The 144,179-nt window shown below is 38.3% G+C and overlaps 2 protein-coding genes across 6 annotated transcripts; both read left to right on the top strand.

Moving 5' to 3' along the window:
- Positions 1–54,171: 54,171 nt before the first annotated feature.
- Positions 54,172–117,113, top strand: LOC133818959 (fanconi-associated nuclease 1 homolog). Of its 5 annotated transcripts, XM_062252095.1 has the most exons (16): positions 54,172–54,343; positions 54,438–54,648; positions 55,011–55,534; positions 55,635–55,739; positions 66,377–66,641; positions 66,743–66,805; positions 66,962–67,036; positions 67,133–67,251; positions 81,686–81,756; positions 81,858–81,945; positions 82,040–82,180; positions 82,279–82,505; positions 82,807–83,080; positions 83,215–83,445; positions 106,764–106,809; positions 116,170–116,360. In XM_062252095.1, the coding sequence occupies exons 1-16, from the start codon at positions 54,251–54,253 to the stop codon at positions 116,193–116,195; spliced, it is 2,559 nt and encodes an 852-aa protein (XP_062108079.1). In that variant the 5' UTR covers positions 54,172–54,250; the 3' UTR covers positions 116,196–116,360. The 5 variants fall into 5 exon arrangements, with proteins under 5 accessions (XP_062108079.1, XP_062108078.1, XP_062108075.1 ...); XM_062252094.1 differs by lacking the exons at positions 106,764–106,809; positions 116,170–116,360 and adding an exon at positions 110,075–110,274; XM_062252091.1 differs by lacking the exon at positions 106,764–106,809 and having other exon boundaries at positions 54,174–54,343; positions 116,170–117,113.
- A 7,868-nt stretch (positions 117,114–124,981) lies between these two features.
- LOC133815163 (uncharacterized) lies at positions 124,982–125,561 on the top strand. The gene is made up of 2 exons (XM_062248033.1): positions 124,982–125,177; positions 125,347–125,561. Exons 1-2 carry the CDS (start codon positions 124,982–124,984, stop codon positions 125,559–125,561), a joined length of 411 nt encoding a protein of 136 aa, XP_062104017.1.
- Positions 125,562–144,179: the final 18,618 nt, after the last annotated feature.

Here is a 144,179-nt window from a genome sequence, read left to right as displayed (position 1 = left end):
TAATTATATTTATTATTTCATCTTTATTACCTTGATACACGGATATTAAGGAAAGTTAAGGCCCAATGGCCCATGTAACCCCCCTTGAGCCTATAAATATGCATGAAATAGCTCAAGGAGGGGACTTTTGATCTTTGAATCTTTTTCCTGAATATTGAGAGAGAGAGCTTATAGTGCGATTATCCATCGTCTTATTGTAATTCTCCCAAAGTTTGTGAAACTCAAGAACCCTAGTTCTTTGATCACGGAATTGGGATTCAATATTAATAATAGCACTAAGTGGACGTAGGTCATTACCATTCTTTGGGGCCGAACCACTATAAATCATTGGTGTTTTCTTCTTTTCCATTAGATTAAACTCTTAATTGTTGTCTCATTTCCTGTCGTATATTTGACTCCATGTCGTTGGCCAAATCGAGGGTCAACACTCTAAATATAGACACAGACAACTTTAAGCCTGTACAATAGAAAAGGAGGTTGCTCGATAAAGAAAGGTCAATGGCCTTAAAAGAAGAAGTCTAAAGGCTAAAATAAAATGGATTTATAAGAGAGGCCTTCTACCCTGAGTGGGTTTCTAATCCCTTCTCAGTACCAAAACCCAATGGCAAATTGAGGACTTGTGTAGATTTCACTGATCTAAACAAAGCATGTCCAAAGGATTGCTTTCCTCTACCAAGAAGTGACCAACTAGTCGATGCCATTGCAGGACATGAATTCCTCACATTTATGGACGCTTACTCGGGGTATAATCGGATCAGTATGCACCCTCCCGATGAGGAGCATACCAGTTTTAGAACTGATGTTGGCTTGTATTGTTACAAAGTAATGCCCTTTGGTCTAAAAATTATTGGTGCGATGTACCAGTGACTAGTAAATATGATGCTCAGTGACCAAATAGGCAAAAACATGGAGGTCTACGTTGATGACATACTGATAAAGTTAAAAGAGGTTGGAGGGCACATGAAGGATATAAAATAATGCTTTGCCATCCTTAAGCATTATGATATGAAGCTTAACCACTTAAAATGCTCGTTTGGGGTAAGCTAGGTCAAGTTTCTTAGTTTCATTGTCAATACAAAAGGTATAGAAGCTAACCCAGGAAAAATCAAAGCTTTGACCAACATGAAATCCCCGACCAAGATAAAGGAAGTACAGAGTCTGACAGAATGGATCGCAGCACTCAGCAGATTTGTCTCAAAATCCATCGACAAGTGCATACCATTTTTTAACCTGCTAAGGGGAAATAACAAGTTTGAATGGACAGAAGAATGTGAAATGGCTTTCTTGGCACTTAAGGAACACTAGGCTCAACCTCCAGTCTTATCGAAGCCAGTTGATGGGCAAACTCTATACTTGTATCTAGCAGTTACACAACACGTTTTTAGTGCAGCCCTTATTCAAGAAACATATAGGATCCAACAACTAGTGTATTACATAAGCAAAAGGCTAGTCAGGGCAGAATCACGATACCCATTAATTGAAAAACCAGCTTATTGTTTGTTGCTTGTAGCAAGGAAATTCAGGCGTTACTTCTAGGCTCATCCTATCACATTTTTAACTGATCAACCTCTCAAGAAAGTTCTACAAAAACTAGAGGCATCTGGTTGATTACATCGGTTGTCGAGCTCATGCAGTATGAAATTGCCTACTAGCCAAGGATTGCTATTAAAGGGCAAGCTTTAGCAAACTTTATTGCTGAATGCACTGGAAGAACATAAGAGAATGAGCAAGCAAAGGAGCTTGAAGACAACAAAGAAAACTGACCCGTGTGGAGGCTCTTTATAGGTGAGTCTTCCAATGAGCATAATTATGGAGCTGGACTTATACTTATCACACCTGAAGGACATCGAATTCACTGCGCGTTAAGGTTCAGCTTCAGTGCCTCAAACAATGAGGCAAAGTACGAAGCCCTACTAACAGGGTTACAACTTGGTAGAGTTGTTAAAGCTGTGGCAGTAGCCATATATAGCAATTCACAATTGGTCGTGAATCAGGTGTTGGGAGAATACCAAGCTCGAGGACTAAAAATGGCGTCCTACCTCAGCAAAGCAAAAGACCTCCTAGCACAATTTAAAAAATTAACCATCCAACAAGTGCCCCATGACCAGAATTCCAATGCAAATGCCTTAGCAAAACTCGCAACGGCCAAAGATGAACACACCCTAAATGTAGCACTAGTTGAGCACCTGGCCCAACCAAGTATTAACGAAATGGAGCAAACATTATTGCTCGATGATACTCCCTCCTGGATGACTCCTATAGCCACGTACTTGGAGCACGGAACATTTCCTTAAGACATAAATGAAGCTCGATGAATTTCAAGGCAAGTTGCGAGGTACAATTACTTCCAAGAAAGTGCTTGATTTTGTCGTCAAAAATATCATATGTAGATACGGGCTACCAAAAAAGATTATCTCAGATAATGGCACTCAATTTGACAGTGATACATTCACAGACTTTTGTGTAAGGCATGGTATCACTAAAAGCTTTTTCGCAGTTGCTCATCCCCAAGCAAACAGGCAAGTAGAAGTTGTCAACAAAAATTTTAGGGACACAATGGAAAAGCATCTCGAACAAGCCAAAGGCAATTGGTCGGATATTTTTCCAGAAGTATTATGATTATATTGAACTACTGCTCGAACCTCAACAGAACATACTCCATTTTCCCAAGCTTATGGATATGAAGCAATGATACTAGTTGAGTTAACCCCCCCTCCCCATCGCATCAGAGGAGTACGTATGACCAAGATCAAAACCACAAATTATTGGCTAAAAGCTTCAACATGATCGAGGAACAAAGAGGAAAATCACAATTGTGAGTGGCTGCTTACCAGCAAAAAGTAGCCAGATACTTCAACTCTCAAGTTAAGAATAGAAAGTTTGCCCCAAGAGATCTAGTATTGCGACAAGTGTTCCAAAACACTAAGGATCCTGCAGCAGGAGTTTTGGGACCCAATTGGGAATAACCATATCAGATCGTAGAAGTATTGTAACTAGGAACATACAAACTTGCTCGACTAAATGGTGAATTGATTGCAAGATAGTAGAATGGTGAACACTTGATGAAATATTATCAATGAATACTGGTCGAAAGACACGGTTTGCCCACTTACTCCGACCAGCATTATTCTGGATCCATTTTACTTGTAAAGGCACAATTATTGCCCAATTGTTTATTTTTAGTGGTAAGGCACGTATTGCCCTTTTTTTTTACCACCAATTATTACTCATAATTTTTTTTTAATTATGTGGTTGTCAGGCACATTTTGCCCTTAATAAATGACCAATAACCTAGTTCAATCTACTTATTTATGTTTTTTCTTCAAAAACATGCATTGCTCGTATAATTTCTAAATTCAATAGACACATTTTGTCCATTTTATTACAAGGTATAAACAAGGGAGTGTGCTCGACACACTCATTAGTGCAAAAAAATTTATTAAACAAGTATTACTTAACATGTGTGATTCTTAAACAAAATTCCAAGTATACTGCTATATGATACAATATTCGAGCAGTTGTGTTTGCTCGAGTGAGTCTAGTTATTTTGCAAGTGACCAAGGACTGATGTAACGACCCAAATTCGCTATTAAGGCTTAAGGGCCTTGATTAGCGTGCCAGGAGGGCATGATGGGATTTATGTGTGACTTTGATGAGTTAAATGCATGATTATGATTTAAAGCATGTTATATGACTATTTGACTAATTGAGATGCATGACTATGTGTATTAGTATGCATGTAGGCCCTGATTGTGTTAGAAGGGCATAATTGTAATTTCGGCCATGTTGGGCATAACTGTATTGATATGTGATGATTGTTGAGACCACATTGTGATGTGGATGTATCTGTGAATTGTGACTCGAGACGATCCCAGTGAGCAGACTAGCGAAAAGTCGAGGCGGAGATTTATACCCGGCTCGGGGCGGGCCTGGGGGTATAAATAGGAAGTTAATGAATATATTGGGGTTTATTTTGATATCAAGGAATATTATTTGGTGACTTTTTAGGTATTGGGAAGCAAGCGGGAAAATATTAAAGACACTTGAGGATTAGCGGGAATTGGGTAAAATGACTAAAATGGCCCTACTTGGACAAAAAGGGATTAGAACTAATAGGAAGGGCATTTTGGTCAATTGGCTTTTTAAAGATAGATTATTTGAGGCTTTATATAGTGAGTGGGATTGTTAGAGAGTGCGAGAAATCTGAAGGAAAAGAAAGAAAAAGGAAGAAAAGAAAAGAGAGAAAAACAGAGGGTTTTCCAAAGGGGCGGTTTGAGGATTCTAGCACCGTCTCTCTTCAAATTTCTTGGGGCAAAGCTCAGTGGAGAGCTAGGATAGGCTGAGCATCAAGGATCTTAAGGTTATACTTGAAGATTTGGCAAGGATTAGCAAGAACACATCAACTTTTGAGGTAAGTTTTTAGAAATTTCAGTTTTAAGGGTTTGGTTGGTTTGAGCTGTGTTTTGAGCTGAGTTGATGGGAACTTTAGGGAATTTCTGGGCAAGATTTGAGGAAGAGCAAGCTAAGGAGGTCTAGTAAATGAATCAAGGTCGAAATTGCATCAATGGTATGAATTCTAAGCCTTTAACTTTGTTGTTTGAATGAATTTCTGGGTTTAGGGTTCATCTATGGTGAATCTTGAGATTTGGGATGCATGAGCTTGGGTTTTGAGATTTGGGGATGCTTGGGATGAATGGAGAGTGTTTATAAGCTTGATTTTGAGTTTGGTAAAGATTTGGGGAAAGTTTGGGTTGAGAATGGTTGAAAGAAATCGCAGAAAACGATTTTTGGTGTTGCCAGCCTGCAACTAGCGCTACAGCACTAGTCTTTGGGCGCTGTAGCGCTAGGCCCTGTTTCTGGGGATGTGTGGTTCTGCTTGTACCGCTACAGTGCCCTCTTTAGAGCGCTGTAGCACTGCACTGTTCACAAAAGGGGTTTTTGGGCTTTTGTTGAGGGATTTTGACCTAGGGTTCGGGGCTCGATTCCACCACTTTGTTTTGGGGATCTAGGACTTCCCGGGGGGCTCGGGATTGGTCCCGAGGCTAGGTTTTCGGACTTGGGGTTCGGTTTTGACTTTGACCTATGGTTGTGTTTAGGTGTGCGCTAAGGCTCGAGTGGGATCGTGCTCAAGGAATCAAGTGTTGAAAGTTATCGAATTGACAGGTAAGAAAACTATAGCACCCATAGAACAGGGCATGGGCCCATAGTGTGATTGCAGGGCACGGCCCCATATTGCATTACATGTTAGGGTGCAGACTTGATTGAATTGATATATGTTCAAATGTTATTTGAGTTAGACTATCTGTGATTATAGTTGAATGATACGGCGAGGAGCCGAGAACGGCAATGGAGCCGAGAACGGCGAAAGGCCGAGAACAGCAATGGAGCCGAGAACGGCAGTGGGGCCAGAAGTACCACATAGCACGTGAAGTGCTTGTAGTCAGGGTGGAACCCCATGGATACAGGTGATATCCTTACGGTGAGGACCGAGACCCCAGGCTTTGGTAAGGCTTCTGGGGCGGCATGGCCGGGTTGCTTAAGTCAAATGGTTGACCTGTTTATCTGTGGACTATCTGATATGATTAACTGTAAAATTTGCATATGTTATGAACTGCATGAGTTTTCTTGCTGGGCTTCGGCTGACGGGTGCTCTGTGTTGCAGGTAAGGGCATAGATTGAGTTAACCAGCCATGAGTACGGAGAGCGTGAAGCGACGCGTACATGTTTGGTCTGCCCGACTGCTTTGGTTGGGGGTTTATTCGAGAAATGGCTGTAATAATCTATGATTTTTTTATAACTAATCAACTGTAAACTTATTTTAAGATGTAAATAGTTTTCAAACCTTATTTTGGGATCCCAAATGTCTAATACTAGAAGTTTTTAATGAAACAACGCATTTTCAAAGATTACAGCCTTAACTTTTGATTAGTCACACTTTCGTTTTAAAAACCTCGGTTAGCGAGTTCATTGCACACTGTTTTGTCTTAAAACTCACTTGGTAACGGCTCTCAGGATGTAGGGCATTACAACTGACCTCCTTGATCACTTGGGTGGTGTTGACTGCGTTTTTAGCCAACGACGTGAGAACGTCAAATACGACGAACCTTCAAGAGAATGTAAACGACAACAGACGGTATAAACAAGAAAAGTAAATAACACAGAATTTTTATAGTGGTTCAGCCCCGATTGTCGGTAATAGCCTAATCCACTTAGAGTTGTGATTTATAAATCTATACTCAAGATCAGATGGACTATGCCAACTGAGTTTCTTCAGTATAAATTGTGAAAATACAAGAATTCTCTCTAATTTCAGCACTTTCTCTCTCTAGAATAGACAGACCCAATTTTATCTCTCTAGAAAGAATAAGCAGAAGGGACCCTCTTCTCATCCCATCAGCTCTCTATTTATAGAGATGGGATCCTCAACTGATATCCCCTTATAATAGGGATATTTTACTATATTTATTATATTTATATTACAAATAAACATTCAACATTCAAAATGTAACAAACTCCCTATTTGTGGGAAGAATGAGAGATTCCCGCGCATGTTGTTGAAGTTGTATCTGACTTAGTCTCCTCTAGCTAGTTGGTCCACCTCCTACTCACTACCCATGCAAGTGCTGGTTAAACATGCATGGTGGTAGGATATGCATGGTGGTAGGACATGCTTTGGGTGGGCTGAACGTGCATGGTTCTCCTCGAACATGTACTCTCCTCCAGCATGCCATGTCCCTCCTTGAACCAATCTCCTTAGCTTCTCCTCGGACCAAGGTGGTCCGAGGCAACTTCCTTGGCACCTCACCTTGAACAACATTGAGGGAACCTCACCTTGGACAATATTGAGGGAACCTCACCTTGGACAATATTGAGGGAACCTCACCTTGGACAATATTGAGGGAACCTCACCTTGGACAACATTGAGGCAACCTTCTTTAGCATCTCCCAAACATGTCCGATCGAACATTGTATAGACTTTCCTTATGAAAGTCTAAGTCTCCATTCTCTTGCATGAGACTCCTCCTCCTTAGCTATTTACCTTGGACACGTTCGAGCCAACACTTAGAAAACCTTGGGAGGCTTGCCTCCTACACACCCTTGGGGTCTCCTAGGACCACACCCTCCTTGGGGTCTCCTAGGACCACATCCTCCTTGGAGTCTCCTAGGACCACTCCCCTTAGCTCTCCTAGGAGGCACTCTCCTAGATGCATTCTCCTTAGCCTCCTAGGATGCATTCTCCAATTTTTGGGTATAACAGGTGGCATTTAGGGTATACATGATCGCACATAAGTAAATAAGTTAAAATAGCACAACTAAGTAATACATAGAAATTTTTAAAAAATTTATAAAGTATTGTGCTTCGTCCAACAAGGACATAAAAAACCAAGATGCTCTAAATATTTAAAATGAGCAATAGAGTTAAAATCATACATATATATATATATATCAATGCAAATTGTTATATCAAAATAAAATCATACGAACAGTATACAATATGTATAACACAAGAGTAAAAATATTTGCACATATTATCTGAGATTAAAAGATGCTCGGCCAGCCATTGTCTTTGCACCACGGACCTTAAGACTCGAGGTGAAAAAAAAAAGGATGCCCTCCTCAAGGCTCCACCACCTCGGCATCTTTCCCCTCGGGCTCCTCCTACTCGACTTCAAGGGTTGCAGGGATTTCTTCAGCAGCCACCTCAAGCTCTTCCTCTTCACAAGCAACACATTTGGCAATCTCTTTGTTGCAAACATGAGCATGGATGTAGTCAAAGTTGACCTCCTTATTGTTCTTCCAAAATAGGAAGAAGCAATTGAAGGCTGAACTCTTAAACTTGGTTAAGTTCGAGGAGTGTGAATCCTTTTTGGCTGGAGCTCTTCCTCGAGAAGTTTCTTCTCCTCTGAACTCTTCTCTCTGAGTTGCCTCATCTCCTCCGCCAATTTGAGTTGCTACTCCTCGAGCTTTTTTACACGAGCGTCGAGGCTGCCCATCTTCTCCTCAAGCTCCTCCAACTGGCGCTTGAGTTTTTCCCTCGAGCACCTTGATCACTCTGCTCTTATTATCAACCTCGGTGTTCTTGCTGTCGAGATCCTTCTGAAAATCATGAGTAGCTTGGAATTGGAGAGTATGGTTGTCCTCAAAATGTTTCACGGTGTCCTGCGATTTCCTCAAGGCCTCCTCAAGTTTAACTACTTTAGTGCGGGTGTTGGTGAGAGTAATAACACCCTACGAAAAGAAAGCAAGAAGAGACTAAGCACATCAAAGGAGTAAACAAGCATAAGACTTGGAAGAAAAATTGAGAAATATATAAAGAGCAACATACCGAAAGGATCTCAGACAATGCTCACCCAAAAGTGGAGTCGACCGACGATTCTCGATGCTTGAAGACAGCATCCACACTTGTCGGGTGTTGAAGGGTTTGGACCTGGGAGGAGATGGAGTGAGCAGTTTCCTTAAAATTTTCCTTAACTCGCTCTTTCTCGTCTACAAGTGGGTCCATTCTATGAGCAATGGAAGGATTGGCCTACTCGGGAGCAGCAACAGGAGGAGTGGTTGTCAGTTGGCTGGATGGCGCCGCCGGAGAAGCAGTAGGAGATCTGCGAGCAGGAGGATCACTCCTCTACTGCTTTGTCACTGGCTTTTTGCTCGAATCGGCTCCCGGGGCCACCTTTCTCTTAGTACTCTTTTTGGTCAGAGTTGAAGGGGAAGCATAGGGCCTATTTGGCATTGTTTTCTGTTTTTTGTTTTCAAAATTATGTTTTTCAGAAATGAGAATATAAAATATTTTTTGTAGTTTTCAAAAAACAAGAGGTGTTTGGTTAATATTTTCTAAAAACAATTTTTTAGTTTTTTTTTTTTAAATCTTAAATAAATATATTTACAAAAAGAAAAATCTTTTAAAAGTTTATAATAAATAATGAGATAAAGTAACGTGAAAGAAAAAGTGATGAAAAATAAGGAAAGAGAAAGTAAGGAGATAAATTTTGAGGAAGAAAAATTGAGAAGAGAGAAATTGATACAAGAAAAAAATTAGAGAAAATGGCGAGATAATAAGTGATGACAGAGAAAATAAGGAGAACAAAAGTGATGTTAGAGAAAGTAAGGAGAGAAAAAGTGAGGAGAGATAAATTAATAAGAGAGAAAGTGATGTGAGATAATAATAATTAAAAATGTTATGTGAGAAAAAAAATTTACAAAATTTTTTTTTGAGAACAACTAAAAACAACTTTTTGTTATTCTCAAAATTTTCTGTTTTTTGTAACTTTGTTTTAAAAAAATTGTTTTCTGAAAACAATGTCAAACACCCCTACTTGTTTTCAGAAAACAGTTTTTTAGGTTTTAAAAACAAAAAGTTGTTTTTTAGTTAAGGAGTTAAACACCCTCATAGAGATTGAACATCTCTGAATCAGACATGGCTGTAGTAAAAAAATGCAAGTGTACCAGATTATGGAAATATATAAACAAGTAATACACTTATGCAAAATGTTATATGACACATAAGATTTTTCAAAATAGCCTACGACTATAGTACACACACACAACGAAAAGGAATAACTATATTATGTGGAATCCCTTCCTCGTCATCAGAGGACATGGGCTCGTCCTCCCCCACTTCCAGCACCTTCTTGCTATTTCCCTTGTCAATGAGAGGTGCTGGGGCTCGAGGGCGAGGAACATCACCTTGCTCCCTTATGTTGATCCTTGTTGGTCTCCTTCTCTGCGGAACAGGGACTACCTAGGGCTGGTCGAAATGCCCCAGAACCTCGCCAACTGCTTTCTCAGCAGTTTCTCCACCAATAACGCCTTCTTCATTAGCATGGTGGGTATCGAGCAGGCCGACTCTTCTCACGGTCTCGTCGATTACGAGTAGTCTACAATTCTTTGCTTCAAAGGGAAGCCTGTTTAAGACCACTGGTCGCCTGGCCATGTCCAAAGTAGGAATGGGTCTATCCCATGGCCCTAAATTGCAACAAAAAGAATGAGGTAAAGGAAAGAAAAACGAAGGAATTGACCTAGTAGACTAAATAATTACTTGCTTGCTGAAAAGCTCAATTGTTTGCAACCAGGGAAGTTGTTAGAAAATACTCCTTATTATAACTGCCCACGTTGCTCCTAAATGTAGGCTCATTCAGGAACTCACTGGTCTTGTCCTGGTGACAGAAGTAGAAGAACCCAATACCCTTGTGGCCTAGATTTGACTTTAAGTCGAATAAGTAATGGACCTCATGAGGAGTAGTAGTGGCCCATCCTTGATCACGATAAAGAATAAGTAATGTTGAAAGCATTAAGTATATGTTTAGTGTTATTTGGAAAGGAGCGTCGTTGAAGTAATCTGCGATGCTCCTAAAATAAGGATGGAGGGGGAGAGTGGCGCATGCCTGAATATTGTACCTCGACCAGGCACTATACGCACCACCACATTGTGCGCCCACTGTTCGGGTCAAGGAAGAACTAAATCTACCCCCTTAAGTCCATATCTTTGGGGGTGCTCCCCAAGTACCCAGCTCAAGAGGGTGCTGATCGGAGCCACATACCACTTAACCTACCTCCTCGAACGGGCTTTTCTCTTTGCAATGAGTCTTACGACATCAATTATTTGCTTGTCATCAAACTCAATCTCATCAAAAGGCACATCTTGAGGTTGTACTTGTGGTTGCCCGTGTGATTGTTATTGTTGCTCAGGTTGTTCTCTTTCTAGTTGTTGTTGTTGTATGGGCTGCTCAGCATTTTTCCCATTGGTCACGTACCTTGCAACTTGGGGATCCACAACCGATCTTTGTCTAGTAGTTTTCTTGATCCTAGCCGTATCTAGAAAACAGAAATAAACAATTATGGCATCTTCAACAAACAAAAACCTACTCATTGCCCTCCCGCTGGTCAGAATTCCGACCGAGAATGGATCAACAGAGTCAGGATGTACAATAGAAGTCCAATTATTTGGAAGGAATTTCCTTATTCCTTGTTCTAATTCCTTAATCATCCAACAATATTCTTGATCAGGAATAAAATGAAAATCATAATGAGAGTGCTTACCAAATTCATCAGATGGTTCTGGAATATCACGATTGAGGTCAATATCTGGTCGACTCTGTTCCACTTCATCGACCAATGCTTGTAGCAAGTTCGGGTCAATAGAATAATCACTCCCCCAATGATCGCGTGCATACATCTGGTGAAAAGTAAAGGGGAGGTGAGTTATTCAACCAGCCTATGTGTGTGCCTAACTAAGTGTGAGCTATTCGAGAAACACGATTCTACGCTCGAGCGCAAACTAGTGTGGATCTAAAAGGCAGTTCAAAAGTTTTTTGCGAAAAATTATCTCACCAAACTTTGTCAGGTTAGCAAATAACACTTCTTTAAGTTTGTAAAAAAATCCCCTCGAAGCCAACAACACGATCAAGGGTAACCCAAGACCTAAAATCATTTTCCTACTCCCCAAACAAACATTTTCCTAGAAAATCAACGATCTTTACAAACAACAGACAAGTTTTTACGTAAAAATCAAGAATATCAAGAACACACAGATACGAAATCTTCAAAAAATGCATGGAAACTATGCGACAAGTAACAAAGAGTTATGCAAACACAAAAAATAAAGTTAGAAACTTATTGTGATGAAGACTTGATCGGAAGACTGTGAGAAAAAAGGGATTTTTTGGAAAAGCAGATGAAGAGCAAAGTCACTAGAATTGAGAGGATTTCAGAGAAAGATAAGGCTTAGGAAAGTTTGAAAGTGTAAAGAGTGAAAGGTAATGGGAAGACATATTTATAGGTAACGAATCGAGTGCGAGTAGATGACATCATCTTGGAAAATCCATCATGAGTTTCTAGGGTGATGTGATGTCATGCACGTGTGTTGGTGAAAATGTGCCTTGTTTTTCGCTGAAAAGGTGCAATGATGGTAGAGTAAGAAAACGTGGCAGACGCCTAGGAAACCCAAAAGCTATCAATTGTGTATTTGAGGAGTCGTGATCATTGCTTATAAAAGCAAAGTTATGAGTTGTAAAGTAATATTCAGAAGATGAATAGATACTTACCTGGTCGAAGATTGAAAGTTTATCCAATGATGGTCGCCCTAGGATAAACTTGGGGGGCAAATGTTTAACCCAATTTTGACTTGATGACATGCCATTTAAGAAAGAAACATGTGGCATTACACCACATTAAATTCAGAGTGCTGGTTGGAAGGAGTAGCTACTCAAGAAGGCTACATCATAATATAAAAGCTTATTTAACAAAGCTTAATAAACCTGCTCAATGATGGACCATTCTAGTACCATCCCATGAAGTTGCTCGAAGTGTAAGACTTGCTTGATGAGCAGGACATTTTTACCCAAAGATTCGGATTTCACGAGACACCATTAAATATCCCAAGATATTTATGTAACTGATATTTAAATTGTATTATTCCTGTGTTATTTGAATCTGTAACTGAATGTACTAATCCCACACCTACACATGTAGGACCTAGATTTGCTCATAGCCCACTATGACTCTTTATAAATAGGGAGTTCATTCGATTATTAACCCTAAGCAGAAGTTACAGGAGAAAAGGCTAGAGATTTCTTTTGTACGCACTTTACATACAAAACCCTTCGAATTATATTCTTTTCTCAGCTTAAGAAACTCAATTGAACCTTGTTTCTTCTTGATCTTAAGTTTGAGACTTCTTTGAATAATAAAAGTGCAAGTGGACGTAGGTCATTGCCAACTCTTGGGGCCAAACCACTATAAAATTATGTGTCATTTACGTGATTTCGATTAATTTAATTCTTATCCTATCGTATACAATTGACTCAGTGTCATTGACCAAAATGCTGGTCAGCACTAGGTACAATATAATGACGAGCAATTACACGAAAAGTTTCAACAACAAGATGCGGGACACAAGGAGATTTCTGATAACTACATTTTTCGAATTTATTGGCTTCACACTTCAATCCTGATTTTGTGATAGGAGAGAAAGTAGCGAAAAGAGTACTACAACTCTTGCACCGACTTACAAGAATGATTTGGTGGACATGGTTGAAAAAGCTCAATTCTTTATCCCTTATGCAATAGGGAAGCATGAGTTCCATGTGTTAAATGGTGACTTGAATGATGAAGTCGACCTCCTGAATAAGACATGCACATGTGGTGTGTTTCAGATTATTGGTATTCCATGTGTTCATGCACTATTTGGATCTTTTAAGAGAGGGGTCAACTTTTATTCTCTATGTTCGGATTACTATAAGATTGAGACATGGAGGTCATCTTATACAGAAACTATATACCCTTGTGGTAACGAGGAAGAAAAGATTGTTCCACATGACATCAAGACAATGAAGTGAGAACACCCACGCAACAAAATTTGGTTGTTCATCCAAAGAAGAAGCAAGGTAGGCCGAAGAAGAAACGTCATCCTTCCAATAGAGAAAAATTGATTGTAGAATGCAAATGCAACATATGTGGAGGTCGGGGCCATAATAAGGCAACTTGTAGAGTTCGAGTTTGAAATTTATGAGGACTTTGTTAGACTTTTAATTTGTATAATAAAGGATTTAGCATCGACTCTGCATCGCATAACATCGACTCAACATTGATATAACTAAACGTGAATATCTAACCCAAACAATCTTTGGGCATTGATTGAATCGATAAAGCCTCGAATCAGCAACGAATTATCAAGAACTTGGGGTTTGTCTGTTTGCATCGATATAATTAAACTTGAATATCTAACCCAAAAAATCTTTGGTCGTCGATTTACCATCGATAAAGCATCAAATTGGTATCAAAATGGAGTTTATTATTTTACAAGTCAGCTAACATCAATTTTTAATCGAAGTATCATTGAAACAGCATCGTACGTTTGGTTTATATACATGTCTATTAGCATCGACATTGCATCGAATTGCCATCAATAGCTTTGAGTTTATTATACATGTAGGTTTGGGCATCAAATTACCATCGAAATGGCATTGCATTAGTTTTGAGTTTATTATACTCGTCTCTTATCATCGATTAAGCATCTATTCAACATTGCATATTTATGTGCAGTTATAAAATGTAAACTGTTTTATATCAAAAAGCATCGCAATGATGTCGATTCTCCATCGCATCTGCATCGTGTATTATATAATAGAGTTTGGTTAACATAGTTAGCATTGCGTATACATTGCAAAAGCATTGATTTAGCATTGTTTATAGTCCATGCAATCTAGAAATCAAATTTAGTGTTCTAACAGTATCGAAAAGTCAAGGTTGCACATTCTCATAAAAAATATCTAAGCACAATTTATCCCTAAAGTATTGGATGTGGTTGTCAATCGCATGTGATAGGGAAATGTCTCCAAGAACAAACTTCAAGTACTTAATGGCGAATACACCACAACCTCCGCTGAAATCAATAGAACACATTTGTGTTTTTTAAAAATTAAAGAAAAACAAAGTTATGCAACACTAAAGTAAGTACATCTAAATACCCAGATCTCGACTATAGGACCATATCCTTCGATAGGCGCTGTCAGTCAAAGTCTTGAACGGTAATCTTCGGTCTAGATATTTTCAATCGCGGGTGCCCTTTAAAAATTCCAGAAGCATTGAGTAGAAAAGGAAACATCTTAACCCAAGGCTACCTCAAAGTGTTCAACTCATCATGGCTATCATTGGAGTGGTCCGAGTAAAAAATAGTGATCATCCATTCTGTCAAATTTATCTCACAAAGGACCCAATGAGTCCCTTTCAAGCACCCGTGGAACTTGATCCCGGTGCATTCACCCCAAGACTTCTTATATTTTTTCTTGTCTCCTCTCATGAACTTAAGGACGTCCTCTTCCCGTGCGTATGATTTGGGGCTCTTCTTGAAGTCTTCATATCTAGCGGGAATAACCTGTGCAAAGACATAATCAACGACAACGGCCTTCATAGGGTACCTCTTCAACAACTCAATAAGATGTCTCTATATCAGATAATTTGCAGCGTCGAGGTCCTGCAAATAATAGAATTTGTTAAAAAAGAGTTTGGTTAAAATGAGGTGTTACCAATGAATAAAAAAAAAACTTATAGTTTCTACCAACTATTCTTTTGCCACTTTCAACTTCAGAAATCATACATATGTGCCATCACAACCTTCCAATCTCCTCGGTCTACTGTTGTCAATCTCCCCGAGTAGCCATCAGTAGAAGGTTGTCAACAAATCTTGTTCTAACTCCTTTAAAGGATTAATCTCCACTGGGTCTTTAAATTTTGGACGCTTGGCTGCTGGAGAATAGTCCTCGTACCTTACTGGTCTCCTGCTAGTCCGTTTACCTGCAACAAAGCAATTAATATACAATATACCTCATTTAAAAAAATGTAACTCACGCAACTCATAAATTAGTAGTACCTAGGACCGTTTGCACTGGCAGAGGAGGTGTGGCTTTTCCAACTCATAACATGTGGGGAGGATGTCATACTCTACATCATCTGATTGAGTAGGTGCACGACTAAAATCACCAAGCATGTTCAACTTGTCCAATATAACTTCATGATTCTTAAGCACGGTAACTATAGTGGCCATAATCTCGTCCATTGCACCTGCTATTTTTGCCATCTCACCCAACACAGCCTCATAAGTGTCAGGGGCAGGGACCGCACTAGGTTGTGCACTAATATCAGGAGCAACCTCTATCGCAACATCCTCCACAAATATGTTAGCCTCCATGGCAATTCAGCTACCGCAGTAGCCTCTGACTCAGCATTAAAGGGTCTTCCTTCCTCAGGCGTAGCTAGATCATATCCCCCCAGTATCGCATACCTAGAGAATCCTTTTCTGTCCTGACATATATAGTTTGGAAGAATTTTCGCTCGTCTAGTCAAGACCTGAGGAAGGAAATGCATGGCACTTGTAATGGAAATAAAACAAGAAAGTTAAGAACTCCTGAAGTTGATTGATATAAAGCAAAAGGCTTTTTTGGATATTTTTAATTTAAAATAGCTTACACGTTTCTTGTATATCCTTCACGTTAGTGTGCTTCGGTTGGCCTATGCTCTCCCATTGTAGCATCTTAGGGAACTTCCATCTGCGGGGCTTGGCGTATTCCCTCTACAAATCGACAATGGCCTCGTAAGCCCAGTATTGCAAGGATGGTAGATATCCCTTGCATGTTTACTTTGACTCCCCCTGCACACGCTTAGAAGATTCCCCCTCGATGGTCTTCTTAACCTTCTTAGCTAGTATTGTAGCACCATTTTCTTTTCATATCTCTGCTCAATTGTTTCACAGTTGTATCGAATAAGAGGGATCCCCATGGATACTTGTAAAAATACTCTAAATCCTCCACCATCAACAATGGATCTCGCCAAATAGAATTCTCCGTCTCAACGGCCAATAGTATCCCCTCCATAAAATAAACCAACTCGAGCTTCCACAAATCCTCTGGTACATCGCACATGGTAAATGCTCGTTCCAATGTAAAGAACTTAATGTCTTTCTTGGGTTCCACATCGAAATATGTCTCGATAATACGTGATGACGTTAAGTGGGGTTGTAACTCAGCAGCAAGTGGTAGACAAGAGTAATTAAGCCCGGTTATAAGGGCAAACTTGTGCACCCCAAACTTACAAAGTGAGTTTTGGCACATCAAGTGTAGCTCAACGTCACGCGGAGATTTGACCTTCCACAAAAGAATGGGTGTGCACAATTGCCCCAGAGAACCTAAATTTAGGCTTGTAAAAAAATGTCAAAAAACAAACTCCCACTACAACATAAAGTACTTTTTATGACAAAACATTTATGACATATTCATTTTAATGTTGTAAAAATTTACATAAATGTCGTTAGAAAGTGTGATTAAAAAAATTCATGATATTCAAGTAATAAATGTTATATAAACTAATATTAATGACATAATAAAAATGTTGTTGAATATGTATTAAGTATGACATTTTTAAGCTGTTATTATAATATTTATGAGAATATTTTGAGAAATGTTATAATTAATTGAAATGAATTATAGGCTCTAAGTTTTGCAATTAATATTTTAAATATAATTATTTGATTATATTTTAATTTATTTGATTATATAGTAATTTGATGTTATACAAAAGGATAAATTATTTTCCTAAAATTTACTTAACTTAACCAAGTAAATGAAATCTTTTATGTCGTCATATTTTTTTATTGGATTTTAAAAAATAAAATAAAAAAATTCACACGTGTCATCATTATTAAAATATAAATATGTTTAACTATCTTCCTAAAACTTAATCATTAATAATAATTTATTCAAATAGAATAGCCGATTCAATTATAAATAAAACCAATTCCCACTTTATTTATTGAAATTAAATTATTATTTTTAAATAAAGATAGATTTTGGTAACTCGATATCCAGTCAAATAAGATAGTGATGAGTAATTGTAACTTTCATTAGGCTACACGTTTATATTTGTTATAACTTCCACTGTTTTAGGTATTATATTTTTTAAATAAAAAATAAATAAATATTAGAATCAACATCACGTCTCCAAAATTTCAAAATAAATTAAAATTGGAATTATCCACATTGGTGATAAATTTACTCTAAAAATGGAGCGGGAATAAAAATTTTAGCCTAATTTTAGACACTTTTTAAAACAAACTCTCTCATTATTCAACATATATATCACTTTCATCTCTTAAAAGTTTCAAAAAAATTATTTCTTTCTTCTAGTAAAATTGAGGTGAGTATTTCTCTCCAAGTTTTTTTTTTTTGTCTACTCTTTCTATAGTCCATGAAGGAAGTTTCTACTGCAATAAGGATTTGCTTATTTGAGAAAACCCAAAACCAAATTTTGAAGATGATCCTTTAGATCCTACAGTCTGCATGTATATAAATATATATAAACTTATAATATGTATATTTATATATAAATATGTTTGTGAAGTTTTCAAAAAACAGAAGTAGAAAATTATGTACATATGACCGGTTGCTTTGGATTTCTGTATAGGTCCTTTAGTTTTGAGTTTCTCTTCAAACTCCTCATGGTCCTTTAGTATACTTTGATACCAAAACTTAGGTCCCAATCTTTACTTCCACATTTTCAAAAGCCTTCAGCAACTTTTTTGGGCAGGTTGGTTGTCACGTACAATGGATCCAGCAAGTAATAAATGAAGCTGCAAGAAGTGTTGAGCAAAGGCCACTTTGGAAGATAAGAACTCTAGTGTGTCACCGTGAACCAAAAAAAATGTAATTGTTTACTGTGTAGAAACATGGTAAAATGGTTGTATGATACAAATATATTTAATAAAACAATTTAATTTAGATGGGACATGTTTATCTTAATTATTTTATCATATATATTTATGATACAAAATTTAATAGCTGCAAAATCTGTGATTTATATATGACGAAAAATAATTATTAATTAAATAAATTGATTAGTATTATAAATTAAAAATAAAACATTATTTCTTTAAAAGTATAATTATTATTTTTAAAAATTATTTATAATAAATAACTAATGACATTTTATAAATGTTATTTATATAATTATTAAAAACACAGTTTTTCAATAATTAAAGTGGTGGAGTATGACATTTTTAACATGTCAACAAAAATCATATGCTAAGGCATAATATTAGTGTTGTAAAATAGTTTTATAATAACATTGAGCATGACACTTAAAATATGTTTTAAAAAGTATTAGACTTTCCACGGATGTCCCATTCAATGACATTTCAAAAAGTGTCATTGAATGATTTTCACGACACATTTTAAATGTGTAAGTGTCTTACTTTGTGTATTCTGTATTTTGGCAATTTCATGATTCATATGCTAGTTTCTCAGTTCTATCTGTATTGTGTATTTTGACAGTATTTTGTTTCATCTCTTATTTTGCCAGTTGCATCTGGCAGTTGGATATTGTTTTAATTGATTGTTTGCTTACGTGGCTTTGTTTAGTATGACTGTATTGTTAGGTTTCGGGTTTTTCAGTGTTTGCTGAGTTAATTAGTTTTTCTAACGATTTTCTGTTTTGAGCATGGCTGGGTTTTTGAGTTGGTTAGACCTCAGATCTATAAATGGGTTATTTGATTTTCTCAGCCATGAGTTTGTTGTGTGGGTTTTTCGTATGGTTTGTTTTTGTTGTCTTTCTTTTTCAGGTTGAAGAACTCGATCTTGAGAGAGTGTTCATCCATGACTAGCTGTGATTGTTCGTCAGGCTGAGTATTGGAGAAAAGTTAGATCTGCAAGAGTTCAAGTGTGAAGATTCAACTAGTTCAAGCTAAGGAATTTTGCAAGAGAGACAAGTATAGATGATTTACTGTTTTGATTGTAAATTGAGAGATACTGTGTAAAACTTGCAATTCATATCTTAGTGGAATTCTTTTTCTGGACAAGGTCCCAAGGATTAGCCATTACTTTGTGTAGTGGTGAACCTTGTAAAAATTGCTTGGTGTGAATCTTTTACTTATTCTTTGTTATTTCTTTAAATCTTGTTTTTCTTCTTCAAGTTTATAGATTCTTAGGTAGTATATCACCTTCAATTTGGTATCAGAGCCTTCGTAATTCTTGATTACTGTTTCCTGGGTGTTTAAGTTTGGGTGATTTGTTTGCCTTTGATTCTTTTTGTTCCGCTGATCCATCTTACCCTCTCTTAGTGTCATCTTCGAGAGCTGTGTTTTTTTTTTTTTGTGTTGACAGTCATGGATATGTTTAGAGAAGGAGGATCTACCACCAGACCTCCCATGCTTGAAGGGGCTAACTATCCTTATTGGAAAACAAAGATGAGAGCTTATCTTAAATCTGTAGACGAACGGGTTTGGATGGCTGTTTCTAAGGGTTGGACACCCCCAACTGAGATTGTTGGAGATGTTGATATTGCTAAGGCTGCGAGCAAGTGGACGACTGATGAAATTGAGAAGGCCAATTTTAACTCTAAAGCTCTCAATGCCATTTTCAATGTTGTTTCCACTAATCAGATGAAAGTGGTTGCAAATTGTGAGATTGCTAAGGAAGCATGAGATTGCAAATTGTGAAGATCAAGAATGAGGGTACTTCGGCTGTCAAGAAGTCAAGACTGAGATCTTTAGCCAGAGAATTCGAAAATCTTACCATGGATGAAGAAGATTCGATTGTTGATTTTCATGTGAAGTTGTGTGATATTTCGAATGAGTCCTATGCTCTTGGAGAGACCTACTCAAACGATAAGCTTGTAAGGAAGGTTCTTGGGTCTCTTCCAAGAAGATTCAAAGCCAAACTCACATCTATTGAGGAAGTGCATGATGTTGAAGATATGGATCTGGATGAACTGATTGGTTCTCTGCAGAATTATAAATTAACCCTAAAAAGATGGAGTAAGGGAAAGAAAGTGAAAGACAAGGAAACTGAGAAGACTGGAGGTAGCTTGGCTTTTGTTTTAAAGGAAACTCGTGACCAAGAAGGAGAAATGTTTGATACTTTAACAGAAGAGAAAGTTGCTCTCCTTACTAGGAATTATGCAAAGTTTTTAAGAAAGAATATGAGGAAGAATACTTTTAACAACAAAGAGAACATCTTCAAGAAGAATTTTCCTACTAATCAGAAAACGAGTTAGATTCAAGACAATAAGAATAGGGGGATTCAGTGTAGAGAATGTGATGGGTATGGACACATAAAGGCTGAATGTGCTAACACTCAGAAAAGGAAGAAGAAGGCCCTTGTTACAACGTGGAGTGACAGTGAAGAAGAGAAAGATGGGAGTTGCAGTGAGTTTTCAGATCATGAGAAAAATGTCATTGCTTTTCTGGCCAAAGAAGAGGAAGTTGAAAATGAAGCTGGGGATAATGAGAGCAGCTGCTTTGAAGCTGACAGTCTTGATCAGCAAACTGCTTATGAGCAAATGTATCAACAGTGGCTGACTATGGTTCAAAAAGTTAAACTCCTTGAAGAACGAAATTCCTCTCTTAACATGACCAACTCCAAGCTTAAAGCTGAGATAAAACACTTGACTGAAGAATTAGAAAAGAAGGAAGAGAAGTTGTATGCTGTTCAAGCTGATCTCGTTCGAGCCAAACAGTCTTTGGAATCAATACCTCCAGGAACAGCTGCCTTAAATCATCAACTTCATCTTCAGAAACCCTATGGAGACAGAACATCTATTGGTTACAAGCTGTTATACAAAAAGGGAGACAACCTTACCATTGGTGAATCTCTTGGTTCATCTGTTGCAGATAAAACACACACTGTTATTGATGATTCTGGCAGTCAGAGGAATAGATCTAATATCATAAAATCTCCTAATGAACAGAAGCAGAAGTTCATTCCAATTTGCCATTTCTGTAATCATCGTGGCCATATTAGACCGAGATGTTATCTGCTTCAATCTTATCTTAGAAACTTGGTAGGAAGTCAAGTTAGTTCGTCTCGATCAACCCTTGCTGAAAGAAAAGAGTACAAGGAGGTTTGGAGACCAAAGCTAACGAGCTGCTCTCAAGAAGATAAAGGTGTTTCTATTCTTGTAGCTCATACATCTCTTTCTGCTTTTAAGGATGATCAGTGGTACTTTGATAGCGGATGCTCCAAGCACATGACTGGCAACAAACAGTTGCTGAATAACTACAAAGAAGGGACAGAAGGACTGGTCACTTTTGAAGATGGCAACAAGGGAGCAATTTTGGGGAGAGGCGATCTTGTGCTTAAAATCTTCCTGTGGTCAAAGATGTGCTTTATGTGAAGGGACTGAAAGAAAATCTCTTAAGCATAAGTCAGCTGTGTGATGATCACTATACTGTGAATTTTTCCAAGTCCACATGTCTTGTAAAGTCTACTGATGGGTGTTCTGTCTTGTCTGGAACAAGGTCTAATGATAACTGCTACATGCTGAACAACTCTGAAGTGTGCTCTAGAGTTTCATTAGATAAGTCTGACTTATGGCATTATAGACTTGGTCATCTGAATTACAGAGATTTAAGGAAGTTGGTTAAACTTAAGGCTGTGAGAGGGGTTCCTGATTTCAAAGTTAGCAGAGAACATGTGTGTGGTCCTTGTCAGCAAGGCAAACAAGTGAGATCTTCTCATCCTCCTTTTAAGATGCTTCTCACGAATAGAGCTCTTGAGTTGTTGCACATTGATTTGATGGGTCCTATGCAGACAGAGAGTCTCAATGGAAAAAGATATGTGATGGTGTGTGTTGATGACTACACTCGATATACCTGGGTTCAGTTTATTCGAGAGAAGTCAGATACCTTCAGAGTGTTTTCTGCCTTGTGTTTAAGACTTCAGAATGAAAAAGTCTTAAAGATAGCTAAAGTGTTCAGACTTAGGAGCGACCATGGCAAAGAGTTTGAAAATGCTTTATTCGCTGAATTTTGTGATCACATGGGCATTGCACATGAATTTTCTGCTCCAAAAACTCCTCAGCAAAATGGAGTTGTAGAACGCAAGAACAAAACTCTTCAAGAAATGGCCAGAGTTATGCTGAATGCCAAAGGGATTTCTCAAAGATTTTGGGCAGAAGCTGTTAACACTGCATGCTACATTAATAATCGTGTGCATCTCAGAACTGGAACTACTCAAACAGCCTATGAATTATGCAAAGGTAAAACTCCTAATCTGAATTACTTGAAGATTTTTGGTTGTACCTGCTATATTTTGAATGATAGAGACTATCTTGGAAAATTTGACTCCAAGAGTGACAAAGGTATGTTTCTCGGATATTCTCCTAATAGTCGTGCATATCGTGTGTTTAATAAATGAACTAACACTGTCATGGAGTCTGTCAATGTTCGTTTTGATGACACAGAGGATTTGTCAGATGATCTTGATAATGATGAGGATGGTTCAATCTCTGCCTTGGTACCTCATGCACAAGTTCTCATGCCTAATATTTCCAGTTCACCCTCAACGTCTTCCTCTACTGATCATACAGAGCCATCTGGAGAATCTGAAGATGTGGTTGTTGATAGTCCAGAGTCTGAATAGTCAGTTGAATCTTCTCATCAACTTTCACCAGCCAGGCTGTACAAAAAGGGGCCTCCATCATGGATTCAAAAAGCACACCCTCCTACTGTTGTCATTGGTGATCCTTCAGCTTCTATGGTTACCAGAAGAAAGGTTGCGAATGAAATCTCTCATTTGTGTTATCTGTCTAACATTGAGCCAAAGAATGTCAAACAAGCTCTTTCAGATGAGCATTGGGTTGCAGCAATGCAAGAAGAACTTTTACAGTTTCAAAGAAATGAAGTATGGGATTTGATGGACAGACCAGAAGGGAAGAATATTGTAGGCACAAAATGGATTTTCAAGAACAAATCGGATGAGTTTGGAACTGTTACTAGAAACAAAGCTCGTCTTGTTGCTCAAGGATACAAACAGGTTGAAGGCATTGATTTTGAAGAAACTTTTGCCCCTGTTGCTTGCCTTGAATCAATTCGATTACTTCTTGCTATAGCCTGTCAGTTACAGATCAAACTTCATCAAATGGACGTGAAGAGTGCCTTTCTGAATGGATTACTTCAAGAAGAAGTCTATGTTGAGCAACCTCAGGGATTCATTGATCCTCATCTTCCTCAACATGTTTACAAACTTAAGAAGGCCTTGTATGGTCTAAAACAAGCTCCACGGGCCTGGTATGAAAAACTTACCTCTTATCTTCTCACACATGGTTTCATCAGGGGCAATGCTGATCAAACTCTTTTTATCAAACATCTTTCCAAAGGTATATTCATTGCTCAGATTTATGTGGATGATATCATTTTTGGTTCTACCTGTCCTAATGAAATCCCTAAATTTGTTGACATTATGAAAAACGAGTTTGAGATGAGTATGATTGGAGATTTAAGTTTCTTTCTAGGATTACAGATTCGCCAGTTAGATAATGGCATTTTCCTTTCCCAGAGCAAGTATGCTCTAAACATGTTGAAAAAATTTGGGCTGGAAAATTCTAAACATGCTAAGACACCCATAGGTACCTCAACAAAGCTCTCACGTGATGAATCTGGGAAACCTGTTGATCCAACTCTGTTCCGTAGTATGATAGGTAGTCTTCTCTATCTTACTGCTAGTCACCCAGATATTTGTTTCAGTGTTGGTCTGTGTGCTAGATATCAGTCTAATCCCACTGAGTCTCATTTTACTGCTGTTAAACGAATCATGAAGTATGTTGCTGGTACCTTAGAGTTTGGTCTTTGGTATACGTGTGACACTAATATGTCTCTTGTTGGTTATAGTGATTCTGATTGGGCAGGGAGTCTAGATGATAGAAAAAGCACATCTGGTGGGTGTTTTTATCTTGGGAACAATCTTGTGTCTTGGTTGAGTAAAAAACAAAACTCTATTTCATTATCTACTGCTGAGGCAGAATATATAGCTGCTGGTAGTTGCTGTACTCAATTAATTTTGATGAACAAAATGCTTAGTGACTATGGTTTTCCCCAAGAAACTCTGACTATCTATTGTGATAGCACAAGTGCAATCAATATTTCTAAGAATCCTATGCAACATTCCAGAACAAAACATATTGATATTCGTTATCATTTTATTCGAGACTTGGTTGAATCCAAAGTTCTTGTTTTCTCCCATGTTTCCACAGAGGCCCAATTAGCTGATTTATTTACTAAGCCACTGAGTTCACAGACTTTTGCTCATCTTAGAAAATGCATTGGAGTTTGTATGATTTGATCTAGTACTGTCCAGAGAATCTCATTTTTTTTAAGTTTTGTTTGTGTGTGTGGTGGTTACAGTGCCTTCTGAAGCAAGTTTGTTTTTCTCTTGTTTGATTTCCAGTCTGTTTAGTTGAGCTCTTCATTCTTCTCAGCATAAAAGGCTACCTTTGTTGGATGCAATGGGAAGAGCTATCTTGTGGTCCATTAGTCATTTAGTAGTCTACTCCTTCTCATTTGGCTTTTCTGACTTAAGATGACGGCTACATCTCTGACAAATAGTGAAAGCCGCTGTTGGTTCTCTTCAGAAAAACCCAGAGTGTTTAAAAAAAAAAGGGGGATTTTAAAAAAATATTGCTATAAAAATTTCAAAAAAAATGAATCAAATTCTTTTGAGGGAGTGAGCTTTTTAGCTCACATGAGAACACTTGCACACACTAAGGAAGAATTCTAGCTCAACATTCTATTGAAATCTTTTTCTTTTGAAATCATCTTGCTTCGTTTGGAGATTTTTTTTGTATTGCCACTCACTTGTATTTTTTTGTTTTCTTTTATCTGTTCTCTTTGGTCTTTACTATTTTTGTTCATTTTTCTCCTGCATTTTCTATTTTTTTTCTGTGTGTGGCTTTATCATTTTTTTTGGCTCTGTGGAAATTTGTGTTTTTTTTATCTATTTGGATTTTTGTCAAGTTTTTTTTTACGTTTTCAATATTGGTTTTGTGATATCTTGTTACACAGGCTTCTTTTTTTTTTTTTTGCCAAACATGGTCTTGGGGATTTTCCTTTAAATACATAATGTTCATCCGTCTCTTACTATTCTGCCCTATTTTTGTTTCTCGTATTGTGTCTAATATCTTCTTCGTGTGTCAAAGTTCATTCTCAGGTTTCTACAGGTATCATGGCCGAGGCTCTTCCCGTTTCTTCGTCTGTTTCTCCAATTCAGTCGTCCGTGTCTCAGCCTCCGTTAGCCTCTTCCTCACCAGGCATTCCCTCTGCTCCTATCTCTGGTTATCCTCCTGATGTGTTATCCCCTGTTGCATCTTCTCCTTCCATTTTTCCATCTGGTTCGTTTCGTGGGACTCGGGTAAAGTCTGTTTCCCACAAGAAAAAAACCTCTCGTCCGTCTGCTCAGGTTCCTCGACGAGTTACTCGAGCCTCCATTAATCTTGCTGGGTCTTCCTCTTCACCCCATCAGCCTTCTTCTGACCATATACCTTCTCCTCCTCCTCGTAAGAAGTCTAAGGTTTCTAGTGGTCTTCCATCGCAACTTCAGCAATCCAAATCATCCTCGGTTGGTGGTGAGTCTGATCCTAACTCTGTCTATTTTTTTGTCAATCGTTTTGCTGAAAAAAGGTTTAAAGATTTTGTGTCGTTTCATCGATTGCATGTTGAAAATTCTGTAGTGTTAGAAGATTTCCCTAGGCTTCTTGAGCTTCTCGAGTCTCGTCATTGGGTTAACACTGTCTCTGGTTTATTCATGCCTTCACAAAATCTGGTTCGAGAATTTTATTCTAACATTGAAAAATCTCTGCTTGATGCTCAGCATCCAAATCGTTTTACTGTATTTGGTAGGGGTAAGCGTATTTCTTTTGCTCCATCCACTATTAGGGCTTTAATGAATATACCTTTGGTTACTAATGTTGTTTATAATGCTGAGTATGCCCCTGATTTAAACCTAGTGGGTCGTGAGCTGACAGGTCAATCTGATTTTTGCTGGAATGAGGTTTCAAATGATTTCCTTACTCCTTCTTTAACTAGTTTTTATCGTGTTCTGCATAAGGTTGCTCTAACTAATTGGATTCCAAATTCACATACTTCAACTGTAACTGCTGATATTGGGCGTTTTCTATATGCTGTGGGCACTGGTGTATCCATAGATTTGTCTGTGCTTATGTTTGACAGGTTGTATCAAGCTTTTCTTACCAAGAGTCGTCGGTTGTTTCTTCCTTATCCCTGTTTGGTTCACAAGGTTACTTTGGCTGCTCATCCTAAGTTTACCTCTCAAGATGTGTTATTACCACTTCCGGTTCTCGATAAATCATTTCAGCCTCAGTCTTCTAAACCAGTTCCGCCTCCTCAGCCGCTTAAATATCCTCTGTTGAAAGGTTTAGCTCATGCCTCTTGGAAATACAAGTTGTTTGAAATGCTTTACTCATAGCAATCTCAGTTGGATAGCCTTCAGAGTTCTTTGCTGCAATCTCAACAGCGTTCCAAGGCATTTGAACGCAGGGTTTTGGCTCAATTAGCTGGTCTTCGGCAGGTTGTTCAGTCTCTTTCTCCATCTGTTGTTCAGGGGGCTGGTTCAGTGCCTTAGACTGTTCATTCTCCGGCTCTTTCCCAGGGGGAGTTGTCTCCTAATGCTTCTGCTAAGGCTCCAGATACTGTCCAGGGGGAGTTGTCTCCTAATGCTTCAGATAAGGTTCAGCATCCTGTCCAGGGGGAGTTCGCTCCTGCTACTGATGGCACTTCTGTCTTTATTCCTGCTCAATCCTCGTCTCCTCCGCGAAAACTTATGCATGGAGACTTCGTCGGTCGGCTCGTTTATGATCATTGAGGGGGAGATTTGGGTGGTTCTTGTTTGTTTGTTGTTTCGTTTATTTTGTTGTTCTTTTTTTTTTTTTGCACTGATCATAAAATTGCCAAGGGGGAGATTGTAAGTGTCTTACTTTGTGTATTCTGTATTTTGGCAATTTCATGATTCATCTGTTAGTTTCTCAGTTCCATCTGTATTGTGTATTTTGACAGTATTTTGTTTCATCTCTTATTTTGTCAGTTGCATCTGGCAGTTGGATATTGTTTTAATTGACTGTTTGCTTACGTGGCTTTGTTTAGTATGACTGTATTGTTAGGTTTCGGGTTTTTCAGTGTTTGCTGAGTTAATTAGTTTTTCTAACGATTTTTTGTTTTGAGCATGGTTGGGTTTTTGAGTTGGTTAGACCTCAGATCTATAAATGGGTTATTTGATTTTCTCAGCCATGAGTTTGTTGTGTGGGTTTTTCGTATGGTTTGTTTTTGTTGTCTTTCTTTTTCAGGTTGAAGAACTCGATCTTGAGAGAGTGTTCATCCATGGCTAGCTATGATTGTTCGTCAGGCTGAGTATTGGAGAAAAGTTAGATCTGCAAGAGTTCAAGTGTGAAGATTCAACTAGTTCAAGCTAAGGAATTTTGCAAGAGAGACAAGTATAGATGATTTACTGTTTTGATTGTAAATTGAGAGATACTGTGTAAAACTTGCAATTCATATCTTAGTGGAATTCTTTTTCTGGACAAGGTCCCAAGGATTAGCCATTACTTTGTGTAGTGGTGAACCTTGTAAAAATTGCTTGGTGTGAATCTTTTACTTGTTCTTTGTTATTTCTTTAAATCTTGTTTTTCTTCTTCAAGTTTATAGATTCTTAGGTAGTATATCACCTTCAAAATGTCATTAAAGCATATTCTTGTTGTAGTGTCATTCACCCTCTCCAATAATCCATGCTCCTCAAACTTTTTCTTCAACTTAGTTAGCCTCCTAGAACCCCTATAGGTGAGACGACCGACGTAATGATCCTCATTGGGGATGTCAAGCTGCGAGATACGTTTAGATGACATTTGCAAAATATCCACAAAAAAAACAAGAGAATTAATTCAAATTACATAGAAAAACAATAGTGCATCGCATACCATCGTTATGCATCAATATAGCATCACATAAATTAACAAAACTCAAACTTTAATTAGCATCGCATATGTATCGAAACAACATCGCAATAGCATCATCGGTACATCATTAACAAATAAACAAGAATATATAACCATTGCACTAGCATCGAATGAACATCGATACAACATCGTTACTGATATTTTTAAAAAAAAAATAAAGCATCACAAAATAATCGAAATAACAAACTGATACCATCGCATCAATATCGTAAGACCATCGATACGACATCGTTATGACATCAATAAAATATAGTGCATCAAAAAAGCATCGAAATAGCATCAACTATTATATTAAACAAATGAAAATCTGAAACCATCGCATCAACATCACAACTGTATCGATTTAGCATCGTTTAAAATTTATAAAAGTATCGATTTAGCTTCGCAACCCTATCGATTTAGCATCGCTTACATTTATAAAAGCATCAAATCAACATCGAAAAAGCATCAAAGAGAAAAATTCATAGAAATGAAACCTAGTTTTTCAAATCAATCTAGATAGAACCAAAGCCAACTTCAAGCAATGTTTTTGCCAAATAGAGATTAAAGTTGACATATTTCATAACTATATTACATCAATTTCAACTCTATACAAGTTACGGTTCAATTTTTAAAAAAAAAATACAAACTTACCTTGTCGTGGACGAAGACGACAGTGGCTGATGACAGAGTGGAGTTGGTTCCTCAGTTTGTATGAGGAAATGCGTGAACGAGAGAGAGGAGGGTCTACGAGAGAGAGATGTTCGAGTGAGGGAGAATGAGAGGGTGAGAGAAAGTTAGGGTCACGTCAGAGAGAGAGGGAGAATGGTTTGAATGCCAAGGGTATTTTTGGACAAAAATATGGGAATCTCATATTTTTGAGATAGTAAGTTATGGAGGCATTTTTAAATTAACCCATATTAGAAGGCATATACCCTAAAGTTTCCCTTTGGAAACAAGACTTGTATATCTAATAATAATATGGAAATTTCAGGGTATATGCTTAATAGTATACCCTATTTCATCTATATAACAAATTTTATAGGCATCCCAAATATATGTCATTTTGTATAATTTTGACAATAATGCCCATTTCATTAAACTCCCCCCCCCCCTTTCTCTCTCTCTCAACCATGGCAGCCCCTCCCCACAGCCACCACCTCACCACCACCACCACCTCCACCTCCCCACAACCAGAAATCGTCTCTATTTCTCTCTTTTCTCATCCTCTCTACTAATGGCCATCCGAAAACAAAGAGAAAAAAGAAACTCACAACAATTGAAGCACCCATGATTAAATTTTGTGTCCTACATAAAAAACTTAAGGCATTAAATATTCTAAATGTATAGATCTCGAAAAAAAATACTAAGATTAAAAAAAACTAAAACGGAAATCTAAGCAAAAATTATCCCTCACCAAAATTTTCATCAAATTTCACCTTAAAGCATCGATTTTGCATAAAAAAAAAAGCACCGTTTTGGCCCAAAATCAAGTTTTCATGATTGCATCGCAAAAGCATCGAAAAAGCATCGTTTTGGCAAAAAAAAAAATCAAGTTTTCATGATTGCATAAAAAAAACATCGAATTTGCACAATTTTGGCCAAAAAATCAAGTTTTTGTGGATGCATCGAAAAAGCATAGAATTTGCATCAATTTTGTATCATTTTTGGGCCAAAGAAATTGTATCATAAAAGCATCGAATTTGTTTCGTTTTCATTACTTTTTAGTACAAAAATAATACAAATTCAATGTTTTTTTGATACATCCACAAAAACATGTTTTTTTTAGCCAAAATTGTGCAAATTCGATGCTTTTTCGATGCAATTATGAAAACTTGATTTTTGGCCAAAACGATGCTTTTTCGATGCAATATTGATGCTCTCTGCTTAAATTTGACGAAAATTTGGGTGAGGCATAACATTTTGCTTAGATGTCCATTTTAGTTGATTTTTTTTAATCTTAGTATTTTTTGAGACTTACACATTTAGAAGATTTAAAGCCTTAAAAAAATTATGTAGAACGCAAAAATTAATCATGGTGCTTTAATGGTTGTGAGTTTCTTTTTTCTCTTTGTTTTCGGATGACCATGAGTAGAGAGAAGGAAAGGAGAGAAATAAGGACAATTTCTGGTGGTGGGGAGATGGTGGTCGTGGAGAGGGGCTTCCATGGTTGAGAGAGAAAGGGAAGTTTAATGAAATAGACATTAATGTCAAAATTATACAAAATGACTTTGAAATGGCTATTAAATTTATCGTAGAGATGAAATATGGTATCCTATTAAACATATACACTGAAATTTCCTTTTCCAAAAGGGAAATTTCACTATTCATTCTTAATAGTGTCTAATATTACAAAAAAATCCTAGCACTATTATTCTTTTCAATTTGATGCTAAACATTCCTCTCATACCCAAAATACCCCTCCCATTATATCAATAATCTTAAAACCTTCTCTTCCTCTCTCTTCTCTCTCTTTTTCCCTCACTCTCTCATTCTCACGAAATCCTCCCTAAAACCCACGGATTTGTATGATTTTCTTGCTGAAATCGTTGTTAGCCATCTCCATTGTTTTGTGAAGTCGCCAATATCAAAAACAACATCCATTTTGAGGGGTTTTGGAGGAGAAAAACCATGGGTAAGAAGATTGTTCATTTTATGTGTTGAGTATTGTTTGTTTACATTTTTTTGGCTATTTCGAACAGATCTGAGCCTATATTGGTGTGTTTTTTGGGTTTTTTAGAGAGATTTTGCGATTTGTGTTTTTCTAGGTTTTCTACAACTTTTTTGCTCGATGGGAGCTCGATAACGGTTCGATAGGGGCTCAATGGCATGTAGAAGAATGTTATTTTATGAGCTCGATATAGTTCGATAATAGCTTGCTAGTTTTAGGCTTTGTTGCTCGATTGCGCTCGATGGAAACTCGATAAGGGTTCGATTGGTCCATAGAATATTTGGTCTAGTTGTTTTCTCGATATGTGCTCAATAGGAGCTTGATAGGGTTCGATGAAGGTTTTGGTTAGGTTTTATGTTCAGTTTAAGAACTTTTAGCTCGATACGAAATCGATAAAAGCTCGACAAGGGCTCGATGATAACTTGATAGAGTTCGATTGAACCTTGATAAAGCTCAATAATATTCTTTTTTCATGAATTTCTAAAAAAATTGACAGTTTTTTTTACAATTTCAATGTTTTTTTTCCAACACAGGTTCCATTGTCTACGTTTTTGTATCATACAATGGTGTTTGGGAATTACAAGGGAATAAATGGAATTTTAAGGACCCTCAATGCATGGTGATATCGATGGAGGATACTGTAACGTACTTGCAACTTCTTGACATATTGCACAAGGAACTTAAAGTTGATAAACAGATGTATGGATTGAAATTGGAGGTTCCTTACACATGCGGCGACCAACTGTTTACACCCGTTCATGTTGAAAGTGATCTTGGTGTCCGTCCATTCTTAGGAGTAACATCTAAAGAAAGGTTAGCCTTGTGTGTCACTCCTGTTAAAAAGATTGTCATTACAGAACCATATTCCACTCTCAGACCTGAGGGAGCAGCCAGTACTTTAGGATGTCCTATTGGTGACATGAGGGACAACCAGTGTGAGTACAATCCCTATGTGAATGACAATCAAGTAGCTGAACATAATGAGGACTAAGAATATGATTCAGAGGCATATTATAGTGCAGAAGTGCCGATTGACATGTCTAATGATTTGCAAGTCGAACAAGTACAAGAACAGCCAATACGTCCTATTGCACCGACGAACCCACCAAGTCAAGGATGTCGAACACCTGGCACCAGCTCTAGTCGTCCTGGTGGAACATAATATAACATTCAAGAAACGTTCCAATATGTTCAACAGAAGATCACAGAAAATGGAGTGCTCCCATGTTTACAAAAGAAGATATCATGGCTTCTAGTCGATCTGAAACACCCTCATCTAGTGTACCGTTGGGAGAAATACACCTTAGGAAGACTTTTGAGAACAAGATGGAATTGAAAACCAAAGCAGCACTCTTCACAATGAAGAATAATTTTGAGTTTATGGTTAAGAAGTCTGGTACTGATGTGTTGTATATCACCCGCAAGGATCCTGATTGTGGTTGGAGAATAAGCGCGATCAGAGATGTTTGAGATCACTGTTTATAATAGTGTACATACTTGCTCACTAGAATTGCGATAGAAAGACCACCGTCAAACAGCACCTTGGGTCATTGGGCACCTTATCAAGAACAAATATGCTATTGATGGCACTAGCTACCCAGCAAACAACATAAAGGAGGATATGAAGAATAATTTTGGGATCGATATGAGTTATATGAAAGCTTGAAGATGCAGAGAGAAGGCACTCAGTTATGTCAGGGGGACACCTGAAGAATCATACTCTAAGTTACCTTCTTACTTGTACATGTTGCAGCAAAAGAATCCAGGTACAATAACTGATTTTGTTTCAGATGATGGTCCCTTTCTTTACTGTTTCTTCTCACTTGGAGTTTGTAGAAGGGGATTTATATCATGTCGTCCTATTATATGTGTGGACGACACTTTCTTAAAGTCAAGGTATGGTGGCCACATGCTGTGTGTTGTTGTATTGAATGCGAATAACCACATTTATCCAATTGCGTTCGCAATTGTTGATAGTGAGAATCATAATTCTTGGAAGTATTTCATGATGAAATTGAAGGAAGTCATTGGAGTTATTGATAATCTGACTTTTGTATCAGACAGGCATGCTAGCATTATTCATGCTCTTGAGTTGGTCTTCCCTGATGCCTACCATGGTGCATGCTACCATCACATAAGTATGAATGTTGTTGACCCAAGATTTGGCCAACTGACACGGAGTCAAAACGTGATTGATATGAATGAATATATAGAGAAGAACGTAATGACAAAAGTAAACAAAACACAGTAATTTATAGTGGTTCGGCCCCAGGATCTGGTAATGACCTACGTCCACTTAGACTAATATTGATATAAGAATCAGAAGAGTGATCAAAGAACCAAGGTTCAATGAGTTTCACTAACCTCTGAAGAACAGTACAACATTCCTAGGAAAATAATTATAATTTTCAATGATTCAAAAGCCAAAAAAGTCCCTCCCTTGAGCTATCTCTTGCTATTTATAGGCTCAAGGGGGGTTACAAAAGATTGTTACAGATATTCTCCCCTGAATAATCGGGTACTCAGGAGATTGTATGAGATAAATTCGGGGTTCATAAAGATTTTCCCATAAATGTTGCCTTGTACATGGAACCATCGACCAGACTGGTCGCGGGTAAGACGGGCTTACCCTGCTTCTACTGTGTCTTCTGGTCGATACTCTAGCAGACGCTTCCAGGTGTCAGCCACGTGTCCAGGGATTACTTGCCAAGTCATAAATGCTAATTTATTGGATAACATTTTCCCCCCAAAGTTTATTTACTACGAACAGTAAATAAACTTTTGAACGAACGACTCTTCGGTAACCCCACCTGACGTGTCAGAACCCTTCGTGTGTTCTTGAAAAAAGCAACCCACTTCTGTCTAATCATGCCTTTTCAGTTCCCCAGAAATGATTTTGACGGCCATCCTGTTTCCCCATACTTTGAAAAAGGAAAACTAATGATTACACTTTTTTAATATCAGAGACAAACTTATATAAGACCGTCGAAGCCTCCTTTTTCTTTTTACGCACGCCATTGTCTTTGCAGAAAACCCTAAAAACCAGAGCTTTAAACTTCTCCGGAGACCGTTTTCCTGCACTTCCAAGACTCAGACCGTGAGCTCCTTTATCTCCGAAGACCTTTATTCCACCTCCACGATCACTCTTCTTGGTAAGTTTTTGAAACCCCATGCTTCTAATTTCTCGTGGTGCATGCTTCTGATGGTGGACTGTTTAAGTTTTTCTGTTTCTGGTTTCAGGTGCTTGTAGACAGAATGTTTTGTAGGCAAAGTAGAGTTACGGGTTAGTTTAAAATCCAGGATCATGCTTTTTAGGACGTAAAATCGAAGTAAAATTTCGATCTTTAAGCCAGTTGAAAAATAATTTTTTCCCGCCCTAAGGGGAGTTGAAAAAGCTTTTCCAGAAAAACTTTTTACGTTCACCCTTTGATCCGTTTTTCAAACTGTTCGTGTAGAAAGATTTAGCTTTTTGTTAGAATGCTGTTGTATAAAAGCCTAACTTTTATACTCGACCAACGTTATTCTAAAAAGCCTTTTAAAGTTCTATATCCTCACCTCCCCATTCTTCTGTTTGCAGACTTTAATGCCAGATTTGTGGGGAGGTGAAAGACCCATCGACGATGACCTTCTCGCCCAGCTGCTCGAGGGAGAAGAACAACCAGCTGACCGTGTCCACGAGATTCCTTTCTCGCGATCCTCTTCCAGACCCCATCCTTCCTCTCCAATGGCCCGCTCCAAGTCTACTGGCAAGAAAAGACCTGAGTTCGAAAGCAACCCAAATTCTCCTGCCCAGCCTGATTCGCAGGCTAGGGTTCCCTCGACCAGTGGTCGAGAAAATCTCGTTCCTGACCCTAATATCCAAACTAGGGCCCGCCCTCGCCATCGGAATTCGCCTGATGTCAAGTGGTATACTTCCCCAGCCAGTCTAGTGACCCCTCGAATGGTCGCTAACTGCTTAAGGAAATTCCCCCTCACATGGGTTACTATTATACGTCCTACCGCAGACCAGAGGGCTAACCTCCCAGGAGGAGCAAACAGCGCCTGGTCCCGGTATCACATCGAGGTGAGAGCTTACCTCCCTCTTCATCCCTTTTTTGTGGGGGTGGCCAATTATTTTGGTGTCGCCCCCTTCCAAATAACTCCAAATGGATATAGGATGCTGGCCGCACTCTATATCTTGTATAAACTTAACAAATGGCCAGAACCTTCGCCCCACGAGGTCAACTATCTTTTTGACCTTAAATATAACCCGCAGCACAACGGGACGGGCTTCTTCCACTTCTGCCACCAGGAGACCGGTCGGACGTTCTTGAGTGGCACTACCCATATATCAAACGTGGGGCACTACAATAAGGAGTATTTCCTTACTCCAGACATAACCAGCAACAATTTGGCCTTCACACGAGGAGGTAAGAGCTTGTCTTTGACTGGTCGATACTTTAACCTAAGGTGTCTCCTTTCATTTTTCTCAAACTGTAATCTGTTTTTTCAGGCCCTTGGTTACGTCCGACCCCAACACCAGACATGGTGTTGAGGTCCAACATTCTGGCCAGGACGTCTGACGCAGCAAAAAGTGTCAAGACCCTGATAACTGAAACAAACTTGAGGCTGTCTGGCCTCCTGGCTCCTCGCCATGAAAATAGAGGGTCCATGGTGGACGAAGCCACTGCCGAGGGGGTTCCCGAGCAGCAACCTCCTGTGCCTCCTCCCCGGAGGAGGCCAACGGGGGTTACAATCAGGGAACCCACGGGTAGCCCTTCCGCAGAAAGGCCTTCTGCTCCCCAAGGCAAGGGGAAAGAAAAGGCCAAAGAGCCTATTGTTGACTTGGGAGAATCTTCTGACGATAATGGTAAAGTTATTTCGCTTTTAAATGGTTTGCCAATTCCCTGTCACATGTTTGACGGGGATGGTAACTTTACATATGCTCCAAATCTAAGGCCAGACTTCTTCATGCCAGATAATGAGTATATGACTAATAGAGTCAATAGTGTAGCGACCAGTAGTTGTAGCTCGGGTATTTACTTTGTTACCTCCTTTCAGTTGTATAACATACTTTCACCTGCCTCCTTTCTTATTAACTTGCTGTGTTTACCTACATGCAGATATGTCTACTCCCAACATCTTCGACATGTACTAGGCCGAGGATGAAGAGGAGGTTCCTCAACTCCAACGGAAGCCTAAGAAGAGAACTGGTGAATCCAGCCGAGGCCCTCCAGCCAAGAAGGGTCGAACAGAAGACCTTCCTCAGGACGCGCCAACTGGGCAAAGTCCTGCGCCAACAAGGCAAACTTCTACCCCTCCTCCAGTTCTTTCCGAGCAGTAGACTCCCCCTGCCCCGTCGAAACCTCCAGCCGCGCCTGCCGGAGAGCAGCTTACTCGTGAAGAAGCTCTTGGGGCCAGACTCATGAGCCGTGCCATTCGATCTGCCAGGGATCATATCGATCGCATCGGCAAAGGCGACCGTGTTAGAGCTGCAATGGTTGAAGCTGAAGACATGCCAATCGACCAGATCCTGAACAGGGCTCTGAACGAAATCTCCAGCGTAAGTACTTCTTTGTATTTCAAGCTTTAGTCTTTTAGTCCTCATGATAAGTTCTAACTCATTTTTGCTTTATTTACAGGCCTTGCTGTCTGCCACTACTGCTCGTACCCGAGCCCAGGCTTACCTCGAGCAGGCTAAGGCAAAGGCCACCGAGAGGTATCAGGTGAAGGTGGCCGAGGAGCTTTCGGCTGCTGAGGCTAGGCATGCCAAGGAGTTGGAGGCAATGGTCCGAGAGAGGGATGCAGCGGTGACTAAGCTGTCAGAGGCTGAAGCTGCGAAGAATGCAGCAGTCAAGTTGAGGCAGGAGTATCGAGATTTAAACCAAGCCCATCTTCGCGAAATCAAGCATTTGGGAGAGGTACTCAAGTCTAAGGATGAGGCTATTGTCACTCTCGGGGGCAAGGTGAAGCAGTTGGAGCTTGACAACTCCAAGAATCTGGAAAAGTACAAGAGGATGACACTCCGATGTTTCTACAATTTCTGGAAACATAATCAGGGTGCTGACTTTAGTTACCTTTCAAAGGAAGTCAGAACTGCTGAGTTGGCTCAATGCGCTGCCCAACTGGCCGAAGAGGAGGCAAGAGCTGCAACCCCTGCCTCTCCAAGCGTCGCTGGTGTGGAAGAAGAAGAAGTTGTCGAGGACGCAACCAACCAGGATGCTGCCCAAGACCCTCCGGCCCCGAATGCCTCTTAGAATTTTCTCTTATATTTTTTCTTTCTTTTTGGATATACGACCCACGGGTCGTGATGTAAAGACAATAGTTTCTTTTTTAAACTTTGCTGCACGGGCAGTAAATCTTTTTTCTTTTACTTGAACAGTTACATCCAAGCAGCGATGCTTGCGGTGTAAAAGCTTAAATCTTGATGCTATAATATCTTTACTTATTATAACATTTGTCTGAATGACCGAACTTAGCATAGTACTTTGGCATGATTTAACAAAACCTAAATTTTGAAAAATACTCTAAGTACTGTAGCATGCTTTCACTCATTTTGTTCATGTGTTTACATACCTTGAGAGTATGCTTTGCTATCGATATGCCTTATATGCCCCCCAAGTGATCGAGGAGCTTTTAGGTCCTTGGTCACTTGCCTTGACCATGGCCTGTTCGAACATTCCTGTTCGTGTAAAAAATGATACTTGTAATACAGCAAAACAACACACGTAATGAACAAATACTTGCAAATGTAAATTTACAAAGGTTGGCAAGAATGACTGGCTGCGCACAGTCCCTTATAATCTCGTATTAAAAATGGACTAAACATGTCTTTACGAGTGATTCTATAATAGAACCTTACATATACGAGCAGTTAACCATACAGCGTGGCTAACCCTCTTGCAAAACTTGTAAAAAATTGAAAATCTTTACACAAGCCAGTCCTTTAAAAAGGACTGTTTATTGATAATACTTGCGCAGGTGTTCTCCATTCCAGTAACGTGGAACGAGATCTCCGTTTAAGTGTGCAAGTTTGTATGTGCCTGGGTGAAGGACTTCTTCAATCTGGTAAGGTCCTTCCCAATTAGGTCCGAGCACTCCAGCGGTGGGGTCGCGGGTATTTAAGAAAACTCGTCGTAGCACTAAGTCACCGACGTTGAATTTTCTTTCTTTAACTTTGGAGTTAAAGTACCGGGCGACTTTTTGCTGGTAAGCAGCAACTCGCAGTTGAGATTTCTCTCACATCTCGTCGATTGTGTCTAGGGAGTCCATCATTAGCTGGCTGTTCTGATCCTGGTCGTAAGTTAAGTGCCGATGTGAGGGGGGATCTAACTCGACATGCAACATGGCCTCATATCCATAGGCCAAGGAAAATGGGGTATGGCCTGTTGCTGTTCGGTGGGACGTTCTATACGACCATAGGACTTCAGGCAGCTGCTCTGGCCACGCTCCTTTAGCTTCTTCAAGTCTTTTCTTCAGGGTGTCTTTAAGAGTTTTGTTCACGACTTCTACTTGCCCATTCGCTTGGGGGTGTGCGACTGAAGAAAAGCTTTCAATAACTCCATGCCTTTCGCAGAAATCGGTGAATAAGTCGCTGTCAAACTGGGTCCCGTTGTCTGAAACTATCTTCCTGGGCAGACCATACCGGCATACAATGTTCTTGATGACGAAGTCAAGAACTTTCTTGGTCGTGATGGTTGCGAGTGGTTCAGCTTCGGCCCATTTGGTGAAGTAATCAACTGCCACAACTGCGTATTTTACTTCGCCTTTCCTTGTAGGCAGGGATCCAATCAAATCTATCCCCCATATTGCGAAAGGCCACGGGCTCTGCATCTGTTTTAGTTCATTCGGAGCTGCCCGTGGAATCTTGGAGAACCTTTGACATTTGTCGCATCTTCGTACATACTCCATCGAATCCTCGTTCATTGTTGGCTAGAAGTAGCCTTGCCTTAGAATCTTTTTCGCCAAACTCTGCCCCCCAGCGTGATCCCCGCAGAAGCCTTCATGCACCTCCTTCATGAGTTCCTTAGCTTTTTCTGGTGTAATGCACCTGAGTAGTGGCATTGAATATCCTCTTCGGTACATAACACCATCGACCAGTATGTACCTAGCGGCTCGCCTTTGCAGAGTTCTGGCTTTGTTTCTATCTGCTGGCAGTGTACCATTCGTCAGATACTCCAAGTAAGGCGCCATCCATGTATCTTCTAGACGAATCTCCATATTGGCCTCGGCTGCTTCTATGCTCGGCTTATTCAGTCTTTCTACTGGAACTACGTTCAAGGTGTCTGCATCCTTTGCGCTCGTGAGTTTAGCCAGGGCGTCTGCATTCGAATTCTGGTCTCGCGGAATTTGCTGGAGGGTGTACTTTGTACACTGGGCTAGCAAATCCTTCGTTTTATTCAGGTAGGCCATCATCTTTAAGCCTCGTGCTTGATATTCTCCCAGGACTTGATTCACGACTAGCTGTGAGTCACTATAAATATCAAGCTTCTTTATGCTCATATCTTTGGCCATTCTCAATCCAGCGAGGAGTGCTTCGTATTCTGCTTCATTGTTTGACGCGGTGAAGTCGAACCTGATTGCGCAGTGAAATCGATGCCCTTCCGGCGTTATCAATATCACTCCCGCTCCAGCGTGGGATTCGTTGGATGAACCATCCGTGAATAGCTTCCACGAAGGAGTTTTGTCTTGAGGCATGGGCGCTTCAAGCTGTTCGCACTGCTCACTGTCTGGGAGTTCGGTGAACTCCGCAACAAGATCGGCCAAGACTTGTCCCTTTATTGCTACTCGCGGTGAATAAGTTATATCGAACTGCCCTAGTTCGACTGCCCATTTTAACAATCGCCCAGCCGCCTCAAGTTTTTGGAGGACTTGCCGAAGGGGCTGGTCAGTTAGAACTGTGATAGGATGGGCTTGGAAGTAAGGACGCAACTTCCTGGAGGCTAGTATTAAGCAATATGCTAACCTTTAGATTGGCGGATATCTTAATTCTGCACCGATTAGCCTCTTGCTGACATAGTAGATTGCTTTCTGTACGCCTTCTTCTTCCCGTACAAGTACCGCACTAGCAGCAACTTCAGTAATCGCCAGATAAATAAACAAAGTTTCTCCTTCGATCGGTTTTGACAAGATGGGAGGTTGCGCCATATGAGCTTTCAAGGCCTGGAATGCTTGCTCGCAGTCTCAACTTCTTATTGCCCCTGAGTAGATTGAAGAAAGGGACACATTTGTCAGTTGATTTCGAGATGAATCTACTCAGGGCAGCGATCCTTCCGGTCAAACTTTGTACATCCTTGATCTTCTCCGGCGACTTCATGTCGATCAGGGCTTTTATCTTGTCAGGGTTGGCCTCGATTCCCCTTGAATTCACTATAAACCCCAAAAACTTCCCTGATCCGACTCCAAAGGAACATTTGAGGGGATTCAACTTCATCTGGTACTTGTTTAACACATCAAAGCACTCTTGTAGATCCCTCACATGTCCTTCTGCCTTTTTAGACTTTACCAGCATGTCATCCACATATACCTCCATGTTTGCACCGATCAGCTCCTTAAACATGTGGTTGACTAGCCGTTGGTAAGTCGCACCTGCGTTTTTCAGTCCGAAGGGCATGACTTTGTAACAGTATAAGCCTGTATCGGTCCGAAAGCTGGTGTGATCCTCGTCAGGGGGATGCATGCTAATCTGGTTGTAGCCCGAATATGCATCCATGAACGAGAGGATCTCATGTCCTGCAGTCGCATCGACCAGCTGGTCGATTCTTGGGAGTGGGAAGCAGTCTTTTGGGCAGGCTTTATTGAGGTCTGTAAAATCCACACAGGTCCGCCACTTGCCGTTAGGCTTGGGGACCAGCACCGGATTTGAGACCCACGATGGATAAAATGCCACCCTGATAAACCCATTCTCCTTAAGTCTTTCAACTTCTTCTTTTAAGGCTCTTGATCTATCTTTATCGAGTAGCCTTCTTTTTTGTTGCACGGGTGGAAAAGCTTTATCTATGTTCAAGACATGGCTGATTACCGCAGGATCTATCCCCACCATGTCTTTGTGCGACCAGGCGAAAACTTCCTGGTTCCTTCGCAAGAATTCCACCAGTGCATGCTTCGTGGTAGGTTCTAAGTTTTTCCCAACCTTCACGACTCTGGTCGAGTCTTCTTTGTCGAGTTGGACCTCCTCCAGGTCCTCGACGGGTCCAACATTCTCTTCAAAATCCCTAAAGCGAGGATCCAAATCTCCATCCTCACTTTGGGCAACACCCTATTTGGTGACTTCACCACCTGATTGGGCTTGCGTATCTATTGCCATCTGCAATCGGTCCGGGGTGGTGCTCCTCGACGTTCCACTTTTCGCCTTTGTGATCGAGGCATTGTAGCACTCCCTGGCTTCCCTTTGGTTTCCTAAAACGCGTCCTACCCCCGCGTCCGTTGGGAACTTCATGGCTAGGTGCCACATAGAGATGACGGCCTGTAGATCAACCAGTATGGGCCTTCCGATAACGGCGTTGTACGCTAAAGGACAATCGACCACTACAAAAGTGGCGAGTAATGTCCTTGTTGCAGGCGCTGTACCCGTCGTTACTGGAAGTTTGATCATTCTGGCTGGGGTGAGTCCTTCTCTAGAGAAGCCATATATCGTCTGATTGCAGGGCTTCAAGTCCTTTACGGACAATTTCATGCGTTCCAGTGTTGACTTATACAAGATGTTCACTGAACTTCCTGTATCGACTAGTACCCTCTTTACCATCATATTGGCCATCTGGATGTCCACGACCAGCGGATCGGAATGTGGGAACCGGACGTGTTGGGCATCGCCATCAGAGAAGGTTATCTCACCTTCCTCTAACCGAGCCTTTTTTGGTGCACGGTCCTCCACAGTCATCATCTCGATGTCCTGGTCGTGGCGCAGAGTCCGGGCATATCATTCTCTGGCCTTTCCGATATTTCCCGCGAGGTGCGGGCCTCCACAGATGGTTAAGAGTGTTCCAACCACGGGGGCAGGCTGTAATGGTGGTGAGTGTTGGTGTGTGGTCGCCTGCTCGTTGCCACCTGGAGCTTCTCGTTGGGAATTTTTTGAGGCCCGTACGTATCTTCTCAAGTGTCCTTGTCTAATAAGGAACTCGATTTCTTCTTTTAACTGGTTGCACTCATTAGTGTCATGTCCGTAGTCGTTATGGTAACGACAGAACTTGGTAGTGTCTCTTTTCGAAATGTTCTTTCGAATGGGTCCAGGTTTCTTGTAAGGCACACTAGAGTTTGTAGCCTGGTAAACCTCTCCCCGAGACTCAACGAGGGCAGTGTAGTTAGTGAACCTAGGTTCATAACGATTACCCTTGGCTCGTTTGTTGTCGGAGGTGGAAGGCTCGTTATACAGCCGTTTTCCACCATTCTTGCCATTACCGTTGCCGTTTCCGTTGCCTTTGCCATTGCCATTAGGTTTGGAACCATTGGCGGCTTTGGCGGGTTCGGCAGCCTTCTTACCCTTGTTCGAGGGTTTTCCATCATCAGCAATGGCCTCTTCGAGCTTGATGTAACGATCAGCTCGGTCCAAGAACTCCTGGGTTGTTCTAACTCCTTCCTTTCGGAGACTTTTCCAGAGGGGAGAGCAACGTTTAACCCCTGCGGTAATGGCCATCATCTTGCCTTCGTCTCCGACTGTTTTTGCTCCAGCTGCCACTTGCATAAAGCACTGGACATAATCCTTCACTGACTCCCTGTCTTGCTGGCGAATTTCGACTAGCTGGTTTGCTTCGGTTGGGTGCACACGACCCGCATAGAACTGTCCGTAGAACTCCCTTACAAACATTTCCCAGGAAACTATGCTTGCAGGCGGGAACTTAAAGAACCACTCCTGCGCTGCTTCAGAAAGTGTTGCAGGGAAGATCCTGCACCGAGCGTCTTCGGACACTTTCTGAATGTCCATCTGAATCTCAAACTTATTCACATGCGAGACTGGGTCCCCATATCCATCAAAGTTTGGGAGCGTAGGCATCTTGAATTTGCTGGGAGTTTCGGTGTTAGCTATCCTTTGGACGAAAGGAGTGCCTTTCCTCCTATCGTGGTCGATGTAAGAAGTCCTTCCTCCGACCAGCTGCTGAACAGCCTGGTTGAGTGCGTCTATCTGGGCTTGCACTGCGATAGGAATCGCGGTGGCCTCTGTTGCTGGGGGGACGTTCTCGCCGTGCCTCTCGTGGCGATCATTGAGTACATCTCTCAGGTCCTCTTCTCTTCTTCGCTGCTCGCTGCCACCGAGCCAGTTGAAGACATTATTTTGTCTGGGCTGCCCCCCAGCATCCTGTCTATTTGGTTGGTCATCTTGAGGTACTTGGCTCCTGCTTTTACCTCTTTCTCCATTCCTCCCACCGGCATTTCCCTTGCCTGAGTCAGCCTCATTGTATCCGTGGCCATCTCTGAACCTTGACTGGCTATGGTGAGATCGACTGTTCCCCCGATGCCCATTCCTGGCTGAACCATCCCGAGCGTTAAAGGGTGGTCTGCGCTGGTCGTGGTGTCCCCGTGCACCATCATGCCGTGGGGGGCCCCGGACCGCAGAGCCTAACTCTGAGTCTCTCTTGTTGCCAGGAGGGTACTGACCTCTGTTCGGTAGGTTCGGCCCATCATCCCTATGGCGTCTAGGGCTGCGAGGCTGATGCTCGGCCCTATTCTGCCTCTGTTGCGGGGGATTACCCCGAGCAGCTTGGGATGGTGGCTGCGCCTCAGGATCCTGTGGGACATCGTCATGGGGCATCTGAGGCTGCTCGGGCCTTTGCGGACTCAAAGGCTGAATCGGTGGGCTTGGATTAGGACCCCTCTGGGGTGGCCCATTCACCGGTTGGTCAGGCTGCGAGGCAGGTGCAGCCTGATTTCTAGCCAACAGCAAGGCTGCCTCAAGGGCTGCCATGGCTTCGTTCTGGCGGCGATCAACCTCCGCCTGCCTTTCGCTCAATTCTGCGCGCTGCCGTTCTATCTCCTGCTGCTGCCGCGCCATAACTTCAGCGGCAGTCTCCTGACTGGCCCTCAGATTAGCCAGCTCTTCCTGCAACGCGCCCAGAGTACTCTTCAGCGTCGCATCGTCCATTTCCTCCTCTTCAAAATCCAGTTGCAGCTCATCTTCCGCTATGCTTGCAGGAGGAGAAGGAGGTGGCGGGTTTGACGGTGCAGCGGCGGTCGCCTGCCCAGTTTTCTTTCCTGCTTTCGCCATTAGTTTTCTTAATAGCAATAAATCAATCTCTCAATGAAAGCACCAGAATGTTGACCCAAGATTTGGCCAACTAACACGGAGTCAAAACGTGATTGATATGAATGAATATATAGAGAAGAACGTAATGACAAAAGTAAACAAAACACAGTAATTTATAGTGGTTCGGCCCCAGGATCTGGTAATGACCTACGTCCACTTAGACTGATATTGATATAAGAATCAGAAGAGTGATCAAAGAACCAGGGTTCAATGAGTTTCACTAACCTCTGAAGAACAGTACAATATTCCTAGGAAAATAATTATAATTTTCAATGATTTAAAAGCCAAAAAAGTCCCTCCCTTGAGCTATCTCTTGCTATTTATAGGCTCAAGGGGGGTTACAAAAGATTGTTACAGATATTCTCCCCTGAATAATCGGGTACTCGGGAGATTGTATGAGATAAATTCGGGGTTCACAAAGATCTTCCCATAAATGTTGCCTTGTACACGGAACCATCGACCAGACTGGTCGCGGGTAAGACGGGCTTACCCTGCTTCTACTGTGTCTTCTGGTCGATACTCTAGCAGACGCTTCCAGGTGTCAGCCACGTGTCCAGGGATTACTTGCCACATCATAAATGCTAATTTATTGGATAACAAATGTAATCTCTAAGTTCAAGACTGATCACTGTCACAAGGAGATGTGGAATGCGGCATATGCATTTCGGAAGTCAAAATTTCACAGGTTCTTCAACAATATAAAGAAAATGGATCCTGCCATAACTCAATATCTCAAGGTATTGGCTTCGATAAGTGGACTCATGCTTACTTTCCTGGGAATTGATACAATGTAATGACAAGCAACTACGTTGAAAGTTTCAACAACAAAACCAGAGACGTAAGAACCTTCCCAGTCACTACTTTTGTGGAATTCATTCGTTTCGCAACTCAATCATGGTTTGCTGTGCGTCGTGAAGAGGTAGAGAAGTGCATGTCCAAATTAGCAACAATATATGAGAAAGGTGTCTCAGGCATTGTGGATGATGCATGGTACTTGAAAGTCCATCCTCTTGGACAGTTTGAATTTCATGTGGTAGACCCAGAAGGTGATGGTGAGGTGAATTTGATGACCAAATCATCCGGCATGTTTCAAATCTTGGGATACCCTTGTGTTCATGGTGTGGCTGCGACCATACTGCGCGGTGTCAACATTTACTCACTATGTTCCCCATATTACACTATTGAAATGTGGAGGGATTCTTACAAAGAAACAATTTACCCAACTAGCAACGAGAATGATTGAGAAGTTCCCGAGAACATAGAGAAAATGCAAGTTGGGGTTCCTGTTGAAAAACAATCAGTTGGTCGCCCGAAGAAGAAAAAGGTGGGAAGAAGGAAGACAAACCGCACTCCATCGAATGGCAAAATCATTCGCAAAGAGTGCAAGTGTACTATGTGTGGTGGTCTTGGCCACAACAGGGCTACATGCAAAGCTAGGCTATACACTTTTTTTCCAATTTGGACTTGTTGTATTTATAACCTAGCTTGTTTTCCCTTCTTTTTTCTTTTATTTTTCTTAAAAGTTATGTTAAGCTCGATGTAAACTTGATGAGATCGATTGTAGCTTGACATGAACTCAATGTTAACTCAATAATAGCTCGATATGAACTCGATAATATGGTTGTTAGCTTCTAAACTGACTCAAATCTTAGCTTGATATTAGTTCGATAATGGTTCGATATAACTCGATAGTAGTTTGATCATGGCTCGATATTAATTCGATAACAACTAGATAACGGATATTAAAATGATATTGCTCAATTGAAGCTCGATATTAGTTCGATAATAGTTTGATATAAGTCGATATTAGTTCGATATAGCTCGATAACAGCCATATGAAAGTTACAAAAAAATGTGAGCAAAAAACAACACATGTAAAGAACCTGTATATATACAATCATCAAGGTAACAAATTTTGATACCACAAGTTTGTGGTCCACTTGTTGTTGAACACCTTTATATTTTCATTGCAGATGGTTTCCAATGGAAAGCCGGATATGAGATGCTCAATATGCTTGACAGCATACACACCACAATCCCCACTGTAAAAAAAATGTAAACATCAAGTGTACAATACTGTCATTTTAGTTAGAAACAAATATAGTATGAAGATGATGTTTGTTACCGTCTCTTTGACTGAGTAAGCTCGTGTTTTTTTTTGCGACACCATGCGAACTGATGCGACCTCTTTCCTGTTGCAAGAATCTTCAACATCAAGCAATCAATGAACAGTTTACTCTGCATCAACAGAGAAGGAAGCAAAAAGCACCATGGATTCATAATTTCCTCCAACTTTGCGTCACTAATCACCGAGTTGTCTAAATCATAAATAGTGAGAGTCCAACTAGAAATAGAAGCCTCAATGGCAAACCTTTGTTGTTATTCATAGTTCTAGCACCAATATACATCCTAAACTCCTCCCCTAGATGCCAGAAACTGCTGCTCGATGCCTGTTAACATGGACATAACGTCAGAATCCCACGTGTAATTTGTTTTGTCGGCAATTTTCTTGTACTAATCATATCAGGCAGGTATCACTTGTGAGAAATAAATGTTCATCACAACTGCATTCTGGTGATATGTATTGGGAAAATACTTGCGACGCATACGAAACATGTGTTCTGCCGCATCAATATGCTACAAAGAGAGTATGATATAAAAAGTTAGCAAAGACCATCATAAATGGCTAAAAATAGTGCATAAACGAATAAATTGAGTTATAATCAAGCACTATCGAGCTTATATCGAACTAAACATCGAGCTCATCGAGTCCATACCGAGCCCCATCGAGCTCATATCGAGCTATTCTCAGACGGTAAACAACACCCCTATCGATCTACTATCGAGCTCCATCGAGCTCACATTAAGCTAATCTCAAACAGTAAACAACAACCCTAGTTTAACACCCCTATCGAGCTCCATCGAGCTCACATCGAGCTAATCTCAAACAGTAAACAACAACCCTAGTTTAACACCCCTATCGATCTACTATCGAGCTCCATCAAGCTCACATCGAGCTAATCTCAAACAGTAAACAAAAACCCTAGTTTAACACCCCTATCGATCTACTATCGAGCTCCATCGAGCTAATCTCAAACAGTAAACAACAACCCTAGTTTAACACCCCTATCGATCTACTATCGAGCTCACATCGAGCTAATCTCAAACAGTAAATAATATCCCTAGTTTAACACCCCTATCAAGCTACTATCGAGTTATATCGATCAAGGTTGCCCCCCATCGAGCTCCTATCTAGCTCATATCGAGTCAATAAAAATAGAACTTGTAAAATTGAAAACAAAACATAATTTCTACCACTATCGAGTCATTAGGTATAAATGGCTTACCCCATCATTGAGCCACGACTGGGTGTCTTCCACGTCAGAAACCACGTTGGACCATGATTCCCAGTCCTTACATCCCTCAAGGACTTGTTGGGGATGTCTCCAAGCAGCCACTTGGACACTATCCTATACTGTTTGTGATCTGGCTTCTTGAGAGGGTCCAGCACCTGTGTAGCCTCCTCTTCTGGTGCAACTGCATCAGTGCGAGGTCTTTTCCTCGTGGGATTGGTGTAGTCCTCAAACCAATATGGCTTGCATCTTTGGCGTCTAGTCCTCTGAAACTGAACCCCAGCAACATCCTCAAGGTTGACAAATAACGACTCCTAGAGTTGCAGCATCAGGTGTCACAATGATGGTAGGAGGCGTGGTTGGATCATCAACATAGTCCAGAGGAATATCCAGTGAGTCTGAGTCTGAATCTTCCTTGGATCCCCTTGGTTTTGTAGAGTCCAAGAACTTTACTTAGCTAAGTAGATAGTAGTATAATAGTAATAATAGTATTATCTTTATGACTGTGGATTTTTGGTTCAGACCGGGATTTATTTAGACACTCGTAGTAGTACTTGTAGATTTTCTAAGTTTAACCTATAGTTTAAGAATATTAATTTTAACCTAAGGTTTGATTAATATGACTGATATTGAGGGTAATATTTATTATATTATAAGGTTTAGATAAGAACCAATTAGCTAATAGCACATGTTATGTATGGGTTATTAATGATTAAGTATTTTGAGGATTAAATTTATTAAGGGTAAAATTTGAATGCTCTAAGGTCAGTCAGCAGCTTTGAAAACGTAAAAGGGCTTAGTCAAGGCTGTTTACTCAATTCAAATTAAGCTAAAAATGTGTAATTTTGTGTTTAAATAATCAGCGTATGCCGATATATCGCAGCTATAGGGGGCGATATATCGCATCACGAAGATACGAAAAACCCGAAACGATGCACGATTGCCTCGGGCATACTGGCCCAGGCGATATATCGCCTACAGGGGGCGATATATCGCCCCTCTCAGCATAATTTGAAAGTTTTTGAAATCGTTTTCCATTCAAACCTTCAACCTCTTGATAAGTCCAGCACCTTTCTGAACGAGTCTTCAGCCTCTGCTGAACGATAATTCAAATTATTTTCACTTAAAAAGCCATTATTTTTATTCAAGTTAAATGAGATCTTTTCATTCCTAAACTCTATAAATAGGACCTAGTACCCAGCCATTTATTCATCTATTACTCTAAGTTCAGAGGCTGCAAGTTGCTAGGTGAGTGTGAGAGTGTAAACACTTGGGTTGGGAATCATAAGCTTGATCATCATAAGCTTATCAATCACTTGGGAAGTAAGGTTTTATAGCATTTCGGTTCAAGGTTTAGATTGGTCTTATAAGTCTTCAAGGTATTTCCACACTCTAGTTCATTGGTATTATTTTATTTAAGTTCTCATAGTCTTCTACTCAGCCTTCTAACCTTATTCTTTATTTTGGTTAGGAAATCTAAGAACTTGCACATAAGTTTTGGTAAGTATATTCTCAATGGTATAATCCTTTCATCACTTTCATCCCCTTTTCTTCAATATACTCACCCTATTATAAATGGTTTTTAGGAGTGTTCCAAGGTCCCAAATCAGTTCTCATATCCCGGTTATTTTGGTAAGGAAAATAGGATAGAATTTATATGTTATATGTTATCTTATGGTTTTTATGTTATGAAATATGTTATGTTAAATATGTTTGTAGGCTTGGGCATATGACCTATATGACTAACAAGCCCCAAATAGATTATGGGCATATGACTTGCTTAACTTGCAAGACCCCACTAATCTAATGGGCATATGACTTGTTTAGTCTATGGGACCCTAAGTAATAATGGCCATTATAGTATGTATGTGATATAAGTGTTATGTTATGTTTTTATGTTTTTATGAAATTTATGTATATGGACTATGTGTTAGATTTTTCCTTGCTGGGCATTAGGCTCACTCCTTTTTGTTTATATGTGCAGGAAAATAGTCTTAGTGGCGGGAAAGGTTCTTGGAAGCTTGGAGAATGTGTATTGAGGCGGAATGGATTCAAGAGCCGAGCGTTTCGATTCGAGGATGTAGTTTTGTTTCTTATGGTTTTTTTTATATGTATTTTTCCGCATTTTATTATGTAAATCTCTTTTTAATTATGTCATATTTTCATTTTAAAACAATGGGATCCCATACCCTAACTTGAATTTTATGTAAGTTTAACTTTTATTTTTTTACAAGTTTCTTAATAAAGTTATGGTATTTTCACTTGTAAGTTTTATTAAGGATTAGTGTTTATGTATAGTTTTCGTTAATGGTCCAAAAGTCTAGAGTAGTTGGGTCGTTACAGGTTTCTCCTTAATAAATGTCAGGATCTGACTGACTGCGTCCAGGATCACTGACTAGTTCTTCAGGAGGGTCTTCTGTCGACCCTCGACTCTGTCCAACTGCTCAATAAACTCAGTGAGCTCAGGGGCTGAGGCTGGGGCTGAGGTTGGGGCTAGGGTTGGTGCTGGGGTTGAGGCTGGGGCTGGTGCTGGGGCTGGGGTTGTAGCTGGGGCAACAAGAGGGGTGGGACCTACAACCTCATCCTCCTCCAGGACAGCATCATCAAATATCTTGACTACCTCGACTACCTAAGAAACTATCTCCGCAACTTTCTCAAAAGTCGCATCCTCCTCCTCATCAGCCTCCATGGGATCCTAACCAAGCCTGGGATAAGGGGGAAGAACTCCCTCTGTCAATGATAAATAATAGTCTTTTTCTGTTGGTCAAGGCTTCAACATCGAAAGGATGATCAATTGCAAACAACATAAAACATTTGGTTAACTCCAATAATCATAAAAGATAAGCATATAAATAAAAAAAAATTGTTTAATGTCAGTAAAATATAACTTACATTCTTCTTCGATAACATTGTTGAGATGGCAGACTTGGTGAAATCCTTGTTCCTTCGATGCGACCAACTAAGCATCCTCGGGACCATGTTTCCTGAGCTTACAACAAATTCCGTCGCAAGCTGCTGGATAGCCTCATATGCCCAATACTGTAAGGTCGGGGCATAACCATATAGACTGTATTTGGACTCTTGCTGCACCTTGACATCCTTCTTGTTGTCATAGTTGGCCTTTTGCTTCAGCATGTCCTTCTTACAAGACTGCAATAGCCTATAAGAGTACTTTCCCCATGGATAGCTGAAGAAGTAGTCTACGTCCTCAACCATCTTTAGAATATCTCGCCATATATGCAACTTGCCCTCTATGGCATTCAGAACCCCCTCAACCAACAAACATAGACCAAGCTTGTACACATCTTCCACAACAGTACAAGTCTTGAAAGCATGGTCCACTTGTGAGAGCTTTACTTTCTCAGCATCATTGAAATACTCCTTTATCAAGCGGTCGCTGAGATTATGCTCTTCCAATTCTTCTGGTGACGGGAAGGTACTAAAATTCAACCCCGTCACCAGGGCAAACTCTCCCATGCCGAATCTACAAGACTTCGACCCCAAGAAGAAGTGCACCTCATATTCGTTGTTGTTGACGATTTTCCTCAAAAGCAGTTGATGAACCAAAACTCTGGAGAAATTAAACTCCGAAGCCAAAAAGAACTGCTTGAAAGGGGATTCCTTAGCCCTTTCTATCAACCCGAGGTCCACAAACCTAGTCTTAATGTGATTTAAAGTGCTACTACCTTGATATGTGACTCGACCAGGAAAGTGATCACTAAACGAAACAAGCAACTTAGGCATCTGCAACAACACATGAAAAAAATTTGGTAAGAAAATAGAATGTCAAACAGAATTTGGAAAAAAAAAAATCATCAAAAACTGAAATAAACACTGCCATCGAGCTTATATCAGGCTGTTATCGAGCCATATTGAGCTCAATCGATCTATTCATCGAGCCTCTATCGAACTGCCATCGAGCCACTATTAAACCTAATCTTTTAGGATACCTTCGATCTTATATCGAGCTAATATTGAGCTTCCATCGAGCCTAAATATATCAAGCCTACTATCGAACCATTCAAACCATCGAATCATTCAAACTACCCTATCGAGTTCATATCGAGCAAGTATTGAAACATTCAACCTACCCTATCGAGCTCATATCGAGCAAGTATCAAACCATTCAACCTACCCTATCAAGCTCATATCGAACCATAATCGAGTCCATCGAGCTTGTTTAACAGATCAATCAAGCCATTATTGAACCTATATCGAACCTATCGAGCCACTGGTGCAAACCCAGAAAAAAAATCCCAAAAAAATGATGAACACAATCCACAAATCACAGATTCAACAATATGCTCTATCAAAAATTGAAATGGGTTCGAGATTTTACCTTTGATTGTCAAACTTTGGAGGAAATGGGCTGACGTGGGTCTCATAATCGTCGTGGGTCTTGATTTCAACGGAGAGATGGGAGAGGGGGTCTTGGTTTCGCCGTGGGTCTCGGGGTTGGGGGCTCGACGAAGGTGGGGGCTCGACGCAGGTGGGCTCAACAGAGGTGGGAGTTGAACGTCTCTGGGTTTTGTGTGTGTGTGTGTGTGTGAGAGAGAGAGAGAGAGAGAGAGAGAGAGAGAGAGAGAGAGAGAGAGAAGTGAAATATTGATTTTTTTGGGTGTGGAAAAATGATAGGGGCATTTTGGGAAATAGGGGAATGTTTAGCATCAATTTGAAATTGTAATTAGTACTAGAATTGTTATGTAATTGTCCTTATTAGTATGTATAAAAAGTGAAATTTCCCTTCCAAAATATTAATAGGGAACTTTCAGTTTGTATGCTTTATAAATGCTACTATTTTAAAAAAATGCTAGGCATATTAAATTTTTTAAAATAATACTACTTTTTGACACTTTACCCAAAACACCCTTACCATTTCCCTTTCACTTTTCACTTCTCATTTATCTCTTCTCTCTTCCCTCTCTCTCTTAGTTCCCTATCTCTCACCTCACGGCACCACTAACACCACCACCACACTAAATACTGTATTTCGAATAGATCTGGGCATGATCTTTTGGTTTTTTTTTGCGATTTTTTTAGATCTGAAACTTTGAAATCATCAAAAAATCAACCTTGCTCGATGGTGGTTCAATGGTGCTCGATGGGGCTTTCAAAATCATGATTTTTCATTAAAAAATGACTTTGCTTGATGGTGGTTCGATGGTGCTCGATGCAATTCTTGCAAGAGACATAATTTTTCACTTGGGTGTCCGTTTGGGGCGATTTTTTTTTATTTTGGATATTTTTTCAAGATCTACATGTTTGACATGCTCATATGCACATCTCTGAAGTGTAACATTTGTAAAAAAAATACAAAAGTGCAAACATACCTCATGTTTAAGACATCTTTTGGTATGTTTTCAAGTTTTAAACTTCCCAAATGTGTATATGAGCATGTCAAACGTGTAGATCTTGGAAAAATACCCAAAATCAAAAAGAAAATCACCCCAAACGGACACCCGAGTAAAAAATTATGTCTCTTGCAAGAATCCAATCGAGCACCATCGAGCATCATCGAGCCACAATCGAACCACTATCGAGCAAAGTCATTTTTTCATGAAAATCTTGATTTTGAAGGCCCTAGTGAATGGTTGCTCGATAATGCTCGATGCTATCTTGACAGGGCCTTCAAAATCAAGATTGTTCATGAAAAAACAACTTTGCCAGATGGTGGTTCGATGGTGGCTCGATGCGATTCTTGCAAGAGACATAATTTTTCACTCGCGTGTCTGCTTGAGGTGATTTTTTTGGTATTTTTTCAAGATCTACACGTTTTACATACTCATATGCACATCTAGGAATTTTAAAACTTGAAAACATACCAAAACATATCTTAAACATGAGGCCTGTTTGCATTTTTGTATTTTTTTCAAGTGTTACACTTCTTAAATGTGCATATTAGCATGACAACTGTGTAGATCTTGAAAAAAATACCAAAAATAAAAAAAAATCATCTCAAATGGACATCCGAGTGAAAAATTATGTCTATTGCAATAATTGCATTGAGCACCATCGAGCCACCATCGATCAAAGTCGTATTTTCATGAAAAATCATAATTTTGAAGGCCCCATCGAGCTGGCATTGAGCACCATCGAACCACTATCGAGCAATGTCGATTTTCTGCAGATTTCAGAGCTTCAGATCTGAAAAAAATCGCAAAAAAACCTAAAAATCATGCACAGAGTTTGAAATGCAGTATTTAGTGTCTTAAGTGAAAGAAGCATCATTATGTTTGAGAAACAATTAATTACCCATAAATTTCTACTCAAAGAATCATCAAAATGTATGTTTCTTTGTGTATATTGTGTTTATCTCTACAAGGTGGCTGAAGTTATGAAGGTTTTTCTGGTGTTGATGGTGGCGTCGTTGTCGTGGGTGGTGGTGGCGTCGTTGTCGTGGGTGGTGGTGTCGTGAGGTGAGAGAGAATGAAAGGAGAGAGAGAGGGAAGAGAGAAGAGAGAAGTAAGAAATAAGAGGAAAATGACAAATATATTTTGGGTAGAGTGACAAAGAGTAACATTATCTTTATTATTATGAGTAGTATATTTTTTAATTAGACTCTTATGCATAGAATGTTAAATTTCCTATTGAATATTGCCGTGCTTAAATTTATAAGAAATAAAAGGTTCGAGACTCTTCAGCAGTTGACAAATGATAAAGGTGCGTGGTTGGCGGGACAATATAAATATAAAGCAACGGACTTGAAATTTTGGACACATATTGAACCTCTGGTTCGATTAGGTCAAAATCATGCTCAGAGGAAGAGAAAGCCTGATTCGATTGGTGGGAAAACGCAGGCGCTTCCTTCCAAGCCGTCAATCTCTGCTCTCCACTCCCATTCAAGTATTCGCCATTCTTTTTCCTTTCTTCATTTTCAAAAATGGTTACCGTTGTTGTAAGAATATGTAAATATGTGTGCATGCATTTTGAGTTGCAGAGCTCTTTGAATCTGTGTACTGATAAAGATGGAAAAATCGCGTCGATTGAGAGTTCTGAAGCATCTGCAATGGTGGATTTTGGTGATGCTAGGAACAAGATGGAGAGTTTTGAAAGTGGAGAAAAACTTTCTGACAAGAGTGAGAAAGTAACTTGCCCTGTTTGCGGTAATAAAATTATAGGGGATTGCAACATCGTCAACTCTCATCTGGGTAAGCTTGGTTTATTTATTTATTTTAGGCTTTTCGCTTTTCAGTGTTTTGAATTATTGTGAATGTATTTCTAGTTCATTTATAGAGGAGATGGTAAAAAAAAACTATTAGAACTATCAATCACATTGTGTAAAAGAGTATCTTAATGAAACAGGGCAGCTCCTTGTTATGGTAATTGTTTGGAATCTTGAGATATATCCCTCTGTAGTACCTACTTTTTCATACTTATCTTTTTAGGCAATTAATTGCTGGCCTAGATTTTTCAAGCTGAATTTATATATATTTCATGAATGCCATTTTGTTTTCTCTCTCCCTCTCTCTATATATATATTTTAACTTAAGTAAGTACTTTTGTTTTCCAGACATGTGTTTATCAAGCAAATCAACTAAAAAACGGAAATTGACCCAGCGCACGCTTCTTCAAATGAACTTCTGTGCGCCGTCAACAATTCAAATTCATTCATCCGAGAGTGGACACATAGGAAATGACCTATTAATTGCTAATTGTGATGAGAGTATTGCAAGGAATGGTGATCATGTATTGAATAGTTCCAAGGGTGTTGAAGAAAATAACGTTGGCCTGTCTAATTTGCTGCTACATTTAAAGTCTGTAACGCAGAATCAAATAGATGATATATCAAAGAAACCAAACCATGGTAACAATACAGATGATGCCATGACTGACAGGCATTCATTATCTGTTTTGGAGACCCCAAACACGGACACCTGTTGTGACGTGCAAACTACTTTGGATGACATATCTGGTGTTATTCTTGAAACTTTTATTGTTGGTCGGAGGTTTAGTGATGAAAAGGAAATAAATCATGGGGCAAGCATATATCTTCAAAGAGATCCTCATAATGTCAAGGATCCTAATGCTATCAAGGTTCATTTCCGTTTTCTTTGCTTCTATTTGGGATTTAGCTTTTAATTTTTGTTTCCTTCGATTCTTATGCTGAGGCCTTACATGCTTTTTCGTGGATTAGGTGATTTCTGCGAATTCTAGAGACTCTAAGGTGTTTGGTTTTCTTCCTCGTGAGTTAGCTCAATATCTGTCCCCATTAATTGAGAAGTATTGCCTAAGCTTTGAGGTAAATGTTTTATCAAGCAGGTTGATACTTCTGCACTCCTTTTCACACAGGCATAATATCAACGGATACAATAGTGAGACCAGTTAGATAGATAAGCTGGAGAAAAAATTGACAAGGAAAAGATAATTTCAAAGAAAAAAGGGCTGTCTTTTAGCTTCTATTGAATGTTAAAAGTTTGGAGGAAAAATATTCTTCTTTTTTCATTCATAACCCGTGTATATGCCAAGACATTTATAGAATACATAGTTGACTAAAAAACTAGGAGAATCCAAACTATACAAGGAAAGATAAATTTGTACAATCTATTCCTAGAAAGTTTCATGAAAAATAGGAAGAAAATATCCTTGTAATTAATCCTAATTAATTTACATTTTTCTACACTCCCCTCAAGTTGGATTGAATATATCGATCAATCCCAACTTGCTAATACAAGATTCAAAACTCGGTTTGAACAATCTCTTTGTAAAAATTTCAGCGGTTTATAAAGACATTGGCACAAAGTGAAAACAAATGGAACCTGCCTCGAGCTTTTCCTTGATAAAATGACGATTAATCTCTACATGCTTTGTTCGGTCATGTTGGATTGGATTATTAGCGATATTGATGGCAGCCTTGTTATCACAATATAGTTTCATCGGAAGCTCCAAAGGTAGCTTTAGTTCCTCCATAATTTGTTGTAGCCAAATCACCTCATAAAGCCTGTTTGCCATTGCTCTGAATTCAGACTTAGCACTACTCCAAGCAACAATACTCTATTTCTTGCTTCGCCATGTCACCAAATGACCCCATACATAGGAACAATAACCAGACGTTGACCTTCTATCTGTTACAAACCTTGCCCAATCTGCATCAATAGCTCGACTATCACTTTTCCTTAATATAAGGCTTGTTCCAGGTTATCCTTTGAGATACTGAAGGATCTTGTAAACTACCTCCTTGTGAACCTTCTTGGGAGAATGCAAGAACTAGCTCACCAATCCTACGACAAAAGCAATGTCAGGCCGTGTATGGGATAAATAAATAAGTCTCCCAACCAACTTTTAATATCGAGTTAAATCAACTCCTTCGTCCTCACTATTTCCTAGTTTCACATTGGGATCAACGGGTGTGTCAACAGGTCTACACCCCCGCATTCTAGTGTCTTTGAGTAGGTCTAGAATGTACTTCCTTTGGCTAACTGCTATTCCTTCCTTCGACCAGGCAATTTCCATTCCCAAAAAATATTTAAGACTCCTAAGGTCTTTGATTTCAAACTCATCCGCTAAGCACTTCTTTAATTTGTTCATTTCCTTTACATCATCTCCAGTTAGGATTATGTCCTCAACATACACAATGAGGATAACCATTTTTCCTTCAGCATCCCTTCTAAAAAAAAGAGTATGATCAGCTTGTCCCTGTGTGTACCCTTGCTTCTTCACTGAATTTGTAGATCTTTCAAACTAAGTACGTGGTGATTACTTCAACCCATAGAGAGACTTCTGTAATTTGCAGACTTTGGATCCAAACTTGTCCTCGAACCAGAAAGGGCATTCATGTATACTTCTTCTTCAAGATTGTCATTCAAGAAGGCATTTTTAACATCCAACTGCTGCAGTTACCACTCCAAGTTTACAGCAATGGAGAGCAATACGCGAATAATATTGAGTTTTGCTACTGGAGCAAATGTCTCTGAGTAGTCATTCTCGTATGTTTGAGTGAATCCCTTGGCAACACGTCTCGCTTTATACCTTTCCAGAGATCCATCAAACTTAAATTTTACAGTGAAGACCCATTTGCAACCCACTGTTTTCTTTTCCTTCGACAACTCCATCACTTCCCATGTTTGATTCCTTTCCAGAGCTCGCATCTCCTTTAGGACAACTTTTTTCCATTATGGAACCTGTAAAGCATCTCTAATACTCTTTGAAATTTCCACATTAGTGAGTTGAGTAATGAAAGCACAAAAATAAGGAGACAAATTTTTATAGGAAACAAAATTGGACATTGATTACAAAGGATGCCTAGTGCATTCCCTTGTTCTTTTTCGAAGGGCAATGGGAATATCTAGATCATGTACAGTAGAATTTTCAAGTATGGAGTCAAAACTTGAGATTTCTTGATCTGGACTCGGAGTTTCTTCATGCTTTTGCTGAAGTGTTTCAGACAATACTCTTGACATTGGTTGTCTTCGTGTAAAAAATCTGCCAAACCTGCTTATAGTGTTATTTTTGGTTCTATTGGGACTAATCTCTGTTGGAGCCATGAAGTGTTGCTTTTAGTCTTCGATTGTTTCTTCAATGATGGAGTTATTCACGGGAGGGCCAATGAGACCTATATCTGCCTTATTCCTATGAAGATCGATAGTTGTTGTATTTGGGACGACACACCTATTAGTTTGGTCACTAGTCTGTACAAAATCATCTCGAAAGTGCTGGCATTTAGACTTCGAAGAGTTCTTTCTGACACGATAGTGGAGACTCAAGGAGTCTTTGTGGAGGGGAGGCAAATTTTGGACATGGTTTTGGTGGCTAATGTGGCAGTGGAGGAGTATCGTAGCAAAGGCAAAAAAGGGTGGATGTTTAAAATTGATTTTACGAAAGCTTATGATTGTGTGGAAATTTAAGGGCTCTAGGGGTCTCCACCAAGGGGATTCCTTGTCACCTTGTTTACTTTGGTGGTTGATGTCTTGGGCCGGATGGCGGATAAGGCTAAGAGTGATGCCACATGGGAAGATTTTCCAGTTCTGCAGCAATTCCCTGAATTTCACCTTGAGGACAAGGTGAGTCTTTGGGTAGGGGGTATTGATAGGCCACCATTGACCTATGTTTATGCTAGGAAGAAAGAGAAAAGTGAACTGGCTGCCGAAGCAGCAGAGGTTATTGCAGGGAATTAGTTTGTTAGAAAAGTTGTTATATGAGCTAGTGCCTATGGGCGGGTACAAGGATTCATGAGTGTATAGTAAGAGAATAAAGAGTAGAGAGAGTAGCTGGAGTGAGTGTGGAATATTTGAGTGAGTTGTATTTGGAGAGACACAGGCTCTTGAATTCCTGTTACTTCAATAAAGTGTTGCTATTGTTTCCATCTTCGCTCTATTTTTGTGTCTATGATTCTAATTTGGCAGGTCTTACCTATCATGTCATATATGATCATTAGCTCACATTGCTAGGACATTTGTTGCTAACATGTCTGTGATTGAGATTCCAAAAGATGTTTAAGATGCCTTGCAAAAAAAAAAAAGGTGGAAACAAGCTGAACTTGACAGAATGTTTGCATTGGAGAAAAAGGGTACGTGGGAGATTGTCGATAAACTAATGGTTAAGGTACCTGTTAGGTGTAAGTGGGTGTTCACGATGAAATTTGATTCCAATGGAACGGTTGAGCTTTACAAAACTCAATTGGCAGCTAGAGGGTATACAAACATTTGTGGTAGATTATGAATAAACTTTTGCTCTTGTTGTGAAGCTCAACACTATTAAGATTTTATTGTCCATAGCCATAGGCCTTGTTTGGAAATTGCGACAAGACATTAAAAATGCTTTTCTAGATAGAGACAAGGAGAAGGAAGCTTGTATGAAATTACCCCTAGGTTTCAATTAAGGAGAGTGTTGATAAGATTTGTAAGTTGAAGAAGTCAATTTATGGCTTGAAACAATCTCCTTAAGCCTGGTTTGGATGGTTCTCAAAAGTTGTATTACAACAAGGCTACAAGTAGGGCATGGAGATCATATTTTCTTTCTTAGACATTTCAATAACAAGATAACAACTCTTATTGTTTATGTTGATATAGTTTTGACCGGGAATGATGAGGAAGAGATGGAGAGATTGAAGAAGTTGGCAAAGAAATTTGTCATAAAGGATTTGGGGCAACTTCGTTACATTTTGGGTATGGAGATTCTTCGAAATAAGAGTGAGATCTTTGTGTCTCAAAGAAAGTATATCCTTGACCTATTACCTAAAACAGGATTACTTGGTTGTTGTCTAGCAGATACACCAATTGATCCTAATAGTAAGTTGCGAGAACATGAAGATAGAACTTTCAATTACATAGGAAGGTACCAATGGTTGGTTGGAAAACTGATATACTTTCAATTACATAGGAAGGTACCAGCGGTTGGTTGGAAAACTGATATATCTACCTCATTAAGTTAGGATATGGGATATGGGAGTTATGAGCCATGACAACTGGCTGTATGGTAGAGGTGGCAAAAAATGAGGATGGAGATGATTCTAGAATATGGTAGGAATGTTCTAGGTACTGAGCATAAATAAATAGAAGAGAGGATAGTACTGGGTGTGGAATCATTTTGTAACTTTGGGAATTCTTTAGAATTCATTCGGAGGCTCAAGGGATCCTTGAATTTCCCATTCTATCTTTCATTTTCTTGTATTTTCTGAGATTGAATGTCAATGGAGAAGGCTCAATAGCCATATTCAGATCCTATCACAGACTCGACCTGACATTGCCTTTGTTGCAAGTTTGGTTAGCTAGTTTAGACATTCACCTCACGATGTTCACTTAGAGGCAGTGTATAAGATTTTGAGATATTTGAAGGGTATAGCTATTAGAGGTTTGTTTTTTAAAAAAGGAGTTGTGAGAAATGTTGAGATTTTTTGAAATGCTAATTGCATGTGATGTTAGTAAGAGATTGATAGAGAATTACTTCAAGGTATTGTACCTATGCGTGGGGTAATTTGGTAACATGGTAGAGTAAGAAGCAATCAATTGTGGTTAGGAGCAGTGCAGAAGCCAAGTTTCACGCAATCGCTCATGGCATTTGTGAGGGTATTTGGGTTAACCACTTGTTGGAAGAATTGAAGGTGCCAACCGAGAGACGTATGAAGTTATTTTATGATAGCAAAGCTACTATAAATATTTATCACAACCCAGTTCATCATTGACAGTGGAGTTATTTGCATTAACATACTAACAAAGGGACTCGAAAAGCCAGACTTCAAAAGACTGATTAGCATATAACTCAGTTTGAGGGGGAGCGTTGGAGTGATTCTATCTTTGACTTTTTAATTTAGTTCCCTTTCTTATCCAGTTTCCCTTTATCTTCTTGTTTCCTTTTCTCTCTTCATCTGCGTGTACAAATAATGCTCTTAAGGTGTAATTCAAAGATACAAATTAATAAAATATCTAGAGCATTTCTGCCTTACATGTCTCTACTAATTTTCCACGCTTTGTATAAAAAGACTACTGATGGATATAATATTTTTGATAATTTTCACGCTGGGAGTAAAATAGCTGGATGTTTGAAGTAAGCAATTATTAACAAATTCTATGTTTTTAGAAGGGAAGAAGATATGTTGAGCGAGTCATCTAGACTTCTTAAAACCATGGTCTCTTTGGGTATTTCGGTGGAACTATATGTTAAGGGGGAGGAAATTAAAGGTGGTTCTGTAAGTCTGTCTCAGAAGAGTTACCGTGAATTACGGAAACTGGGTTTCAATGTTAATTATGGTAAAAGGAAGAAGAAAGGTGTGGGGTATAGTTATGATTTATGAGGATCCTTTCTTGGAATGTGAGGGGTTGTGGCAACAAAGGAAAACGAAAAGCGATTAAGGAATCAATCTGTAAAGTTAATCCAGATATTTCATTCTACAAGATGTAAAAAATGCGTCAATAGATAGGAGTTTCATTGGAAGTATCTGGCGGTGTAGGTTTAAAGCTTGGATTTATCAGCAGGCGATAGGTCGTTCGGGAGGTACCTTGGTGGCTCGGGATACGAGGAGTGTCTCTGTTATTGACTCTTTAGTTGGGGATTACTCAGTTTCTATTTGCTTGGAGGCCAAGGGGAAGGACCCTTGGTGGTTCTCGGGTGGGCTGAGTGCTATTTGTGGTGATAAATGGTGTGTTGGGGGAGATTTTAATGTGGTAAGGAGAGTTGATGAGAAATTGAATAGTAAGTCTAATACAAGGAGTATGAAGATGTTTGACGCTTTGATTAAAGTTAAAATTAGTTGACCCCAAACTTCACAATGGTCGGTTCACGCGGTCGAACCATAGACATAAGCCAATTTGTTGTAGGCTGGATGGGTTCCTTCACACTCCCTCATGGTCGGGAATTTATTCCTTCGTTAGTCAGGAAGTTTTGGTTCGAGTAATATTTGATCATAGTCTGGTGGTGTTAGATTCATGCCCTCCTTCTTGGGGGCCTTCTCCTTTCAGATTTGATAATACTTGTTTGGAGCAAAAAGATTTCTCTAGTAATTTTCAGAATTGGTGGGCTTCGGCTAAGGTGCAAGGGTGGCCGGGCTTTCAGTTTATGTCAAAGCTTGCATTTGTTCGAGATAATATTAAGGAGTGGAGTCACCATGTCTTTGGGAATAGGAAACTGCAAAAACAATTGCTAGAAAGGAGACTGTTTGAGTTGGATAGATTAGAGGAGGGGAGTTCGTGGAATGAGCATCTACAAATGGAACGCTCAAAGGTGAAGGAAGAATGGCAGCAAATTGTTTTTGAGGAAAAGAGAAGTGTTTGGTTCAAGGTGAAGTGTCAATGGGCCAAGGAAGGGGATGCTAATTCCAAACTTTTCCATAGCATTCTCAGTGCTCGAAAAGCGAGAAACTTCATCTCTAGGATTGAAGAAGAGGATGGAACTGTTATGGATAAAGACCTCGATATTGAAAAGGCTATTGTGGGCTTTTACTCTTCTTTGTATTCGGCAGTTTCAAGAGTTTGGATTGGGGTGGATGGGATCTCTTGGTCTCCAATTCCATCGGTTATGGCTTCTCTTATCGAGCGTCCTTTTTCGGAAGAGGAAATTAGACAAGCGGTTTTCGAGTGCGATGGTTCTAAGGCCCTGGGGCCAGATGGCTTTTCCATGGCAGTGTATCAGAAGAATTGGGATGTGGTGAAAAGTGATCTTTTGGAAGTCTTTCAAGGTTTTTTCACTGACGGAGTCATTCATGGGAGGACCAAATAAATCTATATTTGTCTTGTTCCTAAGAAATTAAACAGCTGTCGGGTGAGGGACTATAGGCCTATTAGTCTGGTCTTTACAAAATTATTTCAAAAGTGTTGGCTTATAGACTTTGAGGAGTTCTTTCAGACACAATTGTGGAAACTCAAGGAGCTTTTGTGGAGGGTAGGCAGATTTTGGACACAATTTTGATCGCAAACGAGGTAGTAGAGGAATACAGGAGCAAGGGCAGAAAATGTTGGGTGTTTAAAATAGACTTTACTAAAGCTTATGATTGTGTGGATTGGGGTGTCTTGGATTTAGTTTTGGAAAAGAAAGGGTTTGGTGAAGTCTGGAGGAGGTGGATGAGTGGATGTCTGTCCCCTGCATCTTTTTCTGTCTTTTTAAATGGGCGTCCAAGGGGAAAGTTCAAAGGTTCGAGGGGTCTTCGCTAGGGGGATTCCTTGTCCCCCTTCTTGTTTACTTTGGTAGCGGATGTTTTGGGCAGAATGATTGATAGCTAAAAGTGTCTTGGCTTTTAGAGGTTTTACAGTGGGAAAGGATAGAGTCGACGTCAGTCATCTTCAGTTTGCAGATAATACGATTTTCTTTGCTAACGATGAGGAGTCCTTGCTTGTGCTTTTAGATATCCTTAAGGTCTTCAGCGTTGTGTTTGGTTTATCTATCAATTTGCAAAAATGTCAGTTGTTGGGGATTAATATGCAGAAGGAGTTGGTAGATCGGCAAGCTAGTGAGATTGGGTGTGAAGTGGGCCAGTGGCCAATACAGTACTTTGGCCTTCCTTTGGGGGCTTCTCCTCGCTCCAAAGGGTTTTGGGAGTCTATTATTTCTAAATGTGCTAAACGGTTGGATTCCTGGAAGAGTGCTTTTCTGTCTAGAGGTGGTAGGTTGACTCTTATTCAATCTGTTTTGTCTTCAATTCCAGTGTATTACTTGTCACTTTTTCGTATCCCTAAGAGTGTGGTGGGGTTTATTGAGAAATTGACGCGTGACTTTTTGTAGGAAGGTGCGGATAAGTCAGAGCCTATTAACCTGGCTCTGATACCAATTTGTTAGGCTTTTCCTGCAAAATTGGTTAGTTGGCAGCTATGGAAATATCACAGAACCAGAAAAAATAAAGTATGACAGAGAAATGAGAAAATTCTGTATGTGTGTATTGACTTCTAGGAATTCGAGAGCCTAGACCTCTCCACAGTACAATAATCTCCACACCCCACACAAAGGTTCTCAACCTTGGCTAAATACCCCAGCCCCATACAAACTTTTCGTATTCCTCACCACAAACTAACTCAGCTCCTCTAACGGTTTCTAACCCCCACAACTAAATTATCCTCTACAGCCCTTCCCTTGCTACGTCCCTTATACCTTCGGCTGTACACAAAAGTTAATGGTGGTCTATCAGCTGATCACTTGATTTCCTGGCACGAAGTCTGTAAATCTCGTAGTCACGGTGGTTTGGGGATTGGAAATTTGGTGTTGAGGAACAAGACTTTTCTCATGAAGTGGTTGTGGCGGTTTCCCTTGGAAAGCATGTCTTTGTGGCATAGGGTGGTTAAAAGCAGGTATGGTGATGATGGTGGTGGATACTGGGATACATATTATGGGGGGAGATTGTCTGCTCGTGGTTCTTGGAGAGACATCACGACTTTGTATAAGGATTATAGGCGCTTGGTCTATTTTAAATTGGGAAGGGGCGACAGGATCCGTTTTTGGGAGGATGTCTGGATTGGTGATTGCTCCTTGAAGTCGAAATTCCCTCATTTATTCAGGGTGTCCGAGGTTGAGAATTTTTTGATCAAGGACATGGTAGTTGTGGAGGATGTTAGCAGCTCGGGTGGCCTAGGTTGGGACTTCAGATTCAGAAGGAATTTATTTGATAGAGAGGTTCCTAGTTTGGTTGAGTTGTTACATTTGCTTAAGTTTGTGGATCTTTCGTCTATTTTGGAGGACAAGAGGATTTGGATTCCAAACAATAGCAGAGTTTTCAACTGCAAGACTGCCTTTCATAGTTTGACCTATGCTCATTTAGGTCCAGAGTTGTCTTGGGTTAAGAGGTTATGGAAGAGTGTTGTTCCTTCGAAAGTTAAAGTGTTTGGTTGGTTGTTATTCTTGGATAAGTTAAGTGTCCATGGAAATTTGTAGAGGAGAAGACCTTTTCATTATTTGTCGCCAAATTGGTGTGTTTGCTGTAAAAACAAGAATGAGTCAGTTGGTCATTTATTTCTAGAGTGTTCTTTCTCCAGGGCTCTGTGGAGTAAAGTGTTAAATGAGTTCAGAGTCTCTTGGTGTGTGCCTTCCTCCTATTCGCAATTGTTCGAAGGAGGATGGCTCGTTTATGGCAGAGTACTGTGTTGGCCACTTTTTGGGTTATTTGGTTGGAGAGAAATAGTAGGATCTTTGAAGAGTCCTCTTGTTCTGTCGACTCTCTTTGGGATAAAATCAGGTTTTGGGTTGCTACGTGGGTGTATAGATCGAAAGGTTTTGAGGGAGTTTTCTTTTTGGACCTGTGTAGGGAGTGGGTGTATTTGTGGTCGTAATTTTTCTGGGTCAGGTCTCTTCCCAAGCATTGTTTCTTTCTTCCCTCTTTGTTACCACGATATTCCTCTGCCAAATGTGAGGGTTCTCAATATTATTGAGAGGTCTCTTTTGACCTCCGTCTCTTTTTTTCAAAACAAAAACAAATTCTATGTCTTTTCCATAAGTCTAATTTTATAACGTAGAATTGCATATTCTAAAATGGTTAAAATTAGTTCAGCGAACTTGTTGGAAGAAAAGTTGAGTTTGAATTTTGATGAAGATATGTCAGACACGGTTTTATCAGTAAGGGTTGCATATACTACACAAGTTGCTTGAAACTTAGTACATTTCTCTCTCTCTCTTTAATCAAAACCTTTGCTCGTATTGTTAAAGTCTAAAATACAAGCAACAGTTGGTCAAAAATCTATAGGGAAAACAAAAAGAAGAAACAAATTAAATAATGTATTGCCATTCTCTAGAGAATAGAAACTCTTTGAATTCTCTAACATTAAAAGGCTTTATTGCCACCCAATGCCTATCTAGCCCACAATTTCTGAACATCTACTCCTTTGAAATTCTCTTGTTTCTTTCAAACCATGCTCACCATGTAGCCGCCACCCCAATCTGCCATAACATCTTCCTGGCGTTATTACCAGTGAGATGGTAATTTAATAAGCCACTGCATTTGTTGAAAATACAACACAGCATACCGAATTTCTTAGAGCATCTCCAATGGAGTGTTATAATAGTGGTGTATAGCCATTTTTTAGCCCATCTTCATAAAATGGAATTCTAATGGTGGTCTAAAATGTGTGCCAAATTTGGCCCATAATAATTATCATATTTTTAATTAATACTATTTATTAATTGAAAAAGCTTTTAAATTTTAATTTATCTTTTAATAAAAAAATTAATTGTTTTGTATATTTTCAATAAACATTAATAGCTGTATTGACATTTTTAGCTAGTTTTTACCTTGTGCATTGGAATATAAATGCAAAAAGTTGGCCAAATATAACATTGACACATATTTTGGGTCAAATTTGGCACAAAATATACAACATCCATTGGAGATGGTCTTAGGAAACTTAGGTCATCTTGACATTCATCTTCCGTTTTTATAGAGTCTATGAAGTGCACATAATGTGATTCCATGTTTGTATTTTTTATTGATAAGATTCATATTAACTTTGTCATCTGTGGAATTTCTTACAGGGACAAGTAACTGTTGTTCCAAAGAACACCCTTGATGTTGTACCAATTCAGATTCTCTGTCACAAGGCTGTATCAGGTGAAACGCTAGAGCATGATAATGTTGACCTTTTCAGATATTTATGGAGAAGTGTTCAGCAAGTAATTGAATCCACAAAGCTCGGTCGAACTGGTACAACTAAATACCAGCAAAATTTTTGTGTTCTCGTGCAAGAAGTTTTAAGAAATAATTTTCACCTCTTCCTAGATGATGAAAAAGGGTTTTTAGGTATTACACTAGTTGCTTTGGTCATTAAGTCATTTTCATCCCATTACTTGGGTGTGTTTTCCTGAATGCTTATGTTATTTTGTACATTGTTCAATTGGCAGAGTCGTTTAATTCATTTTCAGATGACAGCCAGAGGCTTTTTGTTCGTCTCTACACACGAAAAGGTTTATTCTTTTTTAAAGACATCGAACATATATTTTTTTGGCTCTGTATTTTTTTCCAGATGCATGTCTGGTTATATAATACATTTTCTAAAAATAATGCACCTCCATTTCTTTCTCTGAATACTAGCTTAGTCTATTGTTTTTCTTGCTGCCTAGGCCCATGGTTTCGAATGTCAAATGTATTCTATTCAGAAATATTGGATCTAATGAAGGCAATAAAAGAGCTCTCTGGTGATTTAACATATTCTTTTTTTATATGTCAGCATATTATGCCAAAATTTTAAGGGTGAGACCAATTTAAATCTGTTTCTTTTTTTCATATTGCAGTATCAGGTTATTTCTGTTCATTTGAAGATACAAACGAACTGCTTTACGATGATATGAATTATATATTGAATTTGCTCAATGTATCTGAGCTACGAGAAATAATGTGCTTACTTAAACAGGTTAGTACCTACTGATGTTTGCTTATAATGTTGTGTTGAAAAATGATCCGTAGTGATTCTTGTGTTAATTGAGTTTGTAAAATCTATAGCTGATACATAGGACATAACATATGAGGCACTGCCACAAGAAAGGGGGTTTTGTTGTTTTTCTGTGGAATTATGCTCTAATATATTGAAGATATGACGGAAGCGATTGAAAATTTTGGAAGATCATTTGTTTTGATTTACGAGCTAACCTGATTGTTTACCACAAAGATAAAACCTTGCAACGAAGGAGTGTGAAAACGAAACTTCATATGCTATAGATTTGGACATTTTAAGATAACTATTTTGAATTCATTTTCTTAGAAATATTCGTATAATTCAACTTTTCAATAGATTTGACCGTGATAAAAAAGATTTTGGCCTTGGTTGGCTGGGCCTTTGAAAGCTACTTTTGGGCTTTTAAAGCTTAAAAGCCATTTTAAGACTTGATTGGATATACATGTGCTTAAAAGTCAATTTTGAGAAGAAGCTAATCTTTGTGGCTTCTTGAAAAATTGCTTTTTGAGAAGTCCAAATCTCAAAGTCAAAGCTAACCAACCAAGCCCTTTAAGTTTGTTTTGTTTTCAGATCTTGTAAGAGATTGGAGTTGTTGTAGTTTTGGTTATTTTTGTGTTGTTTCCTTTTCTGCACTCGTATTATTTTGACTCATTAAAAGAAGTCTCATATTTATCAATAGAAGTGCACGCCTTCAAGCTCCCCTCCCCTTTCTTTTTCCTTCTTATTTTGGAGGATTTAAGGTTGGGGATGTTACTTTTGGAAATTTTATGAATGTGTGCCTTTTTACTTTAACACAAACCACAGACCAGATTTCAAAAATAACATTTTGAAGTTCATACTGTACTTGAACAGTTTCTGATGCAATACTTTAAGTTCATACTGTGACCATATTGTAATATGACTTCATGTTTATAATAAACAATGAGAGGAAGTAATGTTAATTTTCTGAATATTGTTTAAGAAATTGATGACAGTTATGAACACATATTTCTCTTGATATGATGCATTGTTCTTTTCTAGTCTCAAATGCTTATGCAATACTTTAGTCTCTGGTAAACAGCCTGTGTTTGACTGTTGGCTAGAAATATATTACCTATAAACTATGGTTTGATGTATGCCATTCTGTCTTGTAAATTGTTTGGTTTTCGTTTCATGAAAATGTATACTAATTCATAATGTTAATTATTTTTTGGGATTTGTGAGCATTTCAACTTGATTGTCCAATACTGCAGAAAGTGCAATTGACATTTATTTTATACCCATCTCATACTATTGATGGAGCTCTTTGGGTGGATCCTTCGAAATTTTGGCTGCATCCTTAGTTTATGCTCCTAAAGTAATTAATTGGCTTTCGATGACTACACAGTACAAGAGCTCTGTGTGGACAGATACGGGTCAAACATATAAGCCATGTGGAAGTGCAAGATTATATTCTGCAGTTATATGTGAATTCAAGAAATAATATACATAGCTCCTTCCTATTTTGTTTGTAGAGTACCCATGAGTTGAATTGATTGACTCTAGTTGTGCTATTAGAGCAAATAAGAGTTTAGTTAAATAGAATTATGTTTTGGTTTTCTCGCCAGAAGATGTTAGAGACTTTTCTTTAGACCAGATTGTACTGAGATAGAAGGATATGTGTTTAGTTCTTGTTTTTTAGTTGTCTATTCTTGTTGTAAAATTTAGAGTGAATTGCGGTTAACATACTTAATATTTTCAAAATATTGCACTTTTATATCCGATTTTTTTTTTCGGCGGTTAATATATGATAGGAACTGAGCTATCTGAATTAGTATTAAGCAGTTTAGAAACAAGGCAAAGAATTAGAATAGGAAATTGGTGTTTGTATTTCAGCAATAACCAGGAATTTCGAGAGCCTGGATCCTCTTTGTAAGAGATAAAATCTCACTCAATCACTAACTGTTTACAAAATGAAATGAGTCTCTTATTTATACATAGCCTCTAGGATAAAAGCTGCACCTAAGTACTACCCAAACAAAGCCCACATAGCAGAATTAGAGTGGTATCCACTACAGCTCCCTCCACGTGAGACTTCTTGTGCCTCCTAGCATAGACATATGTTAAGGGAGGTCTATCAATACCGCCGGCCTGAAGTTTCACCTTGTCCTCAAGGTGGAATTGAGGAAATTGCTCCTGAATGACAGCAAAGTCTTCCCAAGTAGCTTCATATTCCGGTAAGTGCTTCCGTTTGATGAGAGCCTGGGGAATGGTCTTGTGCGTTCCAGGGCGGATAGCCAGGAGTGATTCGGGTTCCAAGAGCCACTCCAAATCTGTGGTGAGGCCCAGAGGAAGGGATGAAGCTTGCTGGTGTGGTCCTAGAGCTGCCCGTAAACAGAAACATGAAAAACCGGGTGAATGGAGGCGTGTGGTGGCAGTTGCAAGCGGTAAGCCGCGGCACCCACACAAGCCAACACCGGAAAGGGACCAAAGAACCGATTAACTCGCATATTCCTTGAACAAGAGCTCTAAGTTTTGCTTCAACGCTACTTCGAGCTACTAGTGGCTGTTTTTTACTTCTCCAAGTAACTAAGTTTCCCTACACTTTGGTACAATAGCTAGTGGTTGATCTTCTATCCTCAATTGATCCTACCCAATCAGCATCTGTGAAGGCTTCAACACCTCGTTCTTCATTTTTCTTGAACAATAATCCAGTTCCAGGTGTTTTCTTAAGATAGCGTAGGATTTTGTACACAAGTTCTAAATGTTCCTCTAGAGGATTGTGCATGTATTGACTAACCAAGTTGACGGCGAAGGCAATGTCTGGTCTTGTATGAGACAAGTAGATCAATTTTCCTACTAACTGTTGATACATTCCTTTGTCAATCATCTTCTCTTCTTGTACTTGCGGGAGTTGCTACAGGTTTACAACCACGCATTCCAGTTTCTTTGAGAAGATCCAAAATGTATTTTCTCTAAGACACCTTTAAGTTTATCTTGCTCTCCATAATCATCACCTGTTATTATCATGTCATCAACATAAACAATGAGGATAGTCACCTTACCCTCGTGTGAGTGTTTGAAAAATAGGGTATGATCTGGTTGAGCTTGTCTGTATCCATGTTTTTTATCACTTGATTAAATCTTTCAAGCCACGCTCTTGGAGATTGTTTTAGACCATATAGAGATTTTTTCAAATGACATACATTCTCTATTCCATGTCTTCGAATACTAGAGGAATTTTCATATCAACTTCTTCCTCTAATTGTCCATTAAGAAATATATTTTTGATGTCTAGCTGTAGTAAGGGCCAATCTAGGTTGACAACAATAGATAATAGGACTCTCATAGTGTTTAACTTCGCAACAGGAGCAAATGTTTCATTGTAATCCATGCCATATGTCTGAGTGAACCCTTTTGCAACTAATCTTGTTTTGTACTGGTTTACTGTCCCATCAACCTATGTTTAATTGTAAACACCCATTTACACCCCACCACATGTTTACCTCTAGGCCGATTGACAACTGTTCATTTGGTGTTGGCTTCTAAGGCCCTAATTTCCTCACACACTGCTTGCTTCCACTCTTTCTGTGCAAGTGCCTCAGTGATGTCCTTAGGAATTGCCACTTGCTCAACTTTTGACAGGAAAACTTCGTAATGAGGAGTAAGTTTACTATAACAGACATATTTGGACATTGGGTGTTGAGTACAGCTCCGAATTCCCATTCTTTTGGCAATAGGTAACTCAGACTCAGGTTCAACCATATTGGAAGACTCAACATTAGGAATATTATCAGGTAAAATAGGATCAAGAGAATGATTACTTACATTAGGAGTAGTCTATGGATTAGATTCATGAGATGTTGGAGCATTAGTTGGCTATATTACTTGATGGGTGTTTTGTCGCTCAGAGTAGACTAAGAGTTCCTTAGTCTTAGGTGGCTGAGATTGTTGCTGCTCAGAAGAGTTTTGAAACTCTGAAATTTTAGGAATAGCTTTTGGAAGGCAAGTATCCCAACTAGAAACTTCACTCACCGTCCCTCCCTGAAGTGAAAGGTTGGGATAAAAGGGTTGTTCTTCATGGAATGTAACATCTATTGAGCATACATACGACAAGTAGGAGGACGATAACACTTGTATCCTTTTTTAGTAGAAGAGTAACCCAAGAAATCACATTTAAGGGCCCTAGGATCAAACTTAGATCAGTTTGGGTTAAGAACATGAACAAAAGAGACAACCAAACATTTTCAAAGGGGAGGTTAGTATAAAAATTTGTAAGAGAAAATTGTTTTTCTTATTTTTGTGTATTCCATTATTTATAGGGTTCATACGCCTAATCTTCTTAATTAAGCATGACGTGACGACGTGCTTCTTCACGGCGGACCTCAGAGAAAGTTTCTTCAGTGTTAAGAAATGGAGAATGACTAACCAAACGACCTCGAACTTCTTCAAGAATATTGTTCATCCTAGTAAGAAATTCAAATACTTGCTCTTTTTCTAATTGTTGGCATTAGAGTGTGGTGCAGTTAGCACACAAAAGTGTGGTATCCAGGTACAAATCGAGTTCCAGCACAAAGGTCTTGTAAGTTTGAAAAATATTGGGTAACAGCATGATTACCTTGCTTGATTTCTTTGAGTTTGGTACAAATTTCAAAAATCAGGGAGGCATTCCTAAGGTCAGAGCACATCTTCTTAGCTGCATCCCATACTTAATAGTTTTAAAAAATAAATATCTTCGACTAATTTTAGGATCCATGGAATTAATAAGCCATGCAAGGACAATAGAATTCTCAACTTGCCATACCTTGTAGGTTGCGTCCATCAGAGGAGGGGCAGGAAGGTCATTGGTGAGGTACCCAAGTTTGCCACGCCCACAAATAACCAATTTCACCGACTGTGCCCATTGTAGATAATTCCTACCATCAAGTTTGTGGGCTGTTATGTGCAGAGAGTTGCTGTCATGACTGTAAATGGAGCACATGGAGCTAGAGGACTGACTTTGGGCCTGAGGTTGGGCTGTAAGTTGAGTGGGCCCACTGGTTTGGGATGAAACTTCTTCAGCGCTGGACATAGTAACACGTGCCAGGGCTAGGGCGATGAAACTTTAAGGAGGCGAGGGGTCTTGGCTTTGTGCGATTAAAGTTTGTGGGCTGCGATTGCGATTGAAGACTGAGGAGTCAAAGCGTGGTGATCGAGTTGGCCAAACGGAGTATGGGACTGATATCCACGTCGGACAAGAGGGCATTTTATTGATAAGATAGACAGCTGTAAGAACAACTTCACCTCAAAAGTGTTTTGCAATTGAGGTTGTGAACATAATTGCTCTAGCAATTTCTAATAGGTGTCTATTTTTGTGTTCAGCAACCCTATTTTGTTTGGGTGTGCCTGCACATGAACGATGCCATGAGAAAGAAGGTAATCACCTAATATTGAGTTGAAATATTCAGTGCCATTGTCTGTGTGCAAGACTTGGAGATTTACATTGAACTGATTATTGATCATAGAGTGAAATGATAAACCATTTTGTATTTGTAGTATTTGTTATTCTAGATGGTCCCCATATATCACTACAAATGAGATTAAAAGGCTGAATTGATTTGGGAGTTTTTTTGTTTCTCATTCCATAAAAGAAAGCTCTTCTTTTATATTTTTTTCTTCAAAAAACGAAAAATGATCACATTCTATACAATTGCTAGAAATTCAGGCATATGACATACCTAAATCTCTCATCCTTTGGGTTGAAGGGCTGTGACTCCTTTGTCAGTGCGTCCGGCAACGGTAACACAACCTTCTATTGGTAAAGTTCAACTTTGTTATCATGAGAGCATGAGTGTTAGGAGAGCCAGGAGAGCTCCCCATGACCCTTCTGGTCATGGGGTTAAGAATTCTTTTTTTCCTTTTCGTTTTGAGAGTAAGTTTGATCATGTTCCTGAGATTTCCAAGAATCGCTATTGGAGTTTCAGGACAGCACATAAGGTTTTCGTGTTTTCACTTACGGCTGACGGGGGGGCTATTCGATTGTGTGAAAGAACGAGATTGTCGGGCTACGAGATTTTGGTGTCTTTGGATGGAGCAAGGTGGTTGATCGGTGAGATTCGGCGGATAGTTTCTCTGAAGATTGATGATAGGGTGGGGTTCAAGAGCTCTTTTAGAAACACTGCAATGACTGTTTTTGTTGAGTGTTTCAAGAACAGTAGAGGTGTTTTCCTCAAGGTGTCCACATTTAGGAATGGCATGGTCAGAAGCATCATTATTCCTGATGAAGGTTGGGAGTCAAGTTGGAAGGAGATAGAAAAGTGCCTTATTGGGGTGGTTGGAAGACAGGAAAAGGAGTCAAGAAGGAAAGTTTTTCCAGATCCTAGGATTTCTAAGCTTTCCTGGGCAGAAATGGTGTCAGCGAAGGGTGATGTTGACCGTAAGGACACTCTAAAGGATCATACTTTTTAGGCTTTGTCGATGAGGAAAGGATTTGCTGTGATGCTGATTCAATTTGGAAGTGCGGCTGCATGGGATTTGGTTCTCAGTAATTTTCAAAATCAGTTTGGAAAACAACTGGAATTGTCTTTCTTGGCTGATGACAGAGCCATTCTGTGGTGTCCCTCTGAAGATTTGCAAAAGGTTTTAATCTCTAAGGGAGAGATTCTTTTCTCGAATAGGTGCTCAATTTCTATCTCTTCTTGGACATGGAAATCTCAACTACTCGAGAAGAAGTTTTTATGCTCTCAAGAATGGATTGGCGTGGATGGATTACCTCTGAATTTATGGAATATACATGTCTTTAAAGTGATTGGGGATTTATGCAGGGGTTTGATGGAGGTGGAAAAGAGCACTCTAGAGTTGACAGATGTGTCTTACGTTCGTTTGAAGGTAGTGGGTCAGCCAGAAGGTTTCATCCCTGAACTTATCTCTCTTCCTTATGAGGGTATCTTCATCTCCTTAAGATTGTTCAAGATTGGAAAGCTGGGAAAATCTGCTGTTTCTTCAAGAAGTGGTGGTCGGAAAATCTGGGTTAGGAAAGAAGGCCAGGTTCGGAGGGCTGAGTCAAAGTTTCAAGAGCCGGCAAGGGAGAATCAAAAGGAGAAGTGTTCAGTTGAAGTCGATTTGGCCACTGGTGTTGCAGATAGGTCGCCGGCGATTAAACATGGCGGTTTCCAGTCTATTGGAATCAGTAACGTGCCTCCAGTTTCCAAGGTTGATGATCGCAGATATTCAGGGATCGTTTCCCTTAATTCTTGCTCCTCTTTAAAGTCTATTTTCAATAGACTTTTTTCAGATTTATCTTGTATTGATAAGAAAAAGGAGGCCACGTGTAGTCTTATAAAGAATAAGTGGACTGTGCTGGATTTTCAAACAAGCCTTTCTTTTGGTGGATTGGGCTGGGCCTTCACATTGGAAAGTGGGGCTGCTTCTTTTAAAATTGAATTTCCCCACGTTGGGGCTCTCTTCAATCCAATCTTAGTGGATTTTAATTTAGGCTGCCGGCCCATGAAGGTTATAAAAGACAGATGGTCCAAACCTTCTTGTAGGATTAGAAGCCCAAAGGTTTGTGAGGCTTTCTGCAAGGGCAGAATATTTCTTTGGTCGGACCATTCAGAAAAAGTGTCTAGCCGTGGGGAGGTTTCTCTGCATCAGTCAACAGAGGAAGAGACAAGCAGTGAGATATTAACTAAAAGTCTGAACGTGTATCGTCGTAGGCCAAAAGATTTATTTCCTGAAAGTACTTCTCTTTTAGAAGAACAGTTCGAAACTACAATGGCCACAGAACAAGTTTTGGAAGAAGATGAAATCCTTGTTCCAGTGGAGGATGGCCTTTCGGAAAGGTGTAGTTCAGAGGAGGATGATTTAGATTTGGACTGTGATGCAGACAAGGAGGATATCGAAGATATCATAGTTCATGCTAGAAGGTTGTGGTGTGGCGATGTTGTAGAGGAAGAATTTGAGGCTCAACAGGTTCCTCGTCTTGAGGAAGCTATCGTGGGTTCAGAGGAAAATTCTGTGGTTCAGGCGAATAGTCCTCACGACTTCTCAAGGTTGGCTTCTGTGATGGAATCGTTTGGAATTTCACTACTTTCTAGTAATGAAGGGGAGGAAGGTGTCGGGAGCCTTTCATCTATGCCTAAAAAGAGTGCACGAGAACTAAAGAAACTTGAGTTCAATGTTAATTATGTCAAGAAGAGTAACTTTGGGTGTCAAAAAGTCCCATGAAGATTTTATCATGGAATGTTAGGGGTAATGGCAATAAAGAGAAGCGGCGGGCAATTAAAGAAACCATTTGCAAAGTCAATCCAGATATAACTGTGCTTCAAGAGGTGAAAAAGGGTATTATAGAGAGGAGGTTCATAGGAAGTATTTGGAGATCCAGATTTAAAGCTTGGATCTTTTAGCCGGCAATTGGAAGATCAGGGGGGACTTTAGTGGCTTGGGATACTCGTAGTGTCTCTGTTTCAGATTCTTTGGTAGGGGAGTTCACCGTCTCCATTCGCATTGAAGCTGAGGGTAAGATCCCTTGGTGGTTTTCCGGTGTTTATGGGCCAGTGGTTTATGGAAAGTGGGATAGTTTTTGGGATGAATTAGCAGGTTTGAGTGTCATTTGTGGTACACACTGGTGTTTGGGGGGAGATTTTAATGTGGTTAGGAGGGGAGATGAGAAACTCAATAGCGTAACCATTACGAGAAGTATGAAGAATTTTGATGCGCTAATTAGAGAGATGAATTTGGTAGATCCTAAGCTCCATAATGGTCGGTTCACTTGGACTAATTTCAGACAAAGGCCTGTTTGTAGTAGGCTCGACAGATTTTTATTTTCGCCTTGATGGACAGAGTCTTACCCTTTCATTCGCCAAGAAGTGTTCGTATTGTCTCTGATCATTGTCCTATTGTGTTGGATTCTAACCCTCCTTCGTGGGGACCCAGCCCGTTCAGATTTGATAATTCCTGGCTTGAGCATAAAGATTTCAAGGCTCTTTGTCAGAAGTGGTGGAATTCGTCTCCGTTGTTGGGGTGGCCGGGTTATGGTTTCATGGAAAAACTGTCCTCAATTAAAGATAAAGTTAAGGGGTGGAGCAAGGAAGTTTTTAGGGCAAGATCTTTGCTCAAACAGTCTTTGGAAAAAAGAATGTTCGAGTTGGATAGATTAGAGGAAGGTGGTCAGTGGAATGAACAACTTCTTTTGGAGCATAGGAAGATTAAGAAAGAATGGCAGCAAGTTGTCTTTGAAGAGGAGAGAGGAGTTTGGTTTAAGTCGAAATGTAAATGGGCTAAACAAGGAGATTCTAATTCTAAGCTTTTCCATAGTATCCTGAGCGCTCGTAAAGCTAGGAATTTCATTTCCAGAATTGAACTTGAGGATGGGGCAGTCCTTGACAAAGATGGGGACATTGAAAAGGCAATTGTAGATTTTTACTCCAAGTTGTATTGTTCGGTCGGTAGGAGATGGAGTGGTGTGGAAGGTATTTCTTGGGAGCCTATTCCCTCTTTTCTGTCCTCTCTCCTTGAGCGGCCTTTCTCGGAGGACGAAATTCGTCGCTCAGTTTTCGACTGTGATGGGTCTAAGGCCCCGGGTTCGGATGGATTCTCTATGGCTTTCTATCAGGATAATTGGGATACGGTTAAGAATGATCTCCAAGCAGTGTTCGATGGTTTTTTCAAGGATGGGGTTATTCATGGGAGGACCAATAAAACATACATTTGTCTTATTCCGAAGAAGCTGGATAGTTGTCGGGTGCGAGATTTCAGGCCAATCAGTTTGGTGACAAGCCTCTACAAAATTATTTCAAAGGTGCTGGCTGGTCGTCTCAGAGGAGTTCTTTCTGATACAATAGCTGAGACTCAAGGAGCTTTTGTAGAGGGTAGACAGATTTTGGATACAGTGCTGGTGGCTAACGAAGCAGTGGAGGAATATCGTAGTAAAGGCAAGAAGGGGTGGGTTTTCAAAATTGATTTTGCTAAAGCATATGATTGTGTTGATTGGGATTTCTTGGGTTTCGTTCTGAAAAAGAAAGGTTTCGGTGTGGTTTGGAGGAAGTGGATGCGGGGGTGTTTGTCTTCCGCTTCCTTTTTTGTGTTCTTAAATGGGAGACCGAGAGGGAAATTCAAGGGTTCTAGAGGTCTTCGCCAAGGGGATTCCCTTTCACCTTTCCTGTTCACCTTGGTTGCTGATGTTTTGGGTAGGATAGTGGATAAGGCCAAGAGCGTATCGGCGTTACGAGGTTTCAAAATAGGAAAAGATCTCGTGGAAGTCAGTCATCTTCAGTTCGCAGACTATACGATCTTTTTCGTGGAAGATAATGAGTCTTTGTCAACTTTGTTGGAAATTCTTAAAGCCTTCAGTGTGGTTTCTGGACTTTCTATTAATTTGAATTAATGCCAATTGTTGGGGATTAATTTGGAGGGGCATTTAGTGGAACTTCGGGCTAGGGAGATTGGGTGTGAGGTGGGTCAGTGGCCTATGAAGTATTTGGGTCTACCTTTGGGGGCTTCACCTCGCAACAAAGACTTTTGGGAGCCGGTAGTTTCTAGTTGTGCAAAGCGTTTGGATGGGTGGAAGTGTGCCTTCCTTTCTAGGGGAGGTAGATTGACACTCATTCAATCGATTCTTTCTTCTATTCCAGTATACTATTTGTCGCTGTTCCGTATTCCTAAAGGGGTGGTTGATGTTTTGGAAAAGTTGATGTGGGACTTTCTTTGGGAAGGTGCGGATCACGCTAAGACGGACCATTTGGTCTCTTGGAAAGAAGTCTGTAAATCTAGGGACCACGGTGGCCTTGGTATTTGCAATCTGGAGGCTAGAAATAAGGCCCTCCTCATGAAGTGGTTGTGGCGCTTTCCTTTGGAGAAGGATACTTTGTGGCATAGAGTGGTGTTGAGTAGGTACGGGGGGGATGGAGGGTTCTGGGACACTGGTAGAGGAGAGAGGCTATCTGCTCGGGGTCCGTGGAAGAATATTTCTTCTCTCTACGAGGAGTATCTTCAGATGGTGTGTTTCAGGGTGGGGAAAGGGGATCGTATTCGTTTCTGGGAAGATGTATGGATTAGTGGGGTTCCGCTAAAGAACCAATTCCTAGATTTATTTTTGATTTCTACATCCAGGAACTGTTTGGTTAAGGATGTGTTGGTTTTTGGTGGAGTTTCGGGCTTGGATACTCAGGGTTGGGATTTGCGCTTTAGAAGGAATTTGTTCGATAGGGAGATCACTAGTCTTACTCAATTATTACTTTTGTTAGAGAGGGTGGCTTTGCCAGATATTTTGGAGGATCGAAGGGCTTGGTTACCAGACGTTAATGAAGTTTTCTCTTGCAAGTCGGCCTTTTGGAGGCTTAGTTATGCTCAGTTGGGTCCTGTTCTGGAGTGGGCAAAACCTTTGTGGAAAAGTGTTTCTCCCTCTAAAGTCAAAGTGTTTGGTTGGTTGGTTTTCAACGACAAATTAAATGTCCACGACAATTTGCAACGAAGAAGACCCTACCATAGTTTGTCTCCTGGGTGGTGCCCTTGTTGTAAGTAGGCAGGGGAATCCACTAGCCATTTATTTTTGGAGAGTCTTCTTTCTAGAGAGGTGTGGGGGAAAGTCTTCGATGAGTTTGGTATTCTCTGGTGTATGCCCTCTAACTGTTCTCAACTGTTTCTATCTAGGTTAGGGGGCGGAAAAAGGGTTTCCTGTTTTTGGCAAACTACTGTGTTGGCAACTTTTTGGGCTCTATGGCTAGAGAGAAATAACAGAATCTTCGAAGATATCTCCAACTCAGCAGATAATATTTGGGAAAAGATCCAATTTTGGGTGGCTACTTGGGTGTATAGAAACAAATGTTTTGCTGGAGTCGCCTTCTCTGATCTTTCTAGGGATTGGAGAAATTTTTGGACTTAACTTTTTGGGGTGGGTTTGTTTGTGGGGTTTTTTTTCCTTTTATTTGTTCCTATTTGTAACCACGGTTTTCCTCCACAATAAGTGAGGGCTCTCAATTTTATTGGGAGGAGGTCAACTTCCATTGACCTCTGTCTCTTTTATTTTTTAAAAAAAGGCTGAATTGATTTGTAAGGTATAGAACGAAAAACAACACGTGTATGTTTTGCCAATTGGCAAATGTCACAATGAAATAAGCACAAGTCTTTATTCTGAAATAACTTAGAAAATAAGGACCCAACTATCATGTGTGTGATCATCAATAAAAGTGATGAACCATTTTGTATTTGTAGTATTTGTTATTCTAAATGGTCCCCATATATCACTACGAATGAGATTAAAAGGCTGAGTTGATTTGTAAGGTATAGAATGAAAAACAACACGTGTATCTTTGCCAATTGAGAAGTGTCACAATGAAATAAGCACAAGTCTTTATTTTGAAATAACTTGGGAAGTAAATGTTTCAAATATGAAATACTAGGGTGGCCTACCCTATAATGCCACAGAATAATATCATTATTATGTGAGGAAATACAATCAGAAATAAAAGCTTTATCAACTTGAGCAGGAGGAGATAGATCAAATTAATACAGTCTGCTACATGCCTTCGCATTCACAATCATCTTCCCCGAGGACATATCCTAAAAGTTACAACCAAGTGGTGAGAAATTAGCAAAATATTGCAGAAAAGATTGGGAACATGGAGAACATCATGTAGTAGAATGGTAGATGATAATTGTATAGATCCTTTACCAGCCACAGAAGAAAGAGAACCATCAACACTTTTAATTTTTTGAGTACTTGGGCAGGGAGCATAAGTGGTAAAGTGACTGGATCTGATACCATGTGGAAAATAGCTTTTGATATTTTATTTCTTAAGAGCTATGCTATTTAACTAGACATTGTACAACCTATAGACAAATTTGGTATTGAATATCATATATTCTAGGATAATTACAATAAACCTAAAATCACCTAAATGAGGAAACAAAATATTCTAAACAACTTGGTTTCCCATTCTAGATGATACTGAAATAATAAAGAATAATAAAAGAAAATAAAACAATATTTTCTTCCGATACTAAGGTACCTCAAAAAGACACCAGTAAATGAAATACTGTTTAGAAAAAATGAAGATAGAGATGGGGAAGCCTTGACAGATGCGGACTGGGTTGGCTCCATTGAGGATAGAAGGTCAACATTTGGGTATTGTACCAAAGTGTGGGGAAACCTTGTTACTTGGAGGAGTTAAAAGCAATTGGTTGTGGCTTGCAGCAGTGCAGAAGTTGAGCTTAGAGCCCTTGCTCAAGGAGTGTGCGAGCTAATTTGGATTAAGCGTGTACTTGAAGAGTTGAAACTTCAAAGAATCAGCCCTATGAAACTATATAGCGACTGCTGATCAGCGATAAACATAGCACATAATCCAGTTCATCACTGTAGAACTAAACATGTGGAATTAGATAGTCACTTTATCAAAGAAAGGATCGAAAATTGGGAGTTGTGTGTGGTGTATGTGTAGAATTATGTAAATATTTTGTATTTATTCAGTATCATTCCTTTAGGGAAACAGAATTATATTATTTCCTAATATATTGTTTATTCCTGATTTTTAGGAGATTAGTTGACCTAGATTTATTGTACAGCTTAGCCTATAGTTTTCAGTTGTAATCTGCCTATTAAAAGGCAATTCTCTTTGACGAATAAACAACTATTATTCACAAACTCACAGTATGTACCAAGCCAGCAATAAGCTGCTGATTCGTTGACTTAAGGCCTATTCAAAGAAAGTTGTGAAGAACTAGTATGCAAGCTGGGCATGTGGGATCTATATGTTCCAGCTTGAGAGGGGTGGTGTAATATATGTAAATATTTTGTAGATATTCAGAATCATTCCCTTTAAGGAAACTGATTCTGCTATATCTATTAGTATTGTTATCCCCAATTCCTAGGATTATTTGATTTAGCTACTTTGTGTCTAGGATTTGATTTAGCTGGCAGATTGTATAGCTAGCAGGCTGATTGTATTCCAGCCATGTATTTCTCTCCATGTGCAGTCTATAAATAGGCATATCAGCTTCAATATTAAAAATCATCAGAGAATATTTTCTAATATCATTTTCCAGTGTAACCACTAGACCTAAGTCTCGTGTCAGGTTAAATCATTATAAAAGTCAAATGTTCTTCAAATATAACTCAAACCAAAGAAACTTAAACTCTATATTTAACCCGAATAGTCATATATGCCTTTCAGAATATTTAATTTCCTTCTTTAAACAGTAATGAAGTAACCATGTGCATTTCATTACTTTGTTCTACGTACATTTAGGTCCACTTCGAACACAAATTATTTTTTCCTCCATATTAAGCTAGATGAGGAATGCATTGCATACAAAGAATTTTCTCATACACTTTTCCAGGATAAATGAAATTACTTTTATTAACCTTTGGCTGTAATTTTTTTTTATTGAATAAAATTATTTGGTCATCTGATGGCTGTTACTTTTTCAATATTTGTTTGTGCTTCTGTGGAGGTTATAGAGTTGTAATTTTGGCACAAGAAAGCGGGAACTTATTGCATCTCTCCTTTCTTCGTATAAAGACGGAGTGTGGTATATAATTATTCTCTATTTATAATTATAAATATATTCTTGTTTCTTGTTCACAAATCATTCAAGTTTTTATCTGTCATGTTCATGATTGTTATTTGCAGCTCAACATTACCAAGAATGATTTTGGAGAGAACAGGTGCCTGTGTTAAAATATCTTCCAAGGCAGAATCTCTTTTGTGGCGTGCTGAGGTTCTGTCTTCTATTGCTCAGCCAATACACACCAGCACCCAAGCAATTGTTTTTGATGCATTCTAAATTTTTTCTGCATTTGTGGTCTATGTAGAGGCTTTTCTTTCTGAATGGAGAGCAGGATCTGTCATCTTTTTTATTAGCTGATTTGGGAATTATTAAGTATCCAACTTACAACTGTGTAATCACAGAACAGATCTTCTCAAATAGAAATGCTCTGCTTGCTTATGAGGAGGTGGTGCTCTCTTTACTTTCAATTCCTTTTCTTAAAAAAAAAAGAAAAGAAATATGGTAAAGTTTAATGACGTTTATGACACATGGATATACTTTCAGGCCATTGAAGTGGCACAAATGATTGATCAAGCTCTTGATGAAAATGACAATGAATTGGTATTGAGATGCATAAAGATATCTGAATCACGTATGTCCAATACATATGCAAAAGCAATGGCAACCACGACATCTGAAACAATGGTTTCACCTCTTACATGTTTTTCAGCATCGTTGGCCTACTCTAAAGTTCTTACTCTAGGAACTTCCTTTCTTGAGCGTGAGCGTAGGTAAAAATTGGTGAATTCAAATATCTCTATTTTATGATTGCATGTCTTCACGAGTAAGCATTTTTTTCACTGTTTGGGCTAGGATAGTCCTTAAATTTTTGTTATGTTTGGATTATCATCTGTGGGCAGCTGGGATATATGTAGTTTTATTCCCTTTTCAGTTACAATTACTTGTGAGTAAAGGTTTATCATGTTTACCAACACTTTTTACATGTGTGTTATTTGTGACATTCATCTAGTTTACTGGTGACTTCAGTTTGGTTCTTTAGTTGAATGTTTAGAAAATTATTGTTCTGCTCAGGTATAATGAAGCAATATATTTACTAAAACGGTTGCTAGAGTGCTTTACTTGTGATGGTAGAAGGGGATTTTGGATCCTAAGATTGTCAATTGACTTGGAGCATATAGGATATCATGATGAGAGCCTTTTAGTTGCTGAAAGTGGATTGTTAGATACTTGGGTGCGTGCTGGATCAAGAATGGCATTGCAGAGGCGGGTCCTTCGATTAGGGAAGCCACCTAGGCGATGGAAAACTCCTAGTTTTGCAAATTTGGTCAAGAGGAAAATCAGCGAGGTAAATGCTTAGCTGTGATATGCATTTTAAATCTGTTAAAAATTGTGACTTGGATATCAAAAATATCTAATAATACCTGGATATGATGTGGTTACATTCTAATCTTTGACTTCACTCTTTGGCATACAAGTTAGGTTCATGTTCAAGGGAGGCCTTTGAATTCTGTGATTGGAATGAAGAGCAGGTTCTATGGAGAAGATGATGAGCAATGTGGGGTGGAGCAGCTTGCCCTCCAATATTATGTTGGGGAAGGTGGATGGAATGGCGTACATACAGAAAGTGGCATATGGTTGACTATTTTTGGACTACTTATGTGGGATGTTATGTTTTCTGACGTACCAAATGTCTTTCACAACCGATTTCAAGTAAGTTTTATATGTTTGCCTTAGTCAACTCCTTATTTGGATGACAAGTATCTCTTACCAAGACATGATTGAGGGTTAGTTCGTCTCTTTCTTTGTGAAATTAGTTCTGGTATTATATCATATAGACTAGAAAATGCGACCAACACTTTTTTTTTGAAAAAAGAGACAGAGGTCATAAAAGGCTGACCCCCTCCCAATAAAATTGAGAGCCCTCACTTATGGCGGAGGAATACCGTGGTTACAAACTAGAACAAAAATAAAACCCCACAACAAACCCACCCCCAAAAATTAAATCCAGAAATTGCTCCAATCTCTAATAAGGTCATAGAATGCAACCCCTGCAAAACATTTGTTTCTATACACCCAAGTAGCCAACCAAAAATTTTATCTTATCCCAAATAGTCTCTGCTGAATTAAAAATATCTTCGAAAATTCTGTTATTTCTTTCTAGCCACAAGGCCCAAAAAGTGGCTAACATAGTAGTTTGCCAAAGACGAGAAACCCGCTTGCTGCCCCCTAACCGAGTCAAAAACAATTGAGAACAGTTAGAGGGCATACAACAAAGAATACCAAACTTAGCTAAGACTTTTCCCCACACTTCTCTTGAAAAATGACATTCCATGAATAAATGGCTTGTAGATTCCCCTGCCTGCTTACAGCAAACACACCAACCAGGGGATAAACAATGGTAGGGTCTCCTTTGCAAGTTTTCATGAACATTTAGTTTATTGTTGAAAACTAACCAACCAAACACTTTAACTTTCGAGGGAGAAACACTTTTCCACAAAGACTTTGCCCAATCCTGTACTGAACCCAAATGAGCATAACTTAACCTCCAAAAGGCTGACCTGCAAGAGAAGACTTCATTAACGTCAGGTGTCCAAGCCCTCCGATCTTCTAAAATTGCTGGCAAAGCCACCCTCTCTAACAAATGTAATAATTGAGTGAGACTGGTAACCTTCCTATCAAACAGATTCCTTCTAAAACACAAATCCCACCCCGGGGTTTCCAAACCCGCCTCACCTCCAAAAACCACCAAATCCTTGATCCAACAATTGTTGGACGTTGAAATAAAAAATAAGTCTGGGAATTGATCCTTTAAAGGAGCATTGTGAATCCAAACATCTTCCCAAAATCGAATTTGATCCCCCTTCCTCACCTTGAAACTAACCAACTGAAGATACTCCTCATAAAGAGAAGAAATATTTTTCCACGGACCACGAACAGACAACCTGCCCCCTCTATCAGTGTCCCAAAATCCTCCATCCCCCCATATCTACTCAGCACCACTCTATGCCACAAAGTGTTCTTTTCCAACGGAAAACGCCACAGCCACTTCATGAGCAAAACCTTATTTCTCGAGTCCAAATTGACAATACCAAGACCACCATGATCCCGAGATTTACAAACTTCTTTCCAAGAGACCAGATGATCGGACTTAGAATGATCCGCACCTTCCCACAGAAAATCCCGCATCAACTTTTCCAAAACATTTGCCACCCCTTTAGGAATACGAAAAAGTGACATATAATACAGCGGAATAGAAGAAAAAATCGATTGAATAAGTGTCAATCTACCACCCCTAGAAAGGAAAGCACACTTCCACCCATCCAACCACTTAGCACAGCTCAAAACCATGGGCTCCCAAAAACCTTTGTTGCGAGGGGAAGCCCTCAGAGGTAAACCCAAATACTTCATAGGCCACTGACCCACCTCACACCCAATCTCCCTGGCACGAAGCTCCACTATTTCCTCCTCTAAGTTAATCCCTAACAACTGACATTTCTGCAAATTAATAGAAAGTCCAGAAACAACACTAAAGGCTTTCAGAATATCCAACAACACTGACAAAGACTTATTATCGTCCACAAAAAAGATCGTATCGTCTGCGAACTGAAGATGGCTGACTTCCACAAAATCTTTACCTACTTTGAAACCTCTTAACGCCGAGACGCTCTTGGCCTTATCCATCATCCTACCCAAAACATCAACAACCAAGGTAAACAAGAAAGGTGACAGGGAGTCCCCTTGGCGAAGACCTCAAGAACCCTTAAATTTCCCCCTCGGTCTCCAATTTAAAGAAAATGCGACCAACACAAGAGCACTGTCTTCTATTGAGGTAGCATGACGCTCTCACATCTTTTGTGATAGTGTAGTAGGGGTGTTGTGGTTCAAATTTACCATGGCCACATCGACAATTGTCTTGGACTGAAAGGACTCCATGACCCCATTGGTCATGGTAAGGAAAAAGTTCATAACTCCACTAGTTATGGACAAAGGTATTTGAGTTTTTATACTAAGCATAATAAAGCCTTTATACCTCTTTTTCAAAAAAAATAAAATAAAGCCTTTATACCCACACTCAATCGATGGAGGGGTTATTAAGATTGCTTAGAGAACTCAACACTCCAACTATGAGTTAGTCATCTCCATTCACAGTGTCATTTAGGTTATTGAGGTTTTTAAGGGTTTACTGAAAAATGGAGCTTTGGTTTCAAGAAACATTCGAAACAAGTTTCCATTCTACTGATGGAAGTCTTTCACAACCCAAAGGGAACCTTTCTCAATATCTTAAAAATATGAGGGGCTAGACAAATCATAATCTCATAAGCATAAACTGGAAAATTGTCTTAATAACATCATTGGAATAAAGGCTTAAGGAAGCAAAATCGGCGAAAAATGTCAATGGGGTGAGTCGTTCAATATGCTAAGCAACAAATACCAACATGGGTTGAGACTTTGTTTGTCAGTGTTTGGAGAGGAAGGATAGAAGGCTATTGACAGGCGATATACAAAGGGTTACTTCGAAGCACATGAAAATGTTTGGAAGAAAAAGTAAAAGCAGTCTTTCAGTTTACGAGAGAAAAGGAGGAATCGCAAAGGCGAGGGATCTTTGGAATGATATTTCAATTAAAGAAGTCGGTAAACTATCAGAATTTAAAAAAAAAAGGTTACTCACCATGCAAGATGTTGGAGAAACACTGTTATTATGCATTGAAGACATAGTGAGATAGCTTGGGAAGTGGTTCTACTTGGGATTAATTGTGTTTGAAAAAAAATATGGGGTTGAGTCCACTATTTTACGAGTTAGCCATATTATGGTGTTCTAACGAGGAGGGGAACGTTAGAGATTGAAAATCAAAGGCTAGATTCTACTTCCAACTATAGTAGTCACATTCTCTCCATGGTCTACCACAAACCAATTGTGAGATTGCATGAACATTTGGGTGGTGGTGGAGAGACTAATCCTAGAACTTATGGATTTTTATGTGTTCAAAACGATTGGTGGTCTCTGTAGGGGTTTGTTAGACATTGAGAAAAGTACGGTTGAGGTGAAATCTTTGTTGCATGCAAGACTCCAGCTACGTGGAAATGAGGAAGGATTCATCAATGAAATCCAAGAACTATCATGGTGGTAAGCTTCAGTTGAAGATGTTCAGGTGGCGGAGGATGAGTTACTTACTATAACAAATAGAGCAATTATGGAGTTTAGACTGTCTAATGTGATATGGAAGTAATAATTTGGATATAGGTATTTCCAATATGAGAAAATAGATGATTGTGTTAATGAAGAATGCATGCCTTAGGTAACTAATTGGGTGAATCTTTCAGGGTTTCACGCCATAGAGTGGGAGATAGTCGTCAGAGAGTTTTATGGAGATACTTTGGTAATAAATTTAAAAGAATATTGTTATTCCTTTCATCAAGATTTGTCCAACTGTGACTTGAAAATAAAATTTTAAACTATCGAAACTGGATGCATTTTTCTATTTGGGCTACTTTGATCGTGCCTCGAAGAGTATGGGCTTCAAATAATTTGGAATAGCCCATAGCTAACACACTCGGGTTGGCCAGCGAAGGCAGTTTATTTAGTACCAGATATACGTATTTCGGATTCTTTTCATGGCCATTCAAAGACAAAAGATAAGGAAATATTTCATAGAAGTTTCGAGCCTAGTAATTCAAAAAGGGCCCAGACGGAAAAATAAGGACTAGTGTCAAAGAAAGGAAATTTCATCTGGGTGGTAATTCACTTTTGGATGGATTTCCCGGTCAAAATCTTGTAAGATTTCGTCGGTATTGCTAAAGGAAGTGGATGGTGACAATGATGATGAAGGGCAGGAGAAACCTCTGTTCATGGTTTATTAAAGAAAGAGAAATAAAAAGCCACCGAGTAGATTCCTTGTCTAGTGCCGATTCAATACAAAATCAAGATGTATTGGAATTTATTAAAACATTTTAGGGCCCTCTTTTTTTTTTTTTTTTTTTTTTTTTTAACTACACACCCAAAGCCGTAGCTTTGGGAAAAAGAATGATTCAATTGTCTTAGTTGAAGAAGAGAAATTCAAGGAGGTGGTGAAAAATATAAGATAACTTTGGCTAGTTGATGATGAGTGAAGAAACCCAACATGTCGATCATCTCGTAAAACTTCTTTAATCTCCTCAATTTTTCAGTTAATCCCTCTTGCTCTTTATCCCATCATGATAACAAAAGTTGTCCTATTTCCTATAGTGTCACTTCCTCGTTTGTTTAGATTATAGATATGACAAATTGCTTCTCACCCATGTGCTGGTAATTGAAAGATGCAGTTGTATATGGCTCATTCTCGGCCATTGCGAGAATTGGATCCATCCAACTTTCCCCATTGTTAGCTCTTGATAATGCTCTTCCTGTTTCGAAATTGTTTTGTAACTTACTCTCTATCAGTAAGTTAACTAAAAACTCAGAGGAAAAAATCTGATGTATTATTTTGATAGAATTAGAGCCTTTAAATAGGCAAATAAGGGTATATGACATCTATCAATATTCTACAAAATATTATAGACTGTTCTAATCCCCAAGAATCAGGAACAAAATTATCTAAACTAGGAAACAAATATATTTGCTGATAATTACAAATTATTAAGACTATATTACAAATAATTTATATAATTCCAAATCTTTGCTGATTTGGTTATGATTTTCAACACTCCCTCTCAAGTTGGACAGAAAATATCTTTCATGGACAACTTGCCAATTAAGTATTCGAATTGCTTGGTCGGTAACCCTTAGTGAGAATGTCACAATCTAACCTGAAGTGGGAACATAAGGCATACAGATGAGTCCGTTCTCCAATTTCTCTTTTATAAAATGTTTGTTAATTTCCACATGTTTGGTTCGATCATGAAGAATATGTTTGTGAGCTATTAAGATAGCTGATTTGTTATCACAGTAAACCTTCATTGGTGATTGAATTCCCATCTTTAGTTCTTCAAGAAGTTTTTTAATCCATAATATCTCAATGCCAAGTGCAATTGCCCTAGATTCAGCTTCAGTCCTACTTCGTGCGACCACACTTTGTTTCTTACTATGCCAAGTAACTAAGTTTCCTCCCACAGAGGTGTAGTAGCCTGAGGTTGATCTTCTGTCAGTGACACTTCCTGCCCAATCAGCATCTGTGTAAACTTCTACTCCAAGAGTATTATTCTTTCTAAACAACAACCCTTTTCCTAGAGTGTCTTTTGAGTACCTTAGTACCCTCTTGACTGCATCAAAATGTTCTACTCCAGGAGAATGCATGAACTGACTTACAACACTTGTTGCAAAAGCAATATTTGGTCGGCTGAGACTAATATGAGTTTTCCCACTAATCATTGATACCGCTCTTTATCCACATGTGCATCTGAACTTTTAGGCTGAAGCTTTATATTGTATTCCATAGGTGTTTTAGCAGGTTTACATATAAGTTGATTTGTTTCTCTTAACAAATCCAGAACATCCTTGCGTTGTGAGACAACTAGACCTTCTTTAGACCTTGCAAACTCCATACCAAGAAAATATTTGAGGTTTCCAAGATCTTTGACTTCAAAATCTTTTGACAACAATTTTTTAATCTCAGCAAGTTCTGTGTAGACATCTCCTGTAAAAACTATATCATCAACATAGACGATAAGCACCACTGTTTTTCCACTTCTTGAGTGATTGTAGAACATGCTGTCATCAGCCTGACTCTGGTTATAGCCATGTTTTTTATAACCTTCCCAAAAATCATGCCCGTGGTGACTGCTTAAGGCCATAGAAAGATTTTTTTTTTTCAATTTACATACCTTTCCATTTTTAAATTTTCCTTCAACCTCCTCTTCTAGTTCACCATTTAGAAAAGCATTTTTAATGTCTAGCTGAAATAAGGGCCAGTTATGATGAACTGCTAGAGAAAGTAAGATGCGGACTGAGTTTAACTTAGCAACAGGAGAAAAGGTCTCCTGGTACTCTATGCCATAGGTTTGAGTGAAGCCCTTTGTCACCAGCCTCGCTTTGTATCTCTATGCTGCCATCTGCTTTGTATAGTTGATATTTTGTTTATTATAAGTTATATTATTCTGTAATATTAGGAGAGTAGTTAATAGGTTTATTCTCTTATTTATTGTAATTATTCTTTCCCTCTTTTATAGGGACATTTGTACTCAATATATACATGTTTTTTGTATTAGAAATAATGTACAAAAATTACTAAATTATATCTTCTTGGTATCTGAGCCAAAATCGCACTCTTCCCTAACCCTAATCACACAACTTCATCTTCCTCATCTCTTCACAATCGCATAATCCCTAGCTGCTAATTGCATCCCAAACTAATCCCACCATGTCTGAAAACTCCAGTGAACCTGCGAACTCCCAAGCTAACTCCATCAATGCCAATCCCACTAATTCCACCTCTGTTCTAGCCAAAACCACCACTGTTGAATCCCACTCTGTCCAAATAACCACCATTCGCTTAAATGGAGACAACTTTCTGAGATGGTATCATTCCGTTCAGATGTATATGCGAGGCCGAGGAAAAATGGGATATCTAACTGGTGAAAAGAAGGCTCCGTTAGAGACTGATCCCACCTATGACAATTGGGATGCAGAAAACTCTATGGTAATGGCGTGGCTTGTTAATTCTATGGAGGAAGATTTCAGCTCAAATTATGTGTTATCCCACAACAAAGGAACTATGGGACAAGTTATTGAGATGTACTCTGATTTGGAAAATAAATCTCAAATTTTTGAGTTGAATCTCAAACTTGGAGAGATAAGGCAAGGGGAGGACAGCGTTACAAAATACTTCAATTCATTGAAGCGAATATGGCAAGATTTGGATCTCATTGACACCTATGGTTGAAGATGGCAAACATCACAAGAAAACTGTTCTTACTTCAATTCATTGAAGCGAATATGGCAAGATTTGGATCTCATTGACACCTATGGTTGAAGTAGCTCGTGCCATGATGTTTTATATGAATGTTCCAAAATATTTATGGGGGGACGCTGTTCTTACTGCATCTTATTTGATAAATAGAATGCCTACTAAAGTTTTACATTACACTACCCCTTTGAAATGTTTCAAAAAATTCTTTCTTACTTCTAGAATTAATTCAGATTTACCTTTGAAGATTTTTGGGAGTATTGTGTATGTTCATCTTCCAAAAAGGTCTAGGTCTAAGTTAGATCCTAGAGCTGAAAAATGTAATTTCTTAGGCTATCCTCCAAATAAAAAGGGATATAAATGTTTTAATCCTATCTCTAAACGCATCTATATTACTATGGATGTTTCTTTTGTTGAAAATAGTCCTTATTTCTCAAAGAATTTTGTTCAGGGAGAGAATTCAGCGGTACAAAATTTTTGGGAACTTGTTGAACCTTTACCTAAAACTATTCTTGATGTTTCTCTTGAGAAAACTCAGCCTACATCTATTGAATCCGAATTTGACCTTGGTTTGTCAGAAACAGAAATGTTACGATTGATTAAAAATCGTAACAATCTTGAGCCTGTGGTTTATTCAAGGAAGAACATTTGTGAAAGAAGTAGAGACCATCCAATCATCCCTGCACAAGACCAAACGGAAGCCCCGAACAATGGTTCTTCAAGTACCCCAGGTAATTCTTCTTCTATTCCTAGTTCTTCTTTGTCTCCAAATAATATTTTGTCTTCACAACCTGTTTCAAGCCCTACATCTGAAACTCTAGATCTTCCTATTGCTCTTAGAAAAGGAACTCATGCTTGTACAAAGCATCCAATTGCCAAATACATCTCGTACAATCGCCTATCTGATAACTATAGAGCATTTATTACTAATATTTCCGAACTTGTTGTACCTAGAAGTATACAGGAGGCACTAGATGAACCGAGATGGAAGTTGGCAGTGGATGAAGAGATGGATGCTTTGATAAAGAATGGGACTTGGGAGATTGAAATGTTACCGAGGGACAAGAAGATTGTAGGGTGTAAATGGGTGTTCACAATAAAATCCAAAGCTGATGGAAGTATTGAGAGGTATAAAGCGAGGCTTGTGGCCAAAGGCTTTACTCAAACCTATGGAATAGATTATCAAGAGACGTTTGCACCTGTTGCAAAAATTAATTCTATACGGATTCTACTATCTTTAGCAGTTAATTATAATTGGCCTTTGAACCAGTTAGACGTGAAGAATGCTTTTCTTAATGGAGACCTTGAAGAGGAAGTGTATATGAGTGTCCCACTAGGTTTCGAAAAAAGCTTTGGAGTTGGAAAAGTGTGTAAATTGAAGAAATCCTTGTATGGTCTTAAATAGTCTCCTAGAGCTTGGTTTGAAAGCTTTGATAAGGTATTGAAGTTGTTTGGTTACACTCAAAGTCAAGCGGATCACACTATGTTCTACAAACATTCAGAGGAAGGAAAGATGGCTATTCTAATTGTGTATGTAGATGATATTGTGATAACTGGGGATGACATTGATGAACAAGAGAGATTAAAAAGAAGACTTGGTGAGGAATTCGAAATTAAAGACTTGGGTCCTTTGAAATACTTCCTTGGAATGGAATTTGCAAGGTCCAAAGAAGGTATTTTTGTAAGTCAGCGTAAGTATGTGCTTGATTTACTTAATGAGACAGGTATGATGGGTTGTAAACCTGCTGAAACACCTAATGAACCTAATGTTAAACTACATGCTATTGAAGACTTGAAAAGTGTGAAGGACAGGGAGCTTTATCAAAGATTAGTTGGGAGATTGATTTATTTGTCTCATACACGACTTGATATAGCTTTCTCTGAGTATGGTAAGTCAGTTCATGCATTCACCTAGTTCAAGGCATTTCGATGCAGTCTATAGGATACTAAGGTATCTAAAGGGAACACCGGGTAAAGGCCTCTTGTTCAGACCTCAAGGGCATCTAGAGATTGAAGCCTATACTGATGCGGATTGGGCTGGAAGCATTGTAGACAGAAGATCTACATCAGGCTACTGTTCATATGTTGGAGGTAATTTGGTCACTTGGCGAAGCAAGAAACAAAGTGTGGTGGCTAGAAGCAGTGCTGAAGCTGAATTCAGAGCTGTTGCTCATGGAATTTGTGAAATTATATGGACAAAAAGGCTGCTTGAAGAGCTGAAGTCATCTCAATCATCTCCTATGAAGTTATATTGTGACAACAAGGCAGCTATTGCAATTGCTCATAATCCTGTACTTCATGATCGCACAAAGCATGTTGAAGTAGATAAGAATTTTATTAAGGAGAAAATTGAGAGCGGTCAAGTGTGCATGCCTTATGTTTCTACTAAAGAGCAGGTGGTAGATATTTTTACAAAAGGATTGTGTAAGAAACAATTTGATTTTCTGACTAGCAAGCTGGCTATGGAGAACATTTTTAGTCCAGCTTGAGGGGGAGTGTTGGAAAATCAGTTTTTTATTATTATTATTATTATACGGTATAGCTGTATAATAATTTTGATTTTATTGTACCATATTTTTAGGGAATTAGTTTAGGGATTTATTGTATCTTTATTATTTGATTTGTTTCTCCTTATAGAATTATTGTACATGTTATATACACTGTTGTGTATTAGAAATAAAATTAGAGAAAAATATTACCCTAAATCTGTCTATTAAGTGTTTATTCTTTCTTTCTATTATTCCATTTTGTTCAGGAGCATCACGACATGTAGATTGATGCAAAATACCATTTTCTTTTAAAAATTTTCCCAAGATGTGATTAAAGTATTCTGTTCCATTATCAGTTCTTAAAATACTGATTTTTGTTTGAAATTGATTTTCAATCATTTTGTAAAAATCGGTAAAAATTTGTTCAACCTCGGATTTTTCCCTCATTAAATAAACCCAACAAAGACGAGTATGGTCGTCTATAAAAGTAACAAACAATTTTTTCCAGAATTAGTGGTATCCTTAGAAGGTCCCCAGACATCACTATGAAACAGATAAAACAGTTTTGAAGGATGATAAGAAGATTTAACATAAGATTTACGTTGGCTTTTGGTCAATGAACAACTTTCACATTGAAAAGACAAAGGATTCAACTGTTTAAATAGTGCTGGAAACAAATGTTTTAAATAAGAAAAACTAGGATGGCCTAATCTATAATGCCAAACCATTATTTGATCATAAACAGAAAGAGAACTAATGCTACTAAATCCTTGAGCAATTTTATTTTCAGAAGCCTTATCTTCGAAATAATAGAGTCCATTAATCATCCTAGCACTGCCAATCGTCTTCCCCGAACTCTGGTCCTGAAAAACACAATGGGATTCATAGAAAACCACACAACAATTAGAATCTCTAGATAATTTGCTGACAGTTAAGAGATTGCAAGTAAGTTTAGGAACATGGATGACAAATTTAAGATCTATCCCCTTAGAAATTTTAATTAAACCTTTTCCTACAATGGATGAGAAATTACCATCAGCTATTTTAACTTTTTGATCTCCTGAACAAGGTATGTAAGAGTCAAAAAATTTAGAAGAATTTGTTAGGCCCGACTACCTGCAGTTCTGGAATTAATCCAATAAAACAGTACCAAAACAGAAACAAGACAGAGCAAATAATCCAAGCTGACCAAGAAGCTGTGAAATGTATATTAATCAGCCAAATTGATACAATTTCCACAGGGATTCGAGAGCCTGGGACTCTCCAGCAGTAATTAGCAAAAGCTAGTACATGCATACCCTTCTCTTTCCTCCTAACTGAATATATTCAGCTACTCCTCCTTATTATCTACAATTACTAAACAACCCCTTCCTATAGACCGAACTACCCCTGGTGCGTGGACTTGGTTCTCCTAGCATAAGTGAGCCGAATAGGAGGCCTAACATTACCCCCCCTATATCTTTAACCTTGTCTTCAAGGTTAGAAGACGAAAATTGATGGTGAATGGTCTCAAACTTCTCCCACGTGGCTTCAAACAGCGGTAAGTCTTTCCACTGGATTAACACTTCGAGCTGCTGGTTTGGGTCGTCCTTGGCATGACGGACATTGAGGAGCGCTTCAGGTTCAACAATCAACTCCAAATCAGCAGTCAATGTTGGAGGGAGAGTGGGCGAAGAGTGTGACGCCCCGACAGCAGCGCGGAGCTGAGACACATGGAAAATAGGGTGGATGGCTGACGTAGCGGGCAGGTCCAAGCGATACGCTACTGCCCCAATCCGAGACAGCACCTTAAAGGGACCATAAAAACTTGCAGCCAGTTTTTCATTCTTCCGAATGGCCAAGGACGTTTGTCGGTAGGGTCGGAGTTTCACAAACACCAAATCCCCCTCCTGAAACTCCACATGTCGCCTAGACAAATCTGCCGCTATCTTCATCTTCTGTTGTGCCTGCAGTAAATGCATCTTTAAATCGTCTAAAAATGCATCCCGGTCCTCCCATAACTGCTCGACAGCCACCGCCGTTGTGTTGCCATTCTCGTAGCGAATCAAAGTTGGAGGATCTCGGCCATAAAGTACTTTAAAAGGGGTGCATCCCAGAGCTGAGTGAAACGTCGTATTGTACCAATATTCAGCCCAAGACAGCCACTTCGCCCACACCCTCGACTTCTCGGATGCAAAACAGCGTAAATACGTCTCAAGGCAGCGATTTACCACTTCAGTTTGGCCGTCGGTCTGGGGGTGGTACGCGGTACTCCGCTTCAGTTCTGTACCTTGTAAACGAAACATTTATGTCCAAAAATTGCTGAGAAAGATGCGGTCCCGGTCAGATACTATCGAGTGCGGTATTCCATGCAACTTGACCACAAAGTCAAGGAATTTCTCAGCCACGATCCGGGCATTGAAAGGATGCCTTAGGCCAATAAAATGGCTATATTTACTCGGTCGATCCACCACTACCAATATCGAATCTACCCCTTTCGACTTGGGCAGCCCTTCAATGAAATCCATGGACACATCTTCCCAAACCCGCTCGGGCAGCAGTAGTGGTTGTAATAATCCCGCAGGGGACATGGCCATGCTCTTGTTCCGCTGACATACCTCACACTGACGCACAAAATCCGTCACCGCCTTCTTCATACCTGGCCAATACACATCCCGTCGCAATCGCTGATAAGTACGCGACTCACCTGAGTGTCCTCCAATCGGTGAGCAATGATAATCCCGCAAAAATTCTGGTAGCAAGGAAGAAGAAGCTGTCAAAACCAATCTGTCCTTGTACAATAGTCGCCCACTCTCCCAAGCGAATCCCGGAACTGCTTTCCCTTGGGTAAGGTCAGCAATCACTCTCCCGAACAGTTTGTCTTGCTGCACTTCCCGCGAGACCACATCCCAATCCAACCAAGTAGAGGAGGACAAAACAGCTCAATCCACCTGTGGCAGCCGTGAGAGTGCATCAGCCGCACTATTACCCACCCCTGGCGAAACTGAACCTGAAAATCATAACCCAATATTTTTACCAACCACTTCTGATGTTCTTGCGATACTAAACGCTGCTCTAACAGAAACTTTAAGCTCTTCTGATCTGTGCGCACTGCAAATTTCCTACCCAACAAGTAAGGTCGCCACTTCAAAATGGCTAGTACAATTGCCATGAACTCCTTCTCGTAAATTGACTTCAATTGGGCGCGCGGTTTAAGCGCTTGACTGAGATACGCAAGGGGCCGTCCCCCTTGCATGAGTACCGCCCCAATGCCATATCCCGAGGCATCTGTCTCCACCACGAAAGGCTTGGTAAAATCTGGAAGAGCCAGCACGGGCACGGATACTAGTGCTGTCTTGAGTGCTAAGAAGGCTTCAGTGGCTGCCGTTGACCACCCAAATTGGTCATTTTTCAGTTGGTCCATGAGAGGCCGTGCTATGGTCCCATAACCTGCGACAAACTTCCGGTAATAACCGGTCAACCCCAAGAAACCCCGCAACTCTTTAAATGTTGTGGGCAGCGGCCATTCAACCATGGCTTGAACTTTTGTGGGGTCAACGGCGACCCCCTCAGCTGAAATGATATGACCCAAGTATTCCAATTGAGATTGGAAGAAACAACACTTCTTGAGATTAGCATATAGCTGATGCTGTTCTAACGTCTGGAAGACCAAATCCAAATGTTCCAAGTGTGTGTCGCTGTCCGGGCTGTAAACAAGGATGTCGTCAAAGAAAACCAGCACAAATCGCCTCAAAAACGGTTTGAAAACTTCATTCATGAGGGACTGAAAAGTGGCGGGGGCATTCGTCAGCCCAAACGGCATGACAACAAACTCATAATGGCCCTCGTGGGTGCGGAAAGCCGTCTTGGGAATATCTTCCGGTTGCACTCGTATTTGGTGGTAGCCCGAACGTAAGTCTAACTTGGAAAAAATCTTGGCTCCATGCAACTCATCCAACAATTCGTCAATAACCGGAATAGGAAACTTGTCGGCGACTGTCTCTCGGTTAAGTGCTCGGTAATCAACACAGAAACGCCAGCTGCCATCCTTCTTCTTAACCAGTAAAATGGTGCTGGAATAAGGACTTGTACTTGGGCGGATTATTCCCGCGGCTAACATTTCGCCCACCAATCGTTCTGTCTCGTCCTTCTGAACTTGGGGGTAACGGTAAGGCCGCACGCTGATCGGTAAGGTTCCTGGACGCAGGGAAATGGCATGGTCACGACTCCGGTGTGGTGGTAGTGTCGACGGCACATCAAAGACCGAACTGTACATCTGAAGTAATGCCTTGGCTTTACTCGGCAGCTCTCCCACATTTGGCTCAATCGTGGACATCCCCAACTCTACCCAAACCCCTTGCCGTTCTTGTTGCAAAATCTTCTGCATGGCCTTCAGGAAACTCTGGTCTTATGCAGGGAGGGGTCACCCCGCAACGTAAAAGCTTTGCCACCAACGTTCAGCTTCATAATGTGGTCCTTCCAGTAATGGTACGTGCCCCCCAATGTCTCAAGCCACTGAATTCCCAGAATTACATCCATGCTGCCCAACGGTAGTGGTAGAAAATCAGCAACAATTTCCAACTCTTGCAAAGCCAACAGAACCGAGCGACACACCCCTTCCCCCTTGACTGCCTGTCCCGTCCCCATTTGGACCCCATACGCTTTAGTGCGAGATATGGGAAGTTGCAGCTTCGATGCTAACTTAGCGGTAAGGAAGTTGTGGGTCGCCCCACTATCAATAAGAACGACCACGTCCTGTCCACGGATACTGCCCAGTAGCTTCATCGTCTTGGGCGAAGTCAAACCCACTACCGAGTTCAGTGACACCTCCACCAATTGAGCCTCCAACCCCGTTGACGGCGGCGCATCAGGGCCCATACCCAGCAGCTCCTCAAGCGACTCGTCGGCCTCCTCCACAGGAGTATCATCCTATACCAACACAATCTGCAACTCAGGGAACTTGCACTCATGCCCCCGACGCCATTTGCCTTCACATTTGAAACACACTCCACGTGTTTTCCGATCCTGAATCTCAACTTCTGTTAGGCGACGATAGGCGGCCGCTGGTGTAGTCGGAGAAGTCGCCTGCGGTGATGTAGCCGCCGAAGAGGGAAAAGGACCTCTGGACGTATCGAGTTGCAAGGGACCCAAGTGCCGAGTTGGGATGGGGTGTGTTTTGGGCGGCCCAAGCCCAACCCGAGAAGTCCTAACCAAGGACTGATTAGCCTCTATCACCTCTGCCAATTCCATGAGTTGGGCCAAGCCCGCAGGCTTAAGGATTCGCAGTGGGCCCTGAATCTCCATCTTCAGGCCCTTGAGGAACGTGGACACCAGCATTGAATCCTCCATCGTCCCCAGCGTGGACGCCTGTAATCCTGGACCGAGGACGTCTGCCGGAGGTTCAGCAAGCGGTCGTACAGGGAACCCTTCGTGACTGGCCTGAACCGTTTGACAATCAACGACTTCAGCTCTTCCCATGAAGCAATCGGCCTCCAAAGATTCTCCAACGAAACCAATGGAGGGCCGCCCCCTCCAAACACATCACCGCAGCTTCTATTTGTTCAGCCTCCGACAACCGCTGCAACCCAAAGTACCTCTCTGCCCGATATGTCCACTCATCGGGGTCAGCCCTCGAATACACAGGCAGCTCGATCTTCCGAGCTCGGAAATCCGATCGATGGCCACCCTCGCCCCCACGAAAAGACGACCCACCCAATGGAGGAGAGCCGGCCGAAGAGTGCTCGCCTACGCCGGAGGGACGGTCAGCACCAAAACGTCCCACGGCCAACTCAGAGGCGATAAGAGCTTGGCCCTTAATCACCATCTCCAATTTCGCGGTAAGAACTGCCATATCATGCGACTGCGATTGCACTGTATCTTGAAGGGCGGACAACTGAGATTCAACCGAGTCAATTCGAGAATCCATCCTCGTGTTCGTCATGCACCCCGAACGAGTGCTCTAATACCAATTTGTTAGGCCCGACTACCTGCAGTTCTGGAATTAATCCAATAAAACAGTACCAAAACAAAAACAAGATAGAGCAAATAATCCAAGTTGACCAAGAAGTTGTGAAATGTATATTAATCAGCCAAATTGATACAATTTCCACAGGGATTCGAGAGCCTGGGACTCTCCAGCAGTAATTAGCAAAAGCTAGTACATGCATACCCTTCTCTTTCCTCCTAACTGAATATATTCAGCTACTCCTCCTTATTACCTACAATTACTAAACAACCCCTTCCTATAGACCGAACTACCCCTGGTGCGTGGACTTGGTTCTCCTAGCATAAGTGAGCCGAATAGGAGGCCTAACAGAATTTGTCATATGGTCTGAAGCTCCAGAATCTATTATCCATGGAGTGGATGACTTTTTATAACAATTTAGAGCATTTATTTCTAATACTTTGTTACCTGCATATGCAATAGAGGCAGTAGGAATACCAGATGAGGACGAGGTAGTGTTCAGTAATGCATGAAGGTGATTCATCTGCTCCTTAGTGAAGGGGCTGGACTCAGCTTCATGTGCAGAAGGGGTTCGACCTGCCTTTTCTCTCTCTGCCTTGCTTTTCCAGTTTGCTGGTTTGCCATGGATTCTCCAACAGTTCTCTCGAGTATGACGAGGTTTATTACAGAAATCACACCAAACACGTGGCTTCTCATCAGTTTTTTGCACGTATGGGGTGTTCCTGTTATATCCTGCTCCCATGGTGGCTAGCGCTGAACTTTCAACAACAGATGTAGGTGTCCTCTTTCCCAACATAACACTCCTTCGACTCTCCTCTCTTCTAACTTCAGCGAATACTTCACCAATTGGAGGTAGTGGCTGCCTTCCAATAATTCTCCCCCTCACCTCATCAAACTCAACATTGAGACCAACCAGGAACTTATAGATCTGGGTTTTCTCAATCGTTTTCTTGTGGTGTTTGCCATCTTCTGCAGATTTCCACTCATAAGTATCAAAAAGATCCAAGTCTTGCCAGATTCTTTTCAAAGAATTAAAGTACTTTGTCACGCTGTCCTCCCCTTGCTTTATTTCTCCAAGTTTGATATTTAAACCGAAAATCTGTGATTGATTTTCAAGATCAGAATAGCACATATAATTGGAGCTAATCTCTTCTTCCATAGAGTTAACAAGCCAAGCCATCACCATAGAATTTTCAGCATCCCAAGTTTCATAGGTTGAATCAGTTTCTGCTGGAGCCTTCTTTTCACAAGTCAAATACCCCATTTTTCCTCGACCTTTCATATACATCTTCACCGATTGATACCATCTTAGAAAGTTTTCTCCATTCAAGCGAATGGTAGTGATCTGGACAGTGTGAGACTCAGTAGATTTGGTAGAAAGAACAGTGGAATTGGTTTGGATGGGGTTGTTTTTGGTTGTACCTGACTCAGAATCTGACATGGTGTGATTAGGGTTAGGGTGCGATTTTTTTTTTTTTTTTCTCTTTTTCTGGCTCTGATACCAAATAGACAGATTTAGGGTAATATTTTTCTCTAATTTTATTTCTAATACACCGTAGTGTATATAACATGTACAATAATTCTATAAGGAGAAACAAATCAAATAATAAAGATACAATAAATCCCTAAACTAATTCCCTAAAAATATGGTACAATAAAATCAGAATTATTATACAGCTATACCGTATAATAATAATAATAATGAAAAACTGATTTTCCAGCATACAAAATACTTCAATTCATTGAAGCGAATATGGCAAGATTTGGATCTCATTGACACCTATGGTTGAAGATGGCAAACATCACAAGAAAACTATTGAGAAGACGCAAATTTACAAATTCTTGGCTGGTCTCAATGTGGAGTTTGATAAGGTGAGGGGGAGAATTATTGGAAGGCAGCCCTTGCCTCCAATCGGTGAAGTATTCTCGGAGGTCAGAAGGGAGGAGAGTCGAATAAGTGTTATGCTTGGAAAGAAGGTACTTTGGACCACTATTGAAGGCTCGATACTAGCTGTTGGAGGAAGTTACAGCAGGAACAATTCATATCCTCCTAAATCTGATGAAAAACCAGGAGTCTGGTGGGATTTTTGTAACAAGCCTCGCCATACTTGTGAAACTTGTTGGAGGATTGATGGAAAACTTGCAAATTGGAAGAGCAAAGTTGAGAGATCAAGTCGTACACTTGCTGCCAATGAAGTCGAGACCAATCTTTTTGAAGCTTACTGTAGTAAAAGAATAATTTTATTGTGTATCTTTTTCATAGAGTATAGGGGTATATATATACATACATAGCTTCTAATAAATATAGAAGAGGAAACGATACCTAGGAAAATAAAATACAATTGTAAATAGGAAATATGCATAGCAATAAATCTACTAACTAGGGAAAGAGAGCAGTAATAAATACACTTGAATATGTATTGACATCTTGATATTCTACACTCCCCCACAAGATGGACGATATATGCTTGTCAAACCAAGTTTGGAACTCAGATCTTGAAAATTTGGACGATGTAGAGCCTTAGTAAGGATATCAGCAATCTGAAAACGAGAAGGAACATGCTTTAGTGAGATTACTCTGCCTTCAATTTTCTCACTTATAAAATGTCTATCAATTTCCACATGTTTTGTTTTATCATGATGGACTGGATTTTTGGTTATGGCAATAGCAGCTTGATTATCACACATCATTTCTATGGAGCCTTCTACATTGATTCTGAGTTCATCCAACATTCTTTTTATCCAGATCCCTTCACATATTCCATGAGCTAAAGCACGGAATTCAGCCTCTGCACTAGTGCGAGCAACCACCTGTTGCTTTTTACTTCGCCAAGTAACCAAATTACCCCATACATAGGAGCAATAGCTAGAGGTTGACTTTCGATCAATTGGGGACCCTGCCCAATCAGCATCTGTGTAAATTTCAAGCGAGCGATTGAGAGAATTCTTAAACATGAGACCTTTTCCAGGATCCTTTTTGAGATATTTTAAGATTCGATATACAGCTTCCATGTGTCCCTCTGAAGGATTGCTCAGGAATTGACTAACTATACTGACAGCAAAGCTTATATCTGGGCGAGTATGAGTTAGATAGATCAATTTACCCACAAGACGTTGGAACTTCCCTTTGTCTGTCACTATTCCTTCACCACGAGGCTCCAATTTAATGTTAGGATCCATGGGTGTCTCTACAGGTTTGCACCCACTCATTCCCGTCTCCTTTAGAAGGTCCAAAACATGTTTCCGTTGAGAGATAGAGATACCATGACTGGAACGAGCAACTTCCATTCCTAAGAAGTACCTCAACTGCCCAAGATCCTTGATCTCAAACTCCTTAGAAAGCAAGTTCTTTAGATGATTGATTTCCTCATGATTTCCAGTAACTACTATATCATCAACATACACTATCAATAATGCAATTCTATTGTTGTATGAGTGTTTGACAAATAAAGTATGGTCAGCTTGACATTGTGAGTAACCATCTATTTTAAGTACTCTTGCAAACCTTTCAAACCAAGCACGAGGTGATTGTTTGAGCCCATAAAGAGATTTTCGAAGTTTACATACCTGGTGCTTAGAGTGGTTACTTTCAAAACCTGGCGGAACATCCATATATACCTCTTCCAAAAGATCTCCATTCAAGAATGCATTTTTAACATCTAACTGATACAATGGCCAATCTTGGTTCACAGCAACAGATAAGATGACTCGAACTGTTTAATTTGGCTACAGGAGCAAAGGTTTCCTGATAATCGATCCCATAAGATTGAGTGAAACCTCTAGCCACCAAACAAGCTTTGAATCTTTCTATGCTCCCATCAGCCTTTTGTTTTACTGAAAAGATCCATTTACATCCCACAGTCTTCTTTCCAGGAGGTAAATCAGTAATCACCCATGTCCCATTCTTTACAAGGGCTCGGATCTCTTCTAGAACAGCAGCCTTCCATTCAGGTATCAAAAGAGCTTCATGAATAGTCTTGGGAATCTGAATCTGATCTAGGGCTGAGATGAAAGCTCTGAAGTTCTGAGACAAACTTGAGTATGACAAATAATTTCGAAGTGGGTGTTGAGTGCATGACCTGACTCCTTTTCTCTGAGCAATTGGCTTGTCTAACTTTGAATCACACTCAATACGAGGGTCAAGTTTAGTTTCTTCTTGCACAATCTCAGGATTGATTGGTCTCGGATTGGACTCATGGCTTTGCTGAACTAGCACAGGCTGTTCACAGGTTTTCCTTCTTGTGTAAACCTTGATATTATTTTTTGGAGAAAGAAGGGGAATAGATTGAAATGGAGGTTCAGGATGTGTAGACTTAGGACAAGTACTAGTTGATGGCTGGTCAGGATGTGTAGACTTAGGACAAGTACTAGTTGATGGCTGGTCTAGAGGTGTTGGAATTGATGAATGAAGTTTATGAGTATTTGGCAGATTCGAATCTATAAACCATTCCCAATTCTGTGATTCATGGCTGTAGTTCTCCCCCTGAATCACAGAGTTGGAGAAGTATGGAAGGTGTTCAAAGAAAGTTACATCCATTGAGTGAAAAAATTTCTTGGAAGTAGGACAATAACATTTGTATCCCTTCTTGTTGGGTGAGTATCCAACAAAGATACATTTTGTGGCTCTTGCATCCAATTTACTTCGATTTTGACTATGGATATGAACAAATACAGTACATCCAAAGACTTTGAAAGGAATTTGCGAAGCCAAGTGAGATTTTGGAAAGTATTCAAGGAAAGTTTGCATTGGAGTTCTGAACTTTAGAATTCTAGAAGGCATTCTATTGATAAGGTAGGTTGCAGCAAGAACCGCTTCCCCCCAAAATCTCTTAGGAACAGTAGAAGTGAAGAGCAATGATCAAGCCACCTCAAGCAGATGTCTATTTTTGCGTTCTGCCACTCCATTTTGTTGTGGTGTGTCCACGCATGAACTTTGATGAACGATCCCATTAGAAACAAGGTAAGGGCCAAGAGAGGAATTGAAGAAATCTCTTGCATTATCTGTTTTGAGCACTTGAATATTCATTTGGAATTGGGTTTGAACCATAGCATGAAAGTTTTTGAAAATTTGACTTGTTTCAGATTTTTCTTTCATAAGAAAGGTCCAACTTAGGCGTGTGTGATCATCTACCAATAACAAGAACCATCTGGCACCAGTGATATTGGATATTTTTGTAGGTCCCCAAATATCACCATGAATGAGAGAGAAAGGATGAGATGATTTATAAGGCTGAGGAGGATAGTTGCTGCGGGTATGTTTTGAAAATTGGAAAACATCACATTGGAATAGTTTTGGATTTTTATTATTGAATAACGAGGGAAACAAGCGCTTTAAATACATAAAATTAGGATGACCTAATCGTTGGTGCCACAACATAATTTCACTATCCTTACTAGACTCAAAATTGGCATTTTGACACTGATAACTAGGAACACGACATGAAGAGGAATTGTTTCCTTTGAGGATGTATAAGCCAGAGCAAAGTTCAGCATTGCCAATCGTCCTCCCCGAATCCAGATCCTGAAAAACACAAGAGTTAGTCAAGAATTTAGTTTCACAGTTCAAATCTTTATTAAGTTTGCTAACTGAGAGCAAATTACAGTCAAGATCAGGAACAAATAAGACTGAATAAAGAGTCAGGGTTTTAGAGAGATGTATGGTTCCTTTCCCAGCAACTATGGCATGAGAACCATTTGCTATCCGAACGGTATGGCGACTCTTAGCTGGAGAGTATTGAGAGAAAAATGACTTGTCACCTGTCATGTGATCTGATGCGCCAGAATCGACAATCCAAGGGCTAGAAGATGACTTTGCAACATGTAGAGAATGATTATCAGACCTTGGCTGAGTGACTGCCCCTAAATCAGAAGCCATAGTTGATTGAGAAGGCCTATTGAATAGCTGTTGAAGCATCTCAAGCTAATCTTTTGTGAAAGGCACATTTTGCACATTGGGCAGGGTCTTTTCAGCTTCAACTGAGGCCATATTGCTTCTGCTGTCTCGATCTCGTCTTGGTTTCCAATCTGGTGGTTTGCCATGCAGCACCCAACAAGTCTCCTTGTAGTGCCCAGGTTTCTTACAATGATCACACCATGGTCTACCTTTACGAGACTGATTGTCATGATGTTGAGGCCCCCCACGGCTATTAAACGCTGTTGAATCGGGTATGACTCGAGTTTTGAGGGCTACCAAGGCTGATCCATCCATTTCTATAGCAGATTCAGGCTGTCCCATCATCACTTTCCTGCGACTTTCCTCTCTACGAACCTCAGAAAAAGCCTCCCGAAGACTAGGTAGAGGTTTGGTACTGAGTATACGACCTCTCACCTCATCTAAGGATTTATTAAGGCCCAAAAGAAACTTGAAAACACGTCTTTTCTCAGTGATTCGTTTGAATTGGTTGCTGTCATCTGAACACCTCCACTCATAAATTTCAAAGAGATCTAGTTGCTGCCAACATCGATTAAGGGTAGAGAAGTATGTGGTAACGGAGTTTTCACCTTGTCGAAGGTCGTGGAGGAGATTTTCCACATGAAACAATTCAGAAGTATTATCTTGGCTGGAGTAAGTATCTCGGGCTGCTTCCCAAATATCTTGTGCTGTTTTGTAGAGAAGAAAATTCTGACTTCAGTTGTCATTGAGTTGATTAACCAAGACATCACCAAGTTGTTCTCAGCACGCCAGCTCCTATATTGCGGGTCATCAACACTTGGTTGAACAGCAGCCCCAGTAACTACGTCACGTCCTCGACCACTGATGAACATCATAACAGATTGGGACCATTGAAGATAATTCTGACCGTTGAGTTTGACTGGTCACAGGAATAACAGTGCTATCTGATGGGAGCAAAGTGACCGGAGTTGAAGATTTTTGAGAATTAGTGGTGGAAGAGGAGTCGCCACTCTTTGGAGATGTGTTTCCACCATTTTCCATTGAAGCAAATAGCAAGAGATAACAAAGAAGGATGAAATAATGATAAAGAGTAGTTGACAGAAGGGCTGTACTTTTGAGGAGCAGGAGCTCTGTTTTGGTTAATGAAAAACAGAGGTGAACAGAGAAGCCAACTATGGCTCTGATACCATGAAGCTTACTGTAGTAAAAGAATAATTTTATTCTGTATCTTTTTCATAGAGTATAGGGGTATATATATACATACATAGCAGCTAATAAATACAGAAGAGGAAACGATACCTAGGAAAATAAAATACAACTGTAAATAGGAAATATGCATAGCAATAAATCTACTAACTAGGGAAAGAAAGCAGTAATAAATACACTTGAATATGTATCGACGTCTTGATATTCTACACTTTTCACTAAGGAGTAACTCAATCATCTTCATGCATTGCTGAAATCCAATTCGAACTCATGTGGTATTATTCCTACTGCTTCTGTTGCACAATCAGGTAATGAAATACATGCCTTAAACTGCCTCTTTCCATCTTATGCTTCGTGGATAATTGATTCTGGGGCTTCTGATCATATGACAAATTCTTCTAAATTCCAATATACCTTGTTTAGGAGATAAAAAAGTTAGGATTGCAGATGGTAATTTCTCACCTATTGTAGGAAAAGGTCTCGTAAAATTATCTAAGGGGATAGGTTTTAAATCTGTTCATGTTCCTAATCTCACTTGCAATCTTTTATCAATGAGTAAATTATCAAAAGATTCTAATTGTGATGTGATATTCCAAGAATCTTGTTTTCTTTTTCAGGACCGGAGTTCGGGGAAGACGATTGACAGTGCTAGGATGATTAATGGTCTCTGTTATTTTGAAGATAATATTTCTAAGAATAAAATTGCTCAATGGTTTAGTAACATTAGTTCTTTTTCTGTTCATGATCAAATAATGGTTTGGCATTATAGATTGGGCCATCCTAGTTTCTCTTATTTAAAACATTTATTTCCAACTTGTTTAAAAGGTTAAATCCTTTATTTTTTTAGTGTGAACATTGTTTAGTTGCCAAAAGCCAAGCTGGCCATAGAGAACATTATTCAACCAGCTTGAGGGGGAGTGTAGGAAAATCTTTTCCATATTTAGGAATAATTCTTTTGTAGCTGTATAGTTGATATTTTATTTATTATACATTATATTATTCTTAAATATTAGGAGAGTAGTTGAAATGTTTATTCTCTTATTTATTGTAATTATTCTTTCCCACTTTTACAAGGATATTTGTACTCAATATATACATGTTTTTTGTATTAGAAATAATATACAAAAATTACCCAATAATATCTTCTACAATAATCACACCAAACACGTGCTCGGCCATTGAAAGATGGCTGTTTTTTAGAGAAATGAGCAGTATTAGCATAAAAAATAAGGGCAGAATTTTCAAGTGGTTCACCTGATTTTTTTCCCAGCATGACATTCCGGTGAATTTCTTCATGCCCAAGTTCAGAGAACACTTTGCCTATTTGGGGCTGTCTACCAATGATATGTCCACGAACCTCATTAAATTCAACTCTAAGTCCAGCAAGAAATTTGAAGATCCGATCGTCCTCCATTTTTTTTCTAATGGTGAGCGAGATCCTTAGTGCTCTCCCATTCATAGTCATCAAACAAATTGAGATCTTGCCATATTCTCATTGGAGAATTAAAGTACTTTGTCACATCATCATCTCCTTGTTGAGTACTTCCAAGTTTTAGTTGCAGTTCAAATATTTGGGACTGATTTCCCAAATCTGAATATATTTGGGTCACCTTATCTCATAATTCTTTTGCGGTGGAAAAACACATATAGTTAGCATTAATATCTTCATTCATAGAATTGACTAACCAGGCCATATTCATGGAGTTTTCAACATCCCAAAACATCATAGTAGGGGTCAGTTTTTTCAGGTGCCTTAGTGTCTCCAGTTAGATAACCAATCTTGCATCTCCCATGCACATACATCCTCATTGATTGTGACCACCGCAAGAAATTTGCCCCATTTAGTCGTATGGAGTGATCTGGACAGTAGGATTCAGAGTGGGCTATTTTAGTGGCTGCGGTTTGAGAAGGGGTTGTGAGAACAGCAGGGAAGGCAACAGTGGTTTTAGGAATTTCAGACATGTTTTTCAATGGCTAACTGAGACCTAAACAGAGGCTAAAAGGGCTTGGAAAGAACCTGACTTTGATACCATAAAAAGGAAAAAATCTGATGTATTATTTTGATAGAATTAGAGCATTTAAATAGACAAATACAAGGTATATGACATTTGTCAATAATTTACAAAATATTCTAGACTATTCTAATCCCTAAGAATCAAGAACAAAATTATCTAAACTAGGAAACAAATATCTTTGTTGATAATTAAAAATAATTAAGACTATTATAAATAATTTATATAATTCCAAGTTGTAGAAAATATTGTTTTTTATTTTATGTTATTATTTTAATTAATTCGGTATCCCTCAAGAATGGGAAACCAATCTGTACACAATATATTTTTTCCTTTTTTGGAGGATTTTAGGTTGATTTAGTACCATTGTAATTACCCTAGAATATTTAGTATTTAATACCAAATTAGTCTATAGTTTGTAAAGTGCCTATTTAAATGGCAGTGCTCTCAAAGAAATAAATTATTAGAATATATTTTCCACATGGTATCAGAGCCAATACCCTCACCTTAAGGAATCACAATTTTTTTTCCCTCAGAAATCGTAGCCTATCCTCAGAAATTGCAGCTTTTTTTTTTCTCTTCAATATCGCTGCCTTCTCTTCTTCCTCATGGCCACCTTACCAAATCCCACCATCTCTGATGATACCACAGCCGACTCCACCATCAACAAGGGCTCTTCTAATGCCTCTCCTTCTTCCTTTGATCACCCAAACTCTCTCCAAATTACCATCCACAAATTGAACGGTCAGAATTTCTTGCAATGGTCCCAATCCGTGAAGATGTACCTGCATGGTCGCGGACGCTTGGGGTATTTGACTAGTTCTACTGCTGCTCCTGAACCTGCCAATCCATCTTATGACAAATGCGAGTCTGAGAATTCTCTTATCATGGCATGGCTGATCAACTCAATGGAGGTGGATATTGGTAAGACTTATTTGTTTTTTTCCGCTGCTCAAGAAATATGGGAAACTGTCCAGGAAGCTTTCTCAGATTTAGAGAATTCTGCTCAAGTTTTTGAACTCAAATCTCGGCTTCGGGACCAACGACAAAACTCTCTTACGATAACTCAATATTATGGTGTTCTTTATAATCTTTGGCAAGAAATTGATGTATTTTATGTTCCTGAATGGAAATGTTTTGCTGATGCCTCATTTTATCAAAAAATGCTTGATCGAGAGAGACTTTTTGATTTTCTCCATGGACTTAACCGAGACCTCGATGAGGTACGTGGTCGTCTCTTGGGAAAAAAATCCTCTTCCCACCATTCGTGAAGCTTTTGCAGAGGTTCGTAGGGAGGAGAGTCGCAAAAGAGCCATGATGGGTTCCCTTCTTGCTGCTGAAACTGAGCAATCTGCTCTTGCTACCCGACGTCCTAATATTGGTGATGATTCTCGAGGGACTCGCCGTGATCGTCCCTGGTGTACTCACTGCGGTAAGGTTGGTCATACCAAGGAGACATGTTGGAAGATTCATGGGAAACCTGCTGATTGGAAACCTCGATCCTCTATTCGTAACAATTCTGACAGCCAGGCCTTGACAGCAGCACCACCCGAGGCTTTCCCATTTTCTCCTGCCCAAATCACTCAACTCCATCAGCTATTGAGCACGACAACCAATGCTTCCGCATCTGATCCTTCGTCTACTTCCACTCAAGGTACCTCTGTTGCCTTCAATGCTCAAAAATCTGCCTTCAATGTACCACTTATACTCCTTGCTCAGGTACTCAAAAAATTAAAATAGCTAATGGTTCTCTTTCTTCTGTGGCTGGTAAATGATCTATTACATTATCATCTTCCATTATACTCCATGATGTTTTTCATGTTCTCAATCTTTCCTGTAATCTTCTTTCTGTTAGTAAAATAACCCTTGATCAGCAATGTTTTGCTTCGTTCTCACCACTTGGTTGTAATTTTCAGGATATGTCCTCGGGGAAGATGATTGGGAATGCGAAGGCATGTAGCGGGCTGTATTACTTTGATCCGTTTCCTCCTGCTCAACACTTTTATTTCTAGTTGTATTTCTACCAATAATAATGATATAATCCGGTGGCATTATAGGCTAGGTTACCCTAGTTTTTCATATTTAAAATATTTATTTCCTAAATTGTTTTAGAATAAAGACTTGAGCTTACTTAAATGTGAAATTTGTCAATTCGCCAAACATACACGTGCTGTTTTTCGTTCTATCCCCTACAAATCAACTTAGCCTTTTAATCTTATTCATAGTGATATATGGGGACCATCTCGAATAACCAATACTACAAATACAAAATAGTTTATCACTTTTATTGATGATCACACACGTGTTAATTGGGTGTTTTTGCTTAAATCCAAATTTGATGCTGTCATGATTTTTAAAAATTTCCACTCTATAGTCAAAAATCAATTCAATGCAAATCTCCAAGTCTTACACACCGACAATGGAACTGAATATTTCAACACAATCTTAGGTGATTATCTTCTTTCTCATGGCATGGTGCATAAAAGTTCGTGTGCAGGCACACCCCAACAAAATGGGATTGCTGAACGAAAAAATAGACACCTATTGGAAATTGCTAGAGCAATTATGTTCACAACCTCAGTTCCAAAACATTTTTGGGGTGAGGCTATCCTCACTTCTGCCTATCTTATCAATAGAATGCTCTCTCGAGTGTTGAACTTTTGCACTCCTCTATCTATGCTTCTCAAGGTATATCCAAATACACCGCTGGTTTCTAATCTTCCCTTGAAAACATTTGGGTGTGTTACTTATGTTTATGTTCTCAGTCCAAACCGATCTAAGTTTGATCCTAGAGCCCTTAAATGCGTCTTTTTGGGTTATTCTTCTACAAAAAAGGGATACAAGTGCTATCATCCCCCTACTCGTCGTCTCTATGTCTCCATAGATGTTACATTTCATGAAGAAAAACCCTTTTATCCCAACCTTTCACTTCAGGGAGGGACAGTGAGTGATGTTTCTAGTTGGGATACCTGTCTTCCCAAGGCTTTTCCTGAAATTTCAGAGTTTCCAAACTCATCTGAGCAACAACAATCTCAGCCACCTAAGACTAAGGAGCTCTTAGTCTACTCTCGGCGACCAAAACATCATCAAGTAATACAGTCCACTAATGCTCCAACATCTCATGAATCTGATCCAGAGACTACTCCTGATGTAAGTAATCCTTCTCTTGAACCTATTTTACTTGATAATATTCCTAATGTTGAGTCTTCCAGTGTGATTAAACCTGAGTATGAGTTACCTATTGCCAAAAGAAAGGGAGTTCGGAGTTGTACTCAACACCCACTGTCCAGATATGTTTGCTATAGTAAACTCACTCCTCACTATAGAGCCTTCCTGTCAAAAGTTGAGCAAGTGGTAGTTCTCAAGGATATTGCCGAGGCATTTGCACAAAAAGAATGGAAGCAAGCAGTGTATGACGAAATTGGGGCGTTAGAAGCCAACACCACATGGACAATTGTCAATCGGCCTAGAGATAAACATGTGGTAGGGTGTAAATGGGTGTTTACAGTTAAGCACAAGGCTGATGGAACAATTGACCGGTACAAGGCAAGACTACTTGCAAAGGGGTTCACTCAAACATATGAAGTAGATTACAACGAGACATTTGCTCTTGTTGCAAAGCTAAATACTGTGAGGGTCCTGTTATCTATTGCTGCCAATCTAGATTGGCCCTTACAGCAGCTAGACATCAAAAATGCCTTTCTCAATGGATATTTGGAGGAAGAAGTTTATATGAGAATTCCTCCAGGCTTCGAAGACAGATATGGAAAAGAGAATGTATGTCATCTGAAAAAATCTCTCTATGGTCTAAAACAGTCTCCAAGGGCGTGGTTCGAAAGATTTAATTTGGTGAAAAAGGCATGGTTACAAACAAGCTCAATTTGATCATGCACTGTTTTTCAAACACTCACAAAAGGGTAAGGTGACTATCCTCATTGTTTATGTCGATGATATGATAATAACAAGTGATGATTATGAAGAGCAAGACAAGCTTAAAGGTGTACTAGCCTAGGAGTTTGAAGTGAAAGACCTTGGACCTATGAAATACTTTCTAGGTATGGAGGTGGCAAGGACTAAACAAGGAATTTCAGTATCACAGAGAATACATTCTGGATCTTCTCGAAGAAACCGGAATGAGTGGTTGTAAACCTGTAGCAACTCCAGTTGAACCAAAAGGCAAGTACAAAAAGAATACGAAAGAGAAGACGGTAGACAAGGGAATGTATCAACGATTAGTGGGTAAACTAATCTACTTGTCTCATACCCGACCCGACATTGCTTTCGCCGTGAGCCTGGTTAGTCAATATATGCACAATCCTCTTGAAGAACATTTAGAAGCTGTGTACAGAATCTTACGTTACCTAAAGAAAACACCTGGGACTGGCTTATTGTTCAAGAAAAATGAAAAACGAGGTGTTGAGGCATTCACCGATGCTGATTGGGCAGGATCAGTTGAGGATAGAAGATCAATCACTGGCTATTGTACTAAAGTTTGGGGGAACTTAGTTACTTGGAGAAGTAAAAAACAGTCAGTAGTAGCTCGAAGTAGTGCAGAAGCGGAACTTAGAGCTCTTGCTCAAGGAGTATGCGAGCTAATCTGGATTAAACGTATATTTGTAGAGCTGAAACTTCAAAGAACGAAGCTTTTAAAGTTATATAGTGACAACAAATCAGCAATCAGCATTGCACATAACCCAGTTCATCATGATAGGACAAAGCATGTGGAAGTGGATAGACACTTCATTAAAGAAAAAATTGAAGAGAAAGAGTTATGTGTTGTGTATGTTCCCAGCAAACAATAGCAGGCTGATATTCTAACTAAAGGCTTATCGAAAGACAGTTTTAATGAGATTGTTTTCAAGCTGGGCATGTGGAATCTCTATGCACCAGCTTGAGGGAGGGTGTAGAAAATATTGTTTTTTATTTTCTGTTATTATTTTAATTAATTCGGTATCCCTCAAGAATGGGAAACCAATCTGTACACTATTTTTTCCTTTTTTGGAGGATTTTAGGTTGATTTAGTACCATTGTAATTACCCTAGAATATTTGGTATTTAATACCAAATTAATCTATAGTTTGTAAAGTGCCTATTTAAATGGCAGTGCTCTCAAAGAAATAACATATCAGAATATATTTTCCACAGTTTTCCATCCTAAAAGGGATACGGTATAATAATAATAAAAAAAAATTATTTCCTACACTCTCCCTCAAGTAGGTGCATAGAGATTCCACATGCCAAGTTTGCAAACTAACTCATTAAAATTTTCTTTAGATAAACCCTTAGTATATCTGCCCGTTGTTGCTTGTTGGGAATGTAAACAACACAATTCCCTTCCATCAATTTTTTCTTTGATGAAATGTTTGTCCACTTCTACATGCTTGGTTCTGTCGTGATGACCTGGATTATGTGCTATGCTGATTGTTGTTTTGTTGTCACTATACAGCTTCAGATGCTTGGTTCTTTGGAGTTTTAACTCTTCAAGTATGCGCTTGATCCAGATCAGTTCAAATACTCCCTAAGCGAGAGCTCTAAGTTCTACTTTGACACTACTTCGAGCTACTACCGGTTGCTTCTTCTCCAAGTCACTAAGTTCCCCCAAACCTTAGTATAATACCCAGTAGTTGACCTTCTATCCTCAATTGATTCTGCCCAATCCGCATCTGTGAAGGCCTCAATACCTCTTTCTTCGTTCTTCTTGAACAATATTCCAGTCCCTGGAGTTTTCTTCAAATAGTGCAAGATTCTGTACACAGCTTCCAAGTGTTCTTCTAAAAGATTGTGCATATATTGAGTGACTAAGCTCATAGCAAACACAATGTCAGGTCTCGTGTGAGGTAGATAGATCAATTTGCCTACTAACCATTGATACATCCCTTTGTCAACTGTGTTTTCTTTTGTCACCTGTTTGTACTTGCCTTTCGGTTCAATCGATGTCGCCACTAGTTTACAGCCACTTATTCTAGTTTCTTTGAGAAGATCCAGAATATATTTTCTCTGAGATACTAAAATACCTTGTTTCGTTCTTACAACATCCATTCCGAGAAAGTACTTCATCAGTCCGAGATCTTTTACTTCAAACTCTTGGGCTAGCACACCTTTTAGTCTTTCTTGTTCGCTACAATCATCACTTGTTATTATTATGTCATCAACATAGACAATGAGGATAGTAACCTTACCCTCTTGTGAGTGTTTGAAGAACAATGTGTGATCTAACTGAGCCTATTTATATCCATGTTTTCTTATCACCTGATTAAATCTTTCAAACCACACCCTTGGGGAATGCTTTAGGCCATTGAGAGATTTTTTCAAATGATAGACACTCTGTTCCATATCTTCCTTTGAACCCTGGAGGAATTTTCATGAACACTTCTTCCAAATGTCCATTAAGGAAAGTATTTTTATGTCTAGTTGCTGTAAGAGCCAATCAAGATTGACAACAATTGATAGGAGAACTCTTACTATGTTTAATTTGGTGACATGAGCAAATATCTCATTGTAGTCTACACCATATATCTGAGGGAACCCTTTTGCTACTAGTCTTGCTTTGTACCTGTCTATTATTCCATTACCCTTTTGTTTAACTATAAACACCCACTTACAGCCCATCATATGTTTATTTCTAGGCCTATTGATTATTTTCCATGTAGTGTTGGCTTCCAGTACCTCAATTTCTTCATACGCTGCTTTCTTCCATTCCTTTTGTGAGAAAGCCTTGATAATATTCTTGGGAATCACCACTTGCTTGACTTTTGCTAGAAAAACTTTATATTGTGGAGTTAGTCTACTATAGCAGACATATCTCGACATTGAATGTTGAGTGCAACTTCGAACTCACTTTCTTTTGGCAATTGGTAACTCAGATTCGGGTTCCACGATACTAGAATACTCGATATTAGGAACATCAATAGGTAAAATAGGGTAATGAGAAGGATTACTTACATCAGTAGGTAAAATAGGGTTAGCAGAAGGATTACTTACATCAGGAGTAGTCTGTGAGTCAGACTCATGAGACGTTGGAGCAGTAGTCGACTGTATTACTTGATGATTTTTGTTGCCAAGAGTAAACTAAGAGTTCCTTAGTTTTGGGCGGCTGAGATTGTTGCTCAGAAGAACTTGTAAATTCTGAAATTACAGGAATAGCAATTTCAGAAGTAGCCTTAGGCAGACACGTATCCCAACTAGAGACGTCACTCACCGTCCCCCTTGAAGTGAAAAGTTGGGATAAAATTCATAACTGTATTCGGACACTTCAAAGTCAAATTTGATCTCATCTGTCTATTTTTCACAATATTAATACAAAGAGGTTTCTTTTCAGAAAAAAAAAATATCTGCACTCAAAATGATTTTAAGAATTAATCGATTTGTTTTAGGTCAAGGTTATGTCTAAAGAGTTTTGTTTTTGTCAGAAACCTAAGAAAACCAATTTTTTTGCTCTCAAACCTGTTAGTTGTCGAATTTTTATAATTTAATTCTGACATTTGCTTGGTATTTTTTCTTTGTGATATAAGTATTTTAATAGGTTTTCGATACTGCCTCTACTTTTATCAATGACTAGCACAATTTAATAAATTGTACAGTTCTGATGAACTCTTATATCTTCTTTTAAGAAAATAAGTTCCAATAAAGAATTTGTGACAAAGTAGTTTTGAAACTTGTTAAAAGAAAAAATCATTGATCATCAAGCCAGCATAAAAAATATATGTCGTAATATTCATCAAAATACTGTCGAATTGTATCGAATAACATAAAAACTGAATATTAATTATCCTTACGTATGTATTAAATATCATCTATTTAGCTTCAAATATGTTTTTCAAAAACAACAAAGGGGCTTATTCTCATTCAGAAGTAAACTTGGAATAATATTCTTTAGAATGGCTCTAGATTTTTCTGACTGTTGTGTTGTGAAAGGAAAATTGAAATGGACAAACAGGGACTTGTTATTGCTTTACTAGATTAAGTTAAGAAATTCAGATTAACAAAAAGAATAATAAAAATTCATTTTGCAGACTGCTCCGCTGGACTTGGAGACTGATAGCTTTTATCTAGTAAGAAAGAGCAGCATAGAGTCTCATCTTCAGAAAATTCATGATGGCATGGCTGAGGAGTTCCTGATCACAGCATGGGAATCACACACGGGAACAGCTTGCAGAGGAGTTAACTGGAATAGACATACTCTATCTGAGCTCCGAGCAGCTGTTGTATGCATTGGTGGCCCTTGTTTAGCTTTACTCTGCCGACACCTTGCACAAGATTACCGAAGCTGGTCAAGTGGAATGCCAGATTTGTTGCTTTGGCGATTTAACGGAGATTTCACAGGTGAAGCCAAGCTTGTTGAGGTTAAAGGCCCGAGGGATAAACTCTCTGAACAGCAACGAGCATGGCTATTGTTTCTAATGGATTGCGGTTTCAACACAGAGGTTTGTAAAATCAGCCCTGAACCGACTTCCTAATGCATGCTTCATAGCTGCAATTGGCATATAAGCTAAAGAAATTCTCAACAAGGCTCCGTAGAGTATTGCCTATATATATATATATACTTTTTCGAATTTAAGCTCCCAGCTTCTATGAAAAATCACGGTGGATCAAAGCTCCAAAAATGCTCGAGGCTTCAGGTTATGCATTAGACTATAGTTTGTATTTTTGGTAGACAATCTAACTGGAGGGTTTCACAAGTATACTTCAGGTCTCAACCAAATTCAACTTCTTTATCATTGCACGCCAAAAACGTCAAAGGATATAATTGACACTACAACCAACCCAAATAAATGGTGTGGTAGTTGAGTACATTATTTTACGATTATTTAGGACGAAAAGAAAGACATTAAACAAGATGTCATATGATCATCACTAGAAATACTGTCAAACATACGATTTCTTTTGTTATAATTTTGCCCACATTATTCTTCTATGTATGATTTAAGCCCTTGAATTTAGAGGGTTTTTTTTTTTTTGTTGGAGTGGGGCCGTACATATTTCATTATTTCGTACAGATATGCAACAATAGCTTTGAAATAACGTGCTATCTTCTTCTTTTTTTTTTTTTTTAATGAAGAGATTACTTCATTGATAGATTAGGACTGAATATTAGCCAGTACAATAGGAAGGACACTTCTATGAATACCAGGCCACCACACGCTAGCTCCTTTCAAGGAAAGAGCTAGCTTAGCTAAGAAATGTGCTGCAGCATTAGCAAGCCTATGATAATGGCTAACACTAACAGACTCACACTTATCAATGGACTCAGAAATGTCTTTAAAAATGCACCACGGTTATTAAAAGAATTACAAACTCTCAAACAATCAGATTCGACCAAAATGTTTGTGAAACCCAGCCTAGTGCACACCAGCAAACCTTCCAACATAGAAGCAGCTGGGGTATCGATGTAGGCGCCAGAACTGCACCAGACTCGTTCCCCATCACAGCGCCCACCCTCACACGGCACTTCCCCGCCCCATGTCTGAGGCTGCATCAACGGTAATTGAAACTTGAAACGAAACAATTATTTTAATTCACTGCTATTATTGAGATTAAAACAGAATAATTATCTAGATATCAATGAAGGAAAGTTATAGAAGTTTTAAGGCCTCACACAAAAAGATAAAAATAAAAAGATGTTGCTACAATACTTCTCATTTTTCTCTCCACTCTCCTTTTCATTAATTAATTATTATTGAATCTCTAATTTTATTAAATTGACATAAATATCCTTAAATATTAAGTATTAATACAAAATTATTTTTATTACAAATCCAAAATAACGAATATATCACTTTATATATTAAATAATTTATTACTTTCAAAAAAAATTCTACTTGTCTTCATTTTTACAAGTATGAAAAATAAATATTATGAATTTATGATTTTACTAATAAGTTTGATTATAATAAGGTAATTTTTTTAAAAAAATTAAATTATTTATATTTATAGTTGTTCTTATTTTGAGTAAAAAATTAAAATTAAAATTGTGACTAATTTTTATTTTTTTAATTGAGTGCTAAATATATTTTAATTTTATTTAAATAATAAATTATAAATGTGAAAAAAAATAAAAAAAATTATTTATTAAGGGAAATTTCAGTTCCTATGCATCATTGGGTAGTAATTAAAAAATATGATAGGCATATTAAATATTTTAAAATAATGCAACTTTTTGGCCCTCTACCCAAAATACTACGATCTATTACATCTTCTCTCTTCTCACTAGGACTGAGCATAAAATCCGAAAATCGAAAAAACCGAGTACATTGACCTTCCGAATACCGAAAAAACCAAAACTAATTAAACCGAACACCGAAAAAATTGTTAACGGTATAAACCACCACTGTTCGGTCGGTTTGAAAAATCTATGTGGACCGACCGATTTGAATCGAAACCGACCGAACTTATAAATATATATATAGGTTATGTTATGCATATGGACTTTTAATTATCTTTTCAAACTTTCAAATTTGTGAATGTAACTATGTTCTATGTATTTATGTTATAAAAAAAGCATCAAAATGAATTCCAACAATCCAAAAATTTTAGTTTTTTTAACTAAAACTTTCTAAAAAATTATGGAATTTTAAAAAAAAAAATTAATTAATTTCGGTTTGGTCGGTTGCGGTCCAAAACGGTCGGTTTTTTTCTTTAATTGGTTTGGTCGGTCGGTTTTTGGATTGCACCAATCCGAATCGAAAACCGAATTATGGATTTAATAATATGAAAAAACTGCCCAAACCGACCGATGTTCAACCCTACTTCTCACTCATTTCTTTCTTCTCTCTTTCGGTTCCCTCTCTCTCACGTCACAACACCAACACCACCACCACATTGAATACTACATTTCGAACAAATTTGAGCATGATTTTTTTTTTGAGTTTTTTTGCAATTTTTTTCAGATCTAAAACTCTGAAATCTGCAGAAAATTGACATTGCTCGATGGTGGTTCAATGGTGCTTGATGTCAGCTCGATGGAGCCTTCAAAATCAAGATTTTCATGAAAAAAATACTTTGCTCGATGGTTATTTAATGGTGCTCGATGCAATTCTTGCAAGATACATAATTTTTCACTCGGGTATCTGTTTGTGGTGATTTTTTTTTTGTATTTTTTCAAGATTTACACGATTGACATGCTCACATGCACATTTGTGAAGTTTAACACTTGAAAAAAAAATACAAAAATGCAAACATACCTTATGTTTAAGACATATTTTGGTATGTTTTAAAATTAATTTTCTTAAAGTTAGATCTATACCATATTTTTATATATTAAGTTTTAAAACCTCATATTTATAAAAAAGATCCCTAGAAATAAAGTGATATTTCTTCTGTTAGATGGTTTACCTATAACGTTGCTTACTTTGGCAAAATAATGATTAAAAACATTAGTGATAAAAAGAGGAAGAGATTTATTTTATTATTAATCTATTTGGTTCAAATCAAAAGGGTAAAGATAAGTTACATCTTGGAATCAATTAAAAAGGACAATAATAAGAGTGGAAAACTTCAACATGTCGAGGCAAGACTTTGAAATTGTACACTCTAAGCAAATAGTCATAAAAGTATACTCCCTCAAGACTAATCCAATTGAGCAAATCCATGCGCATGCTATAACCATACAAATGACCTTACATGAAAAAGAAAAAAAAAAGGTATTACTAGACAAAGCAAAAATTATTTAAGTAATGGCCCAATTAGAAAACTGAGCATCAATTGTGAAAAATAGACAAAAAGAGGGTTAGGAAGATAATTGTTGGGGTCTTTTAATGGAAGAATTGAAATAGTGATCATTATCAATGTCATGTGGAGGTGAAAGAGAAACCAAACATGGGTTTACTTATCAAAATTCTATTTGCATATATAATTTAAAAATAACACTTTTTCGCTGAGTCCTTCTAGAAAGGGGGGCATGCATGCTTTTCCACTACTACAATACAATGATTTGAAAGGGAAATAATTTTGTTTTAATAATATAGAATTATATGCTTTTGGAGTATACAAGTAGCTATAATAATGCCCATTACAGAGCTAAAACCGAAACCACTTAATTACAAGTTTGCTTATACCTTTTGCTTTATGCATGAGATTTCAAAGTTCGTAGCCGACACTTCATTATGTCATTGCTAGGCCATAATTTGCTTTGTATACCCCAATTTCATTTGTTTCTCTTAGCCTTTGAAAAGCTTGGAATGTTAATTTTGGTGTGGTTTTCCTAATCTTGGTAAATAATTGTACGTTGAGTTATTGGAGAACTAAGATTAATACCATATATACTAATATGTACTGGAATACAAATAAAATGACACGTTTTCGCATTATTCAATGCATCTTTACATGATTCATAATAATAATAATAATATGTGTCTCCCCAAATAAAACAAACAATCAAATAATATATATATATATATTTATACTTACCTATAAGTCATGATGTATTCCATACATCATTAACATATATTTTCTTCTTATTAGTTGTGAAATTAAACAAAGACATGATGAGTGTTCAAATTTATGTTATTGATTAATGTGAAATCTCTATCTACATATCTAAGATTGACTTGACATGATAATTGTGAGCTATAATTTCTTATCAATTTATTGTCACATGACATGTCATGTGTGTATAAGTAAAACCACATATTAATTGGATGTTCTACTTTTAAAACTGTCTCACACCACCTTAGAGATTACAGTCCTAGATTCTAGAGATCATTACAAATGAGCTAATCTCATGAGTAAGTTACTAGGCCAAAATACTAACATTTGAGACATGTAGCCAAATTCTGAAAAATTAAAACATATATTGGTCAATGGTTGGGTCTACAAAAGGTGTTCACTCACTCTCAATAAATAGTAGTTTTCTTTTTCTTTTCTTTTCTTTTTCAACATATATCTTGTATAATAACATTTTTTACTTAAACATTTGAGTGCTTTGTAAGCATGTACAAAATTTAACAAAACATGTATTAAGAGACTATTTATATGGATTGTTCCTCGATTTCAAACGAGTATGTATATGGATGGTTCCTAAACTTGAAAAGAGAATGAGGAGTAACTTGTTATTGAAAAATAGATCCAATAATAATTCTCTAGGTCATCCTAAAATTTATGAGTAATGATGGTGCTACACTTAAATATTACACACAGTGACATGTCACTGTTTTTTAAAACAGTGGGTCCCTATTTTATAAATGTGATTGGCTAGGTTAAACTACCACATCACTGTGTATAATATTTGAGTATATATTTTAAATGCACGTATTTATTTGGGAAAGAAGTATGTTACTCCCTACCATATGCATACTTAGAAAGACCAGTATGATGTGTTTAGAAAGATATATAAAATCACCTGAATTTTAGTCATGTTCTTCTAAATATAATAACTAAATGTTATTTTTAAATCAAATAAATTAAATTGAATAAAAAATAATAATCAACTGTGAAAGATTTCAGTAAATGTTAACTAAGAGCATCTCGAATGGATGGTATAAAAGTAGTGTATTGCAATTTTTTAGCACATCTTGACAAAATGAGATTTTATGATAATGTAAAATATGTGCTAAATTTGATACAATATAAGCTGACACAAAATATAATACAAGTCAAATTTAGCTCATAATACATGACATCTTTTATTTACTCTTTTTCTACTAATTAATGTTGTTTATATTAATTTAAATTTTTTTAACTTTTTACTTATTTATTTAATAATTATATAATTTCAATAAAAATTAAATTATTTTGTTGATTTTTTAAGTTAATTTGCAACAAATATATTAGAACATTGTAAAATTTTGGCAAATATGGTATTGACTCGTTATAGATCGTCTAAAAGAGGAGTTGTTTGTATCATTATTTTAAATTTTCGGGTTAAAATAAATATTTTTTATCCAGGGCGTAAATTTGATTTAATTCAGAGGAGTCAATGTAATTCATCTGATTATTTAATAATTCAATTTTGTACCTTTCCTTTTTTTTTTTAAAGGGAAATTGGACCTTTTCATTGCCTCCAAAGTCGTATGGAGACCATTCATTTGAATTAAAAAATTCATGCAAATAGTAAAATATAATACTCTGTTGACTATAGAAGGGTTCTGATGGAATCCGCGTCACTGAAACATGACTAATTCATTGAGTTCACCACCAAAAACAATAGTTTCTTAATTAATAAGCCTCAAACTTCTAGAATCTTGCAAGAGTTTGGCAAGAAAGTTGGTCTGAACTTGGCAAGTTTTCTATAGGAGGGTTGTGCAAAAGTTTTTGCAAACCACCCAACTCGAATAAATCGTTCAAACCAAACTGAAAAAATTGATAAAAAATGCAACCTGAATAATCCGATAAAAACTCAAACCGCAAAATTATTATATTTGGCGGTTTGAGAATTATACAAGCCCACCCAAATAACTCGAATAAACCGATCAATTTTTTTTTTTTTCATTTATACTTACATATATTATGTATATTATTACATATATTATATGTAATATTAAATATTATTTTAAAAATTTTAAAAATGAATTTAGAATAATATTTTACAGTTTCAATTTAGAATAATATGTCTTAAGTTTGGAAGATGTATAATATACTTTTAGTTTGTTGAATCTAATTATTTGAACATTTAAAAAAAACATAAGATTGGTTTGGGCGGGTTAACTCGACCAAACTGCTTAAAACATTGGACATGTTAAACTTTTTTTTCTTCTTAATTGGACGAGTTAGAGTTATATTTTTGCAATCCGATTTTTACGTTGGGTTTATTAAAGTATGTTATAACCCAACAAAACCGACCGATTAACACCCTTCTATAGAATTTGACAATTTGGTATATCTTTATCTAAACACATGTTACATGTATATTTCTTTATCTTATTTTCTTTTAATTCAGGATTATTTTATAGTACAAGTCATTAGGTTTTTTGACTCATTTTTCCTGCCATATTCAACATAAAATTTACACCATAAATTAAAAATGATCATACTAAAACATTCCTTATTTTTATGTGACATTCACAATATTTCTTCTCATATTAGTAAATAAAATAAATAAATAAGTATCAGAAAATTCAAAAATAATTCTCTCTTTCTCTCTCTCTCTCTCTCTCTCTCTCTCTCTCTCTCTCTCGTGGGCGACTAGGGTTTGGTGTGCCTTGCGTCATCACCATATTCTGATCTCCTCTTGATCGGGGCTTCGTTGGTTGGCCTCTGGTCACCGACAAGGCTTCGGTCGAGAGGCTCTCCCTAATGTGTAGGTGGTTGGTTGTCAGCTTCTTCGCCCTCTAGATTCTCCTTGTGACTCTCGCTTCTCTAGCCGGTAGCTTCGTCGAATCTGTGTTTCTCTGTTGGTCTCGGGACGGGATTGGTTCTCTGCCTGTGGCAGGGATGCTTGGTTCGGGGATGGGGTTCTCTCGTTATCTTAAGGGTCTTCGATGGTGGGTCTTTGGCCCTGTTGGTGGCCTGCATTTCAGGGAGGGATGGTATGGTGTGAAGGGGTTTGGTGGCTAATCAACCTTATGATGCTTATTGTCTTTTTAATTAATATGGATTTTTGTTTATTTATTTTGATTTTGTTTGTGTTACTTTTAATTAATAATGTTGTTGTTCACCCTTCATCGGCCAATTGTTCCTTTGTGAGGATTTATTTAATATGCCTTTGGTGAAGCTTATTTAGTTTGGTGCATGTTTATTTTCTGTGTTTGGGAGAATGGTTGTTTGTCCTTTTGGATGGTTGGTGTTCCATCGATTTGCTCAATTTGCCTATGCGGGGATCTCGATCATGCTTCCATTCGGCTTCAGATTTGGGGAGTCCTCGATCTCTATCTTTATTGACCCCGTGCTTCGTGAATTACTGATTTCTTGAGTCGAGTTTCATGAGCATAGTCGGTCGTTGCTATTTTGCCCTTATTTCTTGTTTGAATAATGAGTTTATTTTTTCCCAATTTTTATTGGAAGTATTTTGGCTGATTGTCAGTAGTGGGATAAATCTGTCATATGCTCATTTGGTTTGGAAACCTAGTTTACCTCATATTTTTTTTATGCTCAATAGCTGGTGACTTATTGGACCTTTAGTTGGAGTAGTTGTTAGGGTTTTCTTCCTTTTTTATTGTAAACAACTTGGTAAGCCTATTATTGTTGATCATGCTCTATGAAGCACACACTACTCCTTAATAATTACATCTAAGGACTACGAAAATGTACCAAGACTTGAAGATGTTATATTGGTGGCCTGGAATGAAGAAAGATGTAGTGGAGTATGTCGATAGGTGCCTTACGTGCCAACAAGTCAAAGCAAAGCACCAAAGACCATCCGAGTTGTTACAATCGTTAAATATTCTATAATGGAAATGAGAAGAGATTGCTATGGACTTTGTGGTGGGGTTACCTAAGACCACAAAGAAACATGATTCAGTCTGGGTGATCATTGATTGATTCACAAAATCAGCACACTTTATATCTGTCAGAACAGTGTATATAGTAGAGTAGTATGCAGAGCTTTATGTGCAGGAAATTGTGAGATTTCATGGAATACCGAAGTCGATAGTTTCGGATAGGGACCCGAAATTCACATGAAAGTTATGGGAAGGATTACAAAAAGCGATGGGTACTAAGTTGAAGTTTAGTACAACATTCCATCCCTAGACAAATGGACTGACGAAAAGAACAATACAGATACTGAAAGACATGCTTAGAGCGTGTGTATTGGATTTTAATGGATCATGGAGCAAGTACCTTCCATTGATAGAGTAATCATATAACAATAGTTACCAGTAAACTATTGGGGTATAATCGTATGAGATGTTATACGGAAGAAAGAGTAGATCGCCAACTCATTGGGATGAAATGGGTGAAAGTAAGTATTTAGGCCCGGAAGTGGTACGAGAAGCGAATGAAGTTATTGCCAAGATAAGAGCCTGCATGATTGCTTCACAGGATCGACAACAGAGTTATGTTGATCCTAAACGTAGGCATGTCAAGTTCCAAGTCGAAGATTATGTATTCCTCTATGTTTCGCCTATGAAGGGAATTAAAAGGTTTGGTAAGAAAGGAAAGTAAAGTCCTTGATTTCTTTCTTTCCTCGTAAGAAAGAAAGTTAAGGAGATTTTTTGAGAGAATTGGGGAAGTGGCTTATAGGTTAGCTATGCCTCCAGCGCTAGCAGGAGTGCACAATGTTTTTCATGTGTCCATGTTATGTAAGTACATTACAGACCCGTCTCATATTCTTAGTTATGAGACGTTGAATGTGCAAGAATACCTTTCTTATGAGGAAAAGTCAATAAAGATCCTTGATAAGAAGGAAAAAGTGTTACGGAATAAGATGATCGAGTTAGTCAAGGTCCTTTGGAGGAATGGTTCTGTAGAAGAAGCAATGTGGGAATTGGAATCGGTTATGTTCGAGCAATACCCAGAATTGTTTAGGTAAATTTTGAGGATGAAATTTCTTTTTAGGAGGGGATATTTGTAATATCTGCTTCCATTAGTAAGGGGTATTTTGGTAATTTTATGTAAATACATGATTATGTGTCTATTTGACTATGTTATGATTTGAAATATGATTATGTGAATCATTTTTGAAGTTTTGTACGTTTATGAGCAACAACAATGATTCCTTCAAATAGTAAGTGCCTTAGTGTCACGAATTTTGTAGTTACGGGCCATAGTGTAATTTAGAGGAATTTTGGGTCATAAGTTAATTAAGAAAATTGAAAATTGTTAGTTTTATGTGAAATTACAAAAAGGACTAGATCCTAATTATGAGAGGGTTAGAATTAGGGGCAACTCGGTCTTTTGGTTTTAGGGTTAGTATTTACAGACTACAATAAAGTAGGTTTAATCTATCATATTATTTTCAGTCGCTGTATCGATCAAAGCAATGATTCTCTCTAAGGTTGAGGTCTAGAAGGTTGGAGAACTAAGAATCAACTTGAAGATAAGATCTTATTACTCTTTACAATCTAGGTCATGTTTATGATTGCTCATGGGGTTTAAGGGTAGATGTTATGAATTAATTGTTAGAATTTCATGTTAGGTTATTTTATGAACATGTTTAGAATTTCATGTTAGGGTATTTTATGAACATGTTTTAATGTTATAAACATGCTATGGAAGAATCAATGATGATATAAGGACTGGTTTTGTAATATATATTCATAGCTTGGGGAAGAAGAAGTTTTATTGCATCAAATTTGATAGGGTTATGAAGTTAGAGTCTCCTCATGAATTTTGAGTATTTTTTGTTGGAAAAACTCATTACAGGATCTTTATTTATTTTCATGCAATTTACATATTATTAAACAAACATGCAAATTCCTAGAACATGATCCTATGAAATTGATACAAATACAGAGTAAAGTAAAAACTTACATTACGCAGCAGAATTGGAACAACTCCATCCTTCAATCTCTCTAACCCTTGATTCCTTTCTGTAGCAGAGTATTATCAAGAGATTGAACAAGATCAACAACACAGTCTTCCTCACCAAGCCTTTGATCAACCTAGAACTAGTGTGGGCTGGTTCTCAACACATGAGATAGAGATCTTGCAGAGAAGAAGAAGAGAGAGTGGCCAAGAAAGGTTAGACTATCTAGGTTTTCACTTACCAATCAACTGAAACTCACTTACTTATGAAAACCCTAGGTATCATATTCCTTATATAGGCAACTTAATGGGATTTATTTAAATTTAAATTAATTAAAAATAATAAACAAAAATAAAAGCCTTGGGCTGCCATAAATGGACTTGGACCCAATCTCTTTGTTTTGAATTTAAATCCCAACTGGGCCTAAATTCAAAACCTTTTATTTATTATTTTTTTTAATTAATTAATTAAATCCTTATTCAAATTAACTAATTATAATTTGAAACTTGATTTAATATTATTTATTTATATTGATACCAATTTATCAATATTAATAAATTTACCCGAAGATTCTCTTTTATTCTCTAAATCTCATATCTCTGTAAATTTTCCAAAATTGACCTAGTCAACTTTAAAAATCCTAATTGATAATTAAATCAATTAATTGAGACATTCTAGATGATTTACTCAAAGGTGATGCGGGGACCATGGATCCATGAAATCAAGCTCCAATAAGTTACCATGAATTTATTTACGAATAATTTCACTACCTTATTAATTCCTTGTAACTCCATTATAGACTCTAAATTGAACTCTTGAATTCATAGAACGTATTTTCCAAACCATAAATACATTATCCATTGTTATAACCATTATAGTTAGTCAATCCTCTATCGACGACTTACTAACGAGCTGGGTGAAAATTACTGTTTTACCCCTCATCAGTATTTTATCCTTAACTCCCACTAAGTTCCTTATAAATGATATTTCCGTGAACTTAATCACAGAAATGAGATCTCAATCATTTAACATTTTGAACAAAGCAATTAAGGAAATCATCTTTTCACTTCTCATACAGAAGTTATAGATTTCGTATCTATGAATAATACTCCCACTCAATTACACTAATAAATCTCCAAGATGTAAGTATGGGCTAGACCGTAGGGTAAGCTCGTAACGAACAAGTCAAAAGATTTAAGTAATATAATTAGTAGAATATTATCACTCAGAATTAAGATCGACTTAATATATGGTCAACGTTGTGACATTGATTAGATTTGATAACAAAGATACTTATTTATCAATCAATAATCAATATTGGTCCTAGTCCGATGTAACTACATACATCTGATCTTATCTACTTGGTCGATGCCTTGGACAAGACATCACACCCTGAATGTGTAAGTAGATCATATCGTAGATTGCCTAATCAGTGAAAATCCAATGCACTGATCTAATCTTAGGACTCGTTCTTTTGAACATATAATTACAACTATAATCCACTGTGACCTAGTCACTATAATTGTAATTATCCATATGTTCGGGATTTTAAAAATGTTTGTATTATTTCAATAATCATGTAATAAAACAAGCAAGCAACACGGTTGTCAAACTAAATGATTTCTACTACTTTATTGATAATATGAAATTGTGATACATGTTCGACATGGTTTTATAAGGGCATAAAACCCAAAAAAACTCCCACTTTCCCTTTTAAAACAAATGGGACATGTTTCTCAAAACCATGCATTCTACATGCTTCACAATTATGTTTTCTGCTTATATCTTTGTAAAGGGATATGAAAGACTGCCTTACAATGCTATCTTCATCACCTTCACTTCACACCTTCGCCACACATCCTCGATAATGTGGTACTTTCTCTCTATATGCTTTGCTCTTTTGTAGCTTCGAGGTTCTTTCGAATTCGCTATTGCCTCATTACTGTCACTAGACAAAATGAGTGGTTTATCCATTTCTGGAATAACACCGAGATCCGTATAGAACTTCCTTAGCCGCCATAGATGCAACTATGTACTCAGCCTCCAAAGTGGATTCTAAAATGGCAGATAACTTAATGCTTCTCCAAATCATAGCTCCACCCCCAAGAGTAAACACATTTTTCAGAAGTAGACTTCTTGTCATCAACATCAGTCTAATTTCTGAATATGTGTAGCCTAATAGGTACAAAGATCCACCTGGAAAGACTAACATATAGTCTCTAGTCCATCAAAGATACCGACTTCCATCTATTGTTTATTTCCAAGGTTTTACTGACACTTGCTCACCACTCCCACTACATAGAATATCTTCGATCACAACACACAACATAGCATGCATTAGACTTCTAATTTCAAATGCATAAGGAATTTGTTACATCTTTTCTTTCTCTTGAGGAGTCTGTGGAGACTGCTACTTAGAAAAATAAATTCCATGTCAAGACACTAAACATCCATTCTCAGAATTTGTTACAGAGTAATGACCAAGCACCTCACTAAAGTAGGTCGCTTGAGTTAGAGCTTAAGTTTAGTTATTTATTTCCCTGATGTTCTAGATACCAAGAACACGACTTGCTACAACGAAATCTGAAATTTCGTTTCTAGCCAGTTCTTTATGTTTGATAATTTCTTGACATTGTTTCCAATGAATAAGATATCATCTACATAAAGGATTAAAAACACCACAATGTCTTTTTCCCTAAGTTGTCAAACACAAGGATCAACTACATTTTGTTCAAAAACTCAGGTCTTAATGCTTCCATTTAACCTTAAGTTCCAGGAGCGCGAAGCTTGTTTAAGTCCATAGATTGACTTACTCAACTTGTCGAATTTCTTGTCCAACTACTTTAAATCCTTCTGATTGATGCATGTTAATTGTCTCATCAATATAGCCATGAAAAATTCTTCTTTGATGTCCATTTTCCTTATCTCTTAATCAAGAGTTGTGGCTATGGATAAGAGTATACTAAATGAATTTTAACATGGCTACCAGAGAAAAAGTTTTCTCTAAGTCAAATTTCGCTCTCTGCCACGAGTCGAGCCTTTAATGTCTCGACCTTTCTATCAGCTCCTCTCTTCTTCTTATAGATCATCTTGCACCCCATAGGCCTAAAGTCCAATGGCACATCTACAAGATCTCAGACAAATTAAGAGTACTTAGACTTTATTACCTGGTACTTGGCTTCGAGTCAAAAATCCCTTTCAGACTGACCCATTGCCTATTTAAAGGCCAACTAATCATTGTTACTTGTGTCCCTAACCAACTTGTGGGTTTCACTATCCATATAATAGGTACCAGGTTCCGAGAAATCCTCCTACTATGACGAGGCATCGTAACTTTCTGACTTGGATTAGTGGTTTCTAAATGTACCTTGTTTTCATCGACTTGCGTCGGTAAGGATGGAACAATAGTTTATTGTTTTTCCATCTAATACTATTTTGCTATGAGGCTTAAAATTCATTATGTAGTCATTATCCATAAAAGTAGCATTTGTAGAGCCAAACACTTTCTTGTCTACTGGACTATGAAACAGACCACCTTGAGTACCTTTAGAATAGCCATCAAACAAGCAAACCCTCAGCTCATTGTTCTAGCTTTCTACCTTTTTCCTCATGACAAAAACATGACACCACCAAATTCCATAATGACGTAAACCAGGTTCACGACCATTTCATAATTCAAGTGGTGTCTTGGAGACAGCTTTTGAGACGGCACAACATTTAAAAAAAATATCACATGCGGTCTAGGTAGTATGTCTCCAGAAAAAATCTGGGTAAGAAGTTGGTAGAGTTTAATAGCTTATAGAACACACATTTTCATAAACGTGCGATTCACATTGCTCATCAACACTGTTCTGTTGCGGAGTCCTTGGGGCAGTTGTTTTAGACAAATCTTCAAGTTCAATTAAATGATCTTGGTTATGATTATCCAAATATCCTCCACCCCTATCAGATCGCAAGATCTTTAACGTTTTACCTAATTTGGTTTTAAATCCATAGCAATGAATTCTTTGAACTTCTTAACAAATTCGCAGAATTCCTATGCTTTAGGTACTTACATGAGTCTCTAGAGAAATCGTCGATGAAGGTGACGAAATACTCATAACCACCCCTCGCTTGAACATTCATATGTCCCCACATTTGAACATACTAGCCCTAGTGGTTCTTTGGCCCTTTCTCCTATCATAGAGAATGGACGCTTTGTCATTCTGCCCTCGAGACTAGAATCACAAACAGGTAGGTCACCCTAGGTGAGTTCCCTCAAAGGCCCAGCCTTTGTTAGTCTTTGAATCCTATCATAACAAATATGACTAAAGAGAAAATGCCAAAGGTATGTCATTTCTAACGTTATTGATCTTTTTTCGTTTAACGGTCCTAGAATTAGCTGTCGTAAACAACTCATTATTTATAACATAGGGTTCGTTTCGTTGCAATAGGTATAGCCTGTTTTTCATACATCCACCCCACAATTCACATTCATTTAAAGAAATATGATTTTATTACTTGTGAAAGTAACTACAAATTGTTGTGATGTAATAAGAAAAACTTAAATTAAAATTTCCATTGAAAATCGGAATAAAATAAACATTGTCTTAAAACAATATATTTATTTCCAAAATTCATTCAAGCTTATATTTTTGCCTTGTTTGATATGAACAACCCATGATGGATACCAAGCCGTGTCTTTTTATCCTTCATGGCTTTCCCAATGTTAAAAGTGTAAAAAGGTACATGCATGTTTAGTAGATTGTGATTCAGCGATCCAAAACCGAAGTATCATCCTCTAAAATCACGTGCATCCAAGACAAATTTAATTATTTTGGGTTCCATATGCCTTGAGTTCCAGGCAATCTTGTTCCAATTCCCAGTCTCCTTGCAGTTGGAAACACTCCCCTTTTTGTGTACTTATAATCAAGCCTTGCTCCAAGATGCTTTGCAGCATTTTGTGCCTTGCCAGTTGACTTCTTGTTATTTTTGTATGAATTTCTTCCTCTTTGCTCTTTGAAGAAGAAGCTCAAAGAAACTTCTCCTTGAGCTTGTTTAGTAGTATTAGCATTCTTTCATTTGCTCGAATTACCATCAACAATCCTCTTTGAAGGATTTGGTGATCGTTGCATGGGAAAAATAGGAATATCTTTGATTATCACAAACTCGATGTTGTCTAAAATCAACACCATGTTGATGTTGGACAAACATTTCGTGAGGTTCTCACCATAGAGTAACATTTTAGAGATCAGAGAGAGTATGAGGTGGGAAGCCTAGAGCTTCTATTATCAACTAAGTAGAAATTAACGCATTGCTTGACAAACATTTATTCATTAAATTTTTTAGAAATAGTATAACATACAAAATGTTTTGAGATAAGCAAAATACTAAAACACTTATCTTCTATTTCTTAGGTACTTTAGCTAGCCATGAACCCATGTGTCCCGGTAGGCGAGAGTCACAAATATTCATGTAGTTAAATAGAGAAACATCTCAATTAATAAAATGTCATAGACTTTTATTAACTACCTATTCCATCCGATCAAAGTAACAGAAACTCATGTGTCCCGGTAGGCGAGAGTCACAAATATTTCTTACTTTATGAGTTTGACCCACAGTTTCAATTATTATAGACTTAATTCCTATAGTCACCGTAGGGATGAGTCTATAGAAGGTCCATATATAACCATCTATCCTAAGAAATTTAACCATGTTAAGAAGTCCAGTGAACACCTTCCGTAGGGAGACGAAATCAAAGCGCCATGAGGCCCCACTGAACTCTAACCTTGTTAAATCAACGGTGGAGATCGAATTGAAATTTTTTAAAACTCATTATTAAATATTTTAGTATTTTATTCTTTTTGAAAAAATATCGACTAAGGTTTTCCAAATTATCAAAATAATCAATAAACCAACTAAGGTTCGCCAAATTATAAAAATAATCAACAAACTATAGTTTATAATTTTTCCATTAATTCTAAAATTACCATTGAAAATTAATCCAAAAATTAGAATTAATATGTTTCTAATCAATTATTAGGTCCGACTAAAAGGAATAACCTAATACAATTAAGTCCAACTTAGGTAAATGGGCCTTAACAATTCGAGTTTGCATGGAGGAGAGTTGGGTTCAGTATGTCGGACCTACTACTAAGGCTCCCTAACTTCCACACAAATCCCAAAAAGACAGGAATTTGAACCTTTGTTTTATTAATTGTTATTCAATTGATTAGGCCCAATCTAGTAATGCAAAGCAAACGGGCCTTCACAAGTGGAACTACCCACAAGAGAGGAATTTAAATTTTACATGTTCAATTGAGCCCAAATAAAACCTAACATTTTATGAAAGTTTTATTTGAGTTTTCCCACAATTTTTAAACACAAAAATTGGGTCATCACTATGCTTATATTTAAAGCCCAAATGCAAAAAATAACTTAATAATGATGCTTGATATATTGATAATTGGATGGGCCTAACATGTTACTCTATAAGCATGTATTATTAAATTATGCAAATATACCACAACAATATACTATTTTGCAAAATACCATAATTAATTAACATAGAATTCATCGGACAAAATTCAATATAATTAATTAAACAATTTACAAAATATTAAATTAATTAAAATAGAATTTATCAAACAAAATTCAATTTTAAATAATTAATTTCACCAAGGTTGTTAAGTTGTTAGGAATGATAAGATATTTTATTTTTAAATATTTTAACAAATTTTAAAATATCAAAATATCTTTTAACCAAATTTAAAATATCTAGTATTATCTGATAACTAATTATAAATATTTTAGACAATAAAAATATCTTGAATAATCAGATAACTAATTTTAATATTTTATTTATAACAATCAATTTTAAATATTTTAAACCTAACTGCACAAAATATCCAATTTTAATTTTTTTTTTGCGCGAAAAAATGTCGGCGCGGGTTCCGGCACCGACGTCGTACGGACGTCCGTACGCCCGGGTCCCGGCGGCGGCTCCATGCGTGCCTAGCACACACACCGCAAAAAACAGTCCAATATTTTTTTTTTAAATCTGTGCAGTTTTTAAATTCAAAACAAGCTAAAAACAACCAAATTATTGCTAAATTTACATAAGAAAATATAACATATGCACTAATAACATGTACCATCCAATTAATACCTAACATATCAATCAATTTCATACATGTTCATTCATGAAAATAAAATAGCAACCTATGGCTCTGAGGCCAATTGTTGGAAAAACTCATTGCAGGATCTTTATTTATTTTCATGCAATTTACATATTATCAAACAAACATGCAAATTCCTAGAACATGCTCCTATGAAATTGATACAAATACAGAGTAAAGTAAAAACTTACATTACGCAGCGGAACTGGAACAACTCCATCCTTCAATCTTTCTAACCCTTGATTCCTTTCTGTAGCAGAGTATTATCAAGAGATTGAACAAGATCAGCAACACAGTCTTCCTCACCAAACCTTTGATCAACCTAGAACTAGTGTGGGCTAGTTCTCAATACATGAGATAGAGATCTTGCAGAGAAGAAGAAGAGAGAGTGGCCAAGAAAGGTTAGACTGTCTAGGTTTTCACTTACCAATCAACTGAAACTCACTTGCTTATGAAAACCCTAGATATCATATTCCTTATATAGGCAACTTAATGAGATTTATTTAAATTTAAATTAATTAAAAATAATAAACAAAAATAAAAGCCTTGGGCTGCCATAAATGGACTTGGGCCCAATCTCTTTGTTTTGAATTTAAATCCCAACTGGGCCTAAATTCAAAACCTTTTATTTTATTTTTTTAATTAATTAATTAAATCCTTATTCAAATTAACTAATTATAATTTGAAACTTGATTTAATATTATTTATTTATATTGATACCAATTTATCAATATTAATAAATTTACCCAAAGATTCTCTTTTATTCTCTAAATCTCATATCTCTGTAAATTTTCCAAAATTGACCTAGTCAACTTTAAAAATCCTAATTGACAATTAAATCAATTAATTGAGACATTCTAGATGATTTACTCAAAGGTGATAAGGGGACCATGGATCCATGAAATCAAACTCCAATAAGTTACCGTGAATTTATTTAAGAATAATTTCACTACCTTATTAATTCCTCATGACTCCACTATAGACTTGGAATTGAACTCTTGAATTCATAGAACGTATTTTCAAAATCATAAATACGTTATCGATTGTTATAACCATTACAATCAGTCAATCCTCTATCGATGACTTACTAATGAGCTGGGTGCAAATTACCGTTTTACCCCTCATCAGTATTTTATCCTTAACTCCCACTAAGTTCCTTATAAATGATATTTTCGTGAACTTAATCACAGAAATGAGATCTCAATCATTTAACCTTTTGAACAAAGCAATTAAGGAAATCATCTTTTCACTTCTCATACAGAAGTTATAGATTTCGTATCTATGAATAGTACTCCCACTCAATTACACTAATAAATCTCCAAGATGTAAGTATGGGCTAGACCGTAGGGTAAGCTGGTAACGAACAAGTCAAAAGATTTAAATAATATAATTAGCAGAATATTATCACTCAGAATTAAGATCGAATTAATATATGGTCAACGTTGTGACATTGATTAGATTTGATAACAACGATACTTATTTATCAATCAATAATCAATATCGGTCCTAGTCCGATGTAACTACATACATCCGATCTTATCTACTTGGTCAATGCCTTGGACAAGACATCACACCCTGAATGTGTAAGTAGATCATATCGTAGATTGCCTAATCAGTGAAAATCCAATGCACTGATCTAATTTTAGGACTCGTTCTTTTGAACATATAATTACAACTATAATCCACTATGACCTAGTCACTATAATTGTAACTATCCATATGTTCGGGATTTTATAAATGTTTGTATTATTTCAATAATCATGTAATAAAACAAGCAAGCAACACAGTTGTCAAACTAAATGATTTCTACTACTTTTATTGATAATATGAAATCGTGCTACATGTCCGACATGGTTTTATAAGGGCATGAAACCCAATATTTAATTCATCTCTAAAAATTGTATGATGATATAGAGGGATTCAAGACGAGAAAAACCCAAAAAGAATCATCAAAAAGAGATATATATTGAGGGAGATATGACCAATCGAAGTTAAGTCAGCGTTTGGTTTTCGAACCAGAACCGCGACACAAAAGGAGCGCGCCTAGGCTCCCAGAATGCCCCAAAACTGGGAAACTTAAGGGCTGAGACACCCATATTAGGGCCACGATGCTTGATTGCAAAAGGGTCATTTTTGGTTGTTTTTAGGCTGTTTTGAAACCGTTTCACATTGGGTTCATTGGGGACTTCCTCCCTAACAACTTGGGGACATTTTTTAGGACTTTCTTAAAGACACTTTAGAGTGGTTTGGGTCTTAGAAAGAGTAAGAGTAATTTCATGATATTGGGTTGAGTTATAAGTTTTTTTTAAAGTAAATATTTTTATGTTGTGACCAGGGCTCGGTAAGGATACTTGAAGGGAACAAAATTATTGTTGCTACATGGACTTGAGGTAAGAAGAGTGGACACATGCGCAGTGTGTACTCTTGATGCACTCTTAATGGTAGAAAATTTATGTTTATTTAACTACGTTTGATATATGGTTATCCTATTGAATGTCATATGTTTTAAGTAGTTTACGTTAGATGTTAATTATAGTACTTGTATGTGTGATATTTTGCTTAACATGCTTATGTTCTTAAATGCATGTCTACGTTACAAATTAGCATGCCTATGATATGTTGGAAATGCATGCTTATGTTCTTATGTGCTTTAATGCACTATGTATATTTTACTATGAATGTGACCTGTTGCTTAGTGTTATATTTATGATTTAATTATCTATGTTGTTTTGAATTGAGCTATGTTTTTGGGTACAATTTAAGGGGGGTTGTGTCCTACACAACTCTTCTTGCTGGGTCTTGGATCACGGGTACTCTGTGCTACATGTAAAGGCTAGGAAGTTGTTATAGGGCAATGAGTTGGAGAGTTTCAGCAGAGGACGTACATGCCATGGATATCAAGACCATTAGGGGTTGAGCCTACTTGGAAGTTTTAATGTTTTCTGTTCAGTTTTAAGATATGTTTTATTCTCATTTTGAATTATGTTGTGAGTCTCGTTATGAAGTCAAATGATGAATTTTATTTTTTTAAACAATATTTATGAAACTTTAGAGTTTATTTTCTTTTTAAACGTTTAGATTGTTATTCACGTTTGATTTCTTTATAATAAAAAATATTTTTTAAAATCATTTATTGTATGGGTCAATTAACGTCTCAAGAAATTGGGGTGTTACATCTATGATTTTATGTGAACCACAAAATGTAACAAGGTTTGACACAAATGAAGATTTGTTGTCCAAAAATATATATTCCTAGCCTCCTCCTTGAGATTACTTGAAGCTACAACAATGGAATGAGATTGAGATTCACAAGCCTTGAACCTTCATACAAGTCAAGCTTTCTTGATGATGATCTACGAGAAAACTAGTAATCTTGAAAGCTAGAGAGAGAAATAGGGGTTCTTTTAGAGAGAAAGAGAGGTGAGTGATCAAGTCACCAATTAACTCAAATGAACTATTTAAATAGTATATGAACCTCATTAGACTCAACCAATAAGATTAGAGCATTTTAATTTTAATTTTGGAGCCAAAACACGTCATTGTACAGATTCGTACGGACGGCCGAGGCGACACGTCGCCTCTAGGAGGCGACACAACGCCGATGCCTCTGACTTGGCGCTCCAAAACTTGTCTCAAAAATCCCTAAATGCTCCCAAAATTTTTGGGTACTCTTATATACTCCAAAGAAACACTTTGGACCCAAAAGATGATTTATAAATGTCTATACCGAAAGTCAACTATCATATGTTGACTTTAGTGAAATCGATATGGTTTTTATGCCTCTTCGTGCCTAACCAATTTCACCATGTATTTAACCAATCACAAAAATACTCCACTTGGTTAAATGCATCCTCAATCCTCTAGCCAAATGATATTAGTGCATAAAATAAAGTACATTTTGGGTTTGAACTTTATCTTGGTGAAAACACTACAAAGCTTCTACCGAAATGCTAAGGTATTCTTAAAAGATTGAACTCAACATTCCTAGTGATAAAAACAGGTAATGTCTCACACACCTCAATTTGATTACTCATCTATTTCCCACTTTTCGCACTTAGCACTTTTACGGCCTTATGCTTGATCCATTCATGAACCATTCAGAGAGAAAACTCCTACTCTCTGGAGAGGCAACACCACCTCTAGGTTCACATAGGTGAAATTCTTACATCATTTTTGCTACCTTTAGATATGCTTGTTGCTCTTCAACTGAATTTTATTAAAAGCCTATGGCTTAACCCTTATGACTGGTAGCAACCAAAATTAACCCATCATTGATGGAACCTTTAAGTTGTTAATGTTGAAGCTATTCCCTTATTAATTACTTGTTCTTACCCGTTGAACTCTACACTTGATGTATACAAGTTTTGAGTTGGATTGCCATCATTGGGGAATCTATTTTTCAAGGAGTTTTATCACCATCCCTCTATTTGTAGAACTCACCAAATCTCTCCCAAGAGGTTTGGTAAACAGATCCGCTAAGTTCTCACAAGATTCGACATATGACATTGATATGATACTCTTATCAATCAATTCCCTCACATAGTCATGTCTTAGACTTATATGTCTAGACTTCCCAATATATATCTTGTTGTAAGATCTAATCAAAGTGGCTTGATTATCACAATGTATCAAATTCTTCGATACATCAACTGTGGTTTTCAGTATCTCTAAGATAAGATCTCTTAGTCACTCAGCTTCTTTGTTTGTTTTCGCAGAGCTATAAGCTCGAACTCCATGGTTGAGTGACATATACATCTTTATTTCTTAGATCCCCAAGAAAGGGCACCCCCACCAAGGGTGAACACCCAGCCGGTTGTGGAGAGATTATCTCCTACACCGGATATCCAAGGAAACTTAGAATATTTGAGGCATAACTCTTTGGTCATTTTAAGGTATCCAAATACTATTTCCACAACCTTCCAATGTAAGATAATTAGGTTGCTAGTAAACCTACCTAGTTTACTAACTACAAATGCAATGTCCGCTCTAGTACAATGAGCAACATACATAAACTCACAATTGCACTTGCATACTCTAATTGAGCCACCGCTCTCCCTTCATTCTTTTCAAGCTTTAGACTTAAATCAAAGGGTGTGTTTGCCTCTTTGATATTAAGATGACCAAAAATTTCAAGCATTTTCTCAACATAATGAGCTTGACCTAAGGCATATCCATTCACATTCCTTCTAACTTTGATACCTAGAATGGTATCGACATCTCCAAGGTCCTTCATCTTGAACTTAGAAGATAGAAACATCTTCGTTTTTGTTATGCCTTTCATTTCATTACTTAATATCAACATATAGACACGCTAGGATGAGATTGTCATCACAAGTCTTAGAGTATAAGCACTTGTTTTCACTATTGTGTCTAAGCCCATCCAAAACAATGGCTTCATCAAACTTCTCATGCCATTATTTTGGTGTTTGTTTTAAAACAAATAATGATTGAACAAGCTTACACACCTTATGTTCATTTCCCCTTAGAACAAACCCTTCCAGTTATTCCATGTACACCTCCTCATCGAGGTTAACATTTAGGAATGTTGTTTTGACATCCATTTGCTGAGCATATATGTTGTGTATTGATGATAAGGCAAACAACAATCTTATAGATGTTGTCCTTGCTACCAATGCATAGGTATCGAAATAATCTATGCCCTTTGGCCACCAATCTTGCCTTATAGGCTTGAATGGTCCCATTAGTTTTGTATTTTCTTCAAAAGACCTACTTGCAACCTATTGGCTTTGATCCTAGTGGTAGATCAACAATCTCCCAAGTGTGTTTAGACATAATTGAATCCATCTAATCATTTATTACCTCTTTCCAAAAAGTTAGAAGCCCTTGAGGACATAACTTCTTGGAAAGTTTGATCATCCTCCACTTGAAGTACCATAGAATACTTCCAAGTGTTTCCCTTGTGGTTTCCCTCTACTAGGTAAAGAGTCTCCAATATCGATTGCTCTACAACCCTTGAAGGTAACTCCTCTTGAGTACCTTCTAATGAGATCGGTTCTTGTGGCTTATTGTCACTATAAACAATCTCAAAGAATTCAAATCCTCTTGACTCAATTATTACATTAGACTCCAAGTCTAATAGCCTATAAGCCTTGCTATTTAAGACATAGCCTACAAACACACATTTGATGGCCATTGGACCCAACTTGGTCCTTGTAGACTACGTGCTCTTGCAATAAGCAAGGCACCCCCACACTTTGAAATACCCTAGGTTGGGCCTCTTTCCTTTTCATATCTCATATGGTGAAATTTGATTCTTCTTTAGAGGAATTCGGTTTAGATTATGACAAGCGGTAAGCAAGGCTTCTCCGCATAACACAAAACTTAAATTTGCATGTAATAACATAGCATTTATCATTTCAACATATGTTCCATTCTTTCTTTCCACTATACCATTTTGTTGGGGGTGTATAAGAGGCTTGACATTCATGTATTATACCATGCATCTCACAAAACACATTGAATTCATTGGAAAAATATTCACCGCCCCTATCACTTTAATTTTATTTTCCAATTAATTTTCAACTTCGGCTTTATAGATTTTAAACATGCTAAAGGTCTCATCCTTATTCTTAAGCAAGTACACATATGTGAATTTAGAACAATCATCAATAAAGGTAATAAAATACCTATGTCTACCTCTGGTAATTATTCCATTCAATTCACATAAATCACTATGTATCATATCTAACAAATTAATTTTCCTTTCAACACTCATAAGAGGTTTGTTTACCATCTTAGATTTAACACATAATTCACATTTATAATGCTCAATGTAATGTCCCAAATTTTCTAATAAGGCTTGATGCCTTGATTAGTGTGTCGAGAGGGAAATAAATGATTTAATTGTATTATTATGTGATTTAATTATGATATATGTGTATCATTATTTAATTTCTTGAGTTATATTATAATATGACTAGATATGCATGTTTAGATGTATTAAATATGCATGTGGGCTCGTTATGGTTAAGAGGTGCATATTTGTAATTTTGGCCTATTAAGGGTATAAATGTAATTATGTGTGTTTTATGATAGAGACCACAATATTATGCAGATATATTTGCGATATACAGCTCGAGGGGATCCTAGTGAGCGAATTAGCATAATAGTCACAATGGTGTTAAATACCTGGGTCGGGGTGAGCCTAGGGGTATGCTGGGAACTTAGTGCGTATTCAGGATTTATTAGGTAACTGGTAGTTATTTGGCGATTATTTGGGTATATACTGGAATTAATTGGGAATTTATAGAATTACTTGAGGACTAGCGGGAAACATGGCAAATGACGATATTGCCTTTAGGGGCGTTAAAGAGCAAGGTTTGACCTAGGGGCATTTTGGTCATTTTGGTGCCAAGGGGATAACTTTGGAAGTAACTAGAATCACCAAAACACACCCACCTTAGTTACTCTCTCTCTCTCTCTCTCTCTCACGTTAGTTTTTTTTTTCTCTCTCTCTCTCTTAGCTTGGTTGAGGCTTTGGGATTTTGAAGAGGAAGGTGTGAGATTTGAGGCTGTGAATTGGGGGAAATCAAAGATAGGAGCATATTATAGGCAGTTAAACACTACAAGAAAAAGCTTCATTAATAGCATTGCATTTGGACATTATTAAAAAAACGCTATTAAAAAGTTACATAATCTATACATCACACTGTTCATTTAATTGGCGGGAGTATTATTTCATTATTGGCGCTTATTGTTGTCCTTTTTTTTTGTCAAAGCAGCTTAATTGAAAATGGAAAAGACAAAGAAAAACCCATTTCCCCTCCCTCATTCCCGTCTGTCTCTCTCTTCCCACGTTACCCGTCTCTCCCATTTTCTCCATTTTCACTCCATAGCATAATCCATCTCTCTCTCAGAGGAACCCAGACGAATTCGCCTCTCCCACCCACTCACTGTGAATCCCTCTCTCAGAGGAACCCAGACGAACCCAGTGCCTCTCCCACCCGCTCACTGTAAATCACTCTCAGACGAACCCAGACGAACCTAGCGCCGACGAACCCAGTGCCTCTCCCACCCGCTCACTGTGAATCTCTCTCAGAGGAACCCAGACGAACCCAGCGCCTCTCCCACCCGCATCTCGGTTCTCTCAGTCAGCACAGCCAAGGGTCTCTCTCGGTTCTCTCAGTCGGTGCCTTTCCCGTCCGATCACTCTCTCTCAGTTAATCAAGCAGCTCCGAAGTACACCTCTACCCAGCAAGTAAGTGCATGCATTTTTGTTTCTTCTAATTGTATACATTAAACTCATTTTTAAAAACAATTCTCTCTGTTTCCTCTAACTCCTTGATGTATAACTTGTTTTCTTCAATAATTTGAGCTTGTTTCTCTGTAAGACTCTGTAATCGGTGTCTGACCTGGGCATAGTGCTGATGTTAAGTAATAGAAAACACCAAAAAGAAACTCCAAGGGGCATAGAAAGATGTGAACAGATAGAGTTGTTTTTAAAAATGTTGTAGTTTTCTCTTTAGTAATTGAATGGTAAAGGGTATACCTGGATTCTTCCAAAGATCACCTCAACTTAGTTATCTCAAGCCGTAAATTCTTCATTATCCTCACCACAGTTGATGCCTAATAAGAAAATTTCAAAATGACAGTAATTAGATAGTTTTAACATTTGTCCGATTCTCAAAGGTCAATCATCTAGTTCCAGTTTCAGGCTAATAATGAAATTGGTGTTGGCCATTCTTAATCAACTAAAGTAAGGTAATCGTAGTACATACATACCAGGCTTTTATTCGTGAAGAGGATAGAAAATTTACAACCTTATATCACTAACAAGCTCAACTAGGCACCACAACGCATAGGTCAAGTAATTTCTATAAAATTTGAAATGAACCCACAGCTAAAATTCACAATTACTAGAAGAGCCACACCCTTATACCTCATCAAAATCCTGGAAACTTCTATATATTTTCAACAACCCCACTATCTTAATTACATATATGTCTAGATCTCCAATCCACCTAAAATTTAAAAAGTAAAAATTCACCTATTTTCTACGTCAGAGTATGAGTTTACATACAAATAAGTAAATCATCCTGTCAGAATTTCGAAATCAAGTCCAGATTTTAGACCCAATAAAATTAATTCTGAACCAAAATTCTCTCGGGTATGATTTGGTGAGACAGACCATGGGGAATGGGGAGCCAGATCTATATAAATTTTATTAACTACCCAATTAAGTCAATTGTAGAATACAAACCAAAAATCAACAAAATCTAATAGATACGAATAAAAACAGTTACGAAATATTGCATCCTCTTCACACTCACTGCTATCTGACTTGTTCCTGAAAAACTCTCTAGTGATTGCTCAGTGTTCCCACTTCCCATCATAAACCCAAAACCAACTCTCTGCAAACCTCGCTCCGCAATCTGCAAAAGGGAAACTCTCTTCTGCTCGCTATTCACCTTCAACCTCTTCTCCACAGCTTCCTTCTCCAACAAGGCTGCTCTCAGCAAATTGTTGGTATCTCTATTCTCCTCTGTCAAACTCACCACACTATTCACCAACTCCCTCTTCTCCTTCTTCCTCAATTCTTTGTACTCATTCACCTTCTCTTCAGCCTCAGAAGCAAGTCTTGTAACTACCAATAGCTCTTCAGTCAATTCCAATTCCAAACGCATTGAATCACTCTTTTCTATGCCTTTAATGAACTTGACATCATCATCATCATCAGTTTTTTCTACAGCCACATTTTTTATGATCCTTTCCAAGCCCAAGCATCTTTTGAGTTGGCTTTGCTCAAAAAAAGAAGAAAAATTGGCCTCTTTTACTTGTCGATCTTCAACCCAAATACAGTGCTTGCTCTTCATACTCTTTTTTTTTTCCCCTGAATTCTCAGGAAAAAAGGAAAGGAAAAACGGAAAGGAAAGAAAGAAAGAAAACTTCACCCCCTAAATTCTCTTCGTTGGTTCTCCGCATTTCATCTCTATCAGGTATCTAATGTTACTCTTTAATTTCCATATCTATGTTTTGATTAATCTAATTTATGTATATCAGCATTTGGGTTTTCAAGAAATTTTAATAATGTACTGAGCTGAGATTCTCGTAGGTGAAAAGAAATTAAGTCAATTTTTGGTGGAGTTGGTTTCTTAGAGGTTTCTCTCGTGATGAAATGATGGGATTATTTATTTGTTCTCAATTATTTTTTATCAAATAGACAATTTCTGGGCTGTTGAAAAATATTTTACTTGTTTTTTGTTCTTTTGATTTTGATTTATACATTTATACGCCAATACTTTGTATGTAAACTAACTAAAACAATATTGGCATATTATCTACTTTCTTATATGAGTTTGCTCTATTTTTGTCATATACTCTATGATGAGTTCTATTTAATATCCAAATATAAAGGTAAAGTGAGCTATTTCATTCTACTTGGAGTGAATTATATGGTACTAATTAAAGAAAACAAATCAAAACTATGATTGGATTCAGAAAACTTAAAGTTGTACTTCCATCTTAAAGTTATCTACCAACTTTGATACAAGAACACTTGATGGGC

The sequence above is a fragment of the Humulus lupulus genome, chromosome 2, assembly GCF_963169125.1.
Source record: "Humulus lupulus chromosome 2, drHumLupu1.1, whole genome shotgun sequence".
In the NCBI taxonomy this organism is placed as follows: domain Eukaryota; kingdom Viridiplantae; phylum Streptophyta; class Magnoliopsida; order Rosales; family Cannabaceae; genus Humulus; species Humulus lupulus.
Note: the sequence above shows the minus strand (reverse complement) of the source record. Positions and strands in the feature narration are given on the sequence as shown.

Coding starts and splice junctions, on each gene's coding strand:
- LOC133815163 (XM_062248033.1), top strand. CDS start 124,982: ATGGGTGAAAGTAAGTATTTAGGCCCGGAAGTGGTACGAGAAGCGAAT. Junction 125,178..125,346: donor GAAGGGAATTAAAAGGTTTG/GTAAGAAAGGAA, acceptor AGTACATTACAG/ACCCGTCTCATATTCTTAGT.
- LOC133818959 (XM_062252091.1), top strand. CDS start 54,251: ATGCTCAGAGGAAGAGAAAGCCTGATTCGATTGGTGGGAAAACGCAGG. Junction 54,649..55,010: donor CATCGTCAACTCTCATCTGG/GTAAGCTTGGTT, acceptor TTTGTTTTCCAG/ACATGTGTTTATCAAGCAAA. Junction 81,946..82,039: donor CTCTTTTGTGGCGTGCTGAG/GTTCTGTCTTCT, acceptor TGGTCTATGTAG/AGGCTTTTCTTTCTGAATGG.